At 36.7% G+C, this 112,138-nt stretch overlaps 5 protein-coding genes across 17 annotated transcripts; 3 read left to right on the forward strand and 2 right to left on the reverse strand.

The window, feature by feature from the left end:
* Nucleotides 1–3,254: 3,254 nt before the first annotated feature.
* On the forward strand, nt 3,255–14,393 carry LOC121739624 (protein sly1 homolog). Its single transcript, XM_042132126.1, has 11 exons — nt 3,255–3,393; nt 3,808–3,967; nt 4,415–4,716; nt 4,824–4,913; nt 5,083–5,332; nt 5,483–5,641; nt 10,598–10,773; nt 11,370–11,640; nt 11,971–12,106; nt 12,523–12,717; nt 14,212–14,393. Exons 1-11 carry the CDS (start codon nt 3,366–3,368, stop codon nt 14,320–14,322), a joined length of 1,878 nt encoding a protein of 625 aa, XP_041988060.1. The 5' UTR covers nt 3,255–3,365; the 3' UTR covers nt 14,323–14,393.
* Nucleotides 14,394–25,525: 11,132 nt separating this feature from the next.
* On the reverse strand, nt 25,526–28,500 carry LOC121739625 (calcium/calmodulin-dependent protein kinase type 1-like). Its single transcript, XM_042132127.1, has 2 exons — nt 27,553–28,500; nt 25,526–26,142 (listed from the first exon to the last, which is right to left on the reverse strand). The coding sequence occupies exons 1-2, from the start codon at nt 28,425–28,427 to the stop codon at nt 25,929–25,931; spliced, it is 1,089 nt and encodes a 362-aa protein (XP_041988061.1). The 5' UTR covers nt 28,428–28,500; the 3' UTR covers nt 25,526–25,928.
* Nucleotides 28,501–35,071: 6,571 nt separating this feature from the next.
* LOC121739623 (disks large 1 tumor suppressor protein) lies at nt 35,072–80,790 on the forward strand. 10 transcript variants are annotated; one of them, XM_042132115.1, is made up of 23 exons: nt 35,072–35,312; nt 38,326–38,457; nt 48,825–48,940; nt 51,764–51,868; nt 52,060–52,113; nt 54,488–54,517; nt 55,201–55,431; nt 56,939–57,019; nt 57,416–57,667; nt 61,624–61,765; nt 62,332–62,466; nt 63,255–63,391; nt 69,002–69,135; nt 69,897–70,016; nt 70,685–70,808; nt 71,574–71,682; nt 72,095–72,136; nt 73,484–73,552; nt 76,103–76,252; nt 76,713–76,885; nt 77,565–77,674; nt 78,045–78,136; nt 78,727–80,790. In XM_042132115.1, exons 1-23 carry the CDS (start codon nt 35,294–35,296, stop codon nt 78,831–78,833), a joined length of 2,664 nt encoding a protein of 887 aa, XP_041988049.1. In that variant the 5' UTR covers nt 35,072–35,293; the 3' UTR covers nt 78,834–80,790. The 10 variants fall into 10 exon arrangements, with proteins under 10 accessions (XP_041988049.1, XP_041988050.1, XP_041988051.1 ...); XM_042132116.1 differs by having other exon boundaries at nt 55,207–55,431; XM_042132117.1 differs by lacking the exon at nt 73,484–73,552.
* A 513-nt stretch (nt 80,791–81,303) lies between these two features.
* On the reverse strand, nt 81,304–82,635 carry LOC121739771 (60S ribosomal protein L9). 4 transcript variants are annotated; one of them, XM_042132326.1, is made up of 3 exons: nt 82,547–82,635; nt 82,093–82,341; nt 81,304–81,656 (listed from the first exon to the last, which is right to left on the reverse strand). In XM_042132326.1, the coding sequence occupies exons 2-3, from the start codon at nt 82,331–82,333 to the stop codon at nt 81,325–81,327; spliced, it is 573 nt and encodes a 190-aa protein (XP_041988260.1). In that variant the 5' UTR covers nt 82,334–82,341; nt 82,547–82,635; the 3' UTR covers nt 81,304–81,324. The 4 variants fall into 4 exon arrangements, with proteins under 4 accessions (XP_041988260.1, XP_041988262.1, XP_041988263.1 ...); XM_042132328.1 differs by having other exon boundaries at nt 82,539–82,557; XM_042132329.1 differs by lacking the exon at nt 82,547–82,635 and adding an exon at nt 82,432–82,526.
* A 3,706-nt stretch (nt 82,636–86,341) lies between these two features.
* LOC121738487 (39S ribosomal protein L46, mitochondrial) lies at nt 86,342–90,212 on the forward strand. Its single transcript, XM_042130561.1, has 6 exons — nt 86,342–86,449; nt 86,530–86,692; nt 87,481–87,614; nt 87,808–87,950; nt 88,353–88,478; nt 90,008–90,212. The coding sequence occupies exons 1-6, from the start codon at nt 86,392–86,394 to the stop codon at nt 90,152–90,154; spliced, it is 771 nt and encodes a 256-aa protein (XP_041986495.1). The 5' UTR covers nt 86,342–86,391; the 3' UTR covers nt 90,155–90,212.
* Nucleotides 90,213–112,138: the final 21,926 nt, after the last annotated feature.

Here is a 112,138-nt window from a genome sequence, read left to right on the forward strand (position 1 = left end):
GGATAATAATATGAGCTCATAATAATTATTATGAACCTCCTACTAAGACTTGAAACTCCACTTTAATCTCCATAAACGATTATTATACTCGTACTATACCATACGGTTTACATAAAGTGATGCTCCATAGAACTAGTGCAGATATATATAATATCCATACTAATATTATAAATGCGAAAGTGTGTCTGTCTGTCTGTCTGTCTGTTCGCTCGCTCAAACCGCTGAACCGATTTTGCTGAAATTTGGCATGGGACATAGGATACTTTTTAACCCGGAAAAATATACAGTTTCCGCGCGATAAACGAATTTTGGCGCAACGGAGTTGCGGGCGTCATCTAGCCTATATTAATATTATAATTCTGCAGAGTTTGTTAGTTTGTTTGTTTGTTTGTTTGAACGCGCTAATCTCAGGAACTACTGGTCCGATTTGAAAAATTCTTTCAGTGCTAGATAGCCCATTTATCGAGAAAGGCTATAGGCTATATTTTATCACGCTCAGACTAATAGGAGCGAAGAAACAGTGGAAAATGTGAAAAAAACGGGGGAAATTATATGAAAGGGCTTATTTGAACGCGCTAATCTCAGGAACTACTGGTCCGATTTAAAAACATCTTTCAGTGTTAGATAGCCCATTTGTTGAGAAAGGTTATAGGCTATATTTTATTACGCTAAGACTTATAAGAGCGAATAAATAGAGGAAAGTGTGGAAACGCGCTAATATCAGGAACTACTGGTCCGATTTGAAAAATTATTTCAGTTTTAGATAACCCATTTATCGAGGAAGCCCATAGGCTATATTTTATTATTCTACAACTAATAGGAGCGAATAAATAGAGGAAAATGTGGAATAAACGGGGGAAAATATATGAAATTGCTTATTATCTTAAGATTCTTAAGAACTACTGGAGCAATTTTTATGTTATTTGGCAAACATGAAGAATAGACCACGTTAAGGGAAAAATGTACGGTCGCGTGAAATTCCTAAATTACGCAAGCGAAGCCGCGCGGAACATCTATATATAATAAAATCGTAGGAAAGTCAATGCTGTACATTGAATATTTTTCTACAATAAATAATACTTGGGACTTGATCTGCTATACTAACGCGGACGAAGTCGCGGGCAACAGCTAGTGTATAATAAAAGCATAATTTCAAAATAATATTAGTTCGATGCAATCCTTCACCTTATAAACTATAACTGTGCAAAATTGCATGCACCTACGTTTCCCCATTTTTCGTAAAAAGGGTTACAAAGTTTTTCGTTCGCGTATTAATATTATGATAACAAAGAAAAAAGTTTATTTGTTTGCATCGAATATGTTCCGAAATTACTACACCGGCTTGGATGAAATTTGGTACCTACAGAGAGTAAATGTCTTAGGTGAGGGATCACGGACACGGATCTGTCATTTTGCATTCGTTGGAAAGGGGTTGGGCTCCGTGAGGTCTATAGAAAAAAAAATTTAGAAAAAACTTCATGAGAAAAGCAGGAAAATAGGAAAAATCATTTTATGGCAAAACAACGTTTGCCGGGACAGCTAGTATAATATATTTTGAAATATTCTGTATATTATACAGAATGTTTCAAAATATATTAGTGATAATACTTTAGGGTGTGTATGAGTATCTTTTTTTTGCCGTTGGGAAATGCTTGATGCATTCCCGACAACCTGGGGGGCCGCCTGGATATGTGGGACTCCTCGGGTGCTGCGGTAAGGAGGAGCACCCTTGGTCACCCACTAAAACCCAACGGTGCCTCCTCTCCGCGTGTCCTTTCTCCGGGAGAGCGGTCCAGGGCTCCGGACGCTCTTCTACCGGAAGAGCTCGTGCAATATGCGACGGATTCCCCAACCCATCGCCGGAGCCTATTATGGCGGGAGTTGACGCTCATCTTGAGCGCGTCTTCGTCCTGCGCATCTTCGTCCTCCGCGCCTTCTCCTTATCGGGTCAGCTGCTTCATCGGCTTCCCGATTTCTCTCAGCGGCCTCCTTCTACGTCATGCCAGTCTTCTCTCGACAGGACTAATGCTCTTATTATATCCGGGAGTGTCAGGTCATGTCCTATAGCGGTGCAGAGTTCTGCTCGTTGTGCGACTCAGGCTGGGCAGGCAACGAGCGTGTGCTGCGCCGTGTCGTCCTCCTCCGTACAATGACGGCACTGGGGCGTTGGCTCCCGTCTGGCCGTATGGTGCAAGTAGTGACCGAAACACCCATGTCCTGTCAGCATCTGCACCATCCGGTAGGAGAGAGTGCCATTACGCTGCGCCACCGAATCCTCCAGTACTGTCCGAATTGCTGCAACAACTCTGTGACCGGCAGTTGGAGATGACATTTGATCTTGCCAGCTGGTGCGCATTATCAGCATTGGTGTATGAGTATTGAGTACCCTGTGTAGAGTTTACTGTAGAGGGAGAGAAAGTAGCAGCACTGAAAGAGTACGGTAACTTTTCTTTTTACTTTTGTACGGGTAAATTTATGACGCTGGGGCACTTGTATGGGACAAATCATTTCTTTTTATATTTTATAAAAAAACATACTTAAAATTAATATACCAAAACAACGTTTGCCGGGTCAGCTATTTATAATATAATATTTAATAAGTTGTGCAATATAGATTATAGACCCAAAAATATTATAACACTTTTTTGTCACATTCTGTATAAATTATTGTATTTTTGATATACAAGGTGTAGGTGTATATCAGATACAATAATTAATAGTAAGCTAATTTACATTTAAAAAGGTACATTATAGGTTCGCGCACACTTTGTCGGCGCGTGCCGGGGCGTGCCGGGGTGGGTCGGGGCGCAGCGCAGTGCAGAATGCGCTATAGCACACTATTGCCAGGTCGGGTCGCATCGCATTGACGGATTATACGCGCATTCGCTTCCATACAAATTGTATGGAGGCGGATTTTTGCGATGCGCCCCGGCACGCTGAGCCCCGGCACGGCCCGTCTCAGTGTGTTCACTCCTTAATGCAACAACGATTTATAATGTACTCAACTATGATTATAAAAGGCGCCTATCAATAATATTGAACTTTTTTAACGTGGTGGGTGATACGGTAGCCGTGTCATCTACTTCTATGGTGTATGACACGCACGGCTGACGTGTCACGAGAAATTTGTATGCCGCCACGACTGAATGCCTTAAAAAATGTGCGTCGCATTGAATCGATTAAAAAAGAAAACTGTCAATGTCTTATGTCACCAACGTGTAGATTTGTCAATATGACAAGTGACAGCGATATTTATGAAAATGATGACGAAGATGTGCGGAAAGTAGATTTTCAATTAAAATAAATTGAAATAAAAACATATTGTAAATATTTTTAGTTAAATGCGAATAATATAACTATCCACAATGACTACTTTACGCGAACGTCAACTCAGTAAGTTTAAAAAATTTATTTGCGGTTAAAATGATTATGATTATTTACACAACATAGCTTCTTGCATTATAATGATTATTTAGGTGCAAGAATAAACACAATTAATACCAAAAAATATAAAATATGACCTTTAATATGCACATACCGTAATTAGAAGTATCAATGCACTGTAAATAACTAGCACAATCTTAGTAAGTCACTGTTTGGATACCAACCTAATTTAAGAGGGACTGGCAAAAAGTTGCTGAGTTATCCATTAAAATTTGTAGTTTAATTAGTTTTCGATTATTTGAACACTTTGAAGTATTTACTTATAATAAGTTTTGAAATATATGAAACAAGTCTTCATATAAAAATTATTTAAGAACTTAATTTTTACTTTGTTATTTGATTTAGAACTTTGTGCAATTTCAGATGCTCTAAAGCAGATGCTTAATTTGAATCAACCACTAACTAAAGCTGTAGCTACAGAACCATCATGGAAAGTTCTTATTTACGACAGAGTGGGTCAGGATATAATTTCTCCTCTTATATCTATAAAAGAGTTAAGGGATTTGGGTGTTACTCTTCATGTGTAAGTTTTTAAATTTCTTCTTTACCTCATCAATTCCTTTCAGAGTCCAGTGTTGCTCTATAATAATATCTAGGAATTAACCCTTCGATCGTGGAAAAAGGAGACACAATAGAATTTCTATTGTGTCTCGGTCACCGGTGACCGTATGGGGCTTGATGAATTCAGAAATAAATGTACTGTAGTACATGCTGGAAAATATATTCTTTGTATCTATATTATCACTTTTTATTTATAAATGTAGATAAATATATTTTATTAACCCACCAATCCCCAAGTGGAGCCGGCTGCCGCATAACAATTGAAAATTTATTGTGTCTGCAACACCCACTATGGAGGTGTTAACATTATCCAAATGTGCTCAAATTTATCGTTAACTGATGTTCAGTACAAAAATCTATACTTGAATATGTTAGAACCCTTTCTTATATTTTTCTTATTACATTTCAGACAACTTCATTCAGACCGGGATCCCATACCCGAAGTTCCAGCTGTTTATTTTTGTGCACCTTCAGAAGAGAACTTGGGTAGAATTTGTCAAGATTTAGACAATGGAATTTACGATCAGTATCACCTAAACTTTATTTCACCCATAACAAGACAAAAGCTTGAAGATTTGGCCGCCTCAGCCATCCAGTCCAACTCTGTAATGAGCATTCATAAAGTTTACGACCAGTATTTGAATTTCATCTGCTTAGAAGATGACTTATTTATTATGAAACATCAGCAATCTGATAATCTCTCATACTATGGTAAGTGTTTCAGGTCCAAATAACACAAGTTAGAAATGAAGATTAGTATTATATGAAAAAGTAACTAATAATGTTCATCAATTACAAGTTACCATCCCTTTTTGCAGCAATAAACAAAGGTGACACCAAAGATACTGAAATGGAAGCCATAATGGATGAAATAGTTGAAAGTTTGTTCTCAGTGTTTGTAACTTTAGGTATGATACCATAGTTTTTAAAATCTGCTTATCCATAAAATATATTCCATAAAAAACGAATATTGCCAAAGAATTTTTGCTATTATTTTTAGGAGATGACTACAAAATATGTACTTCAATGTTTTGCAACAGATGGCATTACTGATATATGTTTTGAAATATTTTACAGGGAATGTACCTGTAATAAGATGTAGTAAAGGAAATGCCGCTGAAATGGTTGCTAAGAAACTGGACAAAAAGCTGCGCGAAAACCTCTGGGATGCCCGTAATAATTTGTTCCACGGACAAACTGGTTCGTTCAGCTTTACACGCCCCATGCTCATATTGCTTGACAGGAACATGGATATGGCGACGCCGCTACACCATACATGGACATACCAGGCATTGGCACATGATGTTTTGGATTTATCTTTGAACAGGTTGGTACAAAACAGACCACTCTTTTAGTATTGTGTCAGGTTTATTTTGATTAAAATGGACCTTATGAAGTGGTTGAGCAAGAATACAGATTCTTTTTATCTGCATTTTTAACCTATTAAAATGTCATGTATTTTCCAACTTTTTTTCAGAGCAATAGTCCCAGAAAGCTCTGGTCCAGTGATGCCAGGACAAAAGTCGAAAACAAGGACTTGTGACTTGGATTCTAAAGACCCTTTGTGGGCGGAACACAAAGGCAGTCCATTCCCCACAGTGGCTGAAGCCATACAGGAAGATTTAGATAAATATAGGTTTGTTTTATCGATCTTGTTTACATCTAACACAACTATAAAATTTGTCAAAAAGTTGTCAAAACTACATACAGGTAGAGATGGGCGATGGGTAAATACCCAATCTACCCACCTGGGTATTTACCGGGTAGATTGGGTAAATACCCAAAAATGGTGGGTATTTATAATTCAGCGTACGTTTTCACATATTTTTTTTTAGTAAATCCTTAGTAAAACCTCCATTAAATAATTCAAATTTGGTCACTAGTTCGTAACTGTTCGAATAAGCCCCTTTAAGTCTTAAACTAATGTATGTTTGCAATACAAAACCATGTTTTTCATGAATTTCGGCCGCATGTCACGCTGTGTTTTTGAACTTTTTTCCTAAATTTTGGTTTTGTATGTGTGATATTAATATTCTTTAAAGTATACTGCCTTTTAATGGTGATAAAGTTTTGGGAATTGAGTAAATCGTCTTAGTGGACGCCTTCATCGTTAAGGGAAACACGCATGCGAAATTTCAAAACATTCATCCCTCCTTTAGGCTAAACTTTGAAAAATTCTAATATTCATAGGTTTTCGTAATTCAATATTTGTTAGTAATTGTAGGCACTTAATACGAAATATTGTTGTGTAATTGTGTCTAAGAAATTATAAGGTTCCACTAACTAACCTTGAGCCTATACTATTACAACCTCAAGGTGTAAAACCTCTTTGAGGTAAGAATTTTGTGAAATACAATTATAGTGGATGCCTACTTTATTAGAGGAACACCTGTGCAAAATCTTGTCTCCTATATAACCAGTACACAATGTCACGATGACCCACTGCAGGCCACGCCATTGCCCGCCACGCCTGAAAATCGTCCGCCATCATACACCATTACTCCGTTTACACAATGGCGATGGCTAGTAGTGGGCCAGTATGGTCAATTGTGAAGAGGCACCTTTACAGTCTTGACACCTATATATTATGTACATGCAAATTAATGTATTATGTAAATGAGTACTGTTTTTGTATAAACGCAACTAATGATCAAATATAAAAAGTTCTTGGCCTGTGCGTTACTTAAAAGAAAAAAATTCCCTTTTAACCGTGGGAGAGCGATTCTTCGGTACGAATGGGTCAACACCGAAAAAACCGGCGTGAAACAGCGCTTGCACTGTGTTTCCTTCAACACGCAAAAGAGAATGCCGATCTTATGACATGTCCTCATGTCGTCCAACTCGACCCTTTATGATGAGGGCGGAAACCGCCAACCGGTATGGTTGGTTATGGTAACGAAGTATGAGCGTCATGTCGGATATTCGGTTTTATCAGCGCTCAGTGCAAGTAGCTCCAGTGAGTGCTCTAGAGTTGGCTCCGGTCTTTACGCGTCTTTTTTGGCTCAACTATCCTACTCACATAGTTTCGGCTTCTTGAAAGACAGCTTTTTGAGAACCCGATACTTAAAAAATGTGACCGTTCCAATTCTTCCAACAGCAGATCAATCGCTATAACCTTCTCGAAGATGATGGAGTCCATCATCAATAGCCAGCCCCTTCGACACTTGGACGCTCAGGGATTACTAAGGCTCGGCTCGGCTCTCTTGGCGTACCTAACTCATTGTTGGCTCAGGCGATTGAAACTATGGGTATTAGCTGTCAGTTTGGATATATACAATTTCACTATTATCCAAGATTCCATACATCCAAGAAATAATGCAAGAGGGTCACAAGTTTCTTAGCAGTCGTAGTTGATGGTGAATGCTCTGATACATCTGTTGACGCTGGTATCCCTCAGGGCTGTGTGCTATCGCCTACCCTATTCATACAGCATATCAATGACATGTTACAGACCAACGGCATTCATTGCTATGCAGATGATAGTACAGATAATGTGACTTCTCGCATATTTCTCGGGGTGGAATGGGGTAGACGTAACTCAGTCTAATTTAACCGCACCAAAACACAAGTCAGCGCGTTCACCACAAAAAAGTCACCAATGGTATATCCTCGTTTAAGGGAACCACTTTAACAATCTTCCCCAGCATGAAAATTGGCGTAAACATTTCACCAAAAATACTAAAAGAGCTACCAGAAAGTAGAATCAAATATCTCACACAAATCCGCGTGTATTTAAAAAAAATTGTCCCCCCGCAATGTAAAGTAGAGATTATAATATTAATCCCCAAACCCGGAAAAGATCCATAGGATGAAAAATCTCACCGGCCTATAAGTCTTCTGCCAGTGCCCTCCAAGGTCTTAGAAATACTCTTCCTGAAACGCATGATGCCAGAAATCAGAGCGAGTAAACTGTTATCCGATCACCAATTCGGGCAAGCCAAGCGTGGGACCGTGGAGCAGGTACACAGACTGGTAGAAGAAATTCAAAAAGCTTTTGAAAGCAAATCTTACTATTTTTCTGGACATATCACAGGCCTTTGATCGATTATGGCATCTTGGACTGTTGTATAAAGTTCGTAAAAAGCCACCCTTAACTTCTACCTCTTTATAAACGCATACCTCAGCAATAGATATTTCTATGATGAGTACGGAGATAGTGTCACATGTCTCCATGAAATCGAAGCAGGAGTGCCGCAAGGCAGTATATTGGGCCCTTATCTCTACCTTCTAAACACATTAGACCTTCCAAGTACTGATGAAGCTCTGACATATACATACGCAGATGACACAGCAATCCTCGCAGTAGACCAAACAGCCCATGGAGCATCGGCAAAATTGCAAAGAACCTTAAACGAAATATCATAGTGGTCATTTTAACCACTATGATATTTCGTTTTTTGGAGGATAAAAGCCAACGAGAATAAATCTGTCCATGTAACTTTCACATTAAGACACGAAACATGTCAAAGTGGAACTTAATCGGATAAAAATACCACAGTCAAACGATGTTAGATACCTAGGACTTTATCTCGACAGGCGATTAACATGGAGAACACATATATGGAACAAAAGAAAGGCTTTAGACAAGCAGCTACGAAAGCTTTACTGGCTGATAAAATAAACTTATTTTGTATAAAAGCATACTCAAACCCATCTGGACCTATGGGATGCAGTTGTGGGGCACAACCTCCACATCAAACACAGAAATTCTACAACGATTCCAATCTAAAACCCTGCGTTCAATAACTGGAGCCCCATATTATGTTACGAATAGCCAAACCTACAATGATCTAAAAATCAAGTATGTAAAAGAGAAAATTAAAAACTCCCTTCAAAACTATTGTAAAAGGATAAAATGACATCCCAATATATTGGCAAAAAAATTGATAAAAACTCTACCAAACCAAACATTCAAAAGATTAAAAAGACGAGCCGCACAAAATCTTCTGTAAATAAAGATAAATAGTAAATATATAGACGCATCAATGGATGCGTGCCATACAAAGAAGAAATTCAAAACGACTAGTTCAATGTCTAGAAGTCAGATCGCTAGCAGAATGAGAAGTTAAAAAAATCAGAAGCAAATCAAAGCAAATCAGATTTTATATAAGATATATGTATAAATAATAAAAAATTATACCTACATATTTTTTATATAATTTCTGTAACCAGGTACTTATACATTGTCTATTTTAAAAGTAATTTTCAAGGGTCTTCTAATATTTTTTCTAATATATTTTTTAAATATTTTAAAGGTTTTTCAAATATTTTAAATTATTAATAAAATAATACAATGTAAATAAAAAAATCGGCCAAGTGCGAGTCGGACTCGCGCACAAAGGGTTCCGTACCATTATAGAGAAAAATTAGGACAAAATTTGTGTTTTTTGTATGGCAGCCCCTCTTAATTTTTTTATTTTATATTAATATTATTATTAAATATTAAAGTTAACATCCATCTAAAGACTGTGTAAAAATTCAAGTACCTACATTTTGCTATTATTGATAAGATAGCAGAAAAGGCCAAAAAAAACACGTTTGTTGTATGGGAGCCCCCCTTAGATATTAATTTTATTTGGTTTTTAGTATTTGTTTTTATAGTGGCAACGTATATACACAATCTGTGAAAATTTCAACTCTCTAGCTATTACCGTTCTTGAGGTGGTTGTGACTTAAGTATTGAATTTTATCTACCCGCCCTTTTGGGTAGATACGGGTATTTACCGGGTACGTGAGGGTAAATACCGGGTAGATGGGTAAATACCCAGGTACGTGCCCATCTCTACTGATACAGGTCATAGGCTACTTTTACGGCAAAATGTATGGTTACTGCAGGAACGTAAAACCGTTTACCTTGAATCTACTGGTAAATATCTTTTGCTAGCAATTACAGGAGGGTAATACTTATCCCCCTAAATTTTGAGTTTAGCTTTTTTCGAGTTCATTACTGCTTTACCATCTAAATTCAGCTTACCTCTCACTAACTTCCGACATTATACGGTGGCGGACATGAAACTGATTTATTGACTGTATCTACCGCTACTTATCTCTTTCACTCGCGCGCAAAAATATCGCCGTTACATGTGGAAACGAGATAGCAATCACAAGTCGCATTCACATGCGACTTCGCAACGCGACACAAGTCGCGTTCACTCACGTGAAGGAGTCAACATGACTATACCAGCCCCGGATTTATAAATAGGCCGTTATAGGCCACGGCCTGTGGGTGGCTGCGTCCCAGAGGGCCGCAGCGTCCATAGAGGCCCTAAAGATTACGTATGTACATGGGGCGGCGCGGCGGAATAAAGTGGCCTATTCTATCCTATATATAAGAGCAATGCGATAGCAATTATTGCGCGATAATTGCTCCAAAATCGCAATTTCGTATCACGTATCATCCAAAACAATACGATTGCAATCGATCACTATACATGACACCATTGTTTGTGACATTCATGACACCCAGCAATCACTCGCGCGATTATTGCTAGTGGATTGTTGATCGCTATTTTTACGTGATAAGGTAGCCGAACTGGACTATACAATATTATGTCAGAAACTCAGAACTACACATTAACGATCTTTCTTCCAGGAGTTCAGAAGCAGAGGTAAAGAAGCTAAAGAGCTCAATGGGTCTGGACGCGGACAGTGATCTCGCGTTGAGCATGGTGAACGACAACACGCAGCGTCTCACCAGCGCCGTCAACAGCCTGCCGCAGCTCATGGAGAAAAAGCGACTCATTGATATGCATACTACTATCGCCACAGGTATGACAAAAATATTATAATAAAATTGTCGCCTCCGTGGTCCAGTGGTTTGGAGCGTGGCTCTTAACTCGGAGGTCGTGGGTACGATTACCGCGTTGGAAACATGCTATTTCCAAATTTGGGTAGGACAATGCCAGCTGATCACCTGATTGTCTGACAAGTAAGATGATCCATGCGTCGGATGGTCCTGCGCCTGATCTCTCGCCAGTCGTGTCGGTCGTCCGTCCCACTGGTTTATGAGAGTAAAGGAATAGAGAGTGCTCTTATGTACTGCGCACACACATGGGCACTATAAAATTACTCCTGCGTAACTGGCCTGGTTTCAATGAAACCAGCCACCGTCACCGAAACCGGTGTGGGAGTTATTATATTTATAATATATATATATATAATTGCCACTCTAAACAATTCTCAATACTATTGACTTGCCAGAGGGGATCAACGTATCTTGAAGCACCTTTGTCACAATGTGTAAAAAAAAATTAAAAATTTTTGCAATTACAAAATTTTGTAATAGCGACGCATGCTCAACGAGACACTCTAAATAACTAAAATAACAACTTCAACCTATGATTAAATAATATCCTTATTTTTAGCCATCCTTAACGCAATAAAATCAAGACGATTAGACTCGTTCTTTGAGTTGGAAGAGAAGATAATGAGCAAAAGCAGTGGCATAGAAAGCAAAGCAGTGTTGGACTTGATCGCAGACACGAGTGCCGGCACGGAGGAGGACAAGATGAGGTTGTTCATAATTTACTATCTGTGCACGTCGCAGATGCCCGAAGACGAATACAAGAAGTTCGAGACGGCGCTGCTCGGAGCTAACTGTGACATCAGACCTATGGCCTATATGAAGAGATGGAAGTAAGTTTTTTATTATTATTATTACGTTGTACAACCGATTTGTATTTTTATTATGTAATGACTGTAAATCAGTTGTTGGTAACTGAACACGTAGTTTGAAAAAGGCCTAACCCTATTTGTTTCAATCGCGCACGTAAACATTGCTAGCTCGTGCAAACGAGATAGCTCTAGGAGAGAAGGCAACCAGTTACCAGTGTAAGACCTTCCTAGGCGGTCGAAGACTTAGTAAATGTCAAAATACGTTATTCATAGCTTAGTAATTTTTAAAGGATTTTGTGCATGAATAATTTTATGTTCTGTAATATTTATCTTTAATTTTGTTTATTACAGGGGCCTAACTAAAATATCAAGTCAGGGTCAGTACGAGGGTGGCGGCACCAAGACCGTGTCTATGTTCTCCAAACTCGTCTCCCAGGGATCTTCCTTTGTCATGGAGGGTGTTAAGAATCTAGTTGTGAAGAAACATGTAAGCCTTGATTCTAGCTTGTTATATTCAACGAAATTCGACTGTTAAACTAAATCATGTACAACTTGTCTTATCACTCCCTTTCTGTTTCTCATCAGCAAAAATAATTATACTAAAATAATACACATTGTTTTAAAGTAACACGAAGTTTACCGGGACAGCTAGTGTCATATAAAAGTGGGCGTGTCTTTGCCTTAAGCCTTTGTCTGCCGCTCGATTAAGGTTTTGTTATTTGGGAATTTAAGTTTAAAAGTGCATGAGAAAAAAGACCGCTAGCCCTAACTACAGGTTCGACTCTAACCTCAGTACTAATTTAAAATATAATGTAGACAAAAGCCTCTCATTTGAAGTAAGGACTACTCAGCCTTTGAAATCAGTAAGGACTACTCAGCCAACACAAATGATAATATTTCCAGAAACTACCTGTAAGTCGCACAGTGGAGAGCGCGCTATCGGGCGAGAGCGACGAGCTAGGCTGGCTGGAGCCGCGCGCCGCTCGCGCCGACGCAGGGCGGCCGCGCGCGCGTCACGCCCCGCCCACCGACTCGCTCGTGTTCCTCGTCGGCGGCGGCAGCTACATCGAGTACCAGAACCTTATGGAGTTCGCCAAGGTGACTTGCGTTTCTTTCTTTCTCTCTCATTTACACACACGTAGGGAATGTTATTTTCGAATATTTTTTTAAAGAAATATTCGAATATGTAATAACATTCCCTACAAACATGCAAGCGCCGAAAAGCATACATTCATAAGTGTCTAATGGCACATACACACATGCCGCCGGCTTATACCGCCGGGTTTGCCGCCGGCTTTCAGACTGCCTTGCCACCGAAGCCGGCGGCATGTGTGCTTAGCCGGTGGCCGGGCCGCCGACCATGCCGCCGGTATAAAGCTGCGCGTCCACTGCATCGGAATCGGATCGTACGGAGCGTACGGAGCGTCGTCATTTACGAAATGCCGATGGGGTGCGTCCACTGCATTCGGATTCCGCATCGGCAATTTAGTTATTAATGTATATATGAAATGTGTGCGTTAACGCTTTGGAGTTAAGGTTGGACTTGCTATGTTCAGTTTTGATACTTTGTTTCGATGCGCTTTGACTCTGCACTAAATATATAAATTGAACCATAGACGCGGCTGCGGATGACGTCATCGGCATAAATTCCGGTCTCAGGCACAGAAATGCCGATCCAGTGCACGCAGTACCATACAAAGCAACAAATCCGTACGCTCCGTACGCTCCGATTCCGATCCAGTGCACGCGCAGCTTAAGCCGGCGGCATGTGTGGATACAGCATAAACTCACTGCCGAATTTCCGCGGCGGAAGTTCGGCTTGATTCCGCCTACAATGTATTTTAAATTACCCATGACACCATGCCGAAATTCCGTCACGTTATATTGCATGCCTTTGACATTGCTGACGTAATCATGCGGAATTTCTGCCGCGGAACTTCGGCATGGTGAGTTTAGTGAGACACTTAGTTACATGTTAACAAGCTACTATCTAATACTATATAAAGATACTAGACTAATTTCTAACTACATTTTTGCAGTCATTTTATTCTCCTCAAAATATTTGATCAAAAAGGTAATATTTGGCTGCAATGACCTAGTCCTAGTTGAACTACATAATATTTGAGTATTTGTGGTGTGTTCGCGTTTAACTACGCTGTAACGGTTTTGTATTATTTAAATCACAAATCACAATACCCAAATGTTCAATCGTCACACAACATTCTTAATTTAAATATGAAGTGAAGTTGCTTGCACGTCTACTTGTGTACCTACTTTATATATACTGGCATTTTAATTTAAACGTACGGGTTCCGCAGTTCGCAGCGTCGGTGGACTAGAGGCGTAAATACGCCTCTAGTCCACCGACGCTGCGAACTGCGAAATATCTGCGAAACCAATGCGAAACAGGAATAGAGCAAGATGCAATATAACGCATTGTCGTGTGGCGAATGAGACAGTAAATCGGTACGCCGCTGTTTCGCAGTTCGCAGCGTCGGTGGACTAGAGGCGTTAAACTCACAAATTCATTCTCATTGAGTTCTTTTTTTTTTCATCTGTACTAGCTGTTTATCGACTGTATTATTTTTTCAGCAACAAGCGGCGAGTGGGGTGACAAGGAAAATTATATACGGCGCTACCACGCTACCGAACGCGACGCAATTTCTCAAACAACTGTCACTATTAGGTGAAGAGCTACAATAAACATTCCTTATATCCAATCACTGTAATATATTATTATGAAAATAAATTATAATTTACTGCTGTAGCCCTAGCATGGCCGCCAATAGAAATGCGAAAGTATAGACAAACTGTGGACATAAACCGAAGGTGCCGTTCGTTCCGAAAAATTCAATTGGCATTATAATTGAATTTTTCGGAACGAAAAAGGATCGGAACGGCACCTTAAGTTTATCTGCACAGTTAGTCTATACTTTCGCATTTTAATGCTAAGGCTACTGGTAATATTAAATGGTAATATTATTTATAAATTTATTTACATTTTCCTCGTTCCATCTAATATTTGTTTTTTTTTTTTTTTATATAAAATTGTGGCCGTCTATGGACTGTTCGTCCATATCCTTTTTTTGTTATAATTTAGATTTTTCGCACCAAGGATAATTGAAATAATATTATGAATTTTAATTAATTGTGGTCCATCACGCCATGGATACTTTTTTTTTTTAGATATAGGTAATATATATATATATATATATATATATATATATATATATATATATATATATATATAAAATAAAAAATAAAATAAAAAATGTTTTATTTCTGAGTAAATTTGAATCAAATTTTTTCAGAATGTCTACCTGATGCCTACCACCGGTTCGGGAACTACCCCGGCGAGAAGAACCGGCGTAAGAAACTCGCACGGGTTCCACTTTTTACCAAAAAAGTGAGAGAAAAATTATTCTTTTAAAATAAAGTTTACAATTTTGTAACTTAATATTATATACAATGTCAACATACATAATTGTAAGTCATAATATAATAATGTAGAAGTAGCCTTGCAAGAAGCCATCCTACTCCCAAGATGTGCCATCTTCTATGAAATCATTGACCTTATAATAAGCTTTGGCACACAAACGCTCTTTGACTACTTTTTTAAATTTATTAATGGAAAGATTTTGAACGTTTTCTGGGATTTTATTGTAAAGGCGTATACATTGACCTTTAAAAGATTTACTGACTTTACTAAGTCTGATATATATATATATATATATATATATATATATATATATATATATATATATATATATATATATATATATATATATATATATATATATATATATATATTATACATATAATAAATAAATATATATTTATTGTTTTATAAATATTACATAATAATGATATTAATGTTTTGAACGGTGAGGTCCCAGTCGGTGTGGCGGCCAGTAGGTCCGACATTTTCCGATTTCCTTAGATTTTATGCTGCTCCACCCTTTGCCTTTAGATGTTGTGACATTGGCTTGGTGGAGAGGGGTGGAGTTTCTAGGGTGTTAAAGAGATATCGTTCTGTGTCGAATCTACCCGCCATGTGGCTTAGGACTTTATCGTTCCTGTCTTTTATAGCCATTTTTATGTTTTAATCTTTTATGTGATCGGTTGAGCCTCCGTGGCTAATATTTGGTTAGTTTGTATTTTTTAATAGTTTTCCTTGTATTTAGTAAACACTATTAGTCGCTAGAGGCAAATCAGTAGCTACATTGGTTTTTCCGGTATAAAAACCGCTTATTATTTAATCTAAATTTTCTATTCCTTAGTTATATAGAAACTGTTGTCTGTTGAAATAAAGAGTAGCAACTACTTACTCTTATGTTTTAAATTATATTATTATCATAGTAGGAAAACGCGACAAACTATATATTATTTAAAACGTTTATTTTATCTTTCACGTTGTAAAACGTAGTTCGCAAATATACCAGTAGGTATCGAATAGGCATTGAAAGCAAAAATAGGCCAGTTTGTATAGCTTGATAACGCGTTCAGAGTTCAAGGTGACATCGGGATTAGCAAATACTGTTGACTTCCTACTCGTTCGCCTTGACAGATGATCTATGGCGTAGATCATGGTATTATTACCACACAATGTAGCCCAGGAAAACCAAAACGGAACATGGCGTTATAAGGGTGGCTACACATGGCTACCATGGGCATACTGACTACTGAGCATTAGTATTAGCTCTGGCCTCTGTCTGTATGAACATTTTTAGAGGCCGCCAGCCAATTTTTTGGCACTTCATCGGCTTGATACGGCTGATTTATTAGTAAATAAGTAATAAATCATACAGCAGTAGCGACACCTACAGGCGGAACTAGATCTCAATTATATCATTTTGACTTAATGTAATGCTTCTTACTGATTTTCAAATGCGAAGAATAATGTAATACCATGGAGCTAATAGCTCCGTGTGTAATACCCTCCAATATTATGAATGATTATCCAAAAAGCAGGTAGGTACATAAATTATACTAAATTGCAAGACCCACATTAAACTAACTGCCGCACTCAGAGTGGAATATTAATTACTTAAATATAATTAATTCAAAATTTTGACATAAGCCCCATACATTATATCTGTCAAACTCTTCATTTAATTGAAGGTTAATCATAACTTAATGTCTCTGAGTACGGCGGTAAGATATTTTAAAACACGTGTATCCGTTTCGTTAATAGTCCGTCTGTGTTACAGCTCCCACAATAAATTAGCGTTATTATTATTTACTTATTAACCATAATTGCATAATTATTACGATATATTTTCCTGAATGTTAAAACGACTAAAATTAAATAGTCAGGTATGTAAAACATAATGAAGTAGTCCGTCCGTATGACTGGAACAAAGTCATTAAGTTTTCTGCTTGTAAATCTTTTTATTAAATATATTATATCTTAGCACGTGCACAGGGATTTTATATTAACATAATATTTAGGAGTCTACCGAGCAAGGTTTCATCGAAATAAAAGTCATGTTCAACAAGTTAGCATTTTATTTACAATGACATTGAAAATAGAGCTAACATCTAATATCTACCAATAAATTTTGATTGTTTAGAACAAGAAGTATAAAATCTAAATCACAAGATCTATCTCAGTAGCATTCAGATATTAACCCACGATTATTATGCGTATTTCTCATTATAGTTCTAATCGTTTCGTTTAGGGCGATAGACGATAGTAGGTAGTAAAATAATTCTGGGCTGTGGTTTGACTTGAGTCGGTTCTACGACGGGTTTCCCCCTCTAAGTAGGCGCTTTGCAGACGAAGGGGCGGGGCGGGCCGGTCAGTTTCGCCGCGAACGATAGCACAAGGGGAATATTAACAACGCACAAGGTGGGCAAAAAGACCGCATGTCCGCGGCTGCCCGCCGTGGGAGCCGGATCTCGAACTAATACAATGCATCGTACAACTAGATCCCGCGCTAAATTGTTAGAAAAATTCGAAAGCGCTTCGGAGCACGTGTTGTCGCGAGAGTGTCACAAACAACCAGAATCGCGTAAAATATCTAAGTCGGACAATGTGAAAAGTGAGTCTAATGTGTCAATATCGTCATCGTCTCTACTGAGGCGAAAACAGTTGGAACTAGCGGCAGCCGAAGAAAGGGCTAAAATAGCCATGGAACTAATCGACAAGAGGCTCGAATGTGACTTAGCCTTGGTCGAGAGTTCCTCCAGATGTAGTGAACCTGCTAGCATCGACGGCAGTCACAACAACGTTGAGAGTTGGCTGGAACGTACTGAACAGCCGTCACCAGTGGCGGCAGCAACGGCAGCGGAGGTGGCGCCGGCACCTAGCGCAAACGCATGCGCACCTAGTCGGGCTACTGCTCCAGACACCGGAGGAATTATTCAGCTCGCTCACACGTTGAAAGACATCATGATCTCGTCACAACAACATCAAGACGAACGACTACTCTCACGCCTATGTACCCCACGAGAATTACCGACATTCAGCGGTGAATGTAACGAATGGCTACACTTCAAAAGCTCCTACGAGGAATCTACACAGGTATGCCATTTCAGCGACTCCGAGAACTTATGGCGACTACGCAGAGCGCTCCGAGGCGAGGCCAAGGAAGCCGTCACCGACTTGCTAATCGGCGGCACCTCGCCAGCTATTGTAATGGAGGCGCTAGAGCTCAGATTTGGACACCCAGACTTAATCGTCCAACAGCTCACTGCACAAATGAGAAAATTATCGCCACTCTCGAATAATTATCACAATGATATTATTAACTTTTCCATGAAAGTTAATAACTGTGTAGCGACGCTGAATACACTCAATCAGCACGATTATCTACGCAGTCCTGAATTACTGACGTCAATCGTCACCAAGCTGTCGAGTGTTTTAATAAGTAAGTGGTCGGACTACGCTTACGACAAGCTAGCTAGCAGCGTACCAAAACTGCAGCTACTGGCCACATTTCTAAAACGAGAAGCTACTGTGGCCTCGACAGTCGGAGTTACTCACCTGCGAGACAACCGGAAACCCGACCCGGCGCCACACGGACGAGCAAAGCCGGACGAGAAACAGAGGCAGCCTATGTACTACAATCGCCCTGTACTCGCGACGGCAACGAAGACCTTTCGGCCAACGGCATCGAAAAATTGCCCGTTCTGCACAAACCAGGGCCCGTACCACGAAACGGTTTTGAGACTCAAAACAATCGTACGAGAATGTTGCGTCCTACTCTAACAAACGTGAAATGACGTTGTTAGAGCAGGACGCGGCATTATCGTCCGATTGTTTGAGTCTCAAAACCGTTACGTAGTAGGCCTACTGTTTACATGCAGTAACGCAGACGGCGTGTGCTTTGTGTACGCGGCGCGGGCAGTCGCAGTCATCGACGGGCGTACGCAGCGAAATGGACCGGCCCGCCCCGCTCTGTCGTCTTTAAAGTGCCCTATTGTGCTAAATTCGAACGAAAACATTGTCCCTAATCGAACACTAGAAATAACCATCGAAAAATAGTGAAATGTGTTAATTCACTTATACTTAATATATTATAAAATAAAGAGTTTCGATTTTAAGGAACTTCATATTGTAAAAATATGGTACTGCGTAAATAACTCTCTTGTAAGAAACATACATATGTCCCATGCGTAACTCTTATTAAATACAATGTTTTCGTGGTTCTTATATCACTGACAATGATATGGTTTGGCACAGTAAACAATATCTCGAATGTGTAGAGAGCGATTACGAATAATAACATAGGTACCAAATTTTAAAACTAAAACGATGACAACATAATATGCGACATGGCAAGCTATTAAAAAATAAAAATAAAACTTACATAATATTGTAGATACTAAAAACATACATTTTTCGCATTTGCAGAGCAACTTCCACCTGACATAATACATGAAAACAATTGCATCATAAATAACAAAACATTTGAATGGCTGTTGAATTCATTAATATTCATTTTCGTATAAATAGACTTCACTAAATAATTCAGTCCAATTTAGTCTAAACTGGACTAACTCAACAAAGATCAAGCAGCTATGAAGACCTTGAAAATTTTCAATTTTATTTTAGCGCTGGTACTTAACTGTTGTGTGATATTGTTTAAGACATTTTTTAGGTTTCAGTTTAGACAGTCTTGCTAATTAAAATTCTTCTTGAATAGGATAAAATTGGGAGCATTTATAAGCAGTTTTGGAGTCCATGGCCTTAAGAGTCCGGGTGCCATCGAAATTCTCATACAAACGCAATAAGTACCAAGATCATTTACCATACTTGAGTTATTATTCAGCTTAAGATAGTAATTACCTAGGTTCCTGTATAAAGATTCACTGCAAAATATAAAAAAAATATAAATATTTTGCAGTGAATCTTTGTATAGGAACCTAGGTAGATACTATCTCAAGCTGAATAATAACTCAAATATGGTAAATATGATTGTATGGGAAATGATCTTGGTATTACGTTTGAATGAGAATTTCGATGGCACCCGGACTCTTAAGTACTATGGTGGCGTCACTAGCGGCGACTTCCTATATTAAGAGCAGCACCTCTGATAGATGGTAGGGAAGCCCAAGGCGAGTGTTGGTAATTTGATACACAAAGGTTTTACCATTATTGATCGATATAACAAATTTTTAAGGACATCATCACACATCTAGCAGAAATAACCAAAATTCTACATTAAAATGTTGTCTAGCGTGTCATTACAGAGTGTTCAAATTCCAACGTGCCTATTAACTCTAGTCAATTAGGAGGCATTAGCTATGTAACATTTATAGAACGATTTAAATTGCTTAAATAGGTTATTTGTAGATATTAGTATGACCCAATATATTCAATACAATTTTAAGACATTTGTGTCACTACGACTAGCACACCACAATACACTCTTGCTGTACAAAAATATTTTACCTTGGAGTCACTGTTACAAGATATAGTACCGTATAGGATATGATTTTTTCATATACTTAACACAGCCGAAATAACATTAAAAGTGCAAATAGATGCCCGACACGCGAGCAAACATTTAGAGCGTTGGCGGTATGTTTGTATGAAGATGTTAAATCTATCAAAGGTAAAATATCTCCGAACTGTCAAGAGCATGCATGCGCGCTCGTAGTGTACTTTCTATGATAGCTTAATAACGGCCAGACCAAACAAAAAGGAAAGAGAGATCTATAACACAAAAACTAAGGCCTTTATGCATATTCAGAAGTATAACTTCGCAGTACATACATAGATAACTAGATGTCCCGCGCGGCTTCGCCCGCGTAAATTAGGAATTTTACAGAAACCGTACATTTTCCCATAAAAATATTTCCCTCGTTTTTCCTACATTTTCCTGAGTTTCTTCGATCGTATTAGTCTTAGCGTGATAATATAATATAGCCTATAGTCTTACTCGATAAATGATCTATCTAACACTGAGATAAATTTAGAAATCGGACCTGTAGGTATAGATTTTTTTTAATTATCGCTTGACAAACTCGAGTCTCGATCTAAAAGACTATGAAATGGTATAATATGGTAGTGATGATGATGATGAATGTAATTTGCATAGTAGCATATGCTTTCTGTTCTTAAAACAACGCCGAAACTCCCAAACTTGTATCTATAAAGAATCAGGAGTTCTCTCAGCACCTTCCGAACCACGGTTTACCAGGTATATCTCGGTGCAAAATCTTACTTGTTGGTAGCATATGCTTAGAATACTTCTCACAAAACCGAAGTCACCACATGTTTCCCTATAAGTTTTGAGGAGTTGCCTCGATTACTTATGGATCCTTCATCAGATCACCACTTTTGTGAATATAATACCAAATTGGGATGATACCCTATATACCAAAAGAAAAATTTTGAAAATCGGTTAACAAACGGCGGAGTAATCGTTGAATATAAGAAAACGAACATAACACCTCCCCCATTTTGAAAGTCGGTTAAAATTGTAGCCTATGTGTTATTCTGATGTATAAGCTATACTATTGTAAAGTTTCATTAAAATCCGTTTAGTAGTTTTTGCGTGAAAGAGTAAAAAACATCCACACATCCATACATCCAAACAAACTTTCGCCTTTATAATATTAGTAGGAAGTAGGATAGTAGGATCACACACAGCCATAAGTCATGAGGCGTAGTTTTGTTTAAACTGTACACACGTCGCGTCGAGGCGCAGTCACGCCGGCCTCAATTTCTGGTACGCAGAAATCTACTTCCACTTTTTGTTTGGCATGAACAGATGCGATGCTATCGAGACAACTCGCCGTTACTACTTTTGATTTAAAGCAGTCTTAAGCGATAAGATGGCACATACAGCGATTCCCTCGCAATGAAAAGTCAGTAAGTTAAAATTATACGATACGAACATCACTTATACGATATATACGGACTATATACAATTAACAAGGCAAATTTCAATTTTAACTAACATTCTCTTAAGTTATTAAGTAATTTTAATTAAGTATAAATGTAACTCATTTTACAAAACAATAGTTCTATAGTCAATATGTAAAAAATGTGACTATTCGGGAAAGACTTTTTTGCTTTCTATAAGTAGGTTCTTCGTGATTTGGCTATTAAATGATTCGTGTATTAATAATAATAATTTAATAGAGCACTTTTAGTGCTTAATGTATAGTTTTCATTACTATTGTACTCTTAACTCTTTATTTATTATGTTTGTAATTTTAAGTACTTCTCACATAATATATTTGTATTTTAGATATAAAATAGTTTTTAACATAAATTTAGGTAAGTATTTTATGGTTTGTGGGTGGAACAATGTTAATTACATATATATTTTACAGTAAAAATATTAATAATGATAAAGATACTAAGTACATGGTAGGTGATACAAATGATAGTTAGTATTTTACATAAACAAAAAATTGAACTGAACAAGAACACATATAATTATGAATAGACTCGCTCGAGGAAATTCTTCTAAAGATGTTATTAGTTATTACCCATGAAGTTACTGATTTAAGTTAGTTGTTTTAAAATTAAGTAAACAGAATATCTCAAGATAACAATCGTGTTATAAATCATATTAACTAAAAAAATCCGCAATTTAAAAATATTTCCGAATTAAATTTCATTCGATCGTCCTTGACGCATGAAGAAAATGACAACAGACAGATACACTTGCGCAATTGTAATATTTGTATGGACAGTATGGATATGGATGTACCTAATAAGTAATAACTCATAAAATATATCCTTTGAAATTCAAACAAAGAACATTAATTATTGTACATTAAGCAAGGTGTCAATAACAATCAATTTTTATTATTTTATCAAGAACGTCTGACAAGACTCAAGGTGATTAGCACGATTGTCGTCTTGAGATATTTCGAGTTATTTTCTGTCTCGGATGCCGTTTTAAGGAAAATAATAGCGAGAAATTAATTACAGAACTACGACAAACCGAACCTTGAAGGTTCTTATCGAAAAATTCCGAATACGATGCGCCCAAGGAGAACTACTTGCTTCTAGAATTAAATGAAAGTATTAAGTGTTATAATATTGACCCTTACTTCCATACTAATATTATAAATGCGAAAGTGTGTCTGTCTATCTGTCTGTTACCTCTTCACGCCCAAACCGCTGAACCGATTTTGCTGGGTATGGAAATTTTTTGAGTCCCGGGAAATTACATACTTTTTATCCCGGAAAAATAAACGGTTCCCGCGCGATGAACGAATTTTGGCGACGCCGGCAACTCCGTTGCGTTGGTAATAGAGAAAATCATAAGGTAAGTAATTTAGAATGTCTAGCCATTTTGAAATTAAAATAGGTGTTAAACAAAACGATAATTAACAGGATACAAATCAATAGAGCATTACAGGACTTTTACATTATCGCAATACTTTTTTTTTAATTTACAAGTCCTTAATACTAAATTATTATGAAAAAAAATCAGTTCTCCCGTCACAGCCTTCATATATACAAGTGTATTTTAATCAAAAATACACGAAACAAATAAATAAAATATGTTCATAGCAATGCATTGTATGAGAAACAAATGATTTACAAATTCTATAAATATCTCAATCCCTTACTGTGAATTGGGTTACAATTTTTGAATACCTACTGGATAATAAAGTATATTATGTTCAGTTGTAGAACTTAGACATAGATTTAAATGCCCAGCAGACAACACTTCACTTAGAAATGCAATAAATTTTCGTTTGTAATAATTTCTAAAATAAAACAATGAATCATAATAAAAAAATCAACAAAAATATAAATCGTTTCACGCAATTTATTGGAATGGCAATTGAAATGCTTTCAAAATGTTTGTCTCAGATAAAATCTCAAGTAGTAGTAGTATACTAAAATATAACAAGCATTAAAAACTTGATCAATACTGTATAATGGAATGTTACAGTAAGTATAGCCTAGCCAATTTAATACAAACCTAGACGGCTCGGATGTTACAGTATGATTTTTTTACACCATACATTGAAAGTAAGTCACCAATTAAAATATTTACTTTTCGGAATAAAAAAATGGCTATATTTTAATAACTAAAAATATTTTTCTCAAAAAAAACCTAAAAGTACTTATATAAATGTATTCCTAAAAGAATACAAATGAGTACATTAAAATCGTTGTCATAAAATTAAATTCTCTGCTTGGGAATAAATGTCATAGTAGAGATTCTAAGGATATACATAATTGTCATACTTTAAAACTGGATTATACATAATAATATTATATACTTTTAACAGGAAAGGCTATGCAAAAATATCATTACTTACTTAAAATTATATTTGTCATTGTAGACCCAGCTTTATGTCAATATTTTTAAATTTAATTTCACAAAATATGGAAACAATAAACGACACATTGTTAGGCCCCTTTGAGGTACTGTAATGAGTATATGCATAACCTTTACTTACAGCAGTTGTCGAGCAGAGACACTTTATTATTTTAGACTGAAAAATCTCCCCACTCCACAACTGTGATATTTCACAAATATGCCCTTTGTAAGACACCCAGAAGACATTAAGACACTATACATTAGATACAACATGTCACCAGGTTAGTAATTTAAGTACTATTTATTGGATAGTGTTGAAAAGATAGAAAGGATCAAAATTTAATTGATAAAACTTACATCCTATAGACAATTGATGCACATAGTCACTATTTAGATAAGTATATAAGATTAAATAGGATTACATGCGCACATACATAATAATGTCAAGGTATGGCATTTATACTTATAGGTATACTTAATAGGTTAATAGACAGAAACATACCTATGCATAAAATATTTTTGATATAGACCTCAAATCTCAAAAAACAAATATTAAGAATAAATGTGATTTATTTTCCTTTAACTATTTTATTTATGGACAGTGTTTCTCTTAAATCATCAAAAATAACTATTTTTTCTTAATTATTATTATTAAATCATACTATAGTTTACCATTAGAGCGTATTTATACTAGCATCAGCTTAAAAAGATAAGCCTTAAGAAGCCATTAAACATTTGTCATGAAGAACGATAACTATTCATATATAACAACTTTTGCAACAATTTCTAGCATTAAATATTCATCATCACGACAATAGAACAATAGCTAGTACAAGATATCAATAACTTTCACACTAGCGTTTTAAAATACAAAAGTCTGAATCTCACATATCCATATTTTGTTTCATATAGCATCAAAACTTTTCCATAATGAAAGCATCACAATATTATTATCTAAGTTTAGTGTGAAACCTCCATTAGCTTTGTCCACACTGTGCCTTTTTCTGTTCGTCAAGGGCATGCGTTATAGCGCAGTCAATAGCGAACGTGAGGCCCTCTGACCGTATCGAAAAAACAAAAATGACAATGTTGGCGTCGCGTTCGTTGACGCATTCAATTATTGAATGCGCCAAAACGAAAGTTGAATGAAAGAAGATGACGAAAATTGAAGACGAAAGCGCATAGTATGGACATAGCTATTGTAAAACAAATTGGAGAGAAAGAAAAGTAAACAACAGAATTGGAAGTAAAAAATGAGATTCATAACAAAAAGGTAAAACGAGACTGTAAATACAATAACATCATGTTATTATGTCGGATTTAAATGACTAGTCCAATATATGTCGTAAACATTTTGTAGATAAACTACATAGTTATATTTAACAGGAATAGTTGTGAGAAACTGAGTTGATACACCCATTCATGTTAGCCAGATTCACTCCCGGCCATTATCAACTCCATCTAAATAGTAAATTGTTAGTACATTAGTGATACTATAAAATCAAGATATGGAATACATTAAGTACCTGAATCTACGATAAGCTGAAGTCTTGTAGTCAATTATTGCTGTGGGTTGGGCAGAGCGTTGCTGCTGCGACTGGAGCTGCTGCTGCTCAGGATCATTTTCCTCATCTGGTTGATGACAGTGGTGGCGTGGTACGCTTGTTTCCAACGAGACTTTGCAAAGTTCTTCTTGAGTTGTTCAGAAACAGTGCCATGAATGTTCTTATTGCTGGCTGCGTTGCCCGATATCCAAGGGTGGGCCAAAGCTTGTCTGCAAGTAATAATAAAAATTATATGGCTTAAATAGCTTTTGATTTGACATTGACTTAAATAGCCTTTGACACAACATTTTAATATCTTATCTTCTGTAGGGACCGTGCATTTTATGACGTTATATAGAGTTGTCGTTAAATGGAGAGAAGAAAAAATCAATACTTTTTCGTCAATATACAGTGATTTTCTTTTACTAACCGTATTTACAGTTTGAAAGTTTATGTATAACTGAGAATATGATAATGAATAGATATTAATAATCCATGACTACTTATTATTAGTTACGGACTAGGGTCTAAAACAGCCTACACGTACAATCAATCTCAATTTGTAAACAAAAGGACTAATTTTTTAGAAAGTTCTGTATGCATGATGCCGAAAGTCGAGTTTATTGCGGGCTAGGATAACAATGCGTCAAAAAAACGTACACAGCTGCGCAGTTTTTACTAAATTTAGTAATTTAAAAGGTACTTTTTATTGTTCAATTGTTGTAATGCTGACGTTATTGAGAGTGGGTGTGATGCTATGTAGAGTGTACCATTGTATGGTAGACAAGCTAAACCAACCGAAGTCAATTGATTTCGACGCTTTAGAGAGTTTGTCGTTAAATAGAGTGAAGTTACATGGAGTTTACACTGGCTCCAACAATTTTCATGAATTTTAGTATATAGGGGGTTTCGGGGGCGATAAATCGATCTAGCTAGGAATCATTTTTAGAAAATGTCATTTAATTCGTGTTTTATTGAATACCTAGCAAAGCTTGGTCAAATAGCTAGTAACTTTTAAGTTGGAACAAGATATAATTAAGTATAATTTATTTTGTATTGTATCATGTAACTATTATATTCACAAGGCTGAGTTTTGTAAAACAATGACATGATAATTATACTTTATTCTGATAAGCAGACTATCCAATTTTAGAAAATTAATTATCCGATAATATCATTTGTGGAAAGTATTGTAATTTATTTTGAAATTAATTTTACCAGCTAGTAAATAATATTATGTACAGTATTATATAGTAGTACATAATTATTTGCTTATTCTGGCTAAGTCATATATTTTGTTAACTTATGTTTATTTATTTTTGGCCTCATAACCCCCCCAAATATGCCTGAAGGTGGATAGTTAAAGAAAAGTTAATAGTTAAACTGCACGAAAAAAAACAGAGAGTTATATATAATCTGTTTGAGTACATTCTTATCAATATGAAAAAACATAAAGAGGTCAAATTGATAACCTCATGTCTTGATAATAGTCTTATAAACATTTCACATTATAATTATTGAAATTACATCCATTCATTTCAAAAATAGATAATTAAGAATATATAATTATTTATATATAAGATGACAAAAATTAGTACATTTATTAAAAATTTTCTTTAGAGGACAAGAAAGTAATATACCTGCAAGTGTATCTCTTTTCCACTTCTACACACATCAGATGTCTTATAAAATCCTTGGCAGACTCACTGATGTCGTCCCAATATGGAGAATCAAATTCAAAGTCTCCTTTCAGAATCTGTGCAAACAGGTTAGCATCATTCTCATCGTAAAACGGTGGATACCCACACAGTAGTATGTATGATATGACACCTATACTCCAAACATCTACGGCCTTGCCATATGGTTTCTGAGCTAAGACCTCGGGGGCCACATACCCCGGTGTGCCGCAAGCTGTTGCCATAATAGATGCAGAATCCTCAATTTTTGACAGTCCAAAATCACTTATCATAATCTTGCTGTCCTCATCGGCACTATAGTAAAGAAGATTCTCGGGTTTCAAATCTCTGTGCACGACTCCCTGCGAATGCATATAATCCACAGCTTCTAGAACTTGTCTTATAAGATTGGAAGCATCTTTTTCTGTATACGAACCCTTTTCGACGATACGATCGAAAAGCTCACCACCTGTTACGAGTTCCATTACAAGGTAAACCTTATTTTTGTCCTCGTATGTTTCGAGTAATTGTACAATATTGGGATGGGAAAATATTTTTTTCTCGCCACCTTCTGCCACAGCATTCTCGCTAAATCGTTTCAGAACCCGAATTTCGTTTTCTAAGGAGTCCTCCTTGCCTTTGAGAGCCTTTTTATCGATAATTTTACAAGCAAACAACTGTCCATTTTCTTTACTCTCTATCAAACGAACTTCTGAAAATGCTCCTGTCCCTAATAAATCCTTAACGACGTATTTGTCCTCAATGGATGGCTGCTTTTCAGACTCCTTATTATCTTTTTTGGATTTTCTACCAAAATCTTTTTTGCCAAAGAGAGGCATATTGAATTTATTTTATGACCTCTCTATAAATTGCAGATTTATTCAAACACTCAGCAAAACACACTTCGAGGTCCACGATCCACGACTGACAGATTATCCAAATTATCGATAGAATTTGATTTATCCACAGACTAACAAATTTGCCACTCCATATTTTATGAAAAAAAAATTAAAGTGCACCGTAGACGGTAATGTAAAAGAGATATTAAGGATGTTTAAAACATTTATAAATTCAAAGATTTTGAGCTAAATTCAAAATATGTAGTAGAATATAACATCTTGCATCGATTGATACCAAAAAAATCAATACCGTACCTTACCGACAAGTTATGTGAAATAATTCATTTTAAAATTTCCATTTATCATACCTACGTAATGTTTGCCGGAAGTGTTACAATTTTTGAGAATTCGTCAGAATTGGGAACTTTGTATCAAAGATAAACAGCTAAAAAACTGCTTATCAATTTCTTTGTACGATTTGCGATTTTTTAAGCCCAAAAAAAGTGGGTTCACCTGTAATTCTGAGAAAATATTTCAAATTGAAATTTATAAAAATTATCCTTCGAAGGGTGCGACAAGACTTTATTATATGAACTTGGGCGGGGGCGCTGCTGGTAAAGAAGAACTGTCAAATATGTCGTTTTTGTATGTAGCAGCGTTAGTTATTTTTTTCGCCACCTTCATTTAAAGCTTTGCCGAGCTTTCTTGGCCGCTATTTGCGGTAGTCAAATTACAACAACTTTTTTTTAATAACAATTATGTATGGAATAGTTCTTTAAAAATCTATTATAAAATATCATTATAATTAATAATAAGTGTCTGGGTGTCCAATTTTTTACATAATATTTAGAACTTTCATAATTTAATTGGATGTAGTACGAAATTTGACCTTATATACATCCGCTCTCATTTTGAATAGGAATAAATTATTGTGCTTTTATTAAGACCAAATAACTGAGGTACAAAAATAAAAAATAAAAAGAATATATCACAAATAGAGGAAAATATCCAATGAGGGATTTTCCTATATTTTTAATTTGATTGTCAAACAGTTTCAATTTCAGTAACTAGATGGCGTATGGGTAGACAACTATCGGTAATACCAGAGAATACCATCAATAAATTAATGAGGAGCCAAACTAAAAGCTCGAAGCAGATGGAGCCACCAGCGACTGGACTTTGTTTACTACAAGTGTCAAATGAGTGGTTAATCTTAAAATATATTCTTTGTTTACTGTGAGTGAGCTGAAAAGTGAGCTTCGTTAGAGAAATGCGTCAGTGGTGAGCAAAAAGTCGATCTGAGCGAAAGGTAAACATAGTAATATTTTTAGGTTATATTTCTTATTTCAAAATTTGTTTAAATATGTTATCCTCATAAGGAGTTTTTATTTCAAGATTGGAGGCGTATGATCGGAACCAAAACTTTGACGATGGTTTGGGCGATCAAAAGGACAATTCTCTTATCTATCCACACCCTAAGGGGGTATTACATTATCATTTATACCTAAATGATCATTTCTATGATCATATATAGGATCCAATATATATGATCGTTTGATCATATCGGCATATTACATTATCATAGAAATATGATAATGTAATGAAAATTGATCCTATTTTACGTCATATGTGGTTTCAATAGCCAATGGAGAGCGCTAACGCTGACAGGTATTGACGTCAGGGTTACTATATCTCAGAGAATTCGATTTGTCAAAAGACATCGTCATTTTTAATATGGCTTGTTTTTTGTTATTTCAGCAAGATTATCCAATATATAATTAGAAAAATAATTACATTACATTATTTGAAACATATTAACGAACAAGAAATTAAAAATTCTTTTTTATATTAAATAACTGGCAACACCTATTTCTATGACCGTATTGGATCCAATCTCTCAGCAAATGTCAAAAATCTATGATCAAGGAAGAAATGAATCATAATATGTCTATATTACATTATCCAATATCATTGACTCAATGATCTCGGATCCAATATATATGATAATCTAATATCCCCCTAATACATTCAGAGACATGAACGCCGATTAACCTGTTCCAAGCATCAGCAAGCAGGAAATAATAGAATATCTGTAACGGTATGTGTATATACATTATTAACATTTGTTTACTATCACAGATAAACGTGAAATATTTAGATATTATTCCATCTTTTTACAGATTGAACACGGAACCAACAGCTAACTTTTATACAAATCTAGACATCTTCTGACCGCCGCTGTTAATCCTATAATCCTCTCAGTATGAACACATTTTAGTACTTGCTGCAACTGTGGTACAACAAGCTGCGGAATCCTTACAGTAACTTTTCTATTAGCAAACATATCTTGAATTTGCTTCGACACTTGGTCATAAGATAGCCTATTCCCATAATTATGCTAATAAACAGTATGACAACAGAAGCTCTGTATGCATTTCTTAAAAATGTTTCTTATGGCTCAGCATCTGAAAATATATGTTATAATTATTTGTTATTGGTTTGTTTGTAAGAGGCATGTCTAGGAAATAATAAGTTTGGCTTAGGCTAGACATCATAATTTCACAACTTACCTGTGTATTTACTTCCTTCAAAATAATCATCTTCTGTGAAATGAAGTGAACTTAAGCGTGCCATATTCTTTCCTTGAAATTCTTTATTCACAAGGCATTTCCCCACTTTTTCTTCACTTTGGGTCTTTGGGAAATATATGAACTCTCCAGTTTTTAAAACTCAAAGCACAACATTGAGGCATTTTTACGAAAATTAATAATTATTACTCTTGTTTACAAAAAATGTATTAGATTTGACAGCTCTAATGTCAAATTACGGTCAGTCGACGATGCGACGCCTATCGGGATAAAAAGGCAATTTGCTCCTCATTGCTACAAAACTGGGCAAAAGAATGTAAAACTTGATACATTTCAATTTGAAAAAGACGCATATTCCAATGAATAGGATAATATAGTTATTAAATAATTATACACTTTCCTTGCACTTATTCCACTTTATTTTAATATTTTTATTACAAATTTGTTATATACACGATCGGTTTCGAAAAAATCATCATCAGGTGTACTGCAGGTAATTTTAAATTTTTAAAAAACTTTTAAACAAAACATGGGTTGTCAACATCACAAAATTTTTCTACCATTCAGTACAATTTTATACCATAAACAATATTTTCCACCAAAAATTACAAATTAAATTTTAAATGTATTGGAATCTATAAAATTGATAAACTAAAAACAATAATTACTACATTAAATATGTCAGCAAATCAATTAAATGTCCTATAACCATAATTAATAATATACTTAATAATAATAACAATTCATAAAATGTGTCAATCTTTAAATAAGTCAATAATGTCACAAAATAATAAATTGATAAAAACATGTCAAAGTAATGCTAATGTCAGTTTATAAAATCTCTAATTACTAAATTAATTAATGTCAAATGTAAAATAATGTCCTAAACACGAAATGTCATGTAATAATACCGAATTTGAGAGGCATGTCTGATCGTTTATATAATATAGTTATTATAACGATGTTTTAGCTAAAACTCACGGAAGAAATAGCCCTATTTACCGATATTCACACCAAATGTCACAGGAATTATACATTTTGGTTTTGACAACATCTTACCTGCACTTGTGTAAGATAACGGATATTTAATGGCTAATATTTTAACATCAAAAACCCAAATAATACAATTTAGGAAAAAATAATAAAAACCACCAAAACTCTTTCAGTTGTCAGTTTTCAGTTTGACAGATATTAAATTATGTTAGCGTGTTCCTAAACTGTTATCAGTATACTGGCCTAATAGCTTAGGCCAATGAACGCTTAGGTTTAAGATATTTTGATTTATGTCACACTTGACAGTACACTGATATTTTTTGGAAATACAACCCATATGTAGTCAGTGATGCCAATCTGCAGATAATTTCAGATCGGTGAGGAACCAATAGAAAATCTAGAAGTGTTTACCCCATAAACCTATAATGTTTACCCTTACGCCATCTAGTTAAGATTGTTAAAAATAAAATTAAAAAATAAAAATGAAAATCCCCCATTAATTAGGTATATTTTTTCTAAAAAAGGGTGACCATCTTTAAAAACGTGGTACTATAATATCACAAATGTAGCGAATAGCGATGCAGTATTCGTACTTTTATCACAACCTAGGCTTAAGACGTATAAGGCTGCTTACACACAGCGTCGCAGCGGCAGCGGCACCGTCACTGCGGCGGTGTCGCTGCCCCTGCGGCGCGTGTGTACGCACGCTAAGACAGATTGGAATATTTTGAAGTGCAACTTCTTTACGCACGCTTGACTTGGGGAGTAAGCTGGCGAGAGCGATACGAAAAGTTTGATCGGGCGATGCGAACCAAAGAAGAAGAAGAAGCGGGGTGTATAAGTTCGTTTAAATAGAAAAAAATAAAGTCACGTCTCGTGTACCTACAGCATACGAGATGTAAATCGGGAAAGAAAGCAGCGCGGGCGCACATTTTCTCTCTCTCTCTCTCTCATAGGTAGTACAAGATGGGGCAAAAGAAGTTTTACTTCAGTTGTGTGTTCTTTAGCACATTTTTTTTTATAAAATAAATTAAGTAGGTACATCAGTTAAAAAATTAGACCGGGGACAGGGGACAGTACCTACGTCCTACATGTCACAAGGAACAGGAGACAGGGGAAAGAGCAAAGGGGACAGGCAAAAGGGACTGCTACAGGAGACAGGGACAGCGATCTGTAAGGTGCACCGAGATTTTATTTAAAAAAAAAGAATAATACCGTACTATTTTACTTTGATGGAAAATAGGTAGCAGCATTTACTTTTAGTGGAGTGAAGTTGGACTAAGCGTAACATAAGGTTCTTAGTTGATGTCTCAGGTGGCAGGCCGGATGCGGAAAAATGTAGTTAAAAAATTACTAAATTAACTACCAGAAAAAACCGAACCTGCAAGTAGCTAAAGACCGTGATTGGCCCAAAAGCTCAGGGCAAGGCAGACCAGCTTCGTCATGAGAATATAAAAGCTAAAAGTTTTTTTGACATGCCCTACACACCTAGCTAAGACCGACAGCAACTATAAATTAGTTAAGGTGCACTTACTTTAGAGTTTAGGAGGTATCAAGTGGTAGGTAAATGTGTCAAAAAGGACCTAACTTCCCTTAAAGTATGGCACCTTTAGGTGTTGTCTAAAACAAATTCATACCGCAGTTTTAAAAAACCGGCCAAGTGCGTGTCGGGCCACGCGCAATATGGGGTTCCGTAGTACCGCTAGTTTTTTTAAATGTTTGTACGTATGGTCAATGAATGTACATTTATAACGTGTTTACACTACTAATCACATCATCTCAACGTTCAAAGGAATTTGAACGAAAAGTTACTTTATACTTCGCCGAATACATTTTTTTGTTGATCGACTATTACTCATTATGAAGTCTTCTTAGCCGTGATAGTTTATTCCTTTTAAATTCAGCATATTTCCTACTCCCGTGAATTTTTTCACATTTCCAGAAGTAACCGTTTAGCTGGTAGAAGGGGGGGACATTGGACTCTAACGATTTTTTCCACTCTAAAACTTAATATTTCACAAATGCATCCCTAAATCGGGAAATGATCTATGAATAGTCATAATATTTTTAAAAAACCCATCCAAAACCCCACACGATGGGGTGGAAGCGAAAAAAATATTAATCCCCGATTGATGTGTAGGGGAGGTACCTACCATAAAAAAAATGTATCATTTTGTCGCCATCATTAATATGTGCCTTTATGCCAATTAACAGCTTTGTAGGTCCTATAATCTCTGAGAAAAACCGCGGACAGACAGATAGACAGATAGACGGACGGACAGACCGAAACTATAAGGGTTCCTTGTTGACTACGGAACCCTAAAAAGTACTTAATAAATACGTTTAAGTATTTATTACTTTTTTTTATTAAGATTTTTTTATTATTAAGAAAGTAATTAATTAAATTTAGCAAAAAAGTACATAATTATATTATATTGGTATAATATTTTAAGAAAATAAAAAAAAAAGTAAATCGGTTCACAAACGGCGGAGTAATCGTTGAACATACAAAAATAAAAATAAAAAAATAAAAATAAAATCTCCACAGCCGAACATATAACCTCCTCCTTTTTGGAAGTCGGTTAAAAATTCGTAGCCAAGACCGTAGCAAAGTCTTGCGTAGCTTACACGTCGTGGCATGCTACGTAGCGTAGTAGCTCGACCCACGCACTACGTAGGTCTACGAAACTTGCTGTCTACGAAGTTAAAGGGGTGTCTTCAAATGTTTCATTGTTTATGTTTGATTATTTCATTTACAAATAATTTTACTGTTATTATTAATTATTAAAATTGTTAAAGCGATTTCTATATATTGCGTTTACTGATGGAAACAAATCTCTTCTTAAAAGTGGTTTAAAATAAAACATTTTCGTAAATCAAACAAAACATTATCAACATAAATTAATATTTTGATTATTCGATAGCATAACTCGAATAGGGGAAAATGTTGTATCACGCTGTCGAGCCCGAGACGAGGGGTTTCGCCCTCCGCTTTAATCCCTCACGGCATAGTCTATGCTCCAACCCTCTGACGTCACTGAAATCGACCAATCCCGCCGAGCTCAGTAGACGACGGCCCTCACAATCGAACTCACTCCGCGTATTCAACTGTTCGGTGTTCATATTTTTATGTTTTTGTTTCGTCACATGTGCCGTTCAAAATGTACTCCGCGGCCGTCAGTCCTCTAAAATGAAGCTCCTCCTCAAACGCGTTTCGTGATTTTTTTTTATTTCATTTGTGTGAAATACGAGTGTTACAAAATTACGTTAGGGGGCGGTACCGTGATGCCAGTTCGTAAGCAAGGTGAATATTTTACACATCGACTCTACTATTATTCAATTGTTACATGTTTAGCGCTAAGCAGCTTGGAACATGGCCATAGGAACATTGTACGTACTCCCGAGTCCCGACGAGTGTTCGGCATGTGTATTAGATAATAGGTAGGCCAATATATCACAATTAAGTTTGCGGTACAAAAATAGAATTATCAATATTTTTATACTTGTAATGTGTAGCGCAGCCACATTGCTGTCTTTGATTTTACTTGTGGTACCGAAACGTTACAGTATAACTCTACACTACGGCTGTAAGAATATTATAACCACATTCTTATATTACACAGTATACTATATTACCAAGTTGGCCAAATCATACCTAAGATTGTCTTTAAAAATATAACTTATTAGCGTATTTAATAAAATTACGAAGACTAGAATTCTTTACTATTTTAATAAATCACAATATTTTTGGAAATAGTAAAACCCTCACTTTATCTATACTATAATATTATAAAGCGGAAGAGTTTGTTAGTTTGTTTGTTTGAACGCGCTAATCTCAGGAAATACTGGTCGGATTTGAAAAATTCTTTCAGTGTTAGATAGCCCATTTATCGAGGAAGGCTATAGGCTATATTTTATTACGCTAAAACTGATAGGAGCGAAGAAACAGAGGAAAATGTGGAAAAAACGGGAAATTATTTGAAAGGGCTTATCTCACGAACTACTGAAGCAATTTTTCTGTTATTTGGCACAGATAAGAAGTAGACCACGTGAAGGATCATAGGCTATTTTTGTGGACTAATTTGTCTGTGAAATATCTAATTTACACGGGCGAAGCTGCGGGGAACGTTATATTTCGCGTGGTCACGACATCACGCGTAAACGGCTCGACCCATTTTGCTGAAATTTGGTATAAAGATATTTTGAGTCCCGAAAAAGAACATAGGATACATTTTGTCCCGGAAAAATGTTCGGTTACTGCACAATATACTTTAATGATTTGCGCGTACACTATTCAATCTATTTTGATGGAATTTGGTATGGAGATACTTTGAGTCTCGGGAAAGGACAAGGAATACTAATTTTGTCCCGGAAAATGTACGGTTCCTGCACAATAAACTTTTATGATTATCGCCTAAACTATTCAATCTATTTTGATGAAAGGTATGGCAATACTTTCAGTCTTGAAGGGATACTTTTCAACCCAGAAAATATACGGTTCCCGCAGAATAAACTTTAATGATTCTTGCCTAAATTATTTAATCTATTTTGATGAAATTTGGCATGGAGATTGGAGATACCTACTAATTTTAATCTGGGATAAGGAATGTTTTTCCTCCCGGAAAAATGTGCGGTTCCCACACAATATACTTTTCTGATTTGCGCAAAAACGACTCAATCGATGTACGGGAATATACATCGATTGAGAACTATAAACTAAAGTTCACGCGGACGAAATCGCGGGCAACAGCTAGTTAAATATAAAAACTGTACACGGTTTTACCCGCGTGATATTAATACTCTTTCGTCGTTTAAGCATTTAATTAAAAATTTTATGCGAGCAGCAAAAGAGGCCTCGTTAGTGATAAATTATTATTGACTCGATTTTGTTTTTGATTAAAAACTAACGGCTATTTCAATCCTAGTTAGTTATATACCTAGACCTTGTTAAATAGCTGGTATAAAATGCCGAGGTACCTTATAAATGTAACAACAATCACTTACTTACTATTATTGTCAAAATAATCATGGTCAAATTCAATCGAAAAAATCATAGAAGAACCTACCACTTACCGTTCTCAATCTTAATAAGATCTTATAACATCTAAAGTTGTACACGGAATGATCGAAAACTGATCGAAACGAACAGCTTCAAAATTGAAATGATATGTGACTAGATGACGTCCGCAGCTCCGTTGCCCCAAAATTCGTTTATCGCTCGGAAACCGTACATTTTTTTTTCAGGGATAAAAAACATCCTATGTTCTTTACCGAGACTCAAAGTATCCCCATACTAAATTTCAGTAAAATCGGTATAGTGGTTTGGGCGTGAAGAGGTAACAGACAGACAGACACAGTTTCGCATTTATAATATTAGTATGGATTGTACAGGGCGCCAATACTACATTTATTACACTGTTGGTATCTCATTATTATAAACTAGCTATTTGACCGAGCTTTGCTCGGTATTCGATAAAACATACTAAATTTCATTTTCTAATGGGGAGAGAAATATATATATATATATATATATATATATATATATATATATATATATATATATATATATTTCTCTCCCCATAAAACGTGTTATAAAAAACGGGAGACAGCACAAAGTTGTCATGACCGAAAGTCAAAGAACTAAAGGGAAAGCACCACGGGAATAACTTTAAATCAAATGTCGAAAGTTTTAAATTTGGTGAATATCACTTCGCATTTTGGACCTTAGTGATCGGTGATGTTGATGAAAATTCGCTTTTAAATACAGCAACAATAGCAGGTAGTGACGGAGGTAACTTTTGTGTGGGGGCTGACGTGTACCGTCCTCTGGTCCCAATAGACGTCGGTGTCACTTTACACTGAAATTAGATAAAATGTCCTCTCTAAATACCTAGCGACTTTTACCGAGCAAATCGATAGGACGTACGGTATGTTATTTCTTCTTTTACGATAAAATAATAAATACAGCTTCGCCGCAGTTTCGATTATCGCGCGGGAACCGTACTTGTTTTCGAGATATTACTATCTTATTTATCCAGCTAATATGTAGCTATCTATTATTTCGCTTGAATCTAAGTAACACTATACCAAGTTATGTGTTACTTGTTAACGACAAAACAACAGAGAATTTAAAGTACGACAGGGTTTAGTAACATAGAATATCATTGACAGGGTCAGACGCAAACATACTTGCGCATACCAGAGTAGACAGAATGATATGTCTATTGTGCGCATACTGTAACGAAACCGTAAAACTTAAAAACTAGAAAAAGAAGCGAACTGCGAACTAATTTGACAATACTTTTTTTTTATTCCAGAGGCCCACCGAGCATTAGAGTTGCTGGAAGACTACCACAGCAAGTTGGTGAAGCCCCAGGACAGACAGCTCCGGCTCGCTATAGAGAGAGTCATACGGATATTCAAGTCACGCCTCTTTCAAGCACTTCTTGGTATGTTGAAATGTTTTTAAGTCTACTTGTTTTTTAGGGTTCCGTAGTCAACAAGGAACCCTTATAGTTTCGGTATGTCCGTCAGTGTCAGTTTGTCCGTCTATCTGTCCGCGGTTTTACTCGGAGACTATAAGTACAAAGCTGTTATTCGGCAAATCTTTTAAATAGTACATTACTTACGCACCTAGAGCAGGAAGGATCTGAGGCTTTCTTATTTACTGCCCATGCGTATACCATTTTTCTCATCGACGAAGGCGGAAAACGGCAACATTGGTAAGCGCAGCGGGAAGAAAGTTGACGTTTTCCGCCCGGAGGTGAGAAAAAATATTTTTATTGTACATCAAGCGGGGATGATTTTTTTTCGCCTCCACCCCAACGTGTGGGATGTCGTTGGATAGGTTTTTTAAAAATATTACGAGTATCCAAAGATCATTTTCCGATTTAGGGATCCATTTGTAAAATATGAAGTTATAAAGTGGAAAAAGTCGTTAGAGTCCAGTCTTCCCAGAAGGGAAACACTGTTAAAAAACAGCTAAACGATTACTTCTGGAAATGTGAAAAAAATCACGGGAGTAGGAAATATGCTGAATTTAAAAGGAAAACTATCACGGCTAAGAAGACTTCATAAGTTATTGAGTATTTAGTCGATCAGCTAAAAAAAATGTATTCGGCGAAGTATAAAGGAACTTTTCGTTCAAATTCCTTTGAACGTAACTGAGATGATGTTGTTAGTAGTGTAAATGTGAAACACGTTAGGTATAAATGTACTATCAGAGATGTTGATTCCTATGCAAATCGGGGACCTAAGTAGTTTGGTTGCGTTACGTCAAACCCAGCTGACAGATCACAATTAACATTGAATTGACATATTCGACCAAATAACGTCGTTGGTCTGACAATTGCATAGGAATCAACTTCCTCGATGGTACATTAATTGAATACCTAATGAATATACAAAAATTATGTGCTACTATAACGGAACCCTATATATTGCACGTGGCCCGAAAATTCGTAGAACGTAGGGAGAACATGATAGTTAAGCCATGCCAACTAAGTTTAGCCTAGAGAGTAGAGACTTTTCTAGCTCTAGGACCCGTATAAATAGTCAGTACTTGAGATACGACCTGGTCTCAAGACGCGATTCGGCTCTGTAGTTGGTCCAAATTTTGACAGCCAACCAATCACAGAGCCTGAACCGTGTCTTGAGACCGAGATGCATCTTGAGTACTGACTATTTATACGGGCCTAGGTAAAAGTATAGTCTTTTACCTAGAGCTTACTGTGGCGCAAGATGGACGCTTTCATAAAAACCTATTATAGTCTAGTGGAACCTTTAAAATAGCCGACAGACTATAAAGCAGTTTCATATACTTAATTATTATAGGTCTACCAGGATCTGATGGCAATTTTTGAAAGCAGATTTTCAAAAAATATCCTTGATCATTGGATAATTTTTTATATTTGCATGTTTACACACATAATCAGCCGCTAAAAGAAGAAAAAGGGGTCAAAATGTTTTAAAAAGGGGTCAATTGTTCGGAATCATACCACCTGCAACATTTCGCCATCGTCCCACGCGAAAAACATACCATCCTCATCACCTTGATGAGTGGCAGTCTTCCACAGTGCGTTTTTCGCGTAACTTTCTGCCGCGCACTGTAAAACTCTAGAACGAACTGTCACCAGCAGTATTTCCGGACCTATACGACCTGCAAACCTTCAAGGAAAGAGCGTATTCCCTCTTAAAAGGCCGGCAACGCACCTGCAGCTCTTCTGATGTTGCGAGTGTCCCTGGGCGACGGCAGTGCTTACCATCAGTTGATCCGTTTGCTCGTTTGCCCCCTTATTTAATCTAAAAAAAAAAACAAGTACCCCGGTATTGCTAGAGTCAATTTATTTTCTCACTTTTTGCCATCAAAATCTGGTAGACCTATAGACTCTAATATAATTATTAAACTATTTTTAAGTATCATAAAACCAAGATATCTATTATATTATATAGACTATACAGTTATAGTGCTATCTTACTGTTCGTGATCTAAGCTCTCGGAAAATCTAATCGGTCCCCGACTTGAGCAGCCTGTTATTAGATGAGTGAGGGCGACGACCGACCCATTGTTGTGCCTTTACATCATGCATGGAACAAATCTGTCTATTGTCTATAGTTACACTTTAGTAGACGTTAGATAACACTTTAGGGTATACATACTCTCACTAAGTTTTGGTCCCATATTATATAGAGTTCGCTGTGAAAGTAGCAGCGCTGAAAGAATAACTTTTTGAAATTTTTGTAGGGGAAAATTCATGGCACCGCCGGGGCACTGGTTGCTAGTTACTGCATGCTGTGGTGCTTGCCCATATAAAAGTAAAAAAAATTGCTCTTATAAAAACTATACACACCCTAAAGTATTATCACTTAGTTTTGTTACACCCTGTATAATGTGTATACCGCGACGGTATTCACGAATTTCTGTTTATGTGGTCATTTTCATTGCTCTTTAAAAAGTTAAAGAAATCTTCAAGCATTAAAAATTGACTCCACAAGCCATCATAAGATTTTCTTCGCTGTACGCGAAGAAAATCTTATGATGGCTTGTGGAGTGGGGTGGACTTCTTTATTTTTCAATAGGTCAGCATTACACTTGTGACTCCTTCAGTATTGCGGTTGCACAATCACTTTCTGTCAGGTGTTCCATTTTCTTATGTGCAACATGTCCCATACTTGTTAAAACTTTTGAAAAAATATCTAAATAAAAAAATCCACAAGAAAAAGTTTCTCGGTGTTGATTACTAGTAGTCTAGTACCAAGTAGGTAGGTACTTTTTAAATTCAACATCGTTCGATTCACAGTTCAAAAATTCAAAATATTTCCAACACTATTATCGCTTTACATAATACCGTCGTTAGCTACTGAAAATTCATGTCAGCTACCTAGCTTCGGACAAATAAATAGCTGAATTTTATAAGGCCAGGTTTTCGTCCGCTATAATATTATAGTATTATCTGTGTAGTCCAGTCTAGGACTTGAACATTAGGAACATAATTTAATAATATATTTTTTTCATACCATATTACATTATCAGACTTTTCTACTTTTGGTCCTACACTAGGCACAGCCTGTCTTGCAGGTCCCCAATATTTTACTTATGGTTACATAATGTTTTACTTAGCTAACATAGTTAAGCAACTAAATTCTGGACTGGTATTAATTGAAGTAAAGACAGGTTTTCTTTTCTCCAGGACGGTCATTACATACATTCATTGTGTGGACCATTGGTCATCTTTATCCGTAGAGACTAGAGATCTTTTCTCTTAGGGCGAAAACTCGCTGTAAGAAGAAAATATCTCTACTTAGCTCACTTAATACACGACTTCATTCTTTCAAAGTTTAGTTTCGTTTTCGAAGTTTAGTTTAGTTTAGTTTCGAAGTTTCGTCTATTGTGATACCTACTAATTATTTAAATTATTTGTATAGCTGCTGCAATCTTTAAGTCTGTCGTGTCTCAAGCGATCGCCAGCCCTTATTTCTACAGAGACGAATTTTATCATCCAGAGAAGCTGAACATTTTCGTGTCAAGCTACCAATTCTCTGAAAAAATCTTTAGCTAGCGCCGTAGGTTCGCCATCCCTGTCTAGTGTCTACGGCCATTCTGAACTTGGCGCGTCTACCGCGACCCTATGTCACATTGTATTTCCTATTATTAACTAATTGCCGTGTGTTATCTCGATCAAACAGTATGTAAATATAGTGTGCTATAAATACTGACGCGTGACCGCACCACGTCACGGTCGCTCTTGAGGCTCATGTTCGACCAAGACACTGCCATTGTACCTATCTTATATTTAGCCGGTTGCAGTGGCTACTACCCTGATTCTGCTATCCAACGTTACTACAGCTTCGATACAGGCCAGATCGCATGAAAGAGTAAAATTGTATTCTCAATGTACCATCGAGAAAATTGCAGATTCCTAGGCTGACAGACCAACGTCATTTGGTCGGATCATGTCAGTTCAATGTAAGGGTTGATTCAGATAGCAACGCGACGCGTAGATGCATTTCAAAATTAGTATGGATTTGACAGATTCGCAAGACGTCTGACGCAATTGAAATCTATCAAATCCATACAAATTTAGAAATGCATCTACGCGTCGCGTTGCGGTCTTAATTGACTCTTAATTGTGAACTGTCGGCTGGGTTTGACGTAACGCGACCAAACTACGTAGGTCCCCCATCTGCCTAGGAATCAACTTCTGTGATAGTAGGGTACGTTAAACGACATATTTGGAGTACTGAAAAATTTGAACTCGTTTAACGTTGGTTTGAATGAGAGTACCAAACCAAATTTTGTATTTTCCTCTACCGATAGTAGTATTGAACCGAAGTACAATTATTATTGTATTCAAACTGTAGATTATTTAGCAGAAACTATCTGATGTGTGTGTGTTTAAATTATATTAAATCCCCGACTAGCGTTGGGAAAATACAGAGGAACCTAATGAACCAGGAGAGAACTACAATTTCTACCTAAGTATTAAACTATCATAGATGTTTTATTGAAGAAGCAGCCAAAAAAATGCACTGCAACTTCTTTTAAAATTTGAAACACTTTTACATTTGAAATTACTTTAAACATATATTTATTATTTTCATTTCTTAGCTATAAAATTAATAGAATATGCTTTACTGATTTTATTAATACTTTTTACCTGTAAGAAGTATCCAAATTATTAGCCAATCTTATTAGTTGTGTGTTTAATACATTTTCAACACTTTTTGAGCAAGATTTTCACGAATTCACATTCCGGAAAATAGCCGGGCAAGTTTTTCAGTAGTTCACTTTGTACTTTGTATGTAAACCGGGATTTCCGGCTAGACTGCTTCGCATCATGCATGAACTATTTTAACAGTAAATTTTCCGTATGAATAACCCTTTACATTAAGGAACCGCGAACTCTCCTCTCTCTTTCCTTCTCATGGATCCCTGTTTGCTCTCTTCACAAAGAGGACCTGTTGCTGCTCTTCACAAGGATGCAAAGAAAATTGCGCAAACGAATTTAAAAAGGGAAATGTTAAGTGGCCGCGCTGAAGGCTCTTTTAAAATTAATCTGGACTGTAAGGACTTGATACATTTTGTCAAAGAGATTCTTTGGAGACCAGATACTTTATGCTCGTGATTGAAATAGTTCATTTTACCAGTTTTACAAGCACAATGAACTTGAATTTCGGCAAGTGCCGATAAAAAACTTTTACTGTGCTTCGTTACAAATTATTTTGACCTAAATTTGAGCAAAGCTCAGTATTGGGCGGCTGTAATGCTACCAATTTAAGTGCAAATTATCGATCTTATGAAGGAATACCGAGTACAATATTTTATTAGGAATATAATAATAATAATAATAATCTTTATTTAAAACTTTTAGCATCTGTTACAATGTGTAGTTATAATATGACCTAGGAGTACAATACAGTTGTATATGAACTTACGAAGACAATAAATAACAGACTTTACACATATTGTATAACTTTGGCGCCTGCACTAGGCTGAGCCTATCCTGCAGATCACCAATATATTTTCCTTCTTTTAGACATATAGTTTAGTTAAGATTTAAATTTAAAAAACAGGTATAATATTTGAAAAACAAATAAAAGAGCCTCTGGCTACTCATTAAAGATTTTAAATTTTAAGTTTTAAGTGCGCGCTGTGTGTGTGTGTGTGTGTGTGTGCGCGCTGTGTGTGTGTGTGTGTGTGTGTGTGTGTGTGTGTGTGTGTGTGTGTGTTTGTGTGTGTGTGTGTGTGCGTGTGTGTATATACTCCCGTACTTTTAACCTTATAGTATTTATACGCAGAATTATCTTCAAATAAGGTTATGGGCGCTTAATTATGCCTGCCCAAAATAATAGATAGGTATATCGATATTATCATATTAACCGTGCATAATGAAGGCAAAAGTTTGAGAAATGTTAGCGGCGATATTCAGTCTGACCCAAATATAAAGATATAGGTCATCGCGCCGGACCTATACCTGCAGCGGATGATTCATGATACAATCCGTTTCTGCGAAAACAATTTTTAATTGAAACTTCGTACAGTCGTGCATTCGCGCGATAACTGAAGTTGCATTGTTCGCGAATAAACGTTTCAGTTTGCCAATTAATAGAGCCATATTTTCAGCTCGGACGTTAAAGGGTCAGACGCTTTTGTCGGTTGTATTGCAGTTTGCACATCGCAAATAGAAAATGCCTAATTGAATTACATTTCTTGTGAGTTGTGAGTGGCGTTAACGTGGTTAGCATGAATTGTTCACTACGACACTTACAGTGAGATTACAACATAGATAAGTCTAAAATGTAAAAAGCAATGGAATAAACATGATTAAAGTATGTAGAGAGCCCCACATTGCCTTATTATGACAGAAATAAATAAGATTACTACGTCCTGGGCCTGACTTTTTGCGATCCAGTCTAGAAGATAGCAGCCGCGGTAAGGGTCTGAAGTTTGGGGTCACACGAGATTTGGGGGTCACCAGTGACGAATTAACCCTTAATCAAATTGAGCAATTGCCTACGGCATCACGTCTGAGGGCCCCCTCAGAAGAATTCCTTCACCAGTAGAGTCACGGTCAAAGACCGATTCTAGTTGACATACGGATAGGCTAGGACCTATCTGTTAGTATGTAGACTAGACACCTATCTGTTAGTATGTAGGTCTAACCTCGGCACTCGCACAAGCACTCGGTATGTTTATGGATGTGCTCGGCCGAGAGCACTGTCTTGCCACTCTACTCGGTACGTCTAATCAGGGCCTTACTATCAGTTGGTGCCTGGTAGTGGTAGTATGTCTGATGCATTTAATAAAAAAAAAGTTAATAATTAAAAATCGGCCAAGTGCGAGTTGGACTCGCCGCGAAGGGTTCCGTAACACAATAGAGCAAAAATAGGCTGTAATGTTTTTGTATGGGAGCCTATGTCTACAGGCATGGATTGCTAAGGGTGTCAAGTAGTTTTAATCCATCACTGGGCGTCACGAATAGTAATAGACACAATAATTACTATATTATATTGAAATAAAAGGCTCGCATAGTAAGTCATTGAATGAAATGAATGAATGAATGAATGAATGAAAATACTTTATTGCACCAAAACAAATATGACATACAAAACTTAGTAACTATAAGAGTAAAAAATACATAAGGCGGCCTTATCGCTACAAGCGATTTCTTCCAGACAACCTTTATTGTAAAACTATGACGTAACAGTAGTAATAGATGGTAGGTGACTACTGACTACATAGACAGCTAAGAGTAAACTTTTTAAAATATATAAGTATATTACAAATACATAGATTTTAGATGGAATCATGTGCCCTATGCATTTCTGACTACCCAAATCCCAATAGACAAATATTCATAATATAGGCTATAGCCCATGTAGTCTGCCAAAAGCGGCTACCGTATATTCTAAGTAAATTGGCACTAATGCTATAAGATTTAGCTAACAGAGTGTAAGGTGGTATGATTACACTGACACTGCAGTCGATGGAGTAATCACTAGTATGGCTTTATCCGACTGTATTGTTTCACTGTCAGTTAAACCCTTTGTCTCAGGTTACAATTGAAACTGCACTTTTATTTTGATGATTCTCTTTATTTTCGTTGGAGAGCTACTCACAAAAGCAATTGACCTTTCAAACTCATGCTACTGTATATAATATATACTGTTTTATGTTCCACCGCGAAGCTCGTGTATATGAGTGTTACTCAATTGAATTTTAGCTCCTTTGTGGTGTGAGTCCCAACGCATCATCTACCGACCTTCGAGAAGGATGAGTTAAAAGTACCCTCCCCTATTCCCTTCCCTACCCTCCCCTATTCCCATCCCTTCCCATCCCTACCCTCCCCTATTACGCTATTCCCTCTTAAAAGGCCGGCAACGCACCTGCAGCTCTTCTGATGCTGCAAGTGTCCATGGGCGACGGAAGTTGATTTCCATCAGGTGACCCGTTTGCTCGTTTGCCCCCTTATTTCATGAAAAATAAACAATCTGAAAATTTCAGAAGTCTAGCTATAGCGGTTCTGATACAGCCTGGAGATAGACCGACGGACAGACATCTTAGATATCAAAATCCTAATGTGGTTCACAGACTACATCTACTTAACAAGTTTCAATATAGTATAATAATTATAGCTCATAAGAGCTATAATTATTATACTGCCACTTTTCTCAGAAACCATAAGGATTCGGAGAAAAGTGGCAGTGACATACGGACGGACAGACAGACAGACAGACATGACGAATCTATAAGGGTTCCTTTTTTTTCTATTTGGCCACGGAATCCTAAAAATAAAGTAGAGCATTCATGTTTTAAAATCGGAACAATAGCCTAATTTAAACGCCTAATTTTTGTGTTGATTACTGTTTTGTATTCTAAATATAGAGAGAAACGCGACTGTAGGTGCCTAGTAATTGTATCGAGGTCACATAGTCAGGAAAGTACTGTTGATGCTATGCAGCTTCCTGTATGCCGTATACGACAAACAATTGGCTGTTGTGTAATAGTGACACATGATTGTAAAAGGCTTAATATTGTCCACTCTAGGACATTTAAATTTAATATGCGTATAAAAAATTGAAGGAAAACAAAGTTTTTTTATCCATTTTAGAATCCGTACGTCATACTTCTGCAAATTCGGGAAATATTTTTTGCAGGTAGTTTAATCTTTCTTAATTACTTATTATGGTTTCGTACCCAAAGTTCGTCCATCTATCCGTCTGTTTGTCTGTCACCAGGCTGTGCGTTCTAGAAGGCAAGTATTCAACTCGCCTCGCATAGGAAAATTAGCACTGAAGTGTGTCAATCTGTGAAACACTACACTTCCCTGAATGTAATCTACATTATAGTACGACTGTATCCAGACTTTCAATCAGGTCAACGCTAAAATGATTTTTATATGTAAATTTGATTGTTCCGAGCCACTACAATACCTTAGGGTCGGTGCCCGTAGTATCGATCAGAGTGCTCACGCGATGCTTTAAACTGGGTGAACTAACACAAATAGCATAATATTTTATGTAGCCGCAACCGCTTCTAAGAAGCAAGGTAGGAATGCTTATGTTGTTTGAGTTATTGATATTATAGCATTGGTTTATATAGTTATTTTCTAAAAGAAAAGGAATATTCGTCCTAGCTCTATGTATTGTTCTTTGTGAATACTTGGCGTATAGTGTCTAGAGACCTTACAATGATCTGTTTCTCTGACAAATTGATGGAGTTATTTATATATTATGTAACTATCTTCAGATGGTAAGTATCGATCTAAATTGTAACCCAAACAATATGATGCCGATAACAATTAATTTATAGATAAGTATATTTTATCCGTTCTACCCAAAAATTCTTTGAAAGCACACATGAGCGACTAGCGAGCAAAACCACGTTCAGGGGGACTAACAAATATAGCTAAATGTTAAGCCAATACAGTCTTCAGTTAATGGCAGTGATTGTGAGCACAACGACACTTATCAGCATTTAGCTGGCAGGCGGCCAGATGTTCTGTGGCATATGCACGAAGACGGATTATAAAATTACTGAACTTCTCACATAGATTCGTACGAGGTTAAAACGCGAATTTTTACTTCTTCATAATCTTTAGAGTTTAGCAGAAATACAGCCTGGTGATAAACACAGACAACATACGATTATTGGAAACTTACTGACGATTAAAGAGAAACAGTTGTGTCTACCACGCAGCGCATACCAAAACGAAACTGTTTTGTCTACGACGCAACGCATACAATTGTATATTCATCAGTAGAGAACGCTCGGATCAGACTAGGTATTTATGTTGCCATATTATAGTAGCATATATAGCAACAAAATATATAAATATATATATAAATGTAACACATTTTGAAATTTGCACGGAATTCGCGATATAAGAGTTTTACTCACACTTGGCCGATTTTCATAAAATTATTATCGATGGCCATTGGCCAATGTTCAATTAAATAATATGAAGTCAGTAGTTTCCTTACTAAGTACTTAATGCAACAGGCACTTAGAAGTTAAAAATCATTATGTCATAATGACGCTATAATGGTGAAATTAAAGAATTATTAGACTTCAGTCTATGTCCTAACTCCTATCCTTATTAAAACAACAAAACAGAACTTTATTTTCATTACTCAGTAGCAAACTTATTTTTAACTTTTATGACCACGCTCAATTACATAATAAGCAACTAGGTTAACAATTAGAATGATTGCAGGCGATATCCATTCATACTTCACGTAACACGAGCAACATAAGACGAACTTTTTTTATAGGGTAGTTACACACGTCTTAATTCCCGACCTTCTACATTTTCAGATATCCAAGAGTTCTATGAGCTGACACTACTCGATGATAACAAGTCTATTCAGCAGAAGACAGCCGAGACAATACGTATCGCGAACAAGTGGGAAGCCGATGGCGTGCGGCGGGAGGTACGTAGCTATTTCCGTTTAATAGCTCGGTTTGATAGTACACTTTTCAGCAAATACAGCTACGACTAGATAACGCCTTCAACTCCGTGGCGCCGAAATTCGTATCACGCGTTAACCGTACAATTTTCCGGGATAAAAAGTATAAGTAGTATGTCCTTTCCTGTGACTCCAATTTCCAAAGTATTACCATACGTACCAAATTTCAGAAAAATCTGTTGAACGGTTTGGGCGCGAAGAGGTAACAGACTGACAGACACACTTCCGCATTAATAATATAGTATGGACACACCATAAGGGCCACCGCACATTGGAGACACGACAGTTTTTAGACAATCTTGTTTCACATAGACGTGTCAGCTTTACGATTAAAGAGAAACAGTTGTGTCTACCACGCGGCGCATACCAAAACGAAACTGTTTTGTCCACGACGCAACGCATACAATTGTATATTCATCAGTAGAGAACGCTCGGATCAGACTAGGTACACCGCTAGACAGTTTTGTCGTTGATGTGCGCGCTCGCATACACTTCAAACTTCAAAGGGAAGCCGACAGGCGACAGTCGTTAGTCAGATGCAGGGGCGTGTTTCCCTAAGGTGCAATGTGTGCGGTGCACACGAGCGCCGCAGTCCTAGAGGCGCCGAGCGCCGCTCGCACTCGGCGCGCGCCCAAGCTGCCCGGCCGCCACGGCCCACGCTTTATTGACCAACGTAAAAAGAACTTCAGTTTGCAAACATTTTTGTGTAATATCCGAAGCTCTTGTTATATTTGTAGAATTACAGCAAAGCAAGGCGCGCCCTGAGCGGCTCGGCTTTTGCAATATAAATATATCTTATATATCTTTATTTTTCAACGTGAAATGAACCTTAAACCACATAAATGAAGATTATATTATTTGGTGTAATAGTGAGTGTCCTATCGCTCGTTTTTTTCAAAATAGGTAGTGGGAGGATTTGCATTTAGATACAAAAAAGCACAGTGTTCTCATTTACAAAACAAGCTGTGCCTTGCTGGCTTTTCGGATGTAGAGAAGTTAGAGCTCTTCAATGAAATCGAATTAATACCGATGTTGTGATGATGTGATGTTTAATAAGTATACTAGCTATTTGACCGAGCTTTGCTCGGTATTCGATAAAACACGAATAAAATGACATTTTCTAAAAATGATTCCTAGCTAGATCGAAACAGATAGAAACAGATAGAAAATCGTTGGAGCCGATTCCGAGATTCCAATTATATAGGTATATAAGATTATTTTGATGTATGGAGGAAAACAAGTAAACAATTTTGTTTCTCTGTAAAATAAGAGTTTAACCACTAAAAGTAAAATTATAAACAAACTAAATACAACAATAATATAATAATATCATACCTACCTGTAAAGAGAAACGACAATTACGTTTATTGTTAATCCTCCGATAAAATATTAAAATATTTTTAACACAGATCGTTTCTCTTAAAACATTTTTTTCATTCTAATAAAATTGTCAACTTACCTACTTCAAAATCAAATAAATCATACTTTCTCTTTGGAACTTATACCAGCCTACACTATAACAAGAAACACTTAAGAGGTAAACTTACATATATATAAGTATATAGAAGAATTGCTCGTTTAAAGATATAAGATAACATGAAATTTAAAGTAAAATTGAAGTACTTAAGCGATATAAAATTTACGTTTTGGGGTTAGGCGTGTTAGGGTCAGTCAAGAGTCAAGACTCAAGAGCACATCATGGTCAAAACCGAAAAAAACTTCAATCTACGAACAAAAAACAATAGAGTTGGTTATCTATTTTATATTGGAGAAATTTTACAGTACCTATGTAGTAACTTGATGTACTGTTATAGTTCGTCTGGTGGAACGAAAGAAGCCACCGCTTAGAGTCCTCACCCTTAAGCGGCCGGACAAACTGTACTTTTACTTTGTACCCATTTCATTTTGACCGCGCGAGCTCTTGTTAGGGGGCGCTAGGGTAATGTTTGCACACGGGCGCCACATGGGCTTGAGACGGCCCTGGTCAGATGTGTCTATGATGAGATGAGGTATAGCTCACATTAGACATTAGAGACATTCTAATGTCAATTGTGAGCTATTCCTATCTCTAGTAGGGCAAAACCAGAGATAGATCAAATATTGGGAACGGCCGTTAGCTGACAGCTGTGTAGAAGACTAGTGTTATTGACTTTACCAGCTAAGATCTTCGTGATTACAACTTTTTGACTCTCAAACAAAATTCTATGTATTACCATAGACTAAGGAAAATATACAACTTGGGTGGATTGCACCAACTTACTTTAACTATAACTGTAACTTTAACTATAACTTTAACTACAATGCAAAATGTCAAATCTTTAACTTTAAAAATGGACGCCATTAAGACGCCATATTTAACCATAACCATAGAGCTCGACAAGGCTTTAAATGCACGTCTCGAAAAAAGGAACTGACGCTGTCATCATGCAAAAACGCCATTTTTGACAGTTCTCCTTTACCAGCAGCGCCCCCGCCCACGTTCTTATAAAGCCTTGTCGGACCAGCAACGTCTTCTGTCAAATTCTGTGGTCAAAGTTAAGGTTTTAGCTTTAACTATAACCATAACTTTGATCGTAACTTTAACTTTAACCACGCCTCTGGTGCAACCCACCCTAAGCATCAGTATTTCTTTCTACCTACTATACCTCTACAATCTACATTATCATGGGCCATGGCCACCACGGTACCAATGACTACCAAAGTGTGTTAAATACCCGTCATTCTCTATTCTGAACTTCTGACTCCTGAATCCTAACACAATTTTTACAAGCTCCCATTTTTTTTCAGTCCTCATCCGGCGAAAATGACTACAGATCGATTTCAAATGCATTCCTGCAGGAGAACAATCGGAAGGCTGACAGCCGTAACGTCAGCACACCGGATTCGGCCAAGGTATTGTTTAACGACCAATAAAATTCCCAGAACGAATGTTGCAGAAATAGTTTTATCGATGATAGCTGTTGGTTAGCATAAAAATGCAGGACTTATAATAATTACTAACGTAAGTAAGATTCATTCTATTAAAATATTATTTTTTAATATTAGGTATAACTGTTCATTAACGGTCCTCTTATTTCAAACAGTTGGGGACGGTGCCTTCCATTGTGTCACCGGCTGAAAACGCAGATGATAGGAGGGTAAGATATATTTTGAAACTGCTTATAATTTAATTATACTTATTTGGCTGCTGCTACAGAGTATTTTAATAAGTATTTGGTTTGTATAATAAACTGATAGTCAATTAATTTCAAAAATATACAAGTAAGCACAACAATTTATACCTACTGGCAAGTAATTGACAAGTTGGTAAGTACCTATCAGGTAAAATCTTAAAAAACTTTATATTAGATTTATTGCTCAAGAGCAATGATATTCTACTTTGAGTTTTTCATCATTGCTCAAGAGTCAATCAATAAAAGTTACAGTAAGTACTATAAAAGCAGTCAATATAGTATAATATTAGAAGTCTTACCGCCGCGGTACTCAGAGACATTTAATTATGATTAACCATCAATTTAATGAAGAGTTTGACAGATAATGTATGGGGCTTATGTCAAAATTTTGAATTAATTACATATAAGTAATTAATGTTCCACTCTGAGTGCGGCAGTTAACTACCGATGTAAATTGTAATAATAAAATATATCTAACTAATCTAACTAAAAAATATATAAGTATTGATTTTTAGCTCTGACCAAACGCCATCTGTTATGCATTATTGGAATTACAGAGTATATTTTTAAGTACCTACGGTAGATGAATCGAGCAAGGCCCCGCGGCAGCTCGATGATTTCGAATTGTTTTTTTTTTGATGACGTGACGGCTCGGCTGACGTCTCGAAAAGCAAGAAGGTATTCTACAATCGAAGCTAAACAAGTGATTGGTAATGGCGGACGGTTGGTGTTTCGCGTCTCGGAGTACTATTTATAACCTAAAATATAGTACAAGTTTTCAGCGATATGTACGCTAACGTTTCGTCGTTGTGTGAATTTGTGCTGTTATATTTTACATTTGTGTCAATGACGTACGAACGCTATATCGTCAATTAAAAGGATATAACTAAATGATAAATCAGTGAAATGATAATGTACATAAAATTTTGACATTCAAACTGCTGTTATTTCGTATTCTTTACAAGTAAGGCCATACAATATACAGTAATCTATTTTTAAACCTTTAGTAATTTCTTAATATTGTGGGGACGTTTGAAAACTGGTGAGACTAATCATAATGCAACTTCATAATCTCGCTTGTAACTGATATAAGTTACTCGCTGAATACATCTAAAGGTATAAATTAGTCTACATGCACATTAAATAGCGTAACACGGACATTCTAATTAAAGTTCATCGCTTTGACATTCATAACATCATAATATCATTGACTCAAGTTGGTAACACCCAATTAACAACATCGCTGCATTCTAATATACCCACTATCAAAAAAGGGTTCGGCTCGAATAATATAATACTCTAGATAAGGCTTGGTGTAATTTTCAAACTTACCTAACATGATAATCAGCTTTATTTGGAGATTACGCGTGAAATCACCAGAAATTAGTTTGTACTCGCAAAGTGTCTAAGAACAGGTGCTCTACCTATAATGTTTTCGGTGTAAGCTAGATATGGGTTCTAGGTTGAGAATGGTGCATGCTGGAGAGAGTCCAGTGCGGTGCTGACCGAGGCACAAGAGTGTAACTAACAATGCATGCAGTGTACATAGTGTAGTGCAGAAATCGAGTACCTGAGGGCTATGCAAATTATCTAATCAAAATGACTGAAAGAAGGAAGAAAAAAACCCACAATGGATTTCTACGAAAAGTGTCATCCCTATTTAATCTTGACACGGTAAGTAGGTGCCTACACAAATAGATTATTTCTACAAATAGTCTTACAAATACAGTCATGTACTTATTATACTGCAAAAGTAAATATTGGAATTGATTTACAATAACTAAATCCTTGACTTTGTTTATGATGTATTGCTGTTGTTGATATCTGTAGCAGCAGCCAAATTTGCCTGCTGTGTATAAATATATATATGTTATATAGTAGTCGGGTTTCATTCTGGTTTGTAAATAATATGTTGTGTGAAGCTTCTTTGTGTGAAATTTCAGTTAGGGTATGATTAAAGTAGGTAACTCCCATTAATAATTCAATATCATATTCAATAAGTATATCCAGCAAAATGGGAATCTTATTATCTTTAGTTAGTATGTAATTTCTCAATAATAATAACTAGCTATTTGACCGAGCTTTGCTCGGTATTCGATGAAAATGACATTTTCTAAAAATGAGCTAGATCGATTTATCGCCCCCGAAACCCCCTATATACTAAATGTCATGAAAGTCGTTGGAGCCGATTCCAATCATAAATATATACAAGAATTGCCCGTTTATTGATATAAGATTCTTATCTGCTATTGTTGTCAGTATAATTATTATTATAATTGTTACTGAAAACAAACTTTTATAATTCACAGTTATAAAATTTAATAATTCTACTTTACAGGCCCATATATCTACACCTGAAATGAAGCAGGTAATTATTATTTAATATTATTAAACCTTTTTGTAATATAAATGACAAATGTGAAAAAAAATCAGCATCTTGTGGACTACCAATCAATGTAAACCAATCACAGGCTATTAATTTATAATTGTAAAACAAATAAATAATAATTAGTCATAACAGAATATGGCTATGGAAACAATAATGATGATAATAATATTGGAATAGGTGTCATTGTCATGATTTTTCATATATTTAAATTTAAAGTGACCTAGAGCAGATAGTAACTCAACAAGGTCTTTGTAGATAATGGTGATAAAAAAAATTGAATGAACAACAAAAATCCCATCCTCATTGTAAACATGAGTCAGATGATATTCAAATATTATGTAGGTGTGATGTCAATTGAACTTGCCCATCTACACGCCTATATTAATATGTCATTGAATTCTATGATACCTTATTGATATTATTAGCCTAATTAATATATCTTCCAGTTATGCAATAGATAACATACAAATGTAAAATGTATGTCCAGTTGCTAAGTTTTTTTTTTTAAATATTATGCAAATTAATTTATTATTTTCAGAGAGTTGTAAAAAAATATCAAATATTGAATTTAGGATGCTGTCGTGACTCGTGATTAATATATCTCTGATTTTGTATATTTTTGTAATTCTGAATATGAATTCAATTATTAAATGATTTAAAAGTTACAGGTTAACGGAATAGAGGGAGGTGCGGAGCGCACAGTCGGTGATGACGGCTACCTGTACCTAACTGTGACGCTATCGAGGGCTGGTGGTGCTGGACTGGGGTTCAGCATCGCCGGTGGCTCTGACAACCCTCATGTTGCGGATGACCCACTAATATACGTCACTAAACTTATCCCTGGTGGTGCCGCTGCTGCTAGTCAGTTGCAAATCAATGATGCCATATTACAGGTACATTTGGTTTCAAGGTCATCTTGGTAATGTTTAAAGTATGATCTTATTCAAAGACAGTCAAAGCCATATTCTGCCTGTTTTAAAAATAAATCAGTTGTAACTGATGACACTCATTAGCTGCATTTTTTCAACTTATCAGTCCCTAATGATCATTTAATATGTTAATTGTTTCTCTCATTTCTATACATGCTTTCCTCTCAAAATATGTAGGCTGATATAAATAGTCAGTACTTAAGATACGACTCGATCTCAAGACGCGGTTCGGCTCTGTGATTGGTCTGTCATCACTCACTCACACTCAATCACAGAGCCTGAACCGCGTCTTGAGACCGGGTCGCATCTTGAGTACTGACTATTTATACCAGCCGTAGAGTACTTTTTATACAATACCATTGTGGTAAAAAAATGTCCTACTTTACTAAAAATTTTTGGTAGTCTTCTATTGTTAAACTAACAACAGCTGCCCTACCATGAGCTCTTATAGCAGTATTATTTTAATATTACTTTCAGATTTGGTACAAACAAATACCATACTTATGTTTATATAAATAGAGATCATGTTTGCTTATACGAAATCCAAAAGTAATATTAAAGTAATACTGCTATAAGAGCTCATGGTAGGGGGGCAGATTGTCTTCTCAGAAAAAATGTAATTCTTAAGTGTGACTCACTTAGGCATATTATGTTTTATGCTTACTGTCCATTTAATGCTATACTTTAACTGACCTCTGACTGAAACCTGGAATAAAAAGAACCAATAGTATTATTTATATACAATGTGTCCCGACACCGGTGTCAGATCCTTTAATGTCATGATCTATGCATATTTTATCGACAAATTGGCCCTCAAATTTATTCTCTCTCTCTCACGGTTGTAAAATGGCAGCCATTTTAGTTTTTCTCGGGCTTTCACACTAATCTGACCATTACTTCTCATGTAAATATCCTATGAAGATAAAAAAGGTCTCATTTGACAGCTAAACTTGTGGACTATGCTTACACAGGCAATATGTTATAAATTTCGTGGAATTAAATATAGAAAAACCAAAGTTTAAGAAAAAAAATTGTGTATTTTTTAATTAATGGCTTTTTGTGAAAAATCTAGCACATTAAACTTATCTTAAATAAATTAAAAGCCATTAATTAAAAATACACATTTTTTTTTCTTAAACTTTGGTTTTTCTTTGTTTAATTCCACGAAATTTATAACATATTGCCTGTGTAAGCGTAGTCCACAAGTTTAGATATCAAATGAGATCTTCTTTTAAAAATGGCCGACTCGGTGAGTTGCCAATGTCAGAGTGTCTCGAAAGACTTTTTTTATCTTCAAAATTTGAGGGCCAATTTGTCGATAAAATATGCCATAGATCATGACATTAAAGGATCTGACACCGGTGTCGGGACACATTGTATATATTATGTCTATTATACGGGTTTTTTCTATGTTATTTTCTCATTAATATGCTGCAAACACCATGACACATAAGCTATTGTATTTTTTTAGGTTAATGACACATCAGTGGAGAATGTGACACATGCAGAGGCAGTGGATGCATTGAAGAAGGCGGGGAACACTGTAAGGCTGGTAAGTGTTATTACTTTTTATTTTGAATAAATAAATTATCTCTGTGGTCTATGACATAGTAATAATAGTAAGATAAAGTAATTTTATTGGCGGTATAATATTATTATGATAATAAAAAAAAGATTTGCTTGTCCTTTGCATTGAGTAAGGCAACTTCTCAACAAATTTTGATGAGAATTGGCACAGAAGCCATGCCATAAACTATTTTATTAGCAAGCTACTATTTAATTCAGCCTTTCTCAAAGTGGGCGATAATGTCCCCTTGTGGGCACTGAAGTTCTAAAGGGTGTGGGACCCAGAAAAAAAATGTCGTAGTGTAGTCATTTTAAATTGAAACTACGGGGGCGCTAAACCATATATATCAATAAAAAGGTAAAATAAATAATTTGTTTACAGAAAATACGTCGAGGTCCGACGTCCGAGAATACGTTAAGTGTATCGCAAATATCGAACAGGGAGGAAGCGGTAGAGATTGAGCTGGTGAAGGGTGGGTCCGGGCTGGGCTTCAGCATAGCTGGTGGCCTCGGCAACCAGCACATACCGGGAGACAACGGCATCTACGTCACCAAGATCATGGCCGGAGGTGCCGCCCATAGAGACGGACGGCTGAGAGTAGGGGACAAACTGCTCATGGTCAAAAATACCTCGGTGAGTGATTGAGAAACATTTACTAGTGAATCTTACATAGTCATTTTGTAAATAAAGGTTTGTATATGCTATTTAGGTTACTGGGGGACGGGGGTAGCCGGTAGGTTTTGCTAGAACATAATGTACCTCTGCCGAGCTAGCACGGCCACCAGTAGAAATGCGAAAGTATAGACAAACTGTGGAGATAAACTTAAGGTGAAGTTCCGATCTTTTTTCGTTCCGAAAAATTCAATTAAAATGCCACTTTATGACAGACTATAGTCCTAAGAATTCAGATAATATCCTACTTTATTACAAATGCTATAGTCTGTCATAAAGTGGCATTTTAATTGAATTTTTGTTGGTCGCGATTAGCCGCGGTAAAGATCAGAACGGACCTTAAGTTTATGTCCACAGTTTGTCCATACTTTCGCATTTCTATTTTCTACCGGTGGCCGTGCTGGCTCGGCAGGTAAGGTAAGATGATGACTATATAATTAGGGTTGCCACCCGTACTTTATTATAAAGTATTGTACGTTATTTCAGGCAATTGTACTTTGTACTTTACGAAAATAATAAAGTACGCAGAAATTCTTTATTTCAAACTAGATGACCCGATTAACCTCTCTCCCAACATAAACCCTCCGGGCTTCCACGAATGTTTCAAGACCAAAATAAGCCAAAGCGGTTCAGCCTTTCTCGAGTTTGAAAGAAAATAACAAAGTACAGAATTCATTTTTATTTATACTTACAGATAATTTTATAAATTGTACTTTATTTTTATACTGTGTACGGTTTTTTTTCTCAACTAAAGTAGCTGATGTACTTTATTTGCAAAAAAAAAAAAGGTGGCAACCCTATATAAACTACTCAAAACAAAATAGGGCCCACCACGATTTTTTCACAAAAAGTGTAAACATGTTGCTTTAGACTTATTTATGGGCCAGTTCAAGTGTTTCACCGTAAAACTTACATGTTTATGAGTTGTTATAGATCTTTAGAAGAACACTTTTTCTAATTTTTACCCTCAAGTGGTCAGGCAAAACAAACTGAGTAAAAATCACCCAATGCCCAATTTCTTATTCAGTTGTATTCCGACTATCGTTACAGGCGCTTTTTGCTTTGTTTTACTGTTTTTTTAATTGAGTTACTAGAGCACGTTATAATACCACGTATTCGGAACCATATGAACATGGAAAGTGCTTCAAGAGCTGTGGTATTGCTGCAAGAGGGAGAGTCACAGAGATCAGTAGCATTACGACTTAGAGTATCACGACGAGCTATCAGAAATGTGTGGGAACGCTATCAGGAGACTGGCAGTGTAGCTAGGAGACCTGGATCAGGTAGAACACGATCCACAACGACTCAAGACGATCGATTCCTTCGATTGTCTGCCCGTAGAGAGCGCACCGTCACCGCCCGTACTCTACAAAATCGACTCCGGCAAGCCACTGGTACGCTGGTAAGTGACCAAACGGTCCGAAACAGACTGCATGATGACGGACAACGATCCAGAGTGCGTGTTGTGCGCATTAAACTCACGAGGGCTCATCGTGCAGCTCGTCTTAGGTTCGCACGTGAGCGTTTGGATTGGACCATGGACAATTGGAGGACTGTACTCTTCACAGATGAGACAAAAGTTAAGTTTTCAAGTGATGACAGACGCATACGAGTGTGGAGAAGAGAAGGTGAACGCTTTACCAACCCTTGCATCCGCGAGACTGATCGGTTTGGGGGGCCCAGTGTTATGGTGTGGGGCGGTATCAGCTTAATGGGTAAAACGGAGCTGGTAATTCTAAACGAGGGTACCGTAACTGCTGCCAGCTACGTCGAGCGTGTGGTCCGACCTCATATCGTCCCCTATGCACAAGGTGTGGGCAATAATTTTATTCTCATGCAGGATAATGCTCGTGCGCATACGGCTCGCCTAACCCAGACGGCTCTATCTGAAGCGAATATCTCAGTTTTACCGTGGCCGGCAATGAGCCCCGACCTCAATCCGATCGAGCATTTATGGGACCAGATGAAAAGAAGCCTAAAAGCAAATTATACTGAAGTGAATAGTGAACAGGAGCTCATAAACGCTTTAAAAATGTGCTGGGAGCAAATACCCCAGGAAAATGTCACCCACTTAATTGAGAGTGTCCCAAACAGGCTCAGAGAGTGCGTTCGTAATAGAGGAGGACCCACTCGATACTAGGACACCCTTATGTAACCCGCCCTATTCGTCAAATTACCAAAAATAAAAATTGAAAAAATCAGTTTTTACGTAAAAAAATTATTTTTTCATGCTAATGTGTATTTTTAAGAAAATTAAAGTTATTATCATTATTTTATTAGTTTACGCAATTAATAACACTTTACCCTCACTATATCTACCCATAAATAATATATTTTTTTGATTGTTTTCTTTGCCGATGATAAAAATCAAGTGGGCCCTATTTTGTTTTGAGTAGTTTATAATATAGATTCTTAACATTTTGTACTCCCATCTTATCAAAGCTCTGGAGTTCAAACTTTAGTTGAATCGGTTTAAAATATAGTAAAAAAAATTGCTGAAATGAAACTCAAAGACCACTCTTATAAAATTGAATGATAAATTATAAGTAGTAATTTCAAAGTGATTGTCTCAAGTTAATAATATGAACTACAAACAGAAAATTGATTACACAATTTCCATGAATTGAATTCATCATATTATTGTGTTAAAAGTAGGTCACCAATGAGAACTCAACAAATACATTTTTCACAATTCACTTCTAACAAGTGTTCTTTGATTCAATCATAATGTATGCTAATTGAAGGATGGCTTGTTTAAGTTCTAAATTACTTGCTATTCGTAAAGTATTTTTAAATATTGACTTGCCTTATGTGTGTTCTACTTCATAATATATTATCTTCATATAAACTTCGATTAGTTAATTCCTTGAAACAAATTACAAAATTGCCACACTCGTTGGCAAAATTGCTGCTATTAGCTAAACCAGCATTTGCTGAAGTCATTGACAACCCTTAACTGGTGCCCTTAATTGTTTTGCATTCTACATACAGGTGGGTAGAATAAATGTTTCTTGTTATTTTTTTGTCTTTAATAGTCAAACCACTCTCGAGTTATTTGAAAAATTGCACTCAAATCCATACTATCCATATTCCATACTAATATTATAAAATGTGAAAGTGTGTCTGTCGTCTGTCTGTCTATCTGTCTGTCTGTTACCTCTTCACGCCCAAACCACTGAACCGATTTTGCTGAAATTTGGTATGGAAATACTTTGAGTCCCGGGAAAGGACATAGGATACTTTTTATCCCGGAAAAATGTACAGTTCCCGCGCGATAAAGGAATTTTGGCGCAACGGAGTTGCGGGCATCGACTAGTATATTGAATAATTACGTAGTTATATAATTAACATTTTGACAAAATGTTAATTTGCAAACAACATCACCTTCAGGCTTAAACTGTTTAAAAAATTTAATGAGTAACTCTGTAAGTTAAATAAATATCTCAGAGTGCGGCTCTAAGTAAATCTTCTAGGCCGGTATAAATAGTCAGTACTCAAGATGCATCTCGGTCTCAAGATACGGTTCAGGCTCTGTAATTGGTTGGCTGTCAAAATTTGGACCAATCACAGAGCCGAACCGCCTCTTGAGACCGGGTCGCATCTTAAGTACTGACTATTTATACCGGCCCTACAGTTCGTTCGTTCGTGCAAAGTTATCTTACCTCTAGCAACATAAGGTTCACTTTGATAGATCCACTTTTCCAACAGAAAGGTGACGTATGCCAGGACTACTTTCGGACCACTCATGGTTCAGAATTATTTTAACTTTAACATGACCTTTATGCCGTCGACATAAGATTCATCTCTCTCTAAGGGAAAGTCTACGTGCGCCGTGACAGCCCTTCTAACAGTCAGAGCTATTTTGCCTTCCACATGATCTTTATGCCGTCGACATAAGATTCATCTTTCCCCAACAGAAAGGCGACGTGTGCCTGGACAACGTGACGCATGAGGACGCGGTGGCGGCGCTGAAGGCTTCGGGTGAGAAGGTGCAGCTAGTACTGATACCCGGCCCGCGACACGGACAACCCTCGCCGAGGACTTCTAGAGCTAATACACGTGAGAACTTGTCTAATATATATAAAATTCTCGTGTCACGGTGTACGTGGTTGAACTCCTCTGAAACGGCTCGACCGATTTTCGTGAATCTTAGCGTGGTAGCTAGGGTGGCAGAGCCAAGCCATAAAATTGCATTAGGAACAATTATCACAAAGTCGTAAAATATCCTGTCATTGAGATCTATAGGAAGGAAAACGTTGAATATCTACTGGCAAATGCTTGTAACACATTCAAATTCATAAGTATTCACAGTTCACACGTATATTTGATTAGCCATGTGTAGTTCATTGTGTCATTTTATGTAAAGCAGTACACACATTACATTATTATTCATAAAATTGTTTATTTCTTGTTCTTTTGTTTTGTATTTTGCGACTCCGTAGGTCGTGTCGTCACGGCCGATATCAAAATTAGTTGCAAAAATACTTATAGTACTATTCAGATATAACTCAAAGCCAAAACTTAGTGCAAAAAAAATATTATGTGTCTGAAAAAAATATTTGTGGCAAAACCTTCAGTTTATGTCTGAATGAAATAAAAAAAGTAAAGTGTCAAAATGAACGCAGCTTCGAGCACGGCGAACTCGCACGTGCGGGACGACGGCGGCGAGGCGGTGGATGGCGAGGAGCCGCGAGTCGTGGAGCTGGAGAAGGGACCCTCGGGGCTCGGCTTCAACATCGTCGGTGGCGAGGATGGTCATGGTATGATGTTGTTTAATATATCTTCTAAAAAGAAATAGAAAGGTTTTTTTCTAAGGCTGTCCCGGACTCCAATGTCAAAGCATGTAATTTCTTCATGAAAATCTCGTGCAAAATAAGGTGGGATTTCACCAAACACACATAAAACTTAGTTCCCATTGAACGCGTTCATGCTGCGACGTGAATCTCGTTTTGTTTCGATTGGATTTCACAAACTTCTTTTGATCGCGATTTTTAAATCTAAGTTTACGTGACGTCACGTGATTATTTTACATGTTTTCATTATTTTGAAGCCTTTTCACGTTAATTTAACTACAAAATAGCAAGAAACAATACATAAACTAATAAACGTATGTGTCAAAACTGTCATCTTGACATTTATTTTGTCTATGTTTTTCGTTCCGCCATGACAGGGCATGAACGAGTTTTATGACGTTAAACTTCGGACTTTGGGCGTTCAGAAGATAAAACTTGGATTTGCTGTGAACGCGTTCAGTTTATACTGGTGAAATGCATTTCGATGCTATAATCGCGTTTATACGTTTTGTACCTGTTCAGAGTACTTTGAACGCGTTCCATTTCTTTGGTGAAATCGCCCCTTACGCTTGTATACAGGATGTAACAAAACTAATTAGTGATAATACTTTAGGGTGTGTATGTGTCCCTATCCCTGTGAGTATGAGAAAAAGGGACACATACACACCGTAAAGTATTGGTAAGTGGAGTGACAGAGAAAGCATGTCAGTGTTGTTTAGAGAACTGTGTGAAAATCTCTTTGCTAATTTAACCAGGTATATACGTGTCGTTCCTGCTGGCGGGCGGGCCGGCGGAGCGGTCGGGGCGCCTGCGCCGCGGCGACCGCCTGCTCGCCGTCAACGACACCGACATCACGCACGCCACGCACGAGCAAGCCGCCAAGGCTCTCAAAGTATGTATATTCAGAGAAGTTGATTCCTAGGCAGATGGCGGACCTACATAATTTGGTCGCGTTAAACCCAGCCGGCAGATCACGACTAGTATTGAATTGACATAACCCAAGGGCCAAGTCCCAACCAACTGACGTAGGTCCGTCAACTGCCTAGTAATCAATTTCCTCGATAGTACCAATCTACCTCCCAGTTACTGTGCAGTTACGTAATTATAGGGTGGATTGTCACCGGTGCTGCGTTGCGAGGAATTAAATTCCCAAAAACACCAATAGAATCGCTTCATTTTCCTTACCTCGCTAATCGCGCCGATTCTATTGGATCTTAAGAAGGATCCTCAAATACACAAAAGAAAATTTGTAGTTTGTGCACATGATTTACGGTCCACATGAACAAGTTAAGAGGGATTAAAATATAAATTAAATTCTAAAAAGTTCTTGTATGAATATTATGGGCGACTGTTAAAATGAAAAATTTCAATAACATATTATTATAAGTCACATTCTAAAAAAGGTTAAAAAGCTATTTAAATTGCGGACTATTTGTATTACGTTTTTATTTAAAAGAAAAACAGAATAAAGAGTAATAATTGAAGCGCTAATAAATTAACCATTATGCATTAGGTTTTGCCATAATTTAATGCTCACTCAGCAAATAATTTAATTGTTATTGGCTCAAGTCTAGACTGAATCCACCCAGATTATTGAATTGTAATGTTGTGTTAGTCGATTATGTTAGTAATTAAATTGATCGATTGGAGCAATACTCTAGAGTCCTAAAGTCATTAGTGATATACTGCGCATCTGCAGCTGACCTCGTATGCATAACGCATATACATTGACCAACAAGATGCATCACATACTAATCAGTAATCACCCTGTAGATTTACATGATTAATGATTATTAGGTACTATCAAAGAAGCAGATTCAAATTCAAATTATTTATTTCAGACTTTCGTCCATATTTTACATAGTGTTAGTAAACAAAGGGCCCTTATTCTAGTGTTAGTAAAATTATTACCATTAAAAAAAAAAAAATTAAATGTATGGGAACCGAGCTGCCGGAGCATGGAGTTGCACCCAATGCTCCAACAACTGGGAGTCGATGAGAGATGGGGGACCTACGTAGTTTTGTCGTGTTACGTCTAACCCAGCCGTCAGATTACAATTATTAAGATGAAGTGGTAGGGTGCGCATCGCGTTTCTGAGGGGGTGAGGTATGAAGCGTGGCGGGAGCATGCGCGGGGCAACCATCTTCCGCCCCGCGCTTTCTATGCGCACGCCTGGTAGTAGGTGCGTAGCGTAGAGGCAGCGGCGACCGGGCATGCGAGTTCAATATTTTACCCTCTTATTATCTTGTTTTAGACAAAATTTTTCCTTAGTAGGCATAAATGAGAATAAGGGTCGTCGCACACTTGACCGGGTATAGTTTTTTTTTTTAAATTAAATAAGGGGGCAAACGAGCAAACGGGTCACCTGATGGTAAGCAACTACCGTCGCCCATGGACACTCACAACATCAGAAGAGCTGCAGGTGCGTTGCCGGCCTTTTAAGAGGGAATACGCTCTTTTCTTGAAGGTTTGCAGGTCGTATAGGTAAGGAAATACTGCTGGTGACAGTTCATTCCAGAGTTTTACAGTGCGCGGCAGAAAGTTATGCGAAAAACGCACTGTGGAAGACTGCCACTCATCAAGGTGATGAGGATGGTATGTTTTTCGCGTGGGACGATGGCGAAAAGTTGCAGGTGGTATGATTCCGAACAATTCCTCAGAGCACTCCCCGTGATACAACCGATAGAGGATGCAGAGTGAAGCTACATCTCGGCGTAATTCCAAGGGGTCCAAGCTGTTTGAAACACTTTTACTTGTTATTGGTATTATATTGTTTTTGAAAAAAAATTTCCTTAGTTGGTATTGTATGAATAGAAATAAGGGTCACCGTACACTTGACCGGGTATCGGTATCGGTATTATCTTGTTTGAAACACTTTTTAACCTCAGTAGGTATGAATGAGTAAAAATGAGAATAAAGTTTGATGTACACACTTATCGGTTGATTGTACAAGAGAATACCGATACTTACCTCATTAGTTACCGATTCCAAATTGTCTCGAATGCTTCCGTACGCTCACAGATGCTCTTTAGTGCTGGGCCCAGACCCGTAGCCGTAGCCCATACCTATCCCTAATTCCCGACTTAAAGTCTATGCTAGTATGTATAGGCCGCGCATTGAACGTGAGTAAACTAATCCCTGGCTAACTTCAGGCAGATTCTTTTTACAAACAAACAAACATAAATAAATGAATGAATGATATTCAAGTACAAGCCTACTTGACATACGTTATGAGATATTATGTCATATTTATTAGGTAATTATGTCAGAGTATACAATAGTCAATTTATTTATAAAAATATAAACATTCCACGTATTTGTCGCGAGTCTAGTAAATGACTGTTGTTGCATTTAAATAATGATTCATGATCCATTTCTTTCAATTGCTTGAAAAAATAACCGATGTCCACGATTCTCCTGCCACTGCATTCCTCAAATTTTTGTCCCTCCTCAGGAAGTATGACAAAATCATCGTCAAAATTATCCGTGGACCTGAAAGGTAAATTCACCATATATATTTTAAATAAGTCAACAATAAAATATTATTGACTTGAGCATTTATATCTAGCTATTTTAATAATTATTAGTAAGACTAAATTGAACGTACAACACATACAATAAACTCCCACCTTTATCCCGTCGGGTTAGGCAAAGGATTCAAGGAATAACTACCGATATTTATAATATAAACAGGCTTTGACACTCACTCCAGAGGAGTTGCTGGACGTAAGGCATTTGAAATGGATGATAGTAGGTACTCAGGATCAGGATGAAGTTCCATTGGTGTTGTTTGGTCAGGTAATGTTTGATTTCTGCAATGTAAGTACATAAAGTCATCATTTATTTTAGTTAGCATCATAATATAATACATAATACCATCATTTATTTTAGCCATTGAAGCCTAGATTCATGAATTTATTGTAGTTTGTTGTGTACAATTTTCCGACGTTTCGGGTTCTTTGCAGACCCCATGGTCGCGGTAGTTCTGCAAAGTACCCGAAACGTCGGAAAATTGTAAAATGTTAAAATAAACGAGTAAATATCCGTGTAAAATATAGTAATAAAACATAATATTATCTCACCATCGACACCTATACTCATGCATTCTATGTTTTGATAAATGAGTTATTCTTACCCTGTTGAATGTATGCTAGACGTGGATGGAACTTGAACATGGTCCTCTGAACTCATTTTTGTAATTGCTCTGTTCCGCTCGCAAGACGTGGATGGCATTAGGTTAGCATACTCGGGAGTAAGTTCCATTGGTGTTGTAAACGTTGTAATCAATATTATAAACGTTGTAATCAATGTTTTCTTTCTTTGTATATAATTATTATTATTTATTTATACACTATTTTTATTTGAATTTATTCGCCGTCGACACCTATATTAATACATAATAAATTATGTGTAAGTCTCACCCTTCTAAAACTTGAACAGAATTATCTGAACATTTTTTTTTTATATTTTGTTGCACAACCATAGCTCGATATCTGTAAGAAACATAATAACATTCTTCTTCATTCTATCTCTTCGGTCTTCAAAAGCAAAAGACAAAGCAAAATACACATTACCATCCTATTTGTTAGGAGTCCCTAAATACTCATTCATACCTACTAAGGAAACAATTGTGTCAAAAAAATATTATAAGTACCGATACCCAGTCACGTGTACGGTGACCCTTATGTCTACTCATTCATACCTACTGAGGAAAAAAATAGTCTAAAACAAGATAATACCGATACCGATACCAGATCAAGTGTGCGGTGATGCTTATTCTTATTTCTACTAATTCATGCCTACAGAGGAAAAGAATAGTCAAAACAAGATACCCAATACCCATACCGGTACCCGGTCAAATATGCGGTGACCCTTATTCTTATGCCTACTGAGGAAAAAAATAACGTCAAAAAAAAAGATAATACCGATACTCAGTCAAGTGTACGGTGACCCTTATTTCTACTCATTCATACCTACTGAGGAAAAAAATAGTCTAAAACAAGATAATACCGATACCAGATCAAGTGTGCGGTGATGCTTATTCTTATTTCTACTAATTCATGCCTACAGAGGAAAAGAATAGTCAAAACAAGATACCCAATACCCATACCGGTACCCGGTCAAATATGCGGTGACCCTTATTCTTATGCCTACTGAGGAAAAAAATAACGTCAAAAAAAAAGATAATACCGATACTCAGTCAAGTGTACGGTGACCCTTATTTCTACTCATTCGTATCTAATGAGGAAAAAAACTAACTAAAAAAAGATAATACTGATAAGTGCTCTGTTATTTTGAGTTATTCTTCTTTTCCGCAAAAGGGATATTTTTTTTCCTCTGCAGTTTTTATTTCCCATTTTCACATCAAAGTCTCGTAAAGAGCGGGTCGACGAGTAGTACGTGTCTGCTTGCGACGAGGCTCCGCGGCCGACTGAATCGCCACCCCGCATCCCCGCCGCGCTCATACAGTGCGAGCGTTATAGGTATTATTTTAATTTGAATGACTAACTATCATTTTAGTGAAAACCATAAATACTACCTTATGGGATTTGATAAAAGGTTTATGAAAACATAATTTTTTTACTAGAATTGTATCTAAATTCGCCGTAAAATCGAAAAATTGCAATAAAATGGCAATTTATGATGATTTTCACGATTTTTTTCTATCGAGGCAAATTACTATAATCGTGTTTCGAAGAATATAACGTTATTAGGCATATCTTCACCCTTACGCCGGTATGAATAACATTGTATGAATTTTAGCGGTTGATATCTAAAAACAGGTTCAAAGATACCCTAGATCGCGATATTATACGCTTCTGGCCCTACCACTTCATCTTAACATTGAATTGACATGATCCGGCCAAATGACGTTGGTCTTTCAACTGCCTAGGAATCAATTTTCTCGATGGTACATACTATTTCGTATTTATTAATAACTATCTGGTAATTTTTCGCAATACTCTACAACATTTCAGTTGCCATATTTGGCAGTCGTCCCTGTTAAGTTTACATCGAGCGACAGATAATAGTTGCTAATATTCTATCCAAAATATTAACCGAAGTTTGTGAAAATCTTTTTTTTGTTGTAATCATACATCGCGGCTGCAATAATGAATGCAGATTACGTCTGAGGCGTAACGTGCATGCCATGCGCCGATAGCGTGACTGAATTCACACTTACTGACCTAGTAACAAAGCGCTGTAAAGATATTATCAAATCGTAAAAAAAATGTCGATAAGATTACTCCTGTTGGAACACTGAAAATTAACTGAAATTAATAATTGGATTTAACTTGAGATGCAATTTGATGTTAATCTTGAGCCTTGCTAACCAGCATTAGTTTTATTATTTATAATAATAAAACTAATGCTAAATACCCAGCATTGTTCTTCGTAATACTCTTAAATAATCCCTCGGAGTCTATCTTTGAACGTAACTTGCTGATAATTATAAATGCACTAGTAAAACTTAAGTTATTTTATTTTTTTTTGTTTCAGAGCACGGGTCAAAATGTGAAACTGACAGTTGTGTACAGACCAACAGAATACAACAAGTTTGAAGCGCGAATAAACGAGTTGAAGCAGCATCATACACTGTTGAGGACGTCACAGAAACGATCTTTATACGTTAGGTAAATACAATGTTCAAAAACTATCGAATGATAAGATTTCTAATCCGGTTATAAGATCCTCCCACTTAGGGTTGCCAGGTCGCTAAACCGAAAAGTCGGACAAAGCAGCCAGCTTGGCCGGACAATTTTACAAAAAGTCGGACTGCTATCGAGTATCGAGTCTGAAGTCTGAAATCTTAGTGTAGCAATACGATCGTATTTCTTGGTTTTATTAAAATTATTTAACATTCAATTTTACATTTTATGAGGTGTAAAGCCGTCTAAAATTAGTAGGATTTTCATATAAAGCTCAGTGATTCAAAGCTCTACAAAAGCTGGACTCCTCTTAATTTTGGCCGGACAAGTAATCAAAAAACCTGACTGTGTCCGGCTTTATCCGGACGCCTGGCAACCCTACTCCCACTTTAGAAATCCTTTCGTTTCATTCATATTGTAACATGACACATGATAATATAGTAATTCCTACTAGGAAATAGGCAGATTGCAATGTGGCCTTTATTTTTTGCAGGCCTTGTATGGCAACATTTATAATATCTTCTAATAATGATTTGAAAATCACTGATTACGACAACGAAGTTCCAAAACGTTATTAATGTAATAGAAGTTAATTCATAGCCAGACTGCGGACCTATGTAATTTGGCCGCGTTAAGTCAAACCCAGACGATAGATTCACGACTTGACATTGAATTGGTATAACCCGACTATTTGGTGGGGTTAATTACTAAAGTGTTGACTTCTTATATAATTGATTTTTCCTCAGGGCTCTGTTCGACTATGATCCGGTGCGAGACGATGGTCTACCGTCACGAGGGCTGCCGTTCCGATACGGCGACATACTGCACGTCACCAACGCCTCCGACGACGAGTGGTGGCAAGCCAGGTAAAATAACATTTTGATTAAGACAGACAGATGGACGGATAGACGACAAAGTAGTCCTCTTAGGCTGCGTTTCCACTGAAGCGGAGCGGAGCTTAGCGGTGCCCGAATTGACCAATCGTGCTATTCTAGCGGAATGACAGCGAAGATTTCGAGCATGGCGATTTGTCAATTCGGCACCGCTAAGCTCCGCCTCGCTTCAGTGGAAACGCAGCCTTAGGGTTCCGTTTTCTCCTTTCCAGTTACTGCAGAGCGATTTGCGATTCTCGTTTGACACGGATTCGGAAACTTTATAGTGCTGTCGTTGGTCAATGCTTAGCGCGGCGAGTGTTTATTGGATGTCGCGCGACGAAGTTTCCGAATCCGGGACGAATTACACATTTTGAATTAGGGCCTTGGAACCTTTAAAACGTAATACATAATATTATTTGTAGTCCTGTCACGGATCCCAAAGATATTTGTACCATTAATGACTTATTGCTCTTGTCTCTTTCTCCTGCACATTAATATGATGTTATCAAGTTTACACAGCCACGCGAGAGAACGGGACAGCAGGAAATTGAACTATATTACGTTTAAAGTTCGTGACTGGATTGTAGTTTTTATTTATTTAGATTTTAGAGTATTAATAGCAATCGTTATGGTAATTTAATATGAAATGTTGTTGTCAGACGGCTGGACTCGACGGACCCGGATGCGATCGGTATAATCCCGTCGAAGCGGCGCTGGGAGCGCAAGCAACGCGCCCGCGACCGACAGGTCAAGTTCCAGGGACAGGGCACACCCGTTAGCGCTGTGAGTTACATACACAATATGCTGTTACTATAGTAGTATAGTATGTTCGCAGTGAACTATCACAGAAATTGGTTTATAGCTATAGTTTGTGCGTTTTATGATGATATGCGTGACACATTATAATTAACAATAGTAGGGAAGTTACCTAACAAAAATTAATCGATAATTTAAAAATATCGAATTACTTCGTAAACATCTCACATTTTTCAAATGTTTTCCTAACAATAATTTTATACTCCTATTTTACAGTTAATATTTATAATTTTATATTAATAAGTTAGCATTTAGCAACTTTACATTTTTATTCAGTTACAATTATAGGAAACATTTGTTTTTGTAGATGGAATATTATTTATTGCATTTGATTTTTTTGTTCTCTTGTAAAAAAACCCGTAGCAAGGAATATGAAAACTGTCACCCATATCATCTTAAAACGCACAAACTATAGATGGCGGTCATTCGGTCGGGCTATGTCGGGAATCAGGTTGTAATAAAACATAAATATCACTATAAATAAATAAAAAATAGGACATACGAGACATACATACATACGTACATAATTTCTTCTGGGTCTGGGCTTGACAAAATTACTTATACCCGCGATCTGCTAAACGTCAATATCTGATAGTTCGTATGTTTACGTTTCTCTCTTTGTCTCTTTCTGTCTTGTTAAATGTCACCACTTATAAAATAAAAAATTGTACCTTACATCTTGATATGATCTCTAGTGCTAGATTAATTTGTTCCAAATGAATCAACTTACAGAGTCAATCAACGTTGGAAAGGAAAAAGAAGACGCTGTCGTTCAGCAGAAGATTCCCCTTCATGAAGAGCCGAGAGGACGGTAAATCCGAAGATGGTTCAGACCAAGAGCGTAAGTGTTATCTTTGTTACCAAGTTGAAAACATAAACAGCAATCGCCCAATGTCCGCGACGAACTCGCTAAAGTCACAAACGCCAGAAATGGCATAACTCGCAACATATTATTCGTTGCCCACCTGGCAACAAACTTTGCAAATTCTGTCTTAGTCAGCTCCCAAGTCCCAATGTTAAAGGCCTTGAAATACAGCAAGCATTACCATGTTGCGAATGGTAATTGTGGTTTCTAAGTAACAAAATGGATACCCTATTCAAAGTGTTGTTCTTATTTAAAATTTCGCTTAAAATACAAGGACAAGATGTACAGCTTGCTAGCAAGCGAGTGACGCTGGGGATAGAATCTAGGAAATTATACAAAGAAAGTTAACAAATAGGGATAGTTTTTAACGATAATATTTTGTTTTCAGCTTTCATGTTGTGCTACACTCAGGAGGACGCTAACGCGGACGGTAAGTCGCCTGCTACTGTCGTATTTACTGTTATAGCTACTCGCTGTATATGTAGGTCGTTTACGTCGAACGGATTTTTATCGATCGAAATGTTTTCGATTTCGATTCGATTTATTATTGTAATGATAAAATGAATCTTTCGGCATTATCAATTATTTTCGTGATAGTAATTTTAATGATCGATAAAAATCCGTAGAAGTCGATGCAATATTTTCTTTTGCTGATAAATTATCTCAATAATTTCGTATTGGAATACTGTGCTTTGTTCAACTGACAGTAATAATAAATGTCAGCGTAGTTAATTTTTATTTCAATTTGAGATATTTATTTAATACACAACTAAATTATATTTATTCCTCCGAGGACATAATATTTTTAAGATTTTCCAGGACTTAATCATCAATATGTGTCTAATATAATGAGTATTAATATTTTATTTTGAGATTTTACACTGCTTCTAAACTAAAGCAGACTTTGAACTTACTTACCAAAAATTATGTTATACTCCGTATATTATAAAAATGTACTGGATATGTGTGAGTAAATTAACGCTTGTAGTGTTATATGGGGAAGCATGACAGTGCTTATTCTAATAGAAGTTAGATATATAATTGAATTATATATGCGTTATATAACTGTCGCTTGTAAGGTAACGCGGTGTACGCGAACGAGGACGAGTGATGTACCCGACCGCTGTCGTATCGAACATCGATCTCGCTACATTACCGTGCAGTAATCGATTTTGTTTTATTGCAAATTGTTACCTGCTGCAAAATCTCGAATGTAAACTATGTGTCAAGTTTTACCACACTGGAGGTGCCGGGGAACAGCGCGAGCGGTCTACAAAACGACCATACGATTACGATCAGTTCTGTTCGCTTACCTCCGTAGTGGCTAAAGCTTGACGCCAGTTTATATTTTTGATTTTTTAATTTTGAAGTAAATCATGAACGTAATTTGTTACTCGCTTTTTTTAATGAGTGTTGACGTTACGGCGCCGTAGTGTAGTCGGATGCGAGATGATGCCACGGTTTTTTATTTTGTATACTTGTCGTAGACACCCCCAAGGTCGCAGCGAGCACAAGGAATCGTTTAACACTCGTCTTGTCCCGTGCTTCTAGTTGCCTAACTGAAGCAAGCGTGCCTTGTAACGATCAGTGACTGTTCTGTCTCTTGTGATGAGTGCTAGTACCGAGTTCTGAGCACAGAACGGTCCGAAGCGAGACCACAGAATGTACTCGGATTCACCTACTTTTGTTAACTTTCGTGTGCCGTCCAGTAGGGACTTCCCCGCCCGGTTCTTGCGATGTACCTGAATATTGATAACGTTAATTTTTCTACGTGTAGGGGAAATCTTGTACCGAGTGGAACTTCCCATGATGGAGGAGATAACGCTCATTTATCTCGAGGACGATAGTAAGTGTTGGGAGTGAGGCCGTCCGCCGTAGCTTGCGAGTGCCGTAGCCGATACCTTACCTCCCGCATTCTGGTTATGATCATCAATTAGAAACGTAGTTTTCATTTCAATAACACTCGATTTTTTTATTATTTGTGATATGTTTATGTTTAGTCTTTTCTAATTCATACGCGACGATTCTAATAGCCTCCACGCACAAGATACCCACCGCGCCCACGTCGTTATCGTGTGAGGTCGCGCTCCTAGACTAAAGACGGGTCGCCACCGCATAAAGATAGATGTAAATTTGTTAACGGAGAGTGGGCCACTGGAAGCACACGAGGACACAAGAGCAGCCTCTACCGCACTGACGCGCATGCCGCACGCGCTACGCCTTATAGTTACATCACGCATGGGGCTAGACATCCGGTCGGTCCGTACATACACTTCGGTTCCATGTCCTGAGTTTACAAACTGAATTCTTCCTTCTTTTGTTGAGTAAATCCCCGGGTCTCTAGCCCTCGTGTCGATATACTACACCGATGTCGCTGGTAGGCAGTGGCGAGGGGTGATATTTTCAGAACTTTGACCCTATATTATACAATTACATAGTACCGATTGGAAATAGTCTTGTAACTCTCCGCCACTGCTGGCATTTACAATTGCCTCCAGCCGATCATACAAAATTTAAACGTTTCGAAGCAACGTCGTCGGTTTTATAGATGCTTAAGAAATTGGTATGCCTAATTATTGTAAACCACTGAACCTGGACATTCTTCGAAATGACTCCCTCCGCAGACTGTCTTTGCTTCTTTTTCTTACAGCTTCTTTGTCTATCTGTAATGAATACCCACTTAGGTTGAATAAGTGTATTCTGTTTTTAAATTTTAGTGTAGTTATGTTTTTCAGAATGTGATGAACTGTAAACCTAAGGCGTTAGGGTCAATTCAGACAGCAACGTGAAGCGTAGATGCATTTCTAAATTTGTATTGAATTTGTCAATTCAATACAAATTTAGAATTTAAGTCTGTCAAATTCATACAAATTTAGAAATGCATCTACCCGTCGCGAAGGGTCTCAATTGACCCTTATTCTATCGATTATACAAGTTTAGAGATCTCTCGACCGATTTTTTGGGCAAAATAGTATAACATAACACAAAGTATCCCTCGAAAATCGGCCGTGACAGAACAGGAAATCAGAAATACTTACTCCTTGGAAGCCTCCAACAATCTTATTTCTTCACAAAATGCGGATTCAAACGGAACGGAACTGGCTGCTCAAAATTGACGACATGTAGCTGTACATCGGCCTAGATTAAGCTTATACTTGGCTTTATAGTATTTATTTTGCTTATGAACTTATATATTCTAGAAGTTCTTAGTATAAATTACGCTTAAGTATATTTTATTGGCTTCTTAATATTGAAATCCTTTTTCCTGTAAATGGAATATTAAGTTTTTTAAGTTTCTCGACAATGTTTAATGCAGGAGTTTAGGTATCTTCATTGTAATCATCGGGAATATCGACCAATAAACATCTACATTGATGTGTGCACTTATTTTGTATTGCACGTTTTGAAAATGGCACAGGTTTTGAGCTCCTTCTCATTATAGTGTGTGTCATTTACATTCGAATGAAAGAGAATAAATATTTTCCAGAGTATGAATTCAAAATGTATAAAGAGTCCTTTCTGTCGTGTTATGTAAAATGTATTTTTTTACTCGGATTTAATTTATTCTCATCGAATATGACTTCAGTAGGCTATTACGTATTTTGTGATTTTTTTTGCAAAGGCCATAAAATAGTATCAATATGAAAATCATGTCGTCATTGTTTGTGTTCAAACTACAGATATTATGTACTACCAAAATATCTAATGTTGAACAAATTCAACAAGATACAACTGCTAATATTATAGCGTAGCCGGAAGATATTTTTGTTGCAAACATACATTCATAGAATTTCATCTAAGCTTTTCTGTGTGGTAATATGAACATGACATACTTTTGAAATTTCTCTTGATGTATGAGCGAAGAATGGATAACGACCGCATTCTCAACGCTGCCTAATTTAAGGGGCTCTTGACACAAGCTTTCACTGTCAGCACGCTTAGCAAATAGCCACGGTAGAAATGGTTTATTTCTTAGGGAGAAGAAAAAGAGACAGAGGAAAAAAGAAAGAGAGACAGAGGAAATCTGCATTAATATCCCTAAAATAAATTTATACTTATCAGTATTTCTACTATGGTCATGCTAAGTCTGCTGCTCAACAAGGACAACATAATATTATAATAAGAGCCTCCTAATTTAAAGAGCGCTTTCGACCGCAATTCTGTGGATTTTACATTTTGTTTAATGCCTTTTGATCGAAATGTCAGAGATTTAGAGTATGTCTTGTTCAAACACGTAGTTATCAACTTAGAATTTACTTTTACATCTAGCGCTTAATTATAGTATATTCGCTTATAACTAACAGCGCCATAGCGTAAACTCTAAAACATTCTTTAGGAATGAGTTTGTAGCCGCGAGCTAGAGGCGACAGTGCGTACTGAATGTGACCGTTTCCAGGCCAAGACGAATCTGTGCTGTCGTACGAGACGGTGCAACAGCTGACGATAAACTACACGCGGCCCGTCATCATCCTCGGACCCCTGAAGGACAGGATCAACGATGACCTGATCTCCGAGTTCCCCGACAAGTTCGGCAGCTGTGTACCACGTGAGTGATGCTTTTCCTGACATGATTTACCCCACAAAAGGCTAAGCATGATGGTCACCATAGAAGCTTTCTTTCTACGGAAGTAGCCTGCAGTCTATGATAGCCTACGAGCTATCATAGACTGCAGTCTTCACGTATGTCGTCAGTCTTCACGTCATTCTACACTGACACGCAATTACATCGTTTTTGATGTTATTAAATTATTGTATGTGCCACATGGACAGGTGGGCGCGTATAGTTTCGGAGTGGATACCTACTGTCGGCGTAACGGCCGACCCAAAAAAAGGTGGTGCGACGAACTGGATGCGTTCGACAAAGAGTGACCAGTAACATCACAGGATCGCGAATTATGGAATAAAAGAGGGGAGGCCTTTGCCCAACAGTGGGACACAGTAGTGGGTCAATAACAATAATTGTATAATATGCAACATAACTTAAAGCTTACCTTCCGACATTGCAGACACGACGCGAGCGCGGCGCGACTACGAGGTGGACGGTCGCGACTACCACTTCGTGGCGTCGCGCGAACAGATGGAGCGCGACATACAGAACCACCTGTTCATCGAGGCCGGCCAGTACAACGACAACCTGTACGGCACGTCCGTCGCCTCCGTACGGGAGGTCGCTGAGAAGGTGACGAAAAAGTTATAACTACACTACACATATTTATATTTTAAGCCACTCGGCTATAATAGTATATTTTTAACCCATCAATCCCGAAGCGGCAGCCGGCTGCCGCATAACAATTGAAAATCTATTGTGTCTGCGGTACCCGCGATACAGGTGTTAAAAAGACTGAAACTTGCAGCATTCCCTTAGTTAAAGAATACCTAGTAGTACATCCAACAAAAAAAAGAATAACTAAAGTCGGACTTTAGAGTTCCGGAGATAATATGCGAACATAAAAACATACATTCATACATACACTTTTGAAATTTGGCGCATTTGCAAATTTGGGACGCTGATACAGATTAGCATAATATACGAAAACTGGGCAGTTCTGGAAATACTACATAGTACATACATACGGGTTGAATTAAAAACCTTCTTTTTCGAAGTCGGTTAAAATAGAAGGGGAAGGCGCACGAGTAGAAGCTATCAGATCGTTTTTGTTAAATCTTCAACGTGACACAAATCGTGTCACCCCACTGGTACATATTGAAGACACGTGTTTATTGCCCCCGATAGTTTAGAGTAATTTAGAGTCTGGTAACATGTCGTTCATTAAAACTGGATCAGTTTTAGGTGAAAAATTTGTGTTCAAATTCCTTTATTAGCAGTTAGTTAACTTATAATTTCTTTTATTTTTCAGGGGAAACATTGCATTTTGGACGTAAGCGGCAACGCCATCAAGAGGTTGCAGGTCGCTCAGCTTTACCCTATCGCCATATTTATTAAGCCAAAGAGTGTGGAGTCTATAATGTGAGTATTAAAAAATATTTTATAAGTACCTTATAATTCACACATTAATGCGATGTGCCACACTACCCGTGCATAAGAATAAGAAACATTTATTTTGCACATCACACAATACAATATTACGAACAGACGTAAGAACAAGGACAAAGTATAACTATATTGTGTGATGCCAAAAATGGACCCCAGCTCAGCATTAGCAGCAAGTCTGCTGCACTGATATTCTGCTGGGATCAAAATGTGACATCACATATTATACATGAATGTATCGCATTGAGCCGCGTCCCTGACACACAAAATATGAAAATATTTATTTAGACTTTGAAAATACAAATGTATAAAACTATTTACTAATTATTTTTATGTTAATTTCCAGGGAAATGACGAAGCGAATGACCGAGGACCAGGCGAAGAAAACATACGAACGAGCGCTGAAGATGGAGCAAGAATTTGCGGAATACTTCACAGGTTAGACCTTAGAGATATTATAATATTTTATAATTGGATTGTGAAGATACTGATTCGCCCTCCAGAAAAACGTGAACACCTTTGCCTATTACAATATCTTAGAACAGGGGTTCCCAAACTGTACGCCGCGGCGCGCTCGTGCGCCATGGATAGGCAAGAGTGGCGCCGTGAGTCGATCCTCCATCATTATCCAAAACCACAAAATATATTAAAAAAATAAAATCATAATATTTATAGGTGAAGCAGGTAGATGATTAAATATTTGTTTATAGTTTTTTTACCTGCATAACATAACTATAATCATTGTATTATGTGTTTATTTATGTATCTTTTTCTAATAGCTAGGTAGACCGTAGAGTAGGGCGCCCTGGCAAAATATTGTGAAACTGCGCCGCAAGCAAAAAAAATTGGGAACCCGTCTTAGAAGATATTATATTTTATTACGCAGATACTAGCTTACTATACTTATCACACTCTGTAAATAACACTGTTTTGATTAAAAGTAAGTTAATTTTGACGAATAATTACCACGAAAAGCCGATTTATAATTGCAAGTTTAACCTTATTATAATTTTTTTTTTAATTTTCAGCGGTGGTGACAGGCGACACGCCTGAGGAGATCTACGGCAAGGTGAAGGCGGTGATCACGGCGGAGAGCGGGCCCAGCGTGTGGGTACCGCGCCGCGACCCGCTGTGAGCTCACACGCCATCATCAAAACCCACCTTACCTTTAATACCATCATGTACTTGAACAACGGCCGAATACTGAAACTTATGAGACACCTCAACGGAGGGTAGACACCGAGAAACGTGTCCCTTGTGAGCCATTCAGTATTCGTCCGCCTCTGACTTATGGTCTCACGGTTCGTTGATGTTGACTTAGGATAATACTCTTGATGCGTTTCTCGAAGTAAAGATGGGAGGTTTTGATAACCCTTAAAGTTTCACACTAGCATATTTAGTCGCCCTGGACTACTCCTCACTTCGCACACCTATTAACGAGTTATGTTAATTGTTAACTTGTGCGAACCGTCTCGGTGGTGTAAAAGCAATAACCTTTGTCCCACGTTCGTGCCGAGAACCCTAATGTCCTTATAATGTAAGTGATTAAATTGCTTTGTTTTAATCCTCACGTCTGAGAATGTATTTAGATTGTAAAGGCCGCCTTACTTTTTAATGCAACCGAAAGTACACAGAAGTTTATTCAATGAAAATAAGTCTATCTATACTATTATTTATAATTCTATCGAGTTAAAAAGTAAGTCGGCTCCCACGTGCCTCCGAATGACGCGTTAGATAGTCATAAATTTTCTATTAATTTTACACATTTTAAAATCGACGCTGCGTAGATGATCCTACCTTAGTATACATTTTGAGTGACTTTCACGCGAGTACGAGCAGTCCTCACGCGTCAGTATAGTTCTTATAGCTTGCGCTAACAGAATATAGCGTGTTTGCATTGTATTAAAACTATTTATTAAATTTCCTGCTTAAATTTAATGTAAATTGATTGTATATTGTAGCATATGAAATTGTATTGTTCACGTTAATTTGTTAATCAGGTCGCTAGATCGTTGTCGTGGTTGAAATTAGTTTCGGTACTCGAATAATAACGGCGACGGGATCGGCGCACCGGTTCAAAGTTATATGACAAGTTTACTAGTTGTAACTCTATATCGACTATCGTAGCCCGACCCACCTCACGCCCCTGCATGGCTAGGCTAAGAATTATGTATCGGAATATTTTGCTCAAGCGGCAATCTGTATCATACCCGTTGAATCTCATGTCATGCGTCACGTCCCATTTAACACTTAGAAGAGGTGCAAAGTTGTTTGTTGATCATTTTTATAGTAAGAGATTGTGTTATATGGTGTGAAATGTCTCACCGAATAGTGTTTGACATTTATTTATTGAGAATTTTATTTTCTTACGGATTAATAGTGGCCATCTGCAAATATGGCACTGAACACAAGCAAACTGATGCTTAAGATTCCATTAATACATTTGTATGTATCAATATTGTTTTATAATTTAAGTGCAATGTTTTTTTTTATAAAAATTGTGTACTTCGGTTTGTACTTAATCTTAACATAATCAGACTCAATTACAATAATTATTTTTATATTTAATTTTATACTACGGCTAGCAATAACAATTTTATTTAATCAACATCTACTTTTAATTTACCAAAGAAATTCATTCGACATTAAAAGCTTATTGGCTTCTTTTAACGAGTACTTAAATGTTTTGATTTTATTTATGATAATGTGGAAAAATGTAAATATTATTTTAATAGTTTTAAATTTTAACAAAAATAATTTTGTCTATCTTACTTTTTAACATTATTAGGGGTACTCATAACTGGTGTGACATTGCACTCGACTAATATTAATTTGTGTATGTATTAATTCCTTGATATTTTAACAGTTGTAAGTATGATTAACACAATATATTTATTTAATAATAAAATATATTTTAAAACTAATAATGTATTTTTACATTTTGTATAGTCATAAAATATAAGTATTACTGATTTAGCAACTAGTGAACATTATTATTATTACCCATACACCATATTTGCAGATGTACAAATTTATCAGTTAGTGATGTTCAATAGACTAGTATGAATAAAATTATTTACGTTAAAATTCAATTGTTCTTTTTTATTTTCCATTTTTTTATCAAATTATAAATCCTATAATGCTGAGTGATATAAATTTAAATATAAATAAATTTTGAACTGCAAAAGTTTTTTAATAATATAACCAATTTCATATTTCTTCAAAAATATTCTGAATAGGGTGCACTATGTGTTCGCCATAATAATGACATCTGTTTTCTAAAGCTTATGAAATAAAGTTTTATAATAACGAGTGAAATTATTATTACTTCTAATGAAAGTTACTTCAATAACTAGTTCTAGATGCACTTTGTTCTCTCTACAATGTCACTTTAATATAGAGATTATAATATTACTGTATTACTCCAAAAAAAAAAAACTTAGTTGAAAGATTTATTAGTCTGTATTCGTCAGCAAAGAGCATGTTTTATAAATTGCACAGCACAGTAACATGACTTAAAATGCTTTAAAATATTATACTTATGAAATATCAAGTTACTGATTAACGTTGAGTTTCGATAAATAAAATATAATAAAACAAAAAAATCAGCTTACAGATTTTAATGTTTATAGCTCATCCGGTACAACAGTAGTCTTTTCGGAAACATATAGACCGTCCAAGAACTTTCTGATATCCTTGTTTTTCACTGTTGTGGATTGTTGGATGAGGGCTGCTGATGCTGACACATCTTCGATGGAGTTGCCTTCGATGATGAGCTCGTCTTTCTGTTTGGGCGAGTTGACAACCGTCACACCGGGTGCCATCTTCACCCTTCTGATGAACTTCTCACCAAGGAAGTTACGGATTTCAATTACTGAGTTTCCTTCCGTCGTAACACAATTGATGGGGAAATGGGCATATACAGCACGCATTTTGTACTGGAATCCCTTTGTTACTCCTGAAATAATTATTTAAAAGTTTTATACTTCACACATGTCACTGAATCATTCCCTATAACAAATACATAGCTAGTAAAATCATTTCTCACAATAATTATAAAACTTTGACCTGTATTGACAACATTACAACTAATTTCATTTATAAGTGTCTTCATTGCAGCATTTATGATTTAGCACACAACACTTTCCTAGATGTATTTTCTGGGGACATTAAATATATTGTATATATCTACTTGTAGAAAAAAGGTGGTCAGTAGCAAAGACAAATATGTAAACAAAGGTCTATTTGTAAGAAATGTATAGCTTAAAAGAAACTAGACACAAAATAAACAGCTTTTGAGCAATAAAAACTTAAAGCCAAGTCAGCAGTTTATTCCTAAAACGGCTTGAAAAATTGGACGAGACTATGACATATAAAAGTTAAATGTACCTTACCTTTGATCATGTTTTCAACGTGGGAGCAGACGGTCCTTACTGCAGCGAGTTCCTTTTTGGATCCGAACCATTTCTCCACTTTCAGTAATCGAGGGTTTACCATGCGAATGTCAACCGCTAAGTGTTTGAAGTTTCTCTTTAAAACACCGCGCGGGCCTTTAACAGTGACCAGCCTCGACTTCACATGAACTGTGAGACCCTCAGGTATCTTCACTTTCTGATTAGCAACGATTTGCTTCATATTGAGGCCTAAAAACAAGCAAATGACAAATTATAACCTCACGTATTATTGACACTTGAACTTTTACTTTACAACCAAGTTAATAACAGAAATATGACCGAATCTATAAACAACACTGCTTTATTCACTTGTTATAGAAATAAAATCACTTTTAACAAGTCGAATTATTACGATTTTTCTGGATAAAAACAATAAATTTACAAACTTGCTTACTTTCAGTCACAACGACAGCCGGAAAAAGAACCTATAATGTTGCCTATACTTAAAAATGTAGTGACAATCTGTCATAATGTATTTTTTATTAAATTTCTAGCAAAATTTCTTCTCAAAACAATGTTTTTGTAGAATAATTTACAAACTCAATCAAATAGTTGTCGGTTGCCTAATTAACTTAATACATTTATCAACAAAATTAGTCAATTTAGCCGATTTTCAATGTTTTATTTTTATAACTAGCAACTTTACTTTGTGCAAGGAAAATAAGGGCAAAAGCCTCGCATAAAGCTGTTCGCTGGCATAAAATTATATGTAATATGCCGGCTCTTGATATAGGCGAACGCGTTGGCCAACGCGTCTGCAGACGCGTTGGCAGTGCACTTGCAACGGCGTTTGTGAGTAATCCACACATAGGAAGGTCGTTCAGTATGCTTTGGATCGCGCCAATGTGCGGACGGATTCAAAATGGATGTTTAGTCGCTAACAGCTGCAGCTGTTTATTTATTCACAGCTTATAATTACTTTGTAAATGTGGACAAGAAAAAGTTTTTAAAGAGTATTCTGGAAATAAATAAATAAAAGGCGAGAAAACGTAACAAACAAAGAAATAAACTCACTTTTACATAATATTTTATAATATTAAAATAATATAAGTAATTATTTTATTACCTACTTATTATTTATTAAATTATTACATACAAAAATTATTACATATTATAATAATTATCATAATTATAACTCCGGGCAAACTGATCGCGCGGCCTATGTGTGGATGGAGCGCGAAGCTTGCGACAAATGTCCTTTGATCTTTTGCCGACATTTCCGACCCGCGCGGCAAGCTCGCAGATGCGTCGGCCAACGTCTAAATACCTACGGCCAACGCGCGAACGCCCGTTCTACACATTGGGCCAACGCGTCTGCAGACGCGTTGGCCAACGCGTTCGCCTATATCAAGAGCCGGCAATAGTTACATAGTAACTTCTTCGAGGTCTGGGCTTGACAAAATAACTTATATCCGCGATCTGCTAAACGTAAATATCTGATAGTACATATTATGTTTACGTTTCTCTTTTTGTCTCTTTCTGTCTTGTTAACCGATTCAATGCGGCGCACCTTTTTGAAGACTTTCAGTCGTGGCGGCATACAAATTTCCCGTGACACGTGAGCCGTGTCATACGCCATAGAAGTAGATGACACGGCTACCGTGTCATCCGCCACGTTCAAAAAGCTTTATGGTTTTTTTTGTTTTTACGCTTGTATTAACTTGATTTATTTAGTTTAGCCCAAACCATTGTTGTTGACGGAAAAATACATTGTTTTGAGTTGATTTCGAGTAGTTTTATTAAGTGTAAACCTGAAAATGGCAAGTAAGCGATTTTTTTATTCAGATGTTGCAAACCTGTTGTAGGTTTCAAAGTTAGAAAAATGAGTACCTACCCATATTAAATAGATCTGGGTTTCCAAAGTAAATAATACGTTTGAGATAAATTAAAAAAAAAACCGGCCAAGTGCGAGTTGGACTCGCCCATGAAGGGTTCCGCAGCAGCAATAAGGTTTATTTTTATGAAATTAAGAAGTTTTTTAAATTATTTTCATATTTCAGTCGATTAATTGAAAGTTAAATTAAGGTTTACCATTTATGACGTATAAAAAAAAACTACAGGCTAGATCTCGTTCAAACTAATTTTCGTTGGTAGTTTTTATAGTAATGTACATCATATGTATTTTTTAGACTTATCATACTTTAGAAGTTAGAGGGGGGGGGGGACGGACACATTTTACCACTTTGGAAGAGTCTCTCTCGCAAACTATTCAGGTTAGAAAAAAATGATATTAGAAACCTCAATATGATTTTTAAAGACCTATCCATAGATACCCCACACGCATAGGTTAGATGAAAAAAAAATTTTTTTGTTTCAGTTGTACTTATGGGGACCCCTAAAATTTTTAATATTTTTTTCATTGTTGTATCAAAATCTTAATGCGGTTTACAGACTACATCTACTTACCAAGTTTCAATAGTATAGCTCTTATAGTTTCGGAGAAAAGTGGCTGTGACATGCGGATGGACAGACAGACAGACAGACAATCAGACATGACGAATCTATAAGGGTTCCTTTTTTGCCATTTGGCTACGGAACCCTAAAAAAGTAAAATATATTATCCTCCTTTTCAGAAGTCGGTTAAAAAGTAGCCTTTTCAGAAGTCGGTTAAAAAGTTATTCCTTACTACATCAGCTATCTGCCAAAAAAAGTCCCGTCAAAATCGTTCCAGCCATTTCGGAGATTAGCCGGAACAAACAGACAGACATACAGACAAAAATTGTAAAAAATGTTGTTTTGGTGTATGTAGCGTATAATATACATTCATATGGATGTAGTAAAAAACGGTTCTTTCAATATTACAAACAGACACTCCAATTTTATTTATACAGGGTGCAACAGGGTGCAATTAAACCTTCCTGCCAAATTTAGATATATGATCCTTGTTAAAAATAAAAATACACGTATTTTTTCTTTTATAATCACTCAGTACTAAAATGTTAAGAAATAGCTTCTGAAAGTCATCCTAAGAAACACTACAATTAATGGACACGACGCGTCGCCCGCGCGTAATGTGACACCACGCGCGCGCCTTCCCCCGCGTTACCCCCTCTCATTCCCCCGCGCCGCGAGTGACCGTTCTGCAACGATTATAACACCCAATTTTTTTTTGTTAAATGGACTCTCCTTGTGATACTTAAGCCCTGGAAAAAATTTGACAGGAAGGTTTAATTGCACCCTGTATGTATAGATGTATAGATGATCATAATATTATAACTGATCCAATATACAGTCGGGTCATTTTTAACCGACTTCCAAAAAAGGGAGAAGTTTTATGTTCGGCTGTGAATTTTTTTATCTATGTTCATTTTGTTCAACGATAACTCCGCCGTTTATGGAAAAAATTTCAAAATGTTTGTTTTGTTGTACATAGAGCATGATTGTGGATGATGGGATGGGATTGTGGATGTGGTGATGGAATCCAGGAGTAATCGAGGGAACTCCTCAAAATTTAAATAGAAACATATGGTGATTTTGGTTTCATAATATGAAGTATTTCGGGTGAAGTGAAATGTTACCAGAAAGTAAGATTTTGCACCAAGATATGTCATGGTTCGAAGGTGGTGAACAGAATTCCAACCTCCTTGAAGATACATTTTTGGAGGTTTCGGTGTTGTTTTATGAACTGAAAGCATAGCACACTTAACTCAATTTTGCCCATTTTGTGGGTTGAGTCCTTTTTGCTTAACTACGTCCAATTAAAGCTTATTTTACTGTTCTGAGATTTAAAGCCTAGTTTGGACTAGATTAGTAATTTAGTATAGTAAAGACTAGAGAATAATTAATTAGTGGTTGCTACTCGCTACTGCACACAAACATCGTTTGCACTCAGTTTAATAAATTTTAATACACAAGACGTGAACACTGGTTAAACTAATTTTTAATGTATTTAATGTATATTTTTATTTTTGTGGTGTGGGGAGTAGGGGACTAAATCCACTAAACTACTTGACAAATTTTTCGTGATTCGTACCTACTCATATATTTTAGCCACTAAATATCTTAGAAATAATTTATAATAAATTATAACTCGTAGGTATGACCAAAGTACCTACTGATTAAAAAAAAAAACTGATAGCTTATCAGCTGTTCAGCTGTCAGAAGTGACAGATGACAGTTTAAAATTTTTATAAACACGGCCAATTAAATTTTATTAATAAAAAAGAAGAAGAAATTTTATTATTATTTTGAAAAATATTTAAAAAAAGTTATACATAAATTATCACTTATTATCTAAAGATGCTTAGAAAATTAATAAATATTAAAATCAGAACTGGGGTCACACATTTTGTACGAGGTATAAATAATAATAACCTCAAAGTTCAAAAACAAATTTTCATGAACTTTTCGTGTTTATTTCTTTCTTTTGTGTTACAGCACGATCAACTTGGGACATAATAACAGGAGTTTGTGTGGAAAGATTACCTGTAGTTTCACCACCACTAAACGAAATTCAAAAAAAGTTTAAAGATTTACTTTGGACGGTAGAAGTTGAGAAAAGTCTCAAATCTGACCATGAGTTACGACATGAAAATGACAAGTAAGTTAATAATAAATTTATAGATGTAATATTAAGTTATGTGAACTCATGAGAAGCACTAGCAAGTAATAGCAGAATTTTTTACTTGTTATGTCATTAATTTTAAGAGTAAGAGCTAAAGCTAAGGCCTAATGCTAAGTCTACTACTACTCAAATACGGTTTTGCTCGATTAAGCAATAACGTTGAGTGGCCCGGGATTTCGTCCACACATTCAGCATTGCTCGATAGTTTTATTTTAAATTGATATGTTTAATTCAATCAAGCCGGCTCGACGTGAGCCATCAAGCGGCTCGATGCGAGCCTTCGAACTGTGAGTTTTGCGGTTCACACAGTAATTATTACTCGATTTGGAGTAAAACTATCGAGCAAAACTGCATGTGAGTACTTAGCATAAGGATATTATGAGTAAAATAGTCCTTAGCCAATGAAATATAATGTTGCAATAATTGATAAGAGTGAAGAATTAGTAAAAATGTAGAAAATACAAAAAAATACTAATCTTTGTTATTATGCGTTAATGATTACAGAGTTGTGGGAATCAGCTAGTGTTTCGTAATTGTTTTTTTTCTTCCAACTGTGTCGTCATCGTCGTTTGGGGATCATTAAGGCATAATTTTACTAGGTGACCACTCCTGAAAATGTTATTAGGTGCTTTTTACGAACAAATTAAAGTTTGACAAAGTACTCATACTAATTAATAGTAACTAAAAAATATATATCATATTTATGTCCAGCAGTGGACGACTATAGGCTGATATGATGATGATGATGATGATTTATGTTGTAGGGTTCAAGCTGAGTTACTTAAAAATGAATCTGTTGATGTGGACCTTGACACTGTAAGTAAAATTACTGCTCAGGACTTTGAAGATGCATCTAATGATGAACTGGCTAAGTTCAAATTCGCTGATGTTGTTACAGGTATTTTATCAAAAACACAAAGTTTCTATTTGAAATCCAAAGTATTGTTAGATTTATATTTATATTATTTTTTTATAATCAATTATTTCTTTATCTAGGGCCAATTAATTTAAAATTATACCTTATGTCATAATAAAGTTTATGTCATAATTAGGTTTAGTAAGGTTTTAAATGTTTTATTTTAACTTTTCAGAAGCCGACAAAAAGGGCGACAAATCAACACACGACAGGCACCTCCAGAGACACTTGGTGTTAGTGAAGCCCATTACTTTAGGCCAAGATACCAAAACCTTGTTACCTCAGGGACATTGGTCAGAGGGAGAAACATTGAGACAGGTGACCTTCCTTTTGTTATATTACATGGGGATTTGGTATATTTCTGACAGTTATATAAATACATATTATGTATAATTTCTTTCCAGTTTAAACTGAAAGTAAATCGAAAATTCTTTACTATAATAGTAAGTTACTATAATAGTTAAAAGTTCATTAATTCTCTTAAATATATAGAATATTTTGTTGGCAATGACTATACTAATTACTGATTGGGCAGCTGACTACTGGACTGATTTTGATGAAACATTATAGTTTGTGGTGGATAATAGAGAGTGGATCATGTTTAAATGATAGCAAACAACTTTTTATACCCAAAAAGAAAAGTATCAAGTCGCGGAAAACACATAATTATTAATTTTTGTTTTTCCTAACTTTTGTGTTATTTATTTATATTATTTTCAGACTGCAGAACGAGTTGTCAGAGAAAATTTTGGAACAGAACTCAAAGTAAAGTTCCTATCAAATGCTCCATGCGGATTTTATAAATATAAATACCCCAGTGAAATAAATGGAAAAGTTGGCGCCAAAGTAAGTATTGTAGTGCATGTTTATCATTCATACTTATTATGAATTATTGAAGAAATTCTTCAATACAGTTTCATTGAAGAGTAATCCAAAGTTGTTCCACTAAATTTGGTTAATTATGATTTAACTTACTTATTTAATATTGAATATAAATAATATCCAAATGTTACCTTACATATATTTAGAAATTTTTAAGACAATATTTCTTGGAAACTTGATCGTCTGTATTCTGAATCAATTTATAAAATATAACACTAGATGGCGTTGAGAGGTAGTCCCCACAATCGACAATGAAAAGTTATTGTTTTCTTTTCGATCATAAATTGTATTTTTCTATTTAATTTTAAATAATGACATTATTAATACCATATGCTTATTTTTATGGTATTTTACTAGGGCGCCTCGCTTACTGTACGCGAAGTACTCCAGTGCCGAATTTATATTTTTTACTAGATATTCCGCGCGGCTTCGCCCCCGTAATTTAGGAATGTCACGGAAACCGTACATTTTTCCGCAAAAAAAGAAACCTGTGTCCTTTCACGTGGTCTATTCTTCATGTGTGCCAAATGACATAAAAATTGCTCCAGTACGTTCAAATAAGCCCTTTCAAATAATTTCCCCCGTTTTTTCCACACTTTCCTCTATTTCTTCGCTCCTATTAGTCTAAGCGTGATAAAATATAACCTATAGCCTTTCTCGATAAGTAGGCTATCTAACACTGAAATAATTTTTCAAATCGGACCAGTAGTTCCTGAGATTAGCGGTTCAAATAAACCCTTTCAAATAATTTCCCCCCGTTTTTTCCACACTTTCCTCTATTTCTTCGCTCCTATTAGTATTAGCGTGATAAAATATAGCCTATAGCCTTCCTCGATAAATGGGCTATTGATATCCCATTGTAGATAGTGTTAGAACACTGAAAGATTTTTTTAAATCGGACCAGTAGTTCCTGAGATTAGCGCGTTCAAACAAACAAACAAACTCTTCCCAATTATAATATTATAGTATAGATGAGGTTAGCCCCTTTTATTTTCGTCACCCCGTGTACTTTTAGAGCCTCTATGGACGCTTCTAAGGGGGCAGGACGCTGCCGTCCCTAGGCCGTGGCCTATTTGTAAATCCGGCCTATTAACGGCCTATTTGTAAATCCGGGGCTGAAGTACTCCGTACGCCTTTCCATGTGAAAATACCCCATAACACTATTTTTAACCGACTTCAAGAAAAGGAAGTTATCATTGTAATATTATGAGGACCTTCTATTGGTATAATATATAATTCTGCTTCTGTAAATATGTCGTTTTCGTAAACAAAATCAGTCTCTAGAAAGACCGTCTAAAATCTTGATCAAGTCTCTAGGAAGCTTGTAATTTAATTTATCAAACCTATAAAAATTTCCTCTACCCTGTAGGTGTTCTTCTAATATACCTTCAACCTTGCAGGTATTCTTATTAAATTTAATCTACCTTGCAGGTATTCTTATTAGATGTCATCTACCTTGCAGGTATTCTTCTAAGATCTAATCTTCCTTGCAGGTATTCTTCTACTATGCGCACCATGAGGCAGGCGAAGTGGATAAGAAGACCAAAGCGAACTGGCTGACACGGAGCGAGATGACACAGGTGCTGCCAGACAAATACAACAAGTCCGTACAGAACTTTCTAATTGAGGAATCTTATTAGTTTATGTAAATATTTAGTTTAAAATTAGTGTAGCAATAAATAAGGGTTAATTTTTAAACGTATTTTTAATATAATCTTAAACATCAAATTCGTTATTCTTTCAAAATGATAGGTTTGAAATGTCTGAAATAACTGAAACTAAAAATTATCACAAAAGTTTTCGATTTACAAAAAGCTTTGTATATTACCAGTTAGCATCGCATCGCCTTATCACGTTTGTGATCTGTGATTATTTAGCCAAAAGTTCGTATCAGAAGTTTTTATCCTAAACACAATATGTACTTAGTACGTCTTACTTCTTACTCGTGGATGCTCGTGATCGTACTGAGACTGTACGGTCGGCCACTCAAAGTGTGTTTACATAGGAACTCCAGATTGTTATTAGTTATTGCTTTTGTTAAGTGCGCAATTTATATTTTCCACAATTATGGCAAAACAAAATTTAACGAGAATCCACGGGCCGCGCTTCACGGTAATGCTTCGAAATAGAAGCTTATTTAAACAATGATCGTGATTTACGGGTAAACACATTCGGCCGATCGGATCCAGCGCTTTTGGGGTTCGCTGCTAACCCATTATAAACTCTGTCGACCTCGAACAAGGCACGAATTCGATCGCCGAACTCTCCGCGTTCGTGTTACTTGTACAATTTTGTTTTTGAAGTGTATCTCGTTGCGATGAAAGTACAATTTACATTGTGTATATTTAGGTTAAGATGTAAGATGTTTGCTGCACTCTTCAAGGCTCCCAGTCGTCTTTCGCCGTACGTTTACAAACATTACCGCTCGCTGTTTCTTGTTTTGTACCATGTAATATTAAATAATCCTCAACGAAGAGTAAATAATTTCAATCGTTGAGATTACCTACATATTTTGTAGGTATGTTTGTTTGGCAGTAGATAGATTAATTGTCATCAAAAATGTGAAAAAAAAGTCGGCCATGCGAGTTGGACTCCCGTACGAAGGTTTTCGTACGTATTATTGAGCAAAAATAGGCAAAAATCTGATTTTTGTATGGGAGCCCCCTTAATTATTTGGTTTCTTTAAATTTTAATATTAATAATAATATTAAAGCATAAATACAACCGAGTATTTTGTGAACATTTTAAGTGGCTAGGTAGGTACCTGTTGCGTCAACAGGCAACAGTGTTGCCATTATGGGTATAGAGCAAAAATAGCAAAAAAAAAAATTAATGTTCGTTGTATGGGCGCCCCCTTTAAATATTTAATTGATTTTGTTTTTAGAAATTGTTGTTATAGCGGCAACAGATATACCTACACAATCTGTGAAAATTTCAGAAGTCTAGCTATAGCGGTTCTTGTGATACAGACGGACAGACAACGAAGTCTCAGTAATAGGATCCCGTTTTCATGGGCGGCGGCGGCAGAAATAATTTCCAAGGGGTGCAGATTTTAGTTTTGTTTCTTTTCTTTTTACTTTTAACGGACGATAGTGACTGTCTATTTATGTCAACATGCCGAGAAATTACGAACTAACTTTGTACGGCATGGTGATAGGGTTACAAAATGCTTTTTATTTCAATAATTATTCCTGTTGATCCCGAGATTCCCAAGGGGTGCAAGTGGACCACCTGGTACCCCCCTGCCGGCGCCCATGCCCGTTTTTACCCTTTGGGTACGGAACCCTAAAAATGTTATGCTTTATAAACATAACAATAATATTCTTTGATGTATTTTGTATAGGCACTTAGGTACATAATATAATAAGGCCTAACGATTCCCTTTCGCAAGGTTATGAAGAAGGCCAAAAATATTCCGCCGGCAACACTTAAAACTTCCTCAATCTCATATAAGTATTTTTAATTTTCCGATGTTAGTGAATAGTGAGGATAAAGTATTAAGTATTTTGATGACTTTTATACCGGAAGGCGGAAGTCCGATATTTACAACAAATCTTAGTTAAATATTTTTGAAATTTTATTATCATAGGGCATAGGCGAAGTTAGATCAGTGGCACTCAACCTTTTTTTATACGGGCCACAAACACGTTTTGGTCTTGGTGTGTCCAAAATGTTTTAGGTCTAAAAAATAACGTTCGACAAGATTTTCACGACTGCACTATTTTTCCGGTGGGTATGAATTTCAAAATGGCGGACCGCAGGTTGAGTATAGGTGTGTTAGACCTTTAAATTATTATAATGCTGTAGGCAGCATTTTGTTTGCGATTAAGACTTAAGCCCAAGGCAGCGAAAGTCAAGACCAAATCGTGCTAAATCTGTTTGTTTTGTTCAGCGTAACCCGTGCGCTACTATATTTCCTACAGAAACACCATTAGTAAGTACTATAAATAAGTAGCACTATTAACAAAATATATTAACTCGGAATCTCGGAATCGACTCCAACGATTTTCATGAAATTTAGTATATAGGGGATTTCGGGGGCGATAAATCGATCTAGCTAGGAATCATTTTCAGAAAATGTCTTTTTATTCGTGTTTTATCGATAATCGATAAACTGAAAAATATGACTCTTCCTGACATCTATTGGCGAATAATAACACTATTTTGTTAGCAACTAATTATTTTAACGACCAGCAGATGGCGTTATTAAGTAACACGAAGTCAATGAGTGTTTGCTATACCGAGCAAAGCTCGGTCATCCAGGTACTACTGCGATATAAATATAAATGCGAAAGTGACGACGTCTGTGGCTCAGTTGGTGGGCTTTTGGTAGCTCAAGCCGGGGGTCGCGGGTTCGAATCACGCCGAGTGAACAAAAAGTTTTCAAAATTCCTGGGTCATGGATGGTGCATTAAATATGTGTATAATATAATAAAAATCTTAAATATAATGTATAGTATAAAAGTAATAAATATATCTATTTCCGTTGTCTGGTAGGTACCCGTAACAGGTACTTAGCACAGGGCCAGACTGACGTGGTGTGAAGCGTCCATAGATAAAAAAAGTGTGTATGTCTGTTTGCTTATACCGCTCCGATTTTGATGAAAATTATGAAAATTGGAGATACTTTGAGTCCTGGGAAAGAACTCTAGGATATACTTTATCTCGAAAAAATCTACGTTTCCAGCCCCATAAACGAATGACCGCGAAGCGGAGTAGCGGGCATGGACTAGTTTTCTTTAAAACACACGACCATCAAAAGACGATGATATCGATTTGTATCAAATGCTTCGTTAATATCATCATCAATAGATAACATTATTATATTTTTAAACGATGATCTCTGGGATAACACCGCTCCTTTTCTACAGAAAAATTAGGTATTAATGTGCCCTATCAACAAATATTTTAAAAATAAATGAGATTCATATTTAAGTAAACGTAAATTAAAAAGGGAATCCATTTCGTCGTTCGCGGCGGGGGTGGCACGCAGGGGTCTCCGCTGGTACCATTATTGATAAAATTCTTACACCAAGCCATAATAATTATTTTTCTACATTCCATAATTTTATTATACTCGCCGCTACCAGCGGGTCGTGTTAAAAGTTTCAGGTTACTAATTGAATGGAAACAATTAAATTTTTGAAATTATAGAAGGTATGTAAGTATATGAAGTTTACCTATGTAGACACGATTATCCATACTTATATTATAAATGCGAAAGTGTGTCTGTCTGTCTGTCTGTCTGTTACCTCTTCACGCCCAAACCGCTGAACCGATTTTGCTGAAATTTAGCATGGAGATACTTTGAGTCCCGGGAAAGGACACAGGATAGTTTTTATCCCGGAAAAATGTACGGTTCCCGCGCGATAAATGAGTTTTGGCGCAACAGAGTTGCGGGCGTCATCTAGTAATGTATAATTTTGGTAATAATGTATAGGAGGGAAAATCGAACGAGTATGTTGAAAGAAAATTCAGGTTCCTAAATTATAATATTGTTGAAGGTTTTCATATAGCTGACGATTTCATATATTATGTGTTCATATTAACACCTAATTAGGTGGTAAACTAAACAGGTACCTAATTAGTCTAATTACATAAACGTTGCGTCTGTCTTTCGAATTTAATTAACAAGCTCTTAATTACCTACTTAAAAGCTACACACTTCTATCGCTTTTTTCTTCATCGTTCAATGTTTTTGCGAGGTATAAAACAATTAACACCATGATTCATAGACACACTATAAATTACAGTCGAAGAAATCATCAGCTTATCTACAACAATCGATGGACTGTAAAAAGAGCCGCCGAAAATTCACATTAGCTGCGTTAAATATAGATAAAACCCGGTAATAGAAAATAAGTGGGCCATTGTTCCAAATTTAATGGACCACCCGACGGATCGGAGGTGGAATCTTCGCAAAAACGTTCCGGAATGGCCGCAGAAAAAAGAAGGATCTCGAAGGATTCCGTAAAGTATTTTATCTCTCGCAGATAGCGGCTGCAGTGTCAAATCGTCAACAATGTAAGCTTATCGTATATTGCAAAAGGTTTTCAGATAGTTGGAACTCATTTTTTTAGTTATTTACTAAATAAACAAACAACACATAACAGGTACAGTACCTGTAATGTTTTTTTTTTATGAAATAAAAACAACTTCCGTCGCCCATGGAAAGCAACTTCCGTCGCCCATGGACACTCGCAGCATCAGAAGAGCTGCAGGTGCGTTGCCGGCCTTCTAAGGGGTAATAGGGGAGGGTAGGGAAGGGAATAGGGGAGGGTACGGAAGGGAATAGGGGAGGGTACGGAAGGAAATAGGGGAGGGTAGGGAAAGGAAAAGGGTAGGGGATTGGGCCTCCGGTAAAGTCACTTACTCGGCGAAACACAGCGGAAGCGCTGTTTCACGCCGGTTTTCTGTGAGGACGTGGTATTTCTCCGGTCGAGCCGGCCCATTCGTGCCGAAGCATGGCTCTCCCACGTCAAAAATGTTTTGCGGAGTCGCTCTAAGTGATTTCTTTTCATCATGAAAAAGGAAAATAAAGCTCGCTATGCCTTTTCGGTTTACGCCTTTACATTAGTTGTCAGTGTTGCACATTCAGTACAATACTGATAACCTACAGAAACAATTTAAGGGAATTCCCTAGGCATAATACGAATTTCTCTCGACTGAGTTGTTATGATTACCTAATGGCGCATCCACACATGCCGCCGGCTTATACCGCCGGGTTTGTCGCCGGCTTTCGGACTGCCTTGCCACCGAAGCCGGCGGCATGTGTGGATACAGCATAAGGTGGGGTTGCAAACCTGTCATATTTATTTAGAAATGAGAGAAATTCTCAGAAGTTCATGTTAGATAGAGGTTTCTGGTAAGGCTTCGAGGGCTACTTGGTAGCTACGCCACTTGCTACCTTTACTAATTAGCCACGGCGAAATAAAAGCGAGTGTTTAGCTGCTAGGCACTCGCTTTTATTTCGTCGTGGCTAATTAGTAAAGGTAGCAAGGTGTAAGAATTTCGTGTCCTAATGTACGTTGTTAATTGATTTTTTGTCATTTAACATAAAACTTTGCGTGCCTGCGATGACTAATACTGCCACCCCAAAGCATATAAAGGTACCGTAGTGAAGTGTCACATTCCCAAAATTCCTCAGATAAGGGTGTCGGTATAAATAAAGGAAAGAAACAAATAGGAGCTGTCGGTGCTGGCAATTTTAAAACTTTGCTTATCTCCACTGACGTAGGCAACAATAGATCTGGTCTTAGTCATCAGCTACCCTGAGGATAATGTTTTGGGTACGTCAGGGTACTGAGAAATAGTGTTGAAAGAACACTATAAATATAGTGTGAAAATATGTTTTGTACTCTAGTTTTACTAATTGCGTCAGCTTTTTAGAGATTAGTTGGTGTCAAGAAAAAACTTTGATAAGGGTCGTTAGTAAACTACTGCCAGCTCATTAAAAAAAATACAGATTTGGAGTTAATTTGGTTAAAATTTGATCAAAGGAAAACTTCTTTGATGGGATAACTACCTGCAAAGTTTCCACGCTACAGGCAGCACCAGTATAGACAGAAAATAAAAAGTTGTGTTCGACGTTTGATAAACTTTCTGTTAATAATATGTTGATATGACGTTTGCAAAATGTCGGATTTTGGTCGGATTTTTACTTTATGTGCCAGTAGTGTCCTGTATTCCGACCTTCATAAGGTGGGTTTGATGTGAACATACATCTAATATTCTCTATTAGATACTATGTTCACACCAAACTCACTGTCGATGGCTGAACTTTAGCGAGTTGTACCTACGCAGTTCGCTATATTAATCGTATATATGTATACATTTTCACATTTTCCTTTATACCTCATGCTATTTCGCTTCAATATGAGCTAATAAACCTGCTCACATTCGACGGCTGACATTGGTGTGGTGTCCATGACTGTAGACGTAGAATATTAATTTAGGGGACCCCTATAAGAGGTAGCCGAAGGTGAAGGTTTAGATCTAGTATTAGAGATATTTGTGGATATAGGTCTAAGGTTTAAGTAGTTAAAGATATTGATGTTTTCATAAGCCTAGCTATAATTATTTACTCCTATGTCGTTTATTTATTTTTACACCAAGTATAGCCAGGTTGACAAACGCTCAAACTTTTTGTTGTTATTATGTAATCGTAACTTTAACTATTGCGGTCATATTATAGCGATGAACGCAACACATAATATTTGTATAGTTGCCATCTCGCTACATTAAATTAACAGAGAATTAACTAGTTTCAAAGGAAACCCTGTCATCAAACAACATTTTCTTACACCAATCTTGTACTAATTCTTTTATTAAAAATCAATCAGTGGATCATTCGGTCAGGAGTCGGAGCATGACTCGCTGGGCTGGTGCGCGTGAGGCATGCGCTGTAGCGGGCGTGTGAGCGTGCTCGTGCGCGGACGCCGCGCCGCGGCGCGAGTGTGCGCGGCCGTGCGCGAGTGTGCGCGCTGCCAGGTGGGCTCCCATTAGCAGCGAGCCTCGAGCGGCCGCTCTTCATCTTTATGATAATTATTTTCTGTTTGTTTTCGACGAAGAATCAGCCCGCCTCGCCGGCCGACGCTTCTCGGAACCGTCCTCCATTGTGGTAAATTAAAGCCGCCCGGACCCCTGCCACGACGAGAGATAATTCGACAGGATGCCGTATATTATTAATTGCACTATGACTTGTGGAAATTGAGCTCGGAGTTCAGTGAGTCATTCATTCTGGTGGCGGCCGCGTGGGAACGGGCCCCGCTCGTGATTTACACCCGTTTCCATTTTACGAGCTTTTAAAGTTCTATCGAAAATAGACGCTTCAAACTTTTCCTTTTTACATTCCGTTTACAGATAGCGACCGACGTATTAATAAGTCCGTGCGGGGACCGGGGCCGCCTCGGCCACCTCAGCCGCCGGTGAGGTACTTCGTTTGGCGCAATTTAAATGGGTTTCGAATTAACTATCGCGAGAAAGGAGCGATCGGTTCGTTAACTAAAGTTAACAAGGTCGTAAAGAAGAGGGCTCTAGCGGCCAATAAAAAGAAAAACAGTAAATAAGCCGAAAGGCCGCAATAAAAAACGGGAACCTCATAATGTTTACAATCTTGTGGCTTTATTCACTTTGTGTTCCAATTTCATGCTAAATCGAGCGGATAAAATCCTCCTTTATCAGGCAGACTCACCGTCTCTGCGTCCTTCCCCCCCCCCTCCCCCTGCGCCGTGCCGCGCCGCCCCCGCCCCCCGCACTCGCCCGCCGCACGCAGACCGCTATTAATGCACATTTAACATCAACCCTGAATGACGAATAACGCGTTGAAAGGGTCCATTAATAATAATTCAATTTGTGTGGATCCAAATGGACGTTTAATGATGTTCATTTATTTTATCCATTGATCCGTCCTAATTGGCCTGTATCGCTCGATTCAGGCGCGCATTCATTTTCGCTCATTCGCCGGCGCGGCGTGCCGGAAACGAGGATCCGTGGACGTCTAGATGGAATGTAGAAAAAATATATAAATAATCCATTATGATCTTTATGATGCTAAGACATAACTCCGAGAAAGGAACAGCTTCACAATTCAATGAGAATTTAAAGACCTTGTAGACTGTAGGTTTTATTTTTTTTATACAGAAGGTGAAAAAGTTGTTAAGAAAAATAATAATAGAATTTTGATTTCAATATACTTAAAGAAAACTATTTTCGTACCTTTGTGTATTAGTTAATCTAAACGATGATAATAATAATTATTAACAATTATAATGATTATAACTGCAGAAACGATGCTGCTACGTCGCTCTACGATGCTCTACGCCGCTCTACGACGCTCTACGGTGCGCTACGCCGCTTTCCGCTCTACGCTACGAGTATGCTGTGCGCTTTTCTGCAACGAAAAGCGGTAAGTTATGAGGTGTTTCCGATTTTCGTTAATGCCAAGCTATCTGTAGACTGTAGTTGCAGTAGTTGTGCTAACAGCAAATTATTATATTCGTTTTTTTCCTAGTTGAATGTAATGCTAGAGACCTAAATAAACTACAATATAACAAGAAGCAAAAGAAATGTCAAAACAATTTTTCGTGCTTTAGGCAAAGCGTACCCTGTGTACACACAACATAATATTTTAATTTTTTGTTCAATCGATATTTCAATGTAAGATCGTATACTCCCAAATTCATAATGCGTATGGAAATCTTCGCCTATTGTCGTAAACACGAAAATACCCGAATCTATGAAACGTAAGAGCCCCAAACAATGCACTTGCATTTTGGACCTTTCTTGTTCAAAGGAAATAGAAGTAAGCCGGTGGCTGTCCGCTGCCGCCGGTCCGTCAAAATAACTCACCGGGAAGCCATCGCGGCGTTACCATGTTTACGTCGCGTGCAAGCAACGTCAGACGCCTCTACGTCGCTTCAAAGCGCTGTTTTTCTTAAAGTTAAGTTGCAGCGACGTCTCCCGACGCTCGAGAAATACGACCGTTGCCGAAAAAATTACGAAAATTTCTATGCGCATTATCACTTTGGGATCACTGTATGATAAAATTTTCGTATCTTTTGCTGCCAATTTGCCAAAGTTCTCCGAAATAGCTGGCCTGATTTTAACCAAATTTGTGTCTTTATTTTTAGACCCACGCGAGGTCAGAAAATCGGTCTACGTCTATTTTACATAATATCATGCTATAGTCTCAAAACAAAGTTTTCCGGGCCACCTAGGGTCACAATATGATATTCACAAAACCTAGTGGTATTCTAGGTTTATTCAGTTTTAGATTCTCAAAAACAAGTCAATTAAAAATGCGTGTTAAGTGCGCACGGAGCTCAAGAGTGCATCGGTTAGGAGGCTCGACAGGTTATTAATTTTATGGTGTCGATGGCCGCTCGCACCTGGCCGCCGCGGTCACTGCGCCCGCGCCCCGCGCAGTGAATCAATCAGTGTGCCCACTGCCCAGTGACCAGTGCCTATTGCCCAGTACCCATTGTACAGTGCCCAGTGCACAGTGCCCAATACCAAGTGTACTTGACACAATCCTATAAAGTATTGTGTCAAGTGAGTTCTCTAACAATCTTTCTAGACCTTAGGGTCAATTCAGACCGCAACGTGACGGGGCGAGGCGCGACGCGACGCAACCTAAATTTGTATGGATTTGACAGATGTCGTCAATCTGTCAAATCCATACTAATTTAGAAATGTATCTACGCGTCACGTTGCGGTCTGAATTGACCCTAGTCGACAGACCAACGTCATTTGGTCGGATCATGTCAATTCAATGTAATTGTGATCTAGTTGGGTTTGACGTAACGCAACCAAACTGCGTAGGTCCCATAGAGGAATATCGGATAGAGGTCCCCCATCTGCCTAGGAATCAACTTCTCTGATAGTACATCCCAGTGTTACTACTTGGCCTAAATGCCTAGCGATTTAAAAACGTGAGGTTACAAAGATATTGTAATATTTCCTTGTAATTATAGTAAATGGAAATAATCGAGTGTGAGAATAATACTTCAGCTTAATACAGTTTTAATTTTAGAATTAAGTTAACTCTGTACTCTGTAGTAAAATTAAATGGTTTGTCGAATGACCCCAGAACTACATACCAATTTAGATTGCACGACAATTTCTTAAGAAAATTAGATTCAAGTAAATAGTGTCTCTGCTACATATTATTTAAACAAGTACTTACCTAAGTAAAACACATAGCCTTAGCTTTTTCAACATTATCATTCAATAACCCAGTAAACAACAACTATCATAATATTAAATATCGCAGTTTTCAATATACTTATTGTTGAGCTTAATTGTATATAGTTACAATATTTTTAGCAGTACCTACCTATAATGTACCTAATCTATCGGAGACTTAGAAATCAAACCTTGCTCAACACAGAGACAAGTTTTACCCGCGTCGTTTTTGCTATATCAAGCTGATTCAAAACTCAAATCACGTTAATGTGTGCATACGCCTGTTTCGGGAAAGGTATGAAGATTGTATTATGTATACATTATAATTTGTACTGTGAACTTACTCATAATGAGATGAAAATCAGCTTCGTAATTTCTATAGGTACATTATAGTTGACTCTACCCCTGATTCATAGACAAACTAGATGACTCCCGCAACTTTGTTGCACCAAAAATCGTTTATCGCACGGTAACCGTACACTTTAATGGGATAAAAAGTTTCCTTTAAAAAGTTTCCTTTCCCGGAACTCAAAGCATCTCCATACCAAATTTCAGCAAAATCGGTTCAGCGGTTTGGGTTTGAAGAGGTAACAGAACAGACAGACAGAAACACATCCACATTTATAATATTAGTATGGAATATGGATGTGGGTTTTGTTATTTTCTCGGTAAAACCATGCCGACAGATCATGGCTAACATAGACTTGATTATCCGACCAAATATCGCAGGCTCGAAATCTGCGATACATATTAATTTCTCTGGTGGTATAAATTGAATTCCTTATTTCGTTTCCAATCATTTTTGTTAAAAAAAATAAACAACAGACTATAAACTTTTTATAGAGAAGGAGCTATCAACGATGGTGAAGTCTGTAAGTATGTGGACGGCATTCCCCCGGACTGGTCCGCCATTACAATGTAAACTGTATGAATGCTGCTTCAATACTATCAACAGCGCTGATCATGTATTGAACCTAATAGTTTTGTGTCTGGCTCAGGGCTTCGAATATTATGGGTTGAGAAAATTTAGAGCTCCCAATATCGTAACGATTTGGCTTCAAATCTATACTAATAGTATAAAGCGGAAGAGTTTGTTTGTTTGAACGCACTAACCTCAGGAACTACGGTCCGATTTCAAAAATTATTTCAGTGTTAGATAGCCCATTTATTGAGGAAGGCTATAGACTATATTTTATCACGCTAAGACTAATAAGTGCGAATGAATAGAGGAAAATGTGGAAAAAAACGGGGGAAATTATTTTAAAGGGCTTATCTCACGAACAACTGGAGAATTTTTTCTGTTATTTGGCACCGATAAGAAGTAGACCACGTAAAGGATCATAGGTCTATTTTTGTGGACTAATTTGTCTGTGAAATATCTAATTTACGCTGGCGAAGGCGCGCGGAACGTCTAGTACTTTATATACTAGTAACGAAATTTTACAGGCCTTTGTATAGCAGTGGACGGCGATAGGCTATTAACTATTCCATTAATGTATTAGTATGACTGTGGGCCTCCAAACATGCGTCAGGAAAATACTTTAATAATCTTGGTCTGGACTCTGGAGTTCAGCAACGCCACTGAATCTGGAGTCTGGGGCACGGCAGTGCCCCACCAAGTCTCGAGCGAGGCCATTGTATACCAAGTTTTTACTGACTTCCAAAAAGGAGGAGGTTATACGTTCGGCTGTATGTATCTTTTTTTTTTTGTATGTTCAACGATAACTCAGCCGTTTGTGATCCGATTTTCGAAATTCTTGTGTTGTTGTATAGGATATAATCTTAATTTTTGTATAATAATTACGAAAGTGGTGAGATGATGATGGGATCTATGAGCAATCGAGGGAAATCCTTGAAATTTATCACAAGACACTGAACAGAACTCCTGAACCTTTAAAGACTTTGAAGTCGGTACCAGTCCCAAAAGCTTCAGATATTCTGACATTGACTGAACTCACGATAAAATTAGCTGGTACCGACTTCAAATAATGAAGACTGTAGTATGTACAGAAATAGTTGAGATTTAGACGAATTCTGAAAAAGGATTATAGAGTAAGAGTTATTTAATACTTTTTAGTTCATATTATTATTGTTTTTACCTTGGAAGTCGGTTTTAATTTTTTGTTAGAAATAATAATTCTACAAGCGGTTCGCGGCTATTTCTCCGGATTTTCCTTTTTGTGTTTTTAGATAACAAAAAGCGCAATGATATATTTTAACTTAAAGTAAAAATATTTCTTGTAGGCGTTGTTTGAAACGAAAGCTGAAGATTTAAGAAGTCTTCAATGTTTTAGATATTTTGATGAAAAAGCGTGTATTGAAAGCACATTCTAATTTAATTACATTTTTCAATTGAATTACAATAAAACATTCCTAATTTAATAAAAATAAGGTACGTATGTTCTGTCATCTGTGTGTAGTGTCTGTTGTAGGTATATCAGCTACTTGTATAGTAAATATAGTTATAATAGCCATTAAAGCTTTATGATATCTATCCATAACGTTTTATCTTAATATTATGGAGAAATAATAACATAAATCTACCTATCATCTCAAGTTGTAGGTACATAAAAGCACACCTGGGCAACGACGCAAATATTAATATTATTAATTATATAACAAGTAAACTGGTAAGTCACTGAAACGGCCATAAATTAGATGCGAACAGAGCGACTTCATTACTATGTTTAACATTATATTATAATGTCTTATGTCACTGATGCGCAACTTAAATATATATTGTACGGACTCTACCAGACAATGAGAATAAAAACTTCTATAACCTCATAAGAGGAGAATATAGGAACAAAATAAAAAAGGAAATGTGATTTATTTTAAATACAAGTATTCAGGACAAATCCAATATGGTGACAAAATGATCATCGTTGATATATTATAAAATTAATTATCAGGCCTAAAAAACCTCCTGAAGGTTTTCAGTTTTTAGGAGCTAGGCTAAAACTTTGCGATTTGAGTAGGTATTGTGACTGTTGATAAGGTATATAAACAGCTGGTATTGAATGTATAACACACAAGAAAGGTAATGACGTCCAAGAACCTACAATCTATGTAGGTGAACTAAGTATAGGTTCGAAAATCTGAATACTGACGACATAACATATGATCGTTTCATCGCATTTTCTCACTTACCTACGCTAAAGTGTTTTCCTAATAGCTCCAGGAAATTAAATAATTAATCAACATATCATTGTAATTAATCTGTATGACAGGTTTAATTAAATATTACAATTGCATTGAATAAATAACTAGCAATTGTGGTAGCTATAGAAAACGTGGTCGCAAAGCCATACAAGCAAATTATCTAAACTTAGCTTATTATATGTTCTTATGTTATACATTCCTATTTGCCATAAAATACGAGAATAAGTCTACGTCAATATACTTTCACACAAATTGATTAATTAGTGGCGGACCTACGTTATTTGGTCGGATTACTTCAAGCTCAACCGACAAGTCGCGAATAATATTGACTTGACATAATCGGAACAAATAATGTAAACCTTTCAACTGTCTCATGAATTAATTTCTCTGACTGTACATCTACAATCTACTTCAAATGTTAAAAAACCCAAAACAACCCCGAAGTGGGGTCATTAATATACTTTTGGCCTCGGAATTCTACGTCCATTATACAAGACTATGTGAACGAGCCTATATCGAGTATAGTATAATATCACATTCTTAACAATTTTCATTTAAGTTTCCATAGAACTGTAGTTTTCCGCTGGTATATGTGTCATTTCATAATTTTAAAGGTATGGTGGCCGGTGGCGTAATGCAAACGGTAAACAAGTAAATCATAAAGGTGCATACATACAACGTTTGTTGAATTTATCACCTAATCAATCTGATAGTGATAACGTAATATTATAAAAAAAATAAAAAAATAATTTAAAAAAGTATATTTCACCAAATTACAAATTGCATGTTCAAATACTGTTTCAGGAAAGATTTCGTTTCTTTGACAATAGTCAAAGAAACAAAATCTTTCCTGAAACATTGCAATTTGCAACTATACTTTGCTCACTTTTGTTTTCTACAACAGAATAGGGATTAGTAAATAAAATACGACAGATTTCACGGTCCAGCTCGGAAACGCTAAAATGCGAGATGACGAACGTTTTAGCGCCTCCATAAAAGTTTCGGGCGAAACTTCTAACTACGGTCAATAAATTAATAACTCATCGTCGAATACCCCCAATTATAGGAAAACACAAAGCGAGCAGGTACACAAAATAGAGCTGTTGTAAATCGTCAAGAGCTCGGAGCCCACACCGCTCTTCACCGCATTATGCGCTTTTTTTCATGCGCTTTTTGTGCGAAGGCATTCTCTTTGTGATTTTACTTCCGTCGTCTTTTTTTTAGGTGGCGCTTATTTTGGACACAAAGGGAAAATAAAACGTTAGCGCCACTTCTTTAGCAGCACCGTACCTGCTGTGCGTCACTATTCTGGCATCTCGTGCGTGTTTGCATACCTATTGTCTCATAGAATACGATATACAGTTATATTTTTTACTCGTATCGGCTTTGTATGACGCGAAATGACGACGACGATGAGGGTGAAATCCGAGATTACTACAATAATTAGGCTACTTTTGGAATTATAGAAAAGAAGTTAGCTAATGATGATTTTTGAAAAGATGGCCATCGTTTGATTAACTCAAAAGCCTTAAGTTTTTAAACTAAAGGCTTTCGAGAGCTAAACCCGTGCGGCGTACGATGTTACATTACATTATTGCGTTTAGCAACATAACAGATAATGTTTATCATAATTTTTAAATAAATACAACTTTTATCAATTGACTCCATAGTAAATATCTTTTTATTATAATAGGCAGATCTATAACATGTAGAGTAACTTTTTGTGAAAAATTACTCAACAATATCATTAGAAAAATGTAGAGTACAGTAAAGTATATGTTTATTTTATCTGTATCTATAGATATCATGTTACAGTTATTTCTGTAAGAATACGACGGCTTAAACGCAATGTTTTCTTCTAAAAGAAGTGAATATAATGAGTATTCTTATCTCTATTTCTTTCACAAGGAGATTTAAAATCACAGCATGGATTAAGTACTTCTTTTATTAAGCGGGTTTGTTTTTGGTACAAACTAAACAGGAGTACCTTATTGTAAACTATTTGTATAGTTTGCTTATTCTGTGATTCATGTTTTTACTTTTGTGTGACTCACTTGTATTAAACCCCCGTAGAGAGCTTTTGAAATTACCTTGTTTGACATTGTATTTGACATTGTGTTTGACATTTGCATGCAATATTGCTTTTATTTTAAAGAATTTAAATTTATAAATAATTATCACATGCTGAATGACAAATATAGTTGAGGTTTAGGCGAAGTCTGAAGACGGCACCATAATAACGAATAAGAATTATTTGGTTCTTTTTAGATTATTTTTAAGAATATTACTTTTGTTTTTACCATGGAAGTCGGTTTTAATTTTTTTTTAAATAATAATCGTCATCAACTTTCATATTGGCGCATTCAATAATTGAATGCATCAAGGAACGCAACGCCAATATTCTCATTTGTGAAGTTTTGGATACGGTCAGAGGGCATGCGTCGCGAGCATGCCTCACGTTTGCTGTTGATTGCGCTATATGCCCGTGACGAACAGAAAAAGGCACAGTGTGGACAAAGCTAACAAATAATTTTTGAGTTATCGACTTTAATGAAGTTTATTTCTTAAGCCACGTTAAGTTTTCAGTTGCACTTTTATCATGCAACTTTAAAGTTATCTTTCTATTTACATTAGAACGTATAGGTACACAAAGATAATTATGTAAATACTGTATCTAGATGCTTACGAATATATTCTTCGTTTCAGACAAGCATTAAATAGATTGGCGTTGGCGAAGTATGCTCTAAAATATGTACAGCCTCTTACAGAAAAGCCACGAAAACTTTATTACTGGTAACTCACGTTCGCAGCGTGAGATCATTGCTTAATTTCTAACGCATTTCGTCGGAGTCCGTCGGGCTCCAATTACAGAGGCGCGGGGCGCTTGTTAGGGACGATAATTTCTTTATCTGCCGGAGGACTGCGTGAGGTCCAGCGTCCCTAGCGAGGTAAGCACGAACAATTAACAGCTACGGATTCGTATCGTTATCGACAGAGAATTTTATGTAACTTGCTGTTACAACTTACAAAATTATCTGTCGTTTGTTTGATAGTCGATTATGTTACGAAAATGTAATCTTTTGTATAAGTCTATACTGAGCTCAAGCATAGTTTAAATATTATACTAAAGTGTGTAACAACTGACAACTAAAATGTTTTGAAGTAACAAAATATATATAATTCATTTCAGTAGAGTAACGTTTTCTATTCCTATTAAACATTTCCGTTATTAGTTAATGGTATTATATTATTGAAATCATATCTTTCTAGGTGTTCGACTTATTATATAGATACTCGATGCATAGAACATCAAATAGATAATAAATACATATTAAGATCGTTTCAAGATTAGGCACAACTTGTATACAACATGACCCACGTCTTTTGAGGTGTCAACGTTCACAATGTGACCCTCCTTTGTGGGCACTTCATCGTTTTATTTGCTCCAGCGCTATTCAATAATGTTTATAATGTGCGTGTCAAATCATCCACGAGCGTCGAGACAGGTAGTACGATAATAAGATTTTAAAAATCGTGAGTAAATATTTGCCCGCCTGACCGTTTCTTACGGCAATAAGAGAGTAACAAAAAATACTTAACGAGAAGGTCCTGTGGGAGCGGCTGGCGCGCGAGACGGAAATACGATAACCCTCGGGCCGGAGAGGGACCGAGCACGCCACGCCCCCAGCCACCCACGAAGTCGTAAACAGTCAAAATCCTTTGCACGCATTCATGTATCCCAAATCAAAATCGCTTCGAGCATTAGCCGCCGCGCCCCAATAAGGCAAATATGCCTCTATCGCCTTCCCCGCAGAGTCCAAACTTTTTTGGGCCCCCTAAATAAGTTATTCGTGTCTTCCTCCTTTTTTGATCGGGATCAAAATGATAAATAACTTCGAGAATAAGTCCACGTGGAAACGATATTAAATTGATGTCTTAAGTATAACACATGAAGTTTGGAAATATGTTCGCTTCGAATATTCTAAACTATTAATCGTTTCGAGTACCGGTGGTCGGGAGACGCTCGACGGAGATTTAAGTCGAGGGCTTTATCGTTTGGAAATATCGACTCAAACGAATATGTTCGTTCGAGTTGTTACTTAATTCTCAGCGAGATAAAGTTTCTAAGTGACAGCGAACGCACTAATAGTGAAGGTAGCTCCGCAGGTGTCCGCGGGGCTCCTTAGTGTGAGACCGTCTCACCGCCTGCTAGCGACCACCTAAACTCCAAATGCATTCTTGGAGTTGTGCTCTTGAAATGGGAATAAAATATTATACTTTCAACTACCTATATTTAAAATCACGGTCTTACTTTCGTAGCGCTGACAAATTTACACAGTAACATTTTGTGTTCTGAACAAAATGATAGATGCTAGAGTTAATAAATAAGCAATAAAAAAATAACGCTTAAAAAACGAAGCAATTAGACAAAACTCGGAATTTTAATTTTCGTAGCAGGCTGCTACGAGATTTCGGGATATGTGCTACGTCTCGTCTATAGTCTAGATATTTAGTAAATTCAGAGACCTAAACATCAAAGGTGGTGCCTATATTGCTTAAAAGTATAAAATGTCTAGGGTAGGTAGCTACTAGGTATAGATACATGTAAATATTGAAACATTTGGTATCTACGCACCGAAAATCTTATTGAAAAACGGTTAATACTTTTGAGTTCTTGTAAATACTGAAATAAGAGACTATTATAGAAATACACTTTTTATTGTTTAATCGGAATGTTCAACACTTATTTATTATTGTATTCCTAATAATAATAGATACCATTCACAAGTTTTAGGGCCAAATGATAACATAGTAGAGACAATAAAACGCATAATCTGTCCAATTGCCAACAAATTAAGTAGATGATAAAAGATATCAAATCCTTTGTCCCATTCCCTACCTGCCGTAAAAAGCTATAATTTGTGCATCCAATAACGAAAAATAACCTCCTCCTTTTTGACGTCGGTTAATAATTAGGTGGGACGTGACGCGAGCTGCGCACTCCGCATGGCCGCCCCAAGGACAGAACTCATAATTTCGTCCCATTACCGCGACCGCAAAATGTTTATTGGTATACCGACACAATTCTATAAAGATAATGTAATTTAAATTGAAATATTTCTCAGGGTGCTTTGTTTTGATTCGCCTTTGTTAGATTCGAAAGCGCCTGTAATTTACGTAAAGCTGCATCCGTAAAAGAAAACATCAGGCTGTCACAATATGCCATTCAATACGTACTCAGTCCCATCATGGATATATGGATGTAAACATAGATACATTAATCACGATACTCATTCGACACGGAGTTCTAAAAAAACAAAGCATGGAAACAATAAAAGGAAAAAAACAGTAAGTAGGAGCTAAAACCAATACCTACACAATAGGTATGTGACCTCACACAAACGTGGAACTGGAACCTAAACCCATTAAAATTGCCTCCAGGCTATTATCAATTTATAATGTTAAATGGGCCTCTATTTATCTACGCTGTTTGACTGTGCCTATAATTTTTACTAACCTGATTGGCATTGAAAGGTTTCAATTTGCTTACGTCACCGTGGAGCAAATTGTTAATTCTACCTGAGTTAATAATTTTGGCAGAACGGTGTCGATTCTATAAAAAAGCTGCAGGTATTTTCGATTTCAATGAATATAATTTAATAAATTTCCGTCATCGTTTGTTAGATCTTAGATAGTAATTTATAGGTGTGAGCTTTTCGAAGTTTTCCCTAGTAGTTTTTTTTTAAATCCAGTTTTATTTTTCATATTCATAATTTACAAACTAGCTGCTATCTCAAATCATGATCTCTGAAAAATCTAAACAAGACATCATCTGGAAAATGTAAGAAAATCGCACGTTTTAAAATAATATGTTCTATAATGTCTACAAAACGAAGATAAAATATAAAAAAAGTAAAATTGCAGATACATGTAATAAATTCAATTCGGTACTAAACCTTTTTGTTTTACCTAAAATACCAAATCGAGATTTGTTCGTTTCTTATCATTGTATAACGAACGTAAGATATTACCTGCTAAATAAAATTACGACAAAAACATCTTAAACATGGGCCGACGCTCCGTCTGCGCGGGCCGCATCGCATAAAACAAATAAAATGTAAAAAAGGTGCGGTGCATTAAGTGCATATAAACATGTAGCAGACAGCAGTGTCAATATTTGAGGACGCTTTCCCATGGGAACCTGCGAGCGCGGCGCGGGATGTGCCGACTGCCGAGTGCCGACTCGTGGAGCGGCCGCCGCTCGCTAAATCATTGCCCACAGTCTCGCCACTTTTGCCGACTCTTTTTATTTTCTGCTATTCAAATGTCATTTACTTTTGTCCGCATCTCGGCTCTTAAAATCAATTACGTTTTAACTGCTTCGTAAATGTACTGCAGATTCCTTTCCATGTGTAATATCTGCTATTATGATTCGAGTATTACTTTATGCCCGTTCATTGCGTCTTTATAGAGGGTCATCTTTATATTATTTGCAAGTCATGAATTCTATTATTGAAAAATTATGAAACTTCATGAATATACACATCTTAGTAAACCTCGAAACAACAGGAAGTAGGCAAGTAATCTGTAAAATGATTCGTTGAAAAGTTATTTTTAGGAAACTTTTCGGCGATCATAAGCATATTTTCCAAAAACCCAAAACGATGAGTCGCAGTAAAGTAAGTTAAAACGTCGAAATGAACCTATTAAAGTCCGGGTATAAGTGGAATGTTGTAAATCTGTGTTAATTCGAGATTAAATTAAAGAATCGGATTGGGATCGTGCGATGATCACGAATATTTGTCGAGTGATGTCAGGAGCCGGGTCCGGGCGAGATAAGGTAATTGTAAATGTGTGTAGCTGTCCCTCGGATATATAGCCTCCTCGCGCGTAGCCAGCCTCGGCCGGGAAGATCCGGCCCCGGCTTAATCGATCCCAACATTTAAACCTCGTGTATTTCAACAATCTTCACCATCTAATATCACTTAATTACGCATATTTCTGATTCCCGAGGCACCGACGCGTCCCCGTGATTTAAATTCGATTTTAATCTATTAACGTTACTATTAGCTCGGTATGCCGCGACCGTAAAATTACCCCCGGGTTCGTATCGAGACGGAGGGACATGTGTAGTGCACGGCCGCAGGTACCTGAGATGGAATGCCCGATACGCCGCTATAATGATGTTAAAACAAACTGTTAGGATGTCATTAGCGCGGGCGGCGGGGAGGGCGGGGGCGCGGGCGCATTATAAAAATTTGTCCCATCCGTTTCAGACCAAATTTATGGTTATCGAGATGACCCGTTTTTCTTCGGCCATCGAAATTTTTATTGCCGTCTGATTTGAGTGGGCATAGAGATAACGATGTTTTGAGGGTTCCTGATGTTTTCTACTTTGTTTTACGTGGACCATGAATGGACATCTAAAAGCGCTTAATTCTTTTGATGTTTCTTTTAGTTGGACATAATAAAATAGTGTTTTTCGAAACTTATATCTGAAAGACTGAAGGTTGAATTCTATTAAAGTCATACTTGGTTATATATTATGTGTACCTATAAGATAGTCATATGATATGACTATGACATTATGGTGATAAGATTATGATCAGTATTAGAAGATTTCTTATATACTTAATAAATAAATGGTTGTATAATTAATGGCTAGGACAAAATTTGTCTATCCTATAATGAAGTTCAAACTAGTTATTGACTTGAATTAATTAATTGTAAATAATTATTCAATAAATAACTAATAATCCGTGGGTTCATGAACTCATATTTGATATAGCCTCGGCTAAACAACTACGAGCAAGATTAGAAGAAAACGCTCATTTTGGGGTAATATTGTGGAAAAACTGTATATCTATGTATATATTTTATGTAATTCTAGAAAACTCAATGATAGTAATCGATACAATATTTCAATATCTACGGTAAATTGATAAAACTGTAATGAATGTCATACCTATTTATAATATCGACATTCGAAATTAAAGAATTCCATCTGACTTCAGCACTACGGCAATGAAAAGTTGTGCAGAATATTTAGCACAACATAACTGTAAAATAATTTTGCATATTTTCGACTTTAATTACGAAAGTTATATTTCGTGGCAAGTGTTTAATTAGTATTTCATTACATTATACATTTAAAATACGTAATACAGGAGCCGCGGCGTACCTCGTAATGTATATATTTTATAACCCTGGCCTGTATGTTATGAGTTACCTTAATAATTTGTATTTTTCATATCCCCATTTTCTGCTGGAGCCAATTCGAACTTTAGTCCGTTGGGATAGGAGCTACCGCGTTTACACAACTAGTTTTCTCGCGATACGAAACATTGTCGAGAGAATGCTCGTCTCCAACAGGTCTGCATGAGCGGGTCTCGGTATTTGCACATATTACAGCTTCCCATGCAAATACATATTTCTAAATGAATATGAGTACTGCCGAGAACAACTTTTCGCATTGCGATGGATTTTCCTCGATCGTTGTGATAACGACGCAGGGTTAAACCTGATATATCTGGTATTTACGAAACTTTTAAATAATTGAATGTTTTATAAGTTGGGCACGTGTTGGGAGGATAACAAAATAAGAATTAAAATTATTATTTTAGTAAATTCTGTCGTCGTAGAACTTTACAACTCAGATGACGCATTATGATCCATACCACGAGGCTATAGTTACATAAGAATATCTCAGAATAATACAAATATAAGAAGGTTTGTGATCAAAGAAACTAATGCAGTTATAGAAATTCAAAGGAACA

The sequence above is a fragment of the Aricia agestis genome, chromosome 2 (genome assembly GCF_905147365.1).
Source record: "Aricia agestis chromosome 2, ilAriAges1.1, whole genome shotgun sequence".
Lineage (NCBI taxonomy): Eukaryota > Metazoa > Arthropoda > Insecta > Lepidoptera > Lycaenidae > Aricia > Aricia agestis.

What these genes read in the sequence shown, in the direction of transcription:
- LOC121738487 (XM_042130561.1), top strand. Translation starts at nt 86,392, where the DNA reads ATGCTTAGAAAATTAATAAATATTAAAATCAGAACTGGGGTCACACAT. An exon ending in TTACGACATGAAAATGACAA is followed by an intron (nt 86,693 to 87,480) that starts GTAAGTTAATAA and finishes TTTATGTTGTAG; the next exon opens with GGTTCAAGCTGAGTTACTTA. An exon ending in AGGGAGAAACATTGAGACAG is followed by an intron (nt 87,951 to 88,352) that starts GTGACCTTCCTT and finishes TATTATTTTCAG; the next exon opens with ACTGCAGAACGAGTTGTCAG.
- LOC121739624 (XM_042132126.1), top strand. Translation starts at nt 3,366, where the DNA reads ATGACTACTTTACGCGAACGTCAACTCA. An exon ending in GCATACTACTATCGCCACAG is followed by an intron (nt 10,774 to 11,369) that starts GTATGACAAAAA and finishes CCTTATTTTTAG; the next exon opens with CCATCCTTAACGCAATAAAA. An exon ending in ACCTTATGGAGTTCGCCAAG is followed by an intron (nt 12,718 to 14,211) that starts GTGACTTGCGTT and finishes TTATTTTTTCAG; the next exon opens with CAACAAGCGGCGAGTGGGGT.
- LOC121739771 (XM_042132326.1), bottom strand. Translation starts at nt 82,333, where the DNA reads ATGAAGCAAATCGTTGCTAATCAGAAAGTGAAGATACCTGAGGGTCTC. An exon ending in CGTTGAAAACATGATCAAAG is followed by an intron (nt 81,657 to 82,092) that starts GTAAGGTACATT and finishes TAATTATTTCAG; the next exon opens with GAGTAACAAAGGGATTCCAG.
- LOC121739625 (XM_042132127.1), bottom strand. Translation starts at nt 28,427, where the DNA reads ATGCCTCTCTTTGGCAAAAAAGATTTTGGTAGAAAATCCAAAAAAGAT. An exon ending in GAAAAGAGATACACTTGCAG is followed by an intron (nt 26,143 to 27,552) that starts GTATATTACTTT and finishes TATTACTTGCAG; the next exon opens with ACAAGCTTTGGCCCACCCTT.
- LOC121739623 (XM_042132115.1), top strand. An exon ending in CGGGGAACACTGTAAGGCTG is followed by an intron (nt 57,020 to 57,415) that starts GTAAGTGTTATT and finishes ATTTGTTTACAG; the next exon opens with AAAATACGTCGAGGTCCGAC. An exon ending in AGATGGTTCAGACCAAGAGC is followed by an intron (nt 71,683 to 72,094) that starts GTAAGTGTTATC and finishes TTTTGTTTTCAG; the next exon opens with CTTTCATGTTGTGCTACACT.